The sequence below is a fragment of the Callospermophilus lateralis genome, chromosome 11 (genome assembly GCF_048772815.1).
Source record: "Callospermophilus lateralis isolate mCalLat2 chromosome 11, mCalLat2.hap1, whole genome shotgun sequence".
Classification (NCBI taxonomy): Eukaryota; Metazoa; Chordata; class Mammalia; order Rodentia; family Sciuridae; genus Callospermophilus; species Callospermophilus lateralis.
In genome coordinates, this window is record NC_135315.1 from 91,665,009 (window position 1) to 91,809,187 (window position 144,179).

Consider the following 144,179-nt stretch of genomic DNA (forward strand, 5'->3'; position numbering starts at 1 on the left):
TCTCCAAACTGTTTTCCAGGGTGGTTTTACTAGTATGTAGCCCCACCAACAGGAACCCGGGCCACATGCATGCCTGGCGAGCGTGCTACCGCTTGAGCAACATCCCCAGCCCCACATTCTTACCAGTATATATTACTGTTCGTGTTCTTGATAATTACCATTGTGGCTGGAGTAAGATAAAGTCTTAGTGTAGTTTTTATTTGCATTAACATAATTGCTAGAGATGTAGAAGACTTTTTCATATATAGTTTGGACATTTGTGTTTCTTTTGAGAAATTTCTGTTTAGTTCTTTTGCTCAGTTATTGACTGGGTGGTTTTTTTGTTTGTTTGGAGTTTTTAAAAATATTTATATTTTAATTATTATTGGACACAATACATTGATTTTATTTATTTTATGTGCTGCTGAGAATTAAACCCAGGGCCTCACATGTGCTATGTGAGTGCTCTACCACTGAGCCATAATCCCAGCTCTGTGTTAGTTTTTTTTTTTTTTTTTGATTTGGTTATTTCTCTTTGTTAATCCCATCTCAGTGGATTAGTTGGCAATAATTTTTCCAGTTGCATAAAAATAATATATTTTTGTATTGAACTTTCTGACATGTAAGATAAATATCTTTCATCTTATAATAAGAGAAGACACAGGAACAATTATGAAAAAGCAACATAGTTTACTCAGACTATCAATTTTAAGCAGAAATTCCTTACATTGGAATCTGGGATTCTGATTTCATAAATAAAAAAGAATCAAGTGGACTTGTATAACATGGAGAAAACTTCCATGTTGCTGGAAAGCTCTCAGAAATATATTCCTGTAACTTCAATTGTCCACATGTTTATATCTACAATGAAAAATCGATGTCAAGTAGGTGTTAAGCAATGGTAAGGCTATTTATGTACTACTGGACATACCATGCACAGTTGTGTAAATTTTCTCTAACAGTAAAACAAGGAATCTTTTCTATGCAGTTCAGTATTTCTGGAAAAGTAGACGTTCTTCAGAATATGATTGATAACACCCTACTAGTGAAATGAGAATTTGGCTTGTTAATGAAATATAATACTTATATCCTTTACTAATATGTATTAGAGAATGGGGATATTGGGATATAAAATACAGTTTATGTCCTCAAGATGCTCTTGGTTGAGGAGGGTGCATGTTACATAACTCCAAGATGCCGTGATGAATGCTTGACAGAGGCAAAGATCCATGGAAATAGTAAATGTATGAAGCAGTTTTAGAAATGCTGGAGTTCATGTGGCCACTCTAGGCAGAGGAGAGGCTTCTCAAAATGAAAGAGCAGCATGTATGGAAGCAGAATGGGAAGAGAAGAGAGTGGCTACTCGTAGTTTACATTATTATTATATGCTTATGTTCATACAGTATTTTGTAAGGTTAACTTCAGTTGAAAATTAGTAATTTTGTGAATAAACTATATTTGTTGTTTTTCAGAGTGGCAAAACACCACTTTTACTCGCCATAAAGAAAAACAGACAGATGATGGTAGAATTTTTTATTAAGAATAAAGCAAACGTTCATGCAGTTGATGATAACGGAAGGTATAGTACTTTATATTTTTTTTTGGAAAAATGTTAATATTGTAGTAAAATCACTCAAGTTAAAAATATTAAATTAATGGGAATGACATAATTATTGGAATAGAGTGAAATTTTTGAACATAAACTAAAATTAAGGAGAAAAGCAATTATTCAAACTGAGCAACATAAATAAGAGTATGTAGTATGATTCATATGCCCTTATAATTATTGGCTGATGATTACTATTTGATTTTGTTGATCACATTATGTTAGCTAGAGTTTTCCTGTTTTGTAAAATATAGACTTTAAGTTTGTGCTTTTATTCAGTATTGAACTTTTAAAATTTTCTGAAATATTTCATCTTCTCCTGGTATAGTTTTCTTTTGGAAATGCTGTGTTGAGTATAAATAAATATTGAAAATTATTTTTTTCTTTATATGACTATTTGATTTAAACTACTTAATTTGTAGAATATTTATTTCAGATTTTTCCTAAATGACGTCTAATTAGTCTTAACAAATTTTGAACATTTATAATGAAAAAGAGTGTAACATATGCTTGAAATCTGTTTGCAAGATTATACATGTAGCATTGATTTCAATTCCTGGCAAATGCTTCTCAGAGTGAAGGACTGAAGCAACAATTATTATTATTATCACCAGTGCTACTGTTATTATGTTATACCTGCAAATACCTTTTTTACTCCTTGACCTTTGGCTGACTGTGAGTTACAATATATTACATCACCCTAAGAAAGAAATGGAGCTTTATTCATTGAAATCTTTGCCAACTCCAGATGAATGACCTCATCATAATTAATATTCATTGAAGGATTTTAAGTTTGTAAATCTCCCCTTTTGGGACACGTGATTTATTTTTTATGTGTTTGTTTTCCTTTTAGACTTACAAATGATTTAGAAAGATAAAGATTTGATCTTCCAAGATGTATGTGTCTGTTAGTGTATGTAAAGATAGATGTCAAATTGGTAAAATGTATTACAATGGCTTTTTAACTAAACTTATTAAAATACCTAAATTTGAAGTTATCTCTCTTATTTTAGAACAGCCCTCATGTTGGCTGTGGAACATAAATCAACACAAATAGCTGAGCTGCTTCTTCATTGTGGTGTTAATGTGTCTGCTTCAGATAATTGCGGAGAGATTGCCTTGTCTTATGCCATTGCTAGTGGAAATACTGCGTAAGTATTTATATTACAATACTAATCAACATTAGATGTATATCCACAATAGTTACACCTGTTGCATCTTATATATGAGGTGAGATTTCATAGCATAACTATGTATGGAACCGTAGTGAGTTAGGACAGTTCATTAGTCAGAAACCCTTCGAAGTCTAGGCAAGAAACAGTGATGATACTTTGATTGGGCAAAGAGAAGGAAGGGGAGGGGTAATGGAGGCAAGAAAGATGGTGGAGTGAGATAGACATTATTACCTTGGTACAGGTATGACTGCATATATGGTGCAATGGTACATCTTGTGAAATCAGAAATGAAAGTTGTTGCAGTTGTGTCAAATGAATCAAATTGCACTCTACTGTCATATATACATAATTAAAATGGATTAGTTATTTAAAAAAAATTAGTAGTGATGTGTGCATGAGTCACCTTCAAGGTTTGTTCTCTCCTCTCTCTTCCCCTTCTCCTTTCTTTTTCTTCTCATGCATGCTGGGAAATTTTCCTACCACTGAGATACACCACTAGCTAATATCTTAGGACTTTGTAAACCTTTATTCTTAGGGTTTCCAGCATTATCCAATTCATTTCAAGCATAACCCCTTCTCATAGGTACAGATAGTATCACACCTATGATTTTATAATTTGCAATTTGGGTCTTGAAATTCCCTGTTTAGCTGAAGTTAGCTATTCTACCATCCCCCTTGAATTTATCAAGGACCTAATGATATCCTTGAAGTGTAAGGAAGATAATTCTGTAGTCAGATGGAGGAAAATAAATAGATTTTTAAATTGTTCCTTTGTCTCTGTCAGTTCTGTTGCTGTGGTGTTTCTGCCAGACCTGGCTCTGCAGTCTGGTAGTGAATAGCTTTTATTTCAAAATACCCTGACTGATCCAATCCCTGTCTTCATGGTAACCCTACACTTAGACTCAATAGTTACAACAATCTTTTTGGTTCTCATGCACTCATGCTTTTTTATTCAACAGTTGTTTCCAAGCAGAAGCACTCTGCTTTGACAGCTTGGCCTCTAGCTTTGGCCAACAAACACTAAGCACTCTGACCCTGTCCCCCCTTTAGGAACCTTATGTGGAATCCCCATATTAGCCTTACCCTTTGTGTGGTGCATTATCCTTTTAGGACTTTGTCTTTTCTGTCATAAAAATAAAATCATTCAAATCTATTAGAAAGCTTCAAGTAAAGCTTCAAGTAATCTCTGGAAGAGATCAGAGTTTTCTGTCATCTTGGCTAACAGATCTGTGCCCCAAATCCTTCCATCCCTTGAAATAGATTTCCTTTGACTGCAGAGGGTTCCACCTCACTGTTTTCCATGGTGAGTGCCAACTTTAGAATGGCACTTCTAGTAATTTTCCCAAGTAATGGATAATTTCCAATCTGTTGGAATCGCTGTCTAAAGTTTTCAGCATTTATTAAGGTCTGCCTCAAAAGGAATAGATTAAGCAGATTCATTGAATCTAGGAGAGCTAAGCCCCATCATGACTCCTCAGTATCCATTGTGTTGAAGAAAATTTTGTGTTCCAAGTCAGTTGGAGATCAATATGGAAATGTAGCTACACTTGTCTGCTGATTCTGTTCAACTAGGTAGAGAAGAAATAGTAGTAGTCCAAGTTTTTGGCATTTGTTAATTTCTTGCCTTTGTTATTATTGATTAGTCTCACAGAAGGGGATGATTATATTCTCTAATTTAAGAAGATATTTATAAATAGAGTTATAAATTAATTGTTAATTTTCTCTGAGTTATAAAGCACAAAGAAGAGCCCAATTGATCATGAAAATTAGGACTCAGGCATTTTTTAAAATAATTTTAACTTTTGAATATTAGAACCTATGAAAAATACACATTAGTTCTAGTTGAGATTGTAAGTAGTTAAGTATGCCATTATTTTACTATTTTGTTTAACATGTTTCAATATTATCTTAGTAAATCTCCATAACAACCTGGTGAACTAAAATGATACAACCCTTATTTTTTAGAAAGCCTTAAGCCTAAGAGAAAGAAGTTGTGCAAGAACAAAAAAACTATTTTTTACAGAGACAGGACATTTTCTGAGTTCAAGCTACACTAGTTAATATATTTACCTGTCTTGTTCTCAATTCATGATCGTTTCATCTTTTTTTTTCTTTAATTATGTGTGCAGTGACACATGCATTTACTCCAGCTACTTAAGAGCCTGAGGCAGGACAATTGCTTGAGCCTGGGTATTTAAGATCAGCCTGATCGTCATCATGAAATACCATCTCAAAAAACAGAAAAGAACAAACATTGTATAAATAATTTTCAAGTTAACAAAATGTTTATAGGGCATACAGATTAGGAGAGTATATGAAAAAGTTCTGATACTAGATCTAAAATATTATTAAGTATTGAATTATATTTGGTTAGTGTTTTCATATGAGTATTAAAATACCAATTTTATTACTTTTTTCAAATATAGAAACAGGAATTTAATTCTTCAATACATGAAAGTACAATCTAGAACATCAGTAAATTTCAATCCAGGTAAGACTTTAAAAAATGAGTTACTCTTGGTGTTCATGCCCTGTGTAAATAAGAGTAAGAAAGTTTGATCAACAAAAGAAGAGTGGAAAAAAATAATGATCAAATTCCATTCATATTTTTTATATCTTTCTTGCTCATACAGAATCCAGGATATCTTAATAATTAACTATAAGAAATTTATCATCTAAATGATATTGTCTGAAGAAATTTTACATTAATTTTGACCCTGAAATTTTATGTCTTTGCAGAAGTAAGAATATTTTTAAATTATACATTCTGTTTTGTATATGGTCACATGATAGCAGATTGGACTTGTTATAAAACCAGATGTTCTTGTCAACTGTTAATATCAGCTCCTATTGAGTTCCTACATTATGAATTTCACAGTGATATTTCTATACACACATATACAATACTTGAATCCTGACCACTCTCCGTACTTCCATTTTCCCCTCTACTCCCTTTTTCATCCCCAGTTACCTACCCTCTTCCTTAATGTTTCCCTCCATCATTTTCTAGTCATTCTTATTTTCTTCCCAGATTCTACATGTTAAGGAGAGAATGTGATAATTGGGGTTTGTTCCTGATTTTTTCACCTTAATATGTTGACAACCCTTTCCATCCATTTTACAATTATTGTCTTTGTTTCTCTTTTTAACATTTTTATTTGGGGTTTGAAATATACCATTTCCTGGGCCTTAAAATTTCTACTCAGAAATCTAATATTTTTCTCACGTGTTTATAATTGCTTTGGCCCTTATTATAGATTTCAGTGTACCTTTGGTAATTTTATAGACTATGATTTGGAGAAGTTCTTTTCAGGCCATGTCCATTTGGTATTCTAAAATCTTATACCTAGCTGTCCATAACTTTCACAAGATATAAGAAATAGTTTCTTTTATTCACTGAGAAAGCTTTCATTGCCTGTAGCCTGTACCTCTTCTCCATTATGTGTACCAGTGATTCATAAAATAGTCTATGAATTGTGTCTAGTGGTTTTGTAATTTGTTTAATATTATTTTGATTGTTGTTGATATTGTCTGAATGTGATATTTCATTATCAACTTCAAGCTCTGGTATTTTTTTTCTTTCACTTGATCTAGTCTATGGGTCTAACTTTATCTGAATATATTTCTTTGAAGTATTGAGCTCTTTATTTCCAAGATTTCTAATTTATTCTTTTTCAGAATCTGTATTGAATTGTTCTTTCATGCCCTGCATTGTTTTCCTTAATCTACTCACTTTTTCTTTGCTTCATCTTTGAATTAATTCACTATTTTAGCATTTTTTTTGAATTTTATTCTGGCATTTTTGTATATTGCATTATGTTTGGAAATAGTTTCTAGGGTTATTAACTATAAAACAGTCATGCTACCTTGCTTTTTATCTTTCTTATATTTCTATATTGAAATTTGTACGTCTTCAGGGATATATATCTTTTCCACATTTATTTGAGTGTCTGCTTAGGAAACTGTTTTCCCTGGATGATGTGTCTTATGTTATTGGTTAAATGTGTGATGTTGAATTATTTTCCAAATGGTGTCTCTATTGTAGTTTCCTTTGTCTTCTCTGTGACTCCTGAGTGGTGATAGCTTGCACTGTTAAGTAACAACTTTCTTTGTCAGTGTTGTGAGAGTGGAGTCATGTTAGTGAAATAGTGATATAGGCAGTAGAGTATCTGAAATGCATTTTCTGTGGTGGTTCCTCCATCCTTGTCAATAATATAGTGTCTGCAAATATATGGGAGATACCAAGGCTGAGAACCTGCATAAATGAAGATCTCAAACTCGCATAATTCTGTAAGAGTTTCTTCATTTATTTCTAGTCTTGCTTTAGTGTGTCCAGACCACTGAATTTTAGTCATCTCTTTCCATTACTAAATGTGTGTGTTAGGTTAAAGCTTTTTATCTCTGTTCTTATTTTTAATTTTATTTCAGCACCAGGTTTTATTTTATTTTTTCAGATATGTATGACAGTACAGTGTATTTTTTACATACATGGGCTACATCTGATTCTATTTAGGATCATAGAGAACTTTTGGCCTTTGGTTTTTTTGGTATTGGCTTATTTCACTAAGTATAATATTCTCGAGTTCCATCCATTTACCAGCAAATGCCATAAATTTCATTCTTCTTTATGGATAAGAAATACTCCATTGTGTATATGTAGCACATTTTCTTTAACCTTTCATCTGTTGAAGCTCACCTAGGTTGTTTCCTTAGCTTAACTATTGTGAATTGGGCTGCTGTAGACATTGATGTGGCTGAAGAATATTGATTTAAAGTCATTTGGATATATACAGGTATGTTTGTATATATATATATATATATATATATATATATATATATATATATATATATGCCCAACTCTCCATCATGTCAACTTAGGAACTGATTTCCTCGACAAGACTTCTGAATTGCAACAAATAAAATCAAGATTCAACTGGGGTGATAACTAGTTGAATGGTGTTTCCATTCCAAATTTTCAGAGGAATCTCCATACTGTTTTCCAGAGTACTTGCACCAATTTGCAGTCTCACTAGCAAAGTATGAGTGTAAGTTTTTTTCTCACATTCTCTCCAGCATTTATTGTTACTTGTTTTCTTGATAGTTGCTATTTTGACTGGACCAAGAATGGAATATCAATGAGGTTTTAATTTACATTTTCTAATTTCTAGGGAAATTGAGCATTTTTGTGTTTTTTTTTCTACTTTTTATTGATTTTATAATTTTATAATTTTTTAAGTGCATGACAGTAGTGGAATGTACTATAATCCTTATTACACATATAAAGCACAATTTTATCTCTGACTATAAAGTATGTTTATGTCAATTTATGCCATTTTACGTGTACTTTTTTTGCACTACAATTCCTTTTTAATTTTTATTTTTTTTAGTTACATATGACAGTACAATGACCTTGACATATCATACATTTGAACCAAATGAGATACAATATCTCATTTTTGTGAGTATACAGATTGTAGATTCACATTGATCATGCATTCACATATATACACCAATAATAATAATGTCTATTTCATTCTACTATCCTTCCTATCTTTCCAACGTCTCCTCTCCCCTCCCATCACTTCTCTCTTCTTAATCTATGGTAGCACTATTCTTTTTTTTTTTCTCACATCTTCATACATGTATTTTGTATAACAATGAGAGGCTCTCATTCCACCATCCCTGCAATTCCCTTTCTCTCTCCTTTTCCCTCCCACCCCTCTTCCCTCTGTATAGGTAATCTTCTTCCCATGCTCTTCCTCTCTTCCCCATTTTGAGTCACCCCCCTTATATCAGAGAAGACATTTGGCATTTGTTTTTTGGGGACTGGCTAAATTCACTTAGCATAATCTGCTCTAATGCCATTCTTTTCCCTGCAAATGCCATGATCTTATTATTTTTTAGTGCTGAGTAATATTCCATTATGTATATATGCTACATATTTTTATCCATTCATCCTTTGAAGAGCATCTAGGTTGGCTCTACAGTCTAGTTATTGTGAATTGTGCTACTATAAACATTGATGTGGCTGACTCCCTGGAGTATGCTATTTTTAGGTCTTTTAAGTATAGTCCTAGAAGAGGAATAGCTGGTTCAAATGGTAATTACATTCCCAGTTTTCCAAGGAATCTCTATAGTACTTTCCAAATTGGCTGCACCAATTTCTAATCCCACCACCAGTGCAATTCTGATCAAAATCCCAATGACATTACTCACAGAAATAGAAAAAGCAATTATGAAATTCATCTGGAAATATAAGAGACCCAGAATAGCAAAAGCAGTTCTAAGCAGGAAGAGTGAAACAGATGGTATCACTATACCAGATCTTAAACTATAATACTGAGCAATAGTAACAAAAACAGCATGGTACTGGCACCAAAACAGGCTGGTGGACCAATGGTACAGGATAGAGGACACAGAGACTAACCCACAAAACTACAACTACCTTATATTAGACAAAGGTGCTAAAAGCATGCACTGGAGAAAAGAGAGCATCCTCAACAAATGGTGTTGGTAAAACTGGAAATCCATATGCAACAAAATAAAATTGAATCCCTATCTCTCACCATGCACAAAAGTTAACTCAAAATGGATCAAGGGTCTAGGAATTAAACCAGGGATTCTGCATCTAATGGAAGAAAATGTAGGCTCTAATCTTCCTCATGTGGGGCTAGGCCCCAACTTCCTTAATAAGATGCCTATAGCACAAGAGTTAAAACCAAGAATTAACAAATGGGATGAATTCAAATATAAAAAGTTTTTTTCTCAGCAAGAGAAATAATATGTGAGGTGAATAGGGAGCCTACATCCTGGGAACAAATTTTTACCCCTCACACATCAGATAGAGCTCTAATCTCTAGGTTATACAAAGAACTCAAAAAGCTAAACACACACACACACACACACACACACACACACACACACACACACACAAATAAGCCAATCAACAAATGGGCCTAGGACCTGAACAGACACTTCTCAGAAGAGGATATACAATCAATCAACAAATATATGAAAAAATGCTCACCATCTCTAGCAATCAGAGAAATGCAAATTAAAACTACCCTAAGATACTATCACACTCCAGTAAGAATGGCAGCCATGATGAAGACAAACAACAAGTGCTGGTGAGGATGCGGGAAAAGGGTACCCTCATACACTGCTGGTTGGATATTGAGCATTTAAAAAATATATTTGCTCACCAATTGTATTTCTTGTTCTGTGAACTACCGGTTTCAGTTCCTTTGCACATTTATTGACATCTTATGACCACTAGAAGAGAATATTAAGTATATTGGTGTGTGTGTGTGTTAAGTTTTTTGATTTTTTTTTCATGGGGGCAAGTAGTGGGGATTCAACTCAGGGGCATTCAACCATTGAGCCACATCCCCAGCCCTGTGTTTTATTTTTATTTTTATTTTACTTTTATTATTTTTGTTGTAGATGGACACAGTTTACTTATTTACTTGTTTATTATTTATTTATTTATTTTTACATATTGCTGAAGGTTAAACCCATGGTCTTACACCTGCAAGGCTAGTTCTCTAACACTGAGCCTCATACCCAGCTCTGTTTTGCATTTTATTTAGACATAGAGTTGCTCAGTGCCTCACCATTGTTGAAGCTGGATTTGAACATTTGATCCTCAACCTCCTGTGCTGGTTTGTTTTGAATTCTTTATATATCCAGAAGACTAATGTTCTGAGGTGCAGGTGGTAAAGATTTTCTCTCATTTTGTAGGTTTGAGTTTTGTGTAGGGATAGGGATAGGGGTTCAATTTGATTCTGCCACATTCTGCCACATGCCATTTTTGTAGCACTATAGTATAATTTGAGATCGGATCTTGTGATGTCTGCTGTCTCCTTCACTTTTTTTTCACTAAGGATTGTTTTGAATATTCTGTGCCTCTTGTTTTTCCAAGTGAATTTTATGACTGGTTTTTCTATTTCTTTGTGAAATATCATTGACATTTTAATAGGAGTTGCATTAAAATTATAGCATTTTTGTAGTATGTCAATTTTGGTAACATTAATTCTGCCAATCCATGAACATTTGAAATATTCCATCTTCTACGGTCTTCCTCAATTTCTTTCTTTAGTGTTTGGTAATTTGCATAATAGAGGTCTTTCACTTGTTAGATTGTTTCCTGATTATTTTATTTTTTAATTTTTTTTGAATCCATTGTGATTCATCAGCTGATGCATAATTTGGTTACAGAATCATAATTGATTTATGAGTGTTAATTCTATATCCTGGTACTATGCTGAGTGTGGTTATGAGTTTTAAAAATTTTGTTTTGTAGTTTTGTGTCTTCTACATATAAAATATTGTTGTCAGCAAATAGGGATATTTTGAGCTCTTCTTTTCATATTCATATCCCTTTAATCTCTTTTTCCAAACTGCCCTGGTTAGAATTTCAATATTCATATGTTGACTAGAAGTGGGGAAAGAGGGCACCCTTGTCTTTTTCTAGTTTTTAGAAAGAACGTTTCATTTTTTCCATTTGGAATCATGTTAGTCTTGGGTTTTTTGGTATAGAGCTTTTAAAATGTTCAGTGACGGGCTGGGGATGTGGCTCAAGCGGTAGTGCGCTCGCCTGGCATGCGTGCGGCCCGGGTTCAATCCTCAGCACCACATACAGACAAAAATGTTGTGTCCGCCAAATACTGAAAAAGTAAAATATTAAAATTCTCTCTCTCTCTCCCTCTTTCTCGCTCTCTCTCACTCTTTCTTTAAAAATAAAATAAAATAAAATGATCAGTGACCTTTGTATTATCTCTAGTTTTTTTTGAACATGAATGAATGCTGTATTCTGTCAAATGCTCTTTCTTCAACTATTGAGATAATTATGTTTTTTAAGTCTATTAGTGAATTCTGTTTTGATTTCCATAGGTTGACCCAACCTTGTGTCCCTGAGATGAACCCCACTTGATCATGGTGCACCATGTTTTTAAAATGTTTTTATATGTATTTTTTTTCAGTATTTCATTAAGAGTTGATGCATGTATGTTCATCGGGCATATTTGTCCAATTTATTTCTTTGATGTATCTCTGTCTGGTTTTGGTATCAGGGTTATTCTTCCTTCATAGACTGAGTTTGGAAGTGTTTCATCCTTTTCTATTTCATGGAATAATTTGAGGAGTATTGGTGTTAGTTCTTCTTTAAGGGTTTGGTAGGAATTGCCAGAGAATTTATCTAGTTGTGGACTTTTCTTTATTGGTAGGTCAAAATATTGACCTATGAAAAATAAGTTGCTTCAATAATGCTAGAAATCTCTGGGTTCAGTGGTACAAACCTATAATCCCAGCAGCTTTGGAGGCTGAGACAGGAGAATTGTGAGTTCAAAGCCAGCCTCAGCAATGGCTAGGTGCTAAGCAACACAGTGAGACCCTTTCTCTCAATAAAATACAAAGCAGGGATGGGATGTGGCTCAGTTGTTGAATATCCCCTAGGTCAATCCCCAGTACCAAAAAAACTACAAATGAGAAAAAGAATTATGAATATGTATAAATGTCCATGAATCATTCAGGTAACAATTAAATAGGAAAGGGAAAATATATTTGAAAAAAAAAATAGATCTCAGTGCTTTTGTGGTGCCAGTGATTGAACCCATAACATCATGAAATTGAGGCACATTCTCTATGAGTGGGCTACATTTAAAGCTGTTGTCTTCCACTTTTAGTACTTTTTTATATCAGTATAGGACATGAGGGCATATAGATTGCATGCTGAAGAAGTGTGGAGTCTATAAACATCTTCCACTTATGAGTAGGATTGAGAAAATTGACATCATATTGTATAACACAGTACTAAATGGACCATCCTGGTCTCCTGGGATCAGATAAACTCTTCTTTATGGAATTTAAAAGTCTCAATAAATAATAGTTTGGGCTGGGGTTGTGGCTCAGTAGTATAGTGCTCACTTAGCACATGATAACACTGGATTTGATCCTTAGCACCACATAAAAATAAATAAAATAAAGAAATTGTGTCCAACTACAACTAAAAAATACTTTTTAACAAAGTCATAGTTTATAAAAATGCCAACAAAAGGTCTTTTACATCTACCTTGCCATGTGAAATAAGACTAGAATGTGAATAGAATGCATGAATTGAAATACTCCTCTTATTTTGAATGGTGAATATAAACTCAGTCTATATAATTTTAACAGTACAAGTCTTTTGTACTCCTCCTCCTCCACATCATCATCATCATCATCACCATCATTGTCAGCATCATCATCATTATTTATTTCACTGTTGGGATTGAAGCCAGAGCTCCTTCATTCTATGCAATACATTACCACTTAGCTCTTTCCTCTGCCCTACCAGGAGATTCTCTCAGAGTAAATGCCTTATTTGTTGTTGTTGTATTATTTTGTTTTGCTTTATAGTTCTAATGAAGTGGGAAAGAATTTCTTCTATATGGAGAGACAATGTTTGGCTCATTCTGAAAGCATGAGTGAGTTCATAGCCTATTTAAATATTTTATCATATCAGCTATTTCTACATAACAACTTGCTGCTACCTCCCTAGTGCTTCTTTCTATATTTCCGTAACACCATGTGGAATGGATAAGAGTGTATAAACTCTGAAGGTTGTCATCTTTCAACACTTTTGTCCCTAGGGGAAGTAAAGTTTTGGTTGTACCACACATAAGATAGAAAAAGTAGCTGGAAGTAAGAGATGAGCATATTTGCTGTCTCCTACACTGGAATGTCTTTGTAAGCTTTCTGTCTCTGATCTGTTTACTGCTTTTCTCTAATTTCTGTAGATGTGTTTTTTCATACATTTGTTGACCATCTGTATTTCTTCTGTGAAGTGTCTGTTGAATTTCTTTGCTCATTTATTAAATGGGTGGCGGTTGGTGATGGTGTTATTATTAGTTTTAAGCTGTTTTTATTGTTGTTGTTGTTATTATTATTATTATTATTATTTCTTTATCTATCCTGAAATTTAATGTGTTTTCTGAGGTGCAGGTGGCAAAGGTATTTTTTTCCTATTGTGTTGGCTCTCTTTTCATGTTCTGGGTTTTTCTCTTTGCCGTGAAGAAGCTTTTTAGTTTGATGGAGCACCATTCATTGAAAATTGATTTTACTTTTTGTTGAGGGGCCTGCCCTTTCAGCATCTACTCTTGGGAGCTTGAGGGCATACAGAAATCCCTCCAAAGACAGTTGCAGATAATTGTTTCTGCTATATTATGCAGCAAAACTAGCTTTCATAGTGTCTATGTTCCAATTTACATACAGCAGTCATGATAGACCACAGGGGATACAAAACATAATATTATGGGATTCCTGCCACCAAGAGTCTAGCAACTGCCTTGTACCAACTGGGGAGTAATTTCTTGTCAAAGGAGCAGGTAAATGGTGCTTGCCAGTGTTCTGACAACACTCTGTTCCAAAACATAGTGTTGTATGTTAGGACATCCCTGCTGCACAATGAGAAAGATGAGCATTCCTCCATGTAGATCCAAGGTCAGGCCCACCAACAACTTCTTGTGTTTTAGAGATTTTATTAATAAGTCAATTCCTGAGCTGATATGTTGGAGTTTTGGGCCTACGTATTCTTCTATATGGTACAGGGATTCTGGTCTAATACCTAAGTAATTGATCCACTTTGAGTTGAGTTTTTGTGCATGGTGGGAGGATTAGTGTTCAATTTAACTCTCCTACATATGGATTTCGAATTTTCTCAGCACCATTTGTAGAAGAGGCTATCTTTTCACCAGTATATGATATTTATGCCTTTGTCTAGTATGAGGTAATTATATTTATGTGGGTTTGTCTCTGTCTTCTGTTTCATTGGTGGTCTTACCTGTTTTGTTGCCAATGCCATACTGGTTTTGTCTTTATAGCTCTGTAGCGTAATTTGAAGTCTGATATTTTGATACCTCCTGCTTCATTTTTCTTGCTAGGTATTGTTTTGGGTATTCTGCCTCTATTGTTTATCTAAGTAAATTTCATTATTGCTTTTCCTGTTTCTGTGAAGAACATCTCTGGGCTCTGGAAGGGAGTTGCATTGAAATTTTATAGCACTTTTGGTATTATGGTAATTTTGACAATATTAATTCTGCCTATCCAAGAACATGGGAAGTCTTTCAATATCCTAGGACCTTCCTCAATTTATTTCTTGAGTGTTCTGTAATTTTCATTGTAGAGGTCTTTTACCTTTTTTGTTAGATTGTTTCCCAAGTGTTTTTTATGCTATTTTGAATAGGATAATTTTCCTAATTTCTTGTTTAGCTCATCTTTTATTGGAGTATAGAAACAGGTACTTTTGTATCTTGCAATTTGATGAATTCATTTGTGTTCTAGAAGCTTTCTAGTGAGTATTTTTTTGAGGGGATTTTCTTATTATAGAATCATGTTTTCTTCAAACAGTGCTCGCTTTAGCCCTTCCTTTCCTATTCATATCCTTTTAATTACATTCCTTTGCCAAATTCTCTGGCAAGAGATTAAAGGACCTGATTTGTTCAGCTCTCTATTTATCATTCAGTCATGAATTTGGTCTTCTGGAGTTTTATTCATTTATGATCCAATAGATTGCAGAGTATTATCTCTACATTTTGTATTTGCTATGACTTGCATTGTGTACTAATAGAAGTAGTGAAAGTGGGCATCCCTGTCACATTGCAGTTTTTAGAAGAAATTCTGTAGTTGTTCTCCATTTATAATTATGTTGTCTTTCAGTGTGCCATGTATAGCTTTTACAATGTTGAGGTATGATTCCTTCATTCCTGTTTTTTCTAGTGTTCAAAGCATGAATGGATAAGGTATTATGTAAAAAATAGATGCTGCATCTATTTTAATAATCAAGCGTTCTCATCTCTGTATCTATTTGTGTGATGAATTACATTTATTGATTTCCATTTGTTGAATCAGTGTTGCATTCCTGGGATGAAACTTACTTGGTCATGTGCACTATTTTTTAAAATCTATTTTTGTATAAGATTTAGCAGTATTTTATTGAGGATTTTTGCATCTATGTTCATAAAGGATATTAGTCTGAATTTTTCTTTTTTTTCATGAATCTTTGTCTGAACTTAGTATCAGTGTGAGACAGGCTTCATTTAATGAATTTGAAGAATTCCCTCTTTTTCAATTTCATGAAATAATTTGAGGAGGATTGGTATTGTTTCTTCTTTAAAGGTTTGGTAGAAATTGGCTGAGCATCCATCTGGTCCTAGGCTTTTCTTTGTTGATAGGGTCTTGATGACTTTTTTATTCTCATTATTTGAAATTGATATCTTTAAATTTTCTATATACTTCTGGTTAAATTTGGGTAGCTCATGTCTCCTGGAATTTACTGATGTCTTTTAGAATTTCTAGCTTATTGGGGTATAGATTTTGAAAAATAGCTTCTATTTATGTTCTGTTTGAGTGGTATCTGTGCTGATATTTCCATTTTCATCAGAGGTTTTGGTACTTTTCATTTTTCTCTGATAGCTTTGTTAATATTTATCAATTTTGTTCATTTAAAAAATTTTTGATTCATTTCTTTTTCAGTTTTTACATCTTGATTTTATCAATTTCATCCTTGATTTTTATTATTTCCTTTATTTTGCTGATTTTCATGTTTTTCTCTAGGTCCTTAAGATATAATATTAGGTTATTTTACTCAGTAACCTTCTATTCTTTTAATGTATGGGCACAATGCTATAAAAATTTCTGTTAGAACTGCCTTCATAGTGTCCCAAGGGTTTTTATATATTGTATCACTATTCTCATTTACATTTAATTTTTTTATTTAAACTCTGATTTGTTCATCTATCTGTTCATTATTCAATAGTGAGTTTAGTCTCCTAGTGTTAGTTTTTTTTAAAATTTTCATCTTGTTGATTTCTAGTTTTATTCCATTATGGTCTGACAGAGTTCAAGGTATTAGCGCTATTTTTGGTATTTGTGAAATGTTGCTTTATGTACTAAAATATGGTCTATTTTGGAAAATGTTCCCTGTGCAGCTAAGAAGAAAATGTATTCAGTCATTGATGAGTAAAATATTCTGTGCATTTCTGTTAAGTCTAAATTATTTATTGTAATTTTAGTTCTATATTTAATTTTTGTTGGTATGATCTTTCTAGTGATGAGAGACACATCTTAAAGTTCCCAATATTATTGTGTTGTGATCTGTTTGATTATTGATATTGAGAAGGAGCTCTTTGATTACTTAGATGCTTCACAGTTTGGAGCATATATGTTTACCACTATTATTTCTTTCTGTTGTATTACTCTACTAAGCAGTATGAAAATGGAATTTTTTATCTGTTCTGATAAACTTTTTCTCAAAGTCCATTATGTCAGATGTGAAAATAGATACACCTTGTTTATAACATCCATGTGAATGATATGTTTTCCCCATCCTTTCACAGTTAGTCTGTGTATATATTTTTCTAAGAGGTGAGTCTCTTGGAGACAGGCTATTGTTGGGTTCTTTTTTTTTTTTTCCAATTCAATCTGCCAGTGTATATCTGTTGATGAGTTGAGTCCATTAACATTCAGTGTTATTATTGAGAGTTGATTTATGTTTCCTGTTATTTTGTTTCATTTCTAGTTATCAAGTTGAAATAGATTCTACTTTGATTAACTATTCTGTTAGTTTTAGTTTCTGTATGTTTTTTATTTGTGTATTTTATTTTTCTTAATAAAATATTTATTGGGTTTTATAATGCCAGCTTTCTAGTTGTGACTTTTTTTAACTTTTGTTATAATAAACAAAATAGACAAATAAACAAAAACTTCCATAATAGGAAGTTTTTATCTCATATTAAAATCTGATATAATTTAGTATCCTATGCAGAATCTGTTTTCTTTCAGAGTTTAGTATATATTATTTCAAGACCTCCTAGCTTTAAGGGTCTTTGAAAAATCAGCTGAGATCTGGATCAGTTTGCCTCTGAATATGACCAATCATTTTTTAATATCAGGTTTTAAAATTCTATTATAAGTAAAATTCTATACTTATTCTGTGTGTTAGGCATTTTCATACTATTGTGGCTAGGAGTGTTGTAATTCTATATATTTGGAGTTGTATATACCTTCTGTGTTTGATTTTTCATTTCATTCTTAAGATTTTGGAAATGTTCAGTTATTTCATTGAAAAGATTGTTCATTTTTTGTTTTGAAATTCAATACCTTCATCTATCACAGTGAATCTTAAATTTGGCCTTTTCTTATTATCCCATATACATATATTTTTAAATTCTGTTCATGGTTTGGTAACATCTTTTCTCCATGATGAACTTTATTTTCAAGATTATGCACTACTTCTTTATTACCTGAATATTTGTCCTATAAGTCATCTAGTGTATTGGTGATGCTTTGCATTGCATTTATAATTTGGTTTATTGATTTCTGAATTTTGAAAATTTCTGAATGGTTTTTCTTTAGAACTTCTATTTTCTTCTTGATATTTTACTTCTTGTGTCTTCTCTGTGATTTTACTTTTTACATTATCTTTTATCTCATAGATCAGTTGTAATATAAACTTTCAAAATTCCTTCTCTGATATTTTCTTCACTGTAGTTTTTGTGGAATCTGATTTTGAGTAATTCTGGTTTGTTTGTGATGCTTTGTTCCCTTTCTTGTTCATATTGTTTGTGTGTCTATTCATGTATCAAAATGGATCTCTAGCAACAGAACTTCTATTCTGTGCATTTCTAGTGATCCTGTAGATATCTTGTGGCTCACAGGTTCGGGGGGGAGCCAAATAATTGCAACTAGCTGTGCATAAAAAATATAGAACTAAATTGCATACTTAATTTTTATATTCACACAAAGTGACTGTATCAATTTACATCAGTAACGACAGTAAGTAATCATGACTTATATCTTTCATAAAATAAAAGAGTAGGTGTTTTCTATAGCTTCAATTGTATTAATTGTTGCTTTAGCATTAGTGGTGGTGTGTGGAGTTTTATAAACCAAGAGTTCTGGGAGAAATTAAAAATAGAGTTCATTATGAAGAAAAAAGCAATGGTGAGAGAAAAGGATTAGCAGTTTCAGGATGTGAGTAGGGCAGAAGCAAAGTGATATACAATGTATTGTTTATGAGGAAGAAGGAAAAACAAGTAAAAGAAATAAAGAGTAAAGTGAGAATAATGGAATTTGACTGTTTGTAAGAGAAAAGAAATAGAAACAAAAAGAAATAAAAGGTTTGAAACAGAACACAAACTCAATCCGAAACAGGCTAATTGAAAACTTTAACCATTAACAACAGAGTAAGGAAAAATAACTATGTTTCAGGATAGTACAAATGAGAAAGCATGAACAAATATGTACAAGTGTATGAATGTCCTTCATGTATCCATCAGTACACATACTAAAACTAAAAAGTTAAAAAAAAAAACAGGATTGTTACTGAAAGTATGTGCTTGCTGTCTCTTCCAAAGTGTCTTTCCATCTCTCAGTTTCCATTCTCCATGGTATGGTATGGGGAGCTGTGAAAGGTGTTGTCAGCTCCATGCCCAGGGTATAGGTCATGCTAGGTTCTATAATATGTTCTCAGGGGAGGCAGTGAGTTCCTGTCTTTGCCCCATGTGTTTCATTTCATGGGTAGTTACTGGGCATAAATAAATCAATGCACACCTAGGACTTTACTCTACTTTTCTCCCCAGGGCTACATTCATGGGACAGGGAAGCCAGGCTTTACCAGTACTGTTTTTTCAGGGTACTGTTCTTTCTTACCTCCTTAGGTCTGCCCTCAAGCACCAAGGTCCATCACTTCTGCTCATTGAGATTTTGAAGCAACTGCCACTGGTCTTGGGCACAGCTATGTCAAGGGAAGAGAGGAGGACAGGCTCTCTTTGGCCTATCTGACTAGTATTACCCCCAGGAGAAATACTGTCCATGCCAGAAATTCTCCTGATTTGCTAGGCTCAGTTTATGTCTTGTGGATGGTGTCTGTCAGATTTATATATCGGACTGAGCCCCAACACATGGATCCAAATTCTCAGTCTGAGTTGGTGCAGATGTTTAAATATGACTCCAGCTTCAACTCTCTGTACATTCCAGGCAGACCGGTGATGACTTTCATGCCACAGTTTAATGAGTAGAATAGCTTGACCTTCTGGTCCCACATTCTGCATTCCAAGACTGTCTGCAGCACTTTTCATATATATTGAGTTTTAGGTAGACACAGTATCTTTATTTTATTTTACATGGATTGAAACCAGTGCCTCATGCATGCTAGGCAAATACTCTACCACTGAGCCACAACCCTAGCCCCTTGTCTACATCACTTTTCAGTCTTTTTTTGTCTTAATGTACTGATCTCCCCCACTCACATCAAGATTCTAAGCTCCAGCTCTGTTTCTCATCTTTTTCTGATATACCCCAAATTCCCCAGTTTTCAAGGTCTCTCTGTTCAATATTGAGTATTGAGTATCAGTGGCATGCTTTTATCTCCCACCTCACAGAGAAGCAGTTTTCTCACTCTCTGAGTCCCATATGGTGGATCTGTGAGGAAATCCACTTCCTGCTAATTCACCATCATGTCTCTCCTTGTTTGACACTTACATATTTATGCTACTTTATTTGACAACGATAATTTTTTTTTCATTTTTGCAACTTTTATTAAGGATTATGATTATGGGACCAATGATTTACTTTTAAGTATCAAACTTTTATAATTCCTGTTGTTTCTTCCTTGCATTTGATAAGTACAAAGTGGGAGACATAGGTGTTGTTAATGCATTCATTACTTACCTTTCAGAAATATAATTAATATTAATTCTAAAAATTTCTCCTAGTCTTTGTCTGGAGGAACATTTTATAATAAAATGTCAGAGTCGTAAAATTTTATATTTTATATTTCTGTTTTTGATTAATTTTATATTTTACTGTTTTATTTAATAGTGAAAGAAAGTCCTAAAGATGACTCATTAAGAAGGTATGAATTTATAGATTTTAAATAAAAAATGTCTATTAACTAAGTGGAGAGTGAAGGTAGAAGGATTTGTTGAGTATTCTAGTGTGGGACTGACACCACCACATTCAGTTAACACTTGTTTCCTGAAGTTGTCTTATAAGCACTTTGAAAGTATCTGTGCTATTATAATCTGTTAATTACTAATAAAGAGCTGTCATTCATAGAGGTTGACTATTTGTTTCATATTTGTGTAATTAATAAGTTTCAGGCCTGTGTTTAGGCTGTAGTATTACCTAGATGACAACTCCATTGTGTTGTTCCATTGTACAGGTTGATACCAAGTGGGACCTATACAGGAATAATCAATTTTATAATTTATTTCTATGTGTCTGACAAATGTATTCTAAATAACATATATATTCACATTTTAACTTTCAAATTGTGTATCATCAATTTAGAAAGTCAAAGGCAGTTGTGTGTTAATTCTGATTTATATTTTACCTGATAAGCCAGGTTATAGTCCAAAATTTTGTCCTGATATTGACAGTTAAAACTAGTAATCAGGTTTTTTTTATTAATATATCAAAAGCTTTTGTGGAAAATCTCACAGAGCTATGGCCTCATGTTTTCTAATAAACAAGTAGATCAGGCAAGTGCTGTAGAGAAATTATTTTACTGGAAGTTAAGAATAACACTTTGTAGACAATGTTGTATTACTTATATTAATCCTTAGAGGGGATTCTTATTTCTCTACTTCCTGATTTTCCAGTTAGTTTCTCTTCAATTACTACCCCTAAGAATTTTATGAAGACTTTTACTTTTTTACTTTTTTTTCTTTTTTATGACTATAACCTTTTATTTAATTTCTATTTGTATTTTCTGTTTTGTTCTCTTTGTGTTTCTGTTTTGTCAATTGAATATTTTTTTTTTCTTTTGACAGATCAAAAGTTTAGAAATTTCAGAATTTTAAGGAATTTTAGAAACCTTCTAGTCTTTCAGCATGTGTTCTACATGCCAGCCAAATGATAGTTTTGAGGATGTACCTTAAACTTAAATATATTAAAGGGAGTTTTCTGGGTACAAACAATGACAACAATGAGATTTAAACTCCAGTTTCTTAATTCTGAGCTCAGTACATTTTCTGCTTATCATTTTTAAGGTGATTTTTTTAAAATAATAGATTGAAGATTGACTATAAGAACCCAACTAAAGAGGACAAGACTAGAATTTTTAAGTGAACATAGTGGTAGAGGATCAAAATTTAACTAGTGAAGGAAAGGGCTATATAAGTATTCACCAAGAGTAAAAACACTGTGTTGGGTAGGAATAAGCATTTTTAAAAAGAGACCAAAATCTTAGGGTTTATGATTAGTTTGATGACCACAAAACAGGAATGAAGGACACAGTATATTTAAAGCTCACTATAATGGCATATTAACACAAAATTTAGAGGAAGTCTTAATAGCTTGTATTTTGCCTGTTTTCATCTCTGTGATACAAGAATGGATTAGAGACTAGTGAAACAGACTGTGGAAATTGTTAGAATACATGGATCTGTGGCACAAAACAGGTTTTCATTCACCTTTACTTTCTTTCCAAATTGCTGATGTCCTTAAAATGTACATGTAGTGCTGGGCAAAGGAGTGATTGACAGGGAAAGTTATTAAAAAGCTTCAGTTGAGTATTTGGAAAGGTATTCAGACAGGCCAATGATTGAGACTCCAGTTAGTTTAACCTGTGTCAGGAATCTGAATATTCAAGGGATGTAGATTTCATGTTTAGAGACTGCCACTGAGTTTTGCAGATGAGTGACTGGGAAATGGATTCCCAGAGGAAGGAGGATATTTACATAATAGCTAGGGAAACAGAGGTACAAATACCAAGATTCTGCTTTTCTGGAAGTCTTTCCCCCTGAGTGTCTGAGTTCCTGGAAAGGTCTTAAAGGGCTTGCTAGTTTATGAGGACCTGAATAAAGTGAGACCTATACAGGAAAAATCAATTTTATAATTTATTTCAATGTTTCTGACAAAGGTATTCTAAATAACATATATATTCACTTTTTAACTTTCAATAATTTTTAAAGTTCCAGAGAACTCTGTGCATTATTTGTGGGTAGAGGGAATAAATAGTGTATTATTATTGGTGATTTCCATCCTGTAAAACAACATTGCTTAGTATTTGACTCCTGGATATCCATGAGAGAGAACTGTGCCTCTTGTTATCTTGTCTTGTGTTACCAGAGGTTTGTTTCAGTTCAGGTGAAAAAAAAATATCAGCCATTACTTGGGTTTTAAATTCAGCCTTCAAGATAGGCAATTTGCAAGAACAAATTATTATCTGTTTCTGCTCATGTATTGACTACTGCTCTGAATTGGAACTAAGAGTGCCTTAATATCTATATTGAATATTTTATAGATTCACAGCAGTAGAGTCACAAAGAGGTGAATACAAGCTATTTTTTAATTGGAGGTTATATTTTAATTATATCAATCAAGAAATACCATTTAATAAGTTATACCATAAATTAAACAGAGTTTATTTTAAAAAGAAAACTATTCACCATTTTTGTTACACATTTTTGCTTTAAAGATCTATCAAAAAATCACACTCAGATGATTCCTTGTTTGCAATGGTTGGGGGCAGCTATGAAGCTCATATTAAGGTAAAGTGATCTTTTGTAAAAAACCTCATGTTCTTGCTCTGAATTTTGTGTTTTAAGATGTTACTGCTGAAAATTAAGCTATATTTTTTCTTATATTTTATATGAATATTTGCTAAGAATCCATTTCAAAGAATTATGTTGATTTTTTTAAAAAAATGCTTTTTGTATCACTATTCTCTCAAGTACTTGAGGATCGTGGGGGTTGGAAGTAACAATGAGCTGTGAAATACATAGTGAAAGACAAATTGCATTAGAAACAGCTTTCTAACTGTACAGGAAATATATTTATTGAAGGATTTTTTTGTATCAGTTTTCATTACTGTGGTTTTTAAATCATTCTTAAATGACTTACAATACTCATGCCTAAATTAATTTTTATAGAATTTGGAATTTCCCTGGTGCCTTTAGTTTGGAATAAGTATACATCATAATGCTTATTCTGTTGTATTGTATAGTAGTGGAGAATAATAATTATTTTGTCATCTTTGGTTCTTATTATCCCTTAATTTTTTTTTCTTCCTAGAACATCCCAGAAAATGGAGGAGAATTTATTGAAGCTTCCAGACAATCCATGAAGGATGGTAAGCAATGTGAAGACTGCCTGAAATTGTGCTGCTTATTGACTTTAAATTACAGAATTTTTATATTCTCTTCATTTTGTTTTTATTGTCAGAAGTAAAATATGACACTGGGAACCAAAAGAGTGGAAATTTACCTGACAAAAGTAAACCTTCGAGTCGAAAGAAGGAAATACTTGAAACCACACTTGTGCAGGCAATCAGAATAAAGAATGATTGTCCTTCAATTCCATCACCTGAATCAAAGGTAATGTGTTACAAAAAATCTTTCCATTTTTTTAACAAATCATCTTCCAGGAAGAAAAACATGCTAGAAAGAAATATGGCTACAAGGTTATAGTAGAAAACAAGGAGAGCAACAGGTGAGGTATATGTACAGAAATAACATTGCCAGAAAGTGTTGGGAATAAACAGTTCTTCAGTGTGCCCTTATAGAAGGAAAGAAATAGAAAAGAAGGAAAAAGAACGGCTTTATGAATATGAAGCTGAGAAAAGTGGATGCATACAAAGAATTCATTTATGAAGGGAAAGTCAAGTGTCCAGATTGAATAAGAGAGTCAAGATGGCTGATACTTAAAATAAGAAATATTGAAATTAAAAACAGCAGCAATTCAATATTAGGCCAAACATAGGAATGTTAATAGAATAATGTGTTATATTTGTCGATTATTTACTCTTGACATCCTTGAATGACTAGGAGGCAGGGTTGGGGATTACAATCACAATCATTTGTTATTATAATGAATAGAAAAATAAACAAATGTGGCATATTTTAGATGCTTAAGAAATCATTCTTTTCTTTGCTTCTGTTCCTATTAAAGCTTCAAGTAATTTACATTTAGTAACAATTAATATAGACTTAATATGTTGATGGTCAGTGCTTGTTGGATTATATCAAAATGTCACATTATAACTATTGTCACATATAACTAAAAAGAAATCAATAAAATAAATATATGCATATATAAATAGTACTGCTATTAAAAAATACAAATCCAAACAAATGAGTAATAGTGGTAGTGAACATGATAAATGAAAAATAAATGAACTTGTACTGCATCCATGTTCATAGCAGCACAATTCACAATAGCCAGACTGTGGAACCAACCTAGATGCCCTTCAATAGATGAATGGATAAAAAAAAATGTGGCATCTATACACAATGGAGTATTATGCAGCACTAAAAAATGACAAAATCATTGAATTTTCAGGGAAATGGATGGCATTAGAGCAGATTATGCTAAGTGAAGCTAGCCAATCCTTAAAAAACAAATGCCAAATGTCTTCTTTGATTTAAGGAGAGCAACTAAGAACTGAACAGAGGGAAAGAGCATGAGGAAAATATTAACATTAAACTGAGACGAGTGATAGGAGGGAAAGGGAGAGAGAAGGGAAAGTGCATGGAAACGGAAGGACACCCTCATTTTTATACGAAATCACATATACAAGGTTGTGAGGGGAAAGGGGGGGAAGGGAGAGAATGGAACAACAACAGATGAGGTAGAGAGGGAAGAAGAGAGGGGAGGGGAGGGGGGATAGTAGGGGATAGGAAAGTCAGCAGAATACAACAGTCACTAATATGGTATTATGTAAACATTGTGAATGTGTAACAGATGTGATTCTGCAATCTGTATTTGGGGTAAAAATGGAAATGCATAACTCATTTGAATCAAATGTATGGAAGATGAAAAAATAAATAAATAAATAAATAAATAAATAAATAATAAAAAAGAAAAATAAATGAACTTGTAAAAATTTAAAAAAGATGATCAGGTTTTAAAAATTGATACACATAATTATACAGAATTTTCACAGTGGCATATTTTTACATACATATAGATCAAATATACTCCCCTAATGCTATCTTTAACATTCCTTCCTCCATACTCCCAATTTTACGTATGCTAATGGATAAAATTTATTATTCATCTATTTTTATGTTGAACATTTCCACCTCTAGTTTTCCATGTGAGAGAAATATATGATACTTGTTTCCTGAGACTGGCTTATATTATTTAACATTATGCTTCCCTGTTTTATACATTTTCCTAAAATTAGTTTTGTTGTTCTCTATGCATAGAAATCTTCTTTGTGTATATATACCACATTTTCTTTATCCATTCTTTTATTAACTAGCATCTAGCCTGATTCTATAACTTGCCTATTATTAATAGTGTCATGGCAAAGATGGGCATATGTATATCTCTAAAATAAGCTGACTTTAATATTTTCTGGTAAGTACTGAGTAGTATATTTGAATAATAAAGTAGTTCTATGTTTAGTTTTTGAGTAGCCTTCATATGAATTTCCATAGGGATATAGTAATTTATGTTCCTGCCATTCACATATAGGAGATTTTTCTCCTCATCTTCCCAGTATTTTTTGCCTTCTTGATGATTGCTTTTTTGAATAGTGGAAATGGGAGCTTGATATTATTTTGATTTGCATATTCCCGATTGATAAAGGTATTATGGTTTTTTTTTTCCCTGAAGTGTTGGCCATTTGTATCTCTTATTTTGAGAACTAGTTGTGCATTTGCTCTTTAATGAAAAGGTTTTTGTTTTTCTGGTGTTAAGATATTTGCATTAATATTTTTAGGATATTAATCCTCTGTCAGAAGAGAGTTGGCAAAGCTTTTCTCCATTTCTGGAGGCTACCACTTCTTACTGTTTTGTGTTTCACTTACTATGCAGGAATTTTTCAGTTTGATGCACCCTCTCTTATCCATTGTTGCTCTTATTTTCTGAGCTGTAGGGGGCTCTATTCAGGAAGTTATTGCCTATATACTGAAGTGTTTTCCATATATTTTCCTCTAGCATTTGTAAACCTTCTAGTCTGGTACATATGTCTTTAGTTCTTTCTGAATAAACTCTTGTATAGTGTTAGAAAATAGGCATCTAGGTTTCTTCTTTTACATATGGTTATCTAGTTTTTCCAACACTATTTCTAAACTGTCATATTTTCTCCAAAATATGTTTTTGGTGTCTTTGCCTAGTATCACATGACTGTACCTGTGTGGGTTTGCTGTCTGACTTCTCTTCTATCCATTGGTCTATGGCTCTTTCTTTACACCAGGACGATGGTTTTTATTACTATGGCTCTGTTTTATATTTTGAAATTGGGCATTGTAGTTTATCCATTGTTTATCTTATGATCAGTATCACTTTGTCTAAGTATTTTTTTGTTTGTTTGTTTTTCTTCCATACAAATTTAGAAGTAGTTATTTTACCCCCATTTCTGCGAACAATACCATTTGAATTTGAATGGGAATACATGGAATCTATAACTAATTTATGGTACTATGCCCATTTTCACAATATTAATTCTTCTTATCTATGAACATAGCAGATCTTTTTACTTCCTATTGTTTTCTTATTTTCCTTTTCATCAATGTGTAATATTACTTGAAGGGGTCATTCACTTTCTTGTTTAGGGTTTTTCCTACCTATTTTTAAAATTATTTGAATGAGCTATTACTCTTGCTTTATTCACTCTAGGTTTCCTATGGTATATAGACAGTTTATTTTTATATGTTTATTTTGTATCCTGTTACTCTGATAAATTCATTCATCAAAGTAGAATTTTCATAATATATTATTTATGGTTTCTAAGAATAGGACTACATCATTTGCATATAGAAATAATTTAAAATTTTAACTTTCCTATTTGAATCCTTTTTCTTTCTTTTTTTCTAAATTTTAAGTACTGTAATTAGTGAGATTGGTGGCAATGAACATCCTTGTGTGTTTCTTGATTCTAGAGAAAATGTTCTTCTTCATTTTACTATTGGCTTTGGATTTGATATACTTGGTCTTTTTTATTTTTAATAAAATTCTCCTATTTCTAATCTCTCAGGGCTTTGTCATGAGGGCCATTGAATTTGTCAAAGGATTTTCCTGCAGCTTCTTAAAAGATCATGTAATTTTGCTCTTGATTCTATATGTGGCATATTAGTTTTATTGATTTGCATGTATTGAATCATCCTGGAGCAAAATCAGCTTTTATCGATTTTTTTTTTTTTTATGTGACTAGAGTCTCAAACCAGGAGCATGGTATGAAGGAGCCACATCCCCAGCACCTTTTATTGTTCACTTTGATAACAGATCTCACTAAGTTTCCCAGGCTGGCTTTGAAATTACAGTGTTCCTCAAACAACCTGATGCTTTTCTGAGAGTATACACCTATACCACGATGCCTGATATGTATGTTATTTTGTAATGTGTTGTTGAATGTGGTTTGCAAAGATTTTATGAGAATTTTTATACTATGTTTCTCAAGTCTATTGATATCTAGTTTTTTCCTTGTTCTGTCCAATATTCACTTTTCCAGTCAGGGTAATACTTTGCAGAATTGCTTTGGAAGCATCTTTCCTTTGCTCTTAAATGTAATGGGGGATTAATATCAGTTCTTCTTTAAATATCTGATAAAATTTAGCCATGTATTCACCTCTGAACTTCTGGTCCATAAGGCTTTTTATTATTGCTTCAACCTTCTTGCTTATTATTGAGCTATGTTTTTCTCTATCTATTTGATTCAACATTTTATGACATATTTCATTAATATCACTTAGATTTATTTATCTTTCAATTTTATTATTTAAAATAGTCTAAATTTTTCCCATTCATTGAAATATAAATTTTCTAATAGTCTCTAGAGAACTTCTGGATTTCAGTGATATCTGTTTTAATATTTCACTTTTTGTTTCTAGCTTTATTCATCTGTATCTTCCAAGGCCAAATTACCATTTTAACAACGAACTAGGGGCTGGGGATGTGGCTCAAGTGGTAGCGTGCTCGCCTGGCATGCGTGCGGCCCGGGTTCAATTCTCAGCACCACATACAAACAAAGATGTTGTGTCCGCCAAAAACTAAAAAATAAATATTAAAATTCTCTCTCTCTCTCTCTCTTAAAAAAAAAAACAACGAACTATTTGTTTCATTATTACTATGTGTTTTAAAAAAATTATCTATTTTATAATTTTGGCTCTGACTTTAATTAATTCTTTTCTTGTATTGGTTTTAGAACTCATTTACTGAAGTTTTTGTTAGAACTTGGGATGCATCATGAGGTTTTTAAATTGAAATATCTTAGATTTTTAAATGGAGGTAGCCCTTAGTATAAACTGCCCTCATACAACTGCTTTGGGTGGATTAGTGGAGGGATATCAGAAGGGATAGAAAATGTACTGGGCAGTAAGATTTGTCTAAATATGTTATACGAATTTCTGGATACGTTATAATGAACCCCACTATCTTATTCATAATATATATATATATATAATGTCTCAATAAAAGAAAAAAACAAACAACAAAAAAGATTTGCTTTTACTTTAACCCATAAATGTATAGATGTTGTGTTTTTATTCTCATGTGGTTCTCAGGTTTATTTAAAACTTCCCTCCCCTAATTTTATTAGTGACCCAACTGTATTATTCATTGTTCAAGTGTTTATGCAATTTCTATAGTTTTACTCACTGTTTGCTTCTTTTTATTAATTAGATCATCATTTTACATATAATATTGAGGTTCATTTTTAAATAATCATACAAGCATGGTATACAATTTTTCAATTCTACTCCACTGTTCTTTCTTGTATTTACTTGTAGTTGTTTTAATTAGTGCATCATTGATATAAAGGTCAAATTCAGTGTGATATATTCTTAAGTGTACAAAGGAAAATTTTTTCAGATTCATTTCACCACACTTCCTCTAGCAGTACCTCCATACCTCCTAATCTCCTCCTCGACTCCACTGACCTCTCTTCTGTTTTTAGGGAATCCCCCATTTTCCCTTTATTTTTATCTACCTTCTTAATAGAAGGGAAAATATTCAGCCTTTGACTTTTTGAGTCTGAGCAGGATATTTACTTTCGCTTAGTGGGACATTTTCCAGTTCCATTCATTTACTAACCAATGCCATTATTTCTTTCAATTGATGACTTACTGAGTAGAGCTTCATTTTATATATATATACACACACATATATATATGCCACATTTTTTTATACATTAGCCTGTTGATTAGCAACTAGGCTTCATTTGATAGCCTTTCTATTTTGAATTGTGCTGCCATAAACTCTGATGTGGCTACATCCCTAAAATATGCTGATTTTAAATCTTTTGTATCTATACCAAGCAATGGAAGAGTTGGGTGTACCTTTCTTCTGCATCCTCAGCAACATTTACTATTATTTGTGTTTTGATAATTGCCATTCTGAAGAGAATGAGATAAAATCTCAATGTAGTTTTTATTTGTATTTCCAAACTGCTGGAGATGTTGAACTTTTTAAAATATATTTATTGTTCAATTGTAATTCTTTTTAGAAAGATACCTTTAGTGTTTTTCAATTTATTCTGTGAGTTATTAATTGTGATAAGTTTTTTGAGTTCTTTATATATTTTGAATATTAACCCACATTTGTGGATCAGGTGGCAAAGATCTTCTTTTCTGCAGCCTCTGTCTTCATGCTCTTATTTGTTTCCTTTAGTATTCAGAAGTTTTTAATCTTATGCCATCCTACTTATTGATTCTTGGTTTTATGTCTTATGCTTTAGGAGTTTTATTAGGACAATTGATGATTGTGATTATATGTTGAAAAGTTCAGCTTACAATTTTATCTAGCAGCTGTAGAGTTTCTTGGGTAATTCCTAAATCTTTGATCCACTCTTGAGTTGATTTTCCTCTTCATGAGTTTGGGTGTTTTTTTCCCAGACCCACTTGTTAAAAAGGCTGCATGTGTTGTTTTCTAATAGCAATTCACTGTGATATGATAAGGGATAAATGGAATTATTTTGTTTTTGTATTTACTAAGACATGCATTGTATTCTAATATATGATCTATTATAAAGAAAGATTTTTTATTGCTAACAAATTATGAGTTCTGTTCTTTTCAGATGAAATAGTGTGTAGACAAATATTATGTTGTCATGATAAAAAAGTAAAAGTGATATATAGGAAAGTTATTGAAAGTTTCCTATATTGAATATATAGGAAAGTTTGTCCACCTAACCAGTCACTGGTGATTAGTATTAATGTCACCCACACTTCTGTTTTTATTGGGTCCTTCTGTCCCGTTAGGATGAATAGTGATTATTTTATAAAATTGGTTGCACTACAACTCACGTGTAAATATTTACAGCCATTTTTCTTGTTGTTGGATTTTTCCCTTTAGCTGTAGGTTGTGACCTTCTTTGCTAACTTTGAGTAATTGTTGTTGAAAGTCACCTTTATCAAATTAGCAAATAGCTACTACTTTTTTTTGGCTTCCATTTACATGGAATATCTCTCTATTCTTTCAGTTTTATTCTGTGAACATCGTTGCATGTCAGGCTGTGTTTCTTGTAGACAACATACATTTGGGTCTTGTTTGTTAATTGAGTATTTTAATCTATGTTTTTTGAGTTGATAATTAACTCGATATGAATCCAATGTTAATGAAGTGTGTTTCTTTATAATATAGGGTTCACTCTTTGTTCCTATTTGCTTATCCACTCTTCTAGTTACATTTATTCTTTTATATTCTCCCATGATTTATTTTAATCTTCTTCTTGTGTATATAGAATTCCATAGTGAATCTTCTACACTGGCAGGTTAGTTGTCATAGTTTATTTTAGTTTATTCTTGTCTTGAAAGGTGTTTATTTCTGAAGAATAACTTTGATGTAGATAACAATGTAGGCTGGCAGTACTGAAGTAAGAGAGATAAGACTGGACACCAGAAGAATTAGCAAAATGCAGGTTTATTGTCTGCAGCTTGTCCAGAGGGGGCTTTCACCTGAAACAAATTCTCTCTATGAATGCTGAGTCTAGACATTTGTTGAGCTTTATACCCGGTGGTGTGGAAATGGGAGCCTGGAAGTATCCATTTTGCAGGGGTCTACATGAAAGTTTTTTTTTTTTTTCTGTGAGTTCTCAGAAGTTACCTATTGTCTCGTTTCTTAGAACTGTCAGGGATTTTACAGATTATACCACAAAAGCAGAGTACATTCATTAAGTCCAGGGATAAATTCAGTTTTTTCAAGACAGAGCAGAACAACAGAAAATAGGGTATATAACAACATTTGAGTCATTTTGTAGAGATCTTAGCTAATACATTGTAAACAAGAACAATTGTGGTGAGGGTCTCTGGGGAAGCTTAATGAAGATGGGTTTGTGGAGGAGGGGGTGCCACTGTAATATTTCTATTTTAATGCTTGAAATACATTATTACATGTCCTGCTGGCCCTTGGAGTTATCCAGATGCATTGCCATTTACCAATAACTTGGTGCTTCTCTCTTGAATTTATAAAAATCTTTCTTTGTTCTGAATTTTGGCATTTTAACCAAAATATAATGTAGACAGTTTCTTTTTGGCCATGTCTATTTGGCCTTCTAAATGCTTTCTGATGTTCTTGTTTCCACAATTAAATATTTTTTTTCTGGTACAAGTTCATTGAATATGTTTCTATGCCATTAGTCTGTCTATACATTCCTTCCTTCAAGACCTTAATCTCAATTGGTCTTTTAAAGTTGCTCTAGAATACTTGGATATTCTTTTTTTCCTCAGACACAATACATGATATTTATTTATTTATTTTTATTATTACATTTTATTAGATACATATGACATTACAATGATCTTGGTAATTCAATTTTGAATCAATTGGGGTATAATTTCTCATTTTTCTGATGGTAGAGATTGCAGAATCACACTGGATATAGAGTCACTTATATACATACAGCAATCATAATGTCTATTCTATTCTGCTGCCTTTCGTATCCCCCCTTTCCCTCCCCTCCCCTCCCATCATTTCTCTCTATCCAATAGAATGTTACACACTTTTTTTCTATTTTTAAAGTCTCTCATTTTTATTACATTAGGAAAGTTCTACATCATCCACCTTGTCTTCAAGACTTAACATTCTTCCATCTACCTGATGTAGTATATTTTCAGTACTTCTCATTTTGACTTTTATTTGATTTAATAAACTTTTTATTTCCAAATTTTCTGACCTTTTTTCTCCACAAACTCTTATTTCATTGTGAGGATATTCTTTCAAAACTTGGATTTCCTTCATTAATTCTTGTTTTAGTCCTTTAATTTCTGAAATTGTTTTCATAATAAATTGTTTTAATTCTTTGCTGTCCTACACATCAATGTATGTGTAGTAAGTTATTAGGGATTTAAACACTTTGGGCAATGTGTTAGTGCCTTGCACTCTCATTTTCTTGTTTTAATATACAGAGGTTTGTGCAGATATTCAAATAGATTTCTATTCTCTTAGATGTGGGCCATTTTCTTCAGCAGATTTCCCTTCAGATATTCCCCAAACTGATTGTATGTTCTATTTTCAAAGCCCCAACTCATTGAAAAACGTGCTGGGACCACTAATCCAAAGTAATTTAAGAGGAAAGAATAGCCACCAGTAATATCTAAAAGTTAGAAGCTAAGCACATGTTGACTTAAGACCAAAGCAAAAACTTTTAAAAATGATCTCTACAACTCAGGTAACTGATGAAGAATTGGTAAGAATAAACAATATCCAACATTCAGTTGTGAGTGATTCTAAAATTAATACTAAAATACACAGAAAAAAGAAGAAGAAAAAATGAAAAAAGAAAATTAATGCAAATACAAATGAAAAATAAGAAAACAAGCACAAAGAAAATTAAACAAAAGATCATGTATGTTAGAAAGTGAAAAACAAATGATAAAAAAAAGTCATTTAAAGATTCAGTGACAAGAAAAGTATGATTTCCTCATCTGATGTAATTCAAATTTAGACAGTTTCTTCCCCAACTTCTACTTTTAAGATTAACCATTCTGGGGGCGTTTCTGGGGAGCAACTATAGTTCTACTTGTTTCTTCTCAATTCTAGCCTCAACAAGTCAGTACTGGTTGTGGAGTCTTGAATGTTGAAATGTTTTCTTTGTGCCTACCAGGAAGTTCTGTAGAATCATTTTTATATGAAGAGGTAAATCAATCACAGTATTGGTTTTTTATGTACCTGAGTATAGGGCTCTGGTTAGAGTAGGATCTATCAACAAAACTCTAAGACATGGAGCCTGTGGGTCAGTCTGTGCTGAAAATCCCAATTCCACACTTCTTTCAGTGAGCTTAAGGTCATGCAAGACTTCAAGTCTCCGTGGTTGGTTTCACTTCCTCTAAGCATGGTAGAGATGGACTATATAAAGGTCTGTGCTTGGTTTGGGGAGATGCAGGAAACAGGCTTTTCAAAGCATTCCAAAAATGTTATGCCCCACAAAATCACATGCAACTCATCTTCTTTTCTTTTACTAATCTCAAAACACCAGTTTTGAAAGGGAGATGTCCCCACTGCCCTCCATTATATAATGCAGCCAACCAGCACACCATACTTCCTGCTGATCAGAGTTTTCAATATATCTCTGTTAATCTGGACCAAAAGGGTGGGTATCCACAATTCCAGTAAATAGAGGCAGTCCCTGGGTCTTGGAGATAAAACATACAGGAGACCCTGATATCTTAAAGACAGAGTTCCAGCAATGGGACCTTTCTAAAGAGGGAACCCCCTTGGTGAATCACCAAGGAAATGACTATAATTGCTTCAGTTGAAGAAGTGGTGGTTCTTCCTTCACATGCCTCTAAGCACAGTGAGATAGCCAGACTCTGGAGATCGGCTCTGCTCTCGGTCGATGGTAGCAGCAAGTTTTTTTGTTTTGTTTTGTTTTGTTTTGTTTTTTACCAGAACCAATTCTGTCTTCTTTTACATAATTCCTACAGGCACATTTAATTGAAACTCACCTCAGTTTCTATCCCTTGGATGACCATGTAACCATGACTACAGCTTTCCAGAGCTCCTTAGAGATCTGTGTCTCAGTTTCTTTTGTTGATAGAGCCTGACTTGTGTTGTTGATGACTCTTGACCTGCCAGATTCATGTCCTTGTTGGGTCCTGGAAATATAAGAACATAAAGGCCAGGGTTTCTGATCAACCATCAAGAAAGTCTAGAAAAAGGACCCCCAGTAAAGAAGTTTCTTCAGTAAGCACTCTGATTCTGCTGAGAAGAATCTTCAGTGCATCTATCCTCCATTGACATCTCAGGCAGAATCCAACTTGATGAAACTCATTACTGAAAGTTAAAATGCAATTTTTTTAAGATTATAGAGGGTGTGAGCCTACCAGAGAAGAGCTTCCACCTAGCCAGTTTTTCCCTGAAAACTGCTGCAGTTAAATTATTTTATTAACTATTTTATTACTCTAAAAAACATATTTTTTGGTCTAATCTGTTCATTGGCTCTCTGTAATTGCACTCCACTTCATGCCCTTACTCAGGTTTGCCAAACATACACTAGTTGATTTGACTGAAATTCAGGGTGCAGTCAGTAACCACTGTACGCATCTACATATATGTTTTTTACCATAGAATAATATTTTGTAATTTTTTCTTGTGTGGAAACTGTATTGGAAAAGAAAGAAAACTTTTTTTTAAAACCAGTTTATCATTTTATTAAACTAGTTTTCCTATCAGTAAAAGTTTCACCAAAAGAACTTTAGATTTCTGTAAGCCCTTGCTTCCCAGAATAAAACAGTGGGAACAAGACTTCTTTTCTACTTGATGTGACATAATTTAGTCTCAACAGGAAAAGCTTATAATTAGAATGTTTTAAATGTTTAATGATGTGTAACAAATGTGTATATACATATATATGTGTGTGTATACAACTTAAACTTTATACATGTTATATAGTATATATGTTATATATGGTAGAAGGTCCTCTTATTTTTAGTAGTAATTTATGAGTAGTGGTCGTTGTAATGAAGTTACTTCCTGATAGAAATATGCACATCAGTTAGTGTACTATTGGTAGTTCTCTCTCTCTCTCTCTCTCTCTCTCTCTCTCTCTCTCTCTCTCTCCCCCTCCCCCCCTCTTCTTTTAGCTGTCAATGGACTTTTGTTTTATTCATTTATATGCAGTGCTGAGACTTGAACCCAGTTCCTCACACATGCATGGCAAGCACTCTGCCACTGATCCACAACCCTGGCCCTCGTGTTGATAGTTCTCTATTGTCCTTCTATCCTGGTTTTATAGAGTTAGTAGACAAATCAATATAATATTTGACTGATTTGCAGAGTATATATACCACTGTGATATAAAGTATTTCAATTTTTAATGTGTACTTCTCTAGTTTTTAAATCTAATTTATTTCAAATATGGAAAATTAGGTGTCTCCTTAGAATACTGATTAGGCAATCTTCATATAATTCATTGGTGATATAATTTTACCAGATGACTCTCTCTCAGATTCTTCCTCAGAATAGTGTTGGTCATTCATTTGGTGATGCACATCAAAGAGAAAAAGATGGTATAAATGGACATACAGAAGGTAAGAACCACTCATTATAAAATCATTGGATATAATGCATGTTTAAAACATGAGCACCAGTGTGATTTAATAGTGGAAGAAATGAAAATAATAAATAGTATGGGAGTTGAAATAGTGTATCTTATCAAGTTGCAACCACAGGGTAAGTTGGAGTTGTCCTAGAGGAGCTGAGTTATTAGGTCCATTTCCAGACCTGCTTAAATTAGAGGAAAGTTGGGACATAAGAAAAGGGGAGAGAAGAAATCAGAAATGAAGAATGAGAAAAGACTATAGACAACAACAACCAAAAAGAAAAAGAAAAAGAAAAAATAAGCAGATGCACATTGATGATGGCCTGATTTAAAACATTCCTTGAAAAGATTATGACTTCTAATACATCTACAAATTAGAGTACAAATTGGGAGAATTTTAAAAATGAGAAATGCAAATATTACTTGGTAAACCCAAAGAACTTAAACAGTTGGTGTGTTTTATTCTACATGTCATTTGAAACCTTGTGTAACAGTACAGAGCTCTTATTCCAGACATCCAGCTTTGTCCTTTATTACTTAATGAAACTTAATTCTACACTGGTCCCAGGAAATGATATATTCTCTATTTTTCATGGAACATTTTTTCCATTCTGGCCTGCTTCCTTCTATTTGGCACTCCTGCCATCTTCTTATTCATTTCTGCTCATGCATATGCTCTCCATACTCATCCTATCTTCAGCATTAGGAGCCATCTAGCTAAAATGCAAATGTGACTATGAACCTCTTTAGAAGATAAAAGGCCAGCTTTTAAAATTACCCAGAAATCTTTCATGAGTTAAGCCTAACACTTTATCCTTTCCCTTAATTTTACTGTCATCTGGATGGCTCTTCACCAATCCCTATATTTTTAGACAAATACTGACCCATTTAATGCTTCAGTCTGTGTGTAGCTACAGCTTTTTAAGCTTTCCCCATTTTCTGCCTCTGACTGGTAACCTCATTCCTTTAGTCTCTGCTGAATTCTAGCTCTAGGAAAGCCACTATTCCTGGCACCTTTTTAGTCTATTCTCATAGGGAACATATTAATTCTTGGTTCAAATAAACTGTTGATGCTAAGGTGATGTAAAAGAGGTCTTTTCAAGTTCAGGAGCCAAAGGACTAGACAGGGGAAGGAGTAATTTACAAGTCAACTGGTAGATATCCAGTTGAACAGTGGCTGAAATGCTGAGATACCTCAAGGGGGTAAAAACAGTTTATGACAAGGAGATTGGTGATCATGCAGGACTGAACAGACTAAGTCTTACAGAAGAACACATTTTTTATTTAGAGTATTATAGAAAAACATTGCATATGCAAGATATTCATTGATAACAGTAGAAAGAGTCTAAGTCACTGTGGAAATGACTACTTGTGAATAGTTGCTTTTAAAAGTTAATGTTATGGGGAAGAGAATAGCAAATTATGTGTATCCCCACATTTCTATAGTGTTTTTAAAATTTAATTCTGGCAAATTTTCATTCATCTTGAGTGGATATACCTTTGAGATATTCTTGTTTTCTTAAACCTGGTGATACATAGTGTCTCCTCAGGTAGACTGTTGAAGTTTTATTCCACTAAAAACATTCCCTGAAAAAATTCTTTGCTGGGTACAATGGATCACCTCTAAACACAGCTATTGGGAGATTGAGACAAGAGCATGGCAAGTCTCAGGCCAGAACAAACACTTTAGAGAGACCCAGTTTCCAAAAATAAACAAATATACAACTCTGGCAGAGCTCTTGCCAATGTTGCAATGTTTTAGGGTTAAATCACTGAGTACACACAAGTATACCCCACCAATAAACAGTTAAAGAGGTAATATCACCTAAAATTCAAGCTGATTATTACTTTTTATTTTTGGCAGACTATCATTCTCTCTAAATGTTCTAAGTAGTTTACGTAAATATACATACATTTTTCAGCTGAACCACTTTGGTTCTCATCATCTGAAGAAGAGGAGGAAGGTCTTGATGACACCAAAAGTAAGCAGCCACAGGTGTGTTCACTCATATATATTTTTTAAAACTTCTGATTTCTTTCTGTATTCCTTACTTTAAGAAAGTCAATATGGGCAAATTTGATTCCCTTTCCTAACAGTGGTTTGAAATCTAAAGGTGATAATTTAATATTCAAACCTAATAGAATTTAACTGGTTATGAATCTGAAAATAGCATTAAAATTCAGGATAACATATAGATAAATATTATCCTTGTGATTCGGGCAGAAGTTTTTCTGAATATTATTTGGGTTTCCATTTTTTTTAATCCCTGAAAATGATGAAGAAGTTAAAATTAGTGGTTTTGCAAATAACCATTTAATTAATGAACATATATAGTTGTGATGGTCATTGAGTACATTTATGGTAAAAGATGGTCCTTCCCAGTGGCTCAGTTTTAGTTACATATAAACATGGAAAATCACACCCATCTCAGGTGCTCTTTGGGTATCATAGGCAGAGTGAGTGAAAAGACACACATACATGCAGATCCTAATCAGACAGCATTTTCAGACCAGTTTTTCTCATACACTCAAATGTGCATAGCTCACACACCCAGCCCATGGACAGCTGGTGAAATCCTTGAATTCATTTACTATTCTAAAAGCCAAAGTTCTAGGTTTCATTTGGTCTGAGGCTCTCTACAGTGCCTCTCCAGGTTTTCTTTTTTTCCATAGCTGCTCTTTTTTCATCCAGAATGCACACAGGAGCCAATATGACTCAAGCTCTGAAAAATGGTCAGGAAGTGCTATACATTTTTGTGCTGTCATTTTTCTTCATTGGTGTACTTTTCAGTTCTCTCTCAGAGTAACTTGTTGTTTACTCTACCCAGATCCTGTGTGTTGCTTTCTAACAGTACAATAGAAATATTTCTTCACCCTACTTTGTCATTTTATTAAACTGGATTTTCTCTCAGTGAAACACTTACTATAAGCTCCTTAGATCCTGCGAGACTGTGATGACCAAAATGAGGCAAGTCCAACAAAGTCTTATTCCTGCTCAACATCACATAATTCCAAAACTCTTATCACACTGAGTCTCATAAGTCTGTAATTTAAAACATGTAATGCAACATAATATTAATTATATTTCTCAAGAATGTTTAATTAAGTATTTAATGCATTCTCATCTTGTGGGGTTGTGATATATGTTTGTTTACACTCTTAGAATACATGCATTCATGTTATTAAATTTTCAGGGAATACCTTTTCTATGATATCCATCCTGCTTTTACCAAATCAGGAGCCATTGGAAGACAAGAGTTAGCTTCATCTGAAGCACAAATTCTAGGTTGCTGTGTGGAAAATATGACTGTACTTATCTACATTTTAGTTAGCTGCTTTCAAGACCAAAATTTGGGTGATGTCTGAAACAGTGATAGTGAAGTTTTCATGCAGCTCATTGGGGTCCTTTATTTTGCAGGTATTTTCTGAGGGTGGTCCACAGATGTGCATTTCTCACTCATCTGGAGAGAAACATTATATAGCAAAAGAGAAAGCAGATGGACATGTCCATGGTAAGAACTACATACTCTACACAGTTCTTTGGACAGAATATTGATATCTAACATGAGTGCTGATTTATTCTAATACTTGGAAAAATGAACCTAGTAAACAGGTAATAATGAAAAAGTGAGAAAGATAATGAGTTGTCTCTCTTAAGACCAAGTCCAGCAGCAGGTTATAGTGGGAGTGTCCCTCTTAGTTTCTATACAAGACATGCATAGATCATAGGGGAGTTGGAAATTGTGAAGTAGAGAGGATAATGGTGAATACACATTGGGAAAGGCAGAGAGAGTGAGTGCAGCAAGTAAATGAAGGAATAAGAAACAGTGAAGGCAGGTAAATTTCAGTCATTTACCAGAATAAAAAGACCACCTGTTCAACATGTGGAAAGAAAATGGGAGTTTCCAGTTGTGCAGATGACTCAAGGTATTAATATTTTTTCTCACCACTCATTTCTGAGTTGTCATTAGAAAGGAATTGACATGTGAAGAACTGATCATGAAGAAAGGAAGTTTTTTTTTCTTTTTAAGTGAAATGTTCATAAATCCATGTGTCTGGTCATAAATTTATATAAAACAATACTGTAATTAAAACAAATAAAAAATAAAAATACCTATATCATAGACATTCTTGCCACTACCTGGGATGAAGCACAGATGGCAGACACAGCAGTATGGGAAGTAGAAAAATGTGCAAATTGTTATGGACTGATACCTAAATTCATAGGTTTTTAAAATATTCTTTGGACAATTTGGAAAGGAGAAGGGAGAATAGACATTGAGAAAAGCAGAGAGAATACAGTGAGCAAATGAAGGAGAAAGGACTTCTTCTCATCCTTCAGGTTTGGGAACATCATTGTGTGGAAACCTGGCTCTATTATTGTAAGGCATTTGAAGGCAGGGAAATGAGAAGCAGACTAAGTGCAGACCCAGACTGTCAGACTCTAATAGATCATCTGTGGGGAACCCAATTCAAAATGCATACTCTGACTTACCTGGCCTGCACATCTATGTTTTCTTCCATGTAAGGTAATTCCAATAATCACTATCTGCCGGCCACCATGTAAAGACATCAGCAAAGGATTTCCTTTTAGCCAAACTAAATGCAGAGCCACTGGAACATCAAATGTAATAAAGTTATTGCATACATCTTGTTTTTATTCTGATCTTGTCTCTTGGCAAGTGATAAGAACTCAAAGTATAGAATTTATATTTCTTAGGTCTAATCCTTAAATTGGGAATTAAGAAAGAGTGGTGGACTGGGGTTGTAGCTCAGTGGTAGAGTGCTTGCCTTGCATGCGTGAGGCACTGGGTTCTATCCTCAGCAACACATATAAATAAATAAATAAATAAATGAAAGAAAGAAAGAAAGAAAGAGTAGATGTGTCCCTCTACAACTAAAAAAAAGAAAAGAAAAGAAAAAGAAAGAGTGGAGATAATTCATAGACAAAATGGAAAATATAAAGAATCAAGACCAGAGATCACGATGTTGCTTTTGAAAAGTTCCTGGGAAGGAGAAATGTGGAAGAAACAAAATAAGCTAGCTGGGTAATCTTGGAGGGAATGATGGGGAAACTGAGAGCATGCAATTCAGGGGGGTATCAGTATATCTATCTTTTACAATATGTGATAGATTGTAACTTGTCCATCATTTGAATCATGAGGGTCTTGTAAGTTGGGGAAAGATTCCAGCCATGATCATCTTTTCTCCATACCTATCAGACATACTGCTTCCTGTGGTTTAAATTGAGTCATTCTGAGGAGCAAAATTACATTTCAGAATCATTCATGGTTTTTAATGATAGCTCTGCTCTTTCTCCTTTTTCCTCTCTTCCTTCCTTCCTTCCTTCCTACTCCCTTCCCTCCCTCCCTGTCTTTTTTCCTTACATAATTACTTTCTGTATTTCTTTCCTATTTGCCTGAAAATAAAATTTTGACCATGGACATTCTAGAAATTCACTTCATTACTGAGCTACATCCTCATCTATCAAAAGCTAATTATAATTTTTTGATAGGCCTGGCTATCAAACCAAACTCATTTGTAAACAGAAATTTTTATACAGTTTACTCTTTGTATACCCAAAATCTTTATCATATATGCATGTGTTTGTGTGTGTAATAATATATTATTGTTATCAGATAAAGCTATGCTCTTCCATTTCAACTTTCCCTTTAAATTTTTATGTCTCAAAAGTTTAAACCAATCAAACCTTATTTCTTAGATGTGGAAACTATCTGTTCTCACACAAGGGGATCATGAAAATCTAATCCATTTAAACCAGAGAATACAGGAATAGAGGATGCACAAGAGGAACCAGCATCCCACCTGAATATAAGAAACAAACAATAGGTGTCATAGCTTTCAGAGTCAAAGAATGTATTTCAACTGACTCCTTCAGATATCTTTATTGAGAAATGAACCTAACATTTCCCTGGGATCTGAACACAGCTTTGGCCTTACTAAACAAAAATGAAAGGACAAATGCAGTAAATATATACATACTTAAAATTATAAAAATTAAATCTTTTCAATAGTATTTCCATAAGATAGGTTCTATGGCTTGTTTTTGTTTTGACTTCACCTTTGCCATTGACTCTCTTAGGAACCTTCTTTGCTTCTCCACTAGAGGATTGTTGGATTCTCCATCAATCTTTGCATTGGTATATGTTCCCTTGTCTCTTTTATTTATGGTCATTGGACAAATACTCTCAGGTTTGTGAAATGAACAGCATGTTTCACAAAACTTATTCACAAAATTCCTTTGGCATATTTTAGTCACATGATTGTTGTCAGCCAAACCAGCCAGCACAGAAACCCAGGAGATAGCATAATTTTTAGCACTGCTGAACCATGGACCTCAGCTGTATGTGGAGGCATCTGTAATGTATGAGTTGTTTTGTCCTCTTCACCTTTGCTTGATTATATACCCCTTTTGTTTTTCAGCCTCTAGGGATTCATCTGATTTCAGAAAGGTAATTAAATTTCTATATTTATTCTAAATTATTAACTTTGTAGTCAATGAAAAATACACTCTTTATTTACTGTCTTCTTTCTAAGCGCACTGATCCCATCACAATAAAAGAGGCCCTTCCAAGGACAGGATTAGGCAAGGTGAAAGAAAATACAGTCAAATTGGGTAAGTTTTGCTTTACAACACTCCAGGGAACACAATGTTAAAACACTTGAAATGCTACCAGTGTTCTCACATGTAAGGTGGTTTTCCCAAAGAGGTGGGAGGATTTTCCTCACAATGTCATCAGTAGTCACAGAAAATGATCTCGCCTCTGTGTTTCTGGGAATATCCCCTCAATTCTGAATTGTTTTCCCTCCCTATCATAGTGTTAAATTCTCCCTATTTCCAGCCTTTGGAGTGAACTAGCTACCATGCAAATGTCACCATAAGCATCTCTTTAGAATGTGAAAGGTCAACCTTCTGAAATTTCTTAGAAATATTTCCTGACATAAGAAAGCCTCATTCCATATCTTTATACCTTTCCTCTGCCTCAACTGTCCTCTGGCATTAGGCCTTACCTATCCCTTTATTCTGAGACAAATCCTGACCTATTTGATACTTTTCTCTGCGTGGGCCTACAGCAATTCATGCTCTCACCATCTCCTGCTCTCTGGCTACTCACCTCTCACCTGTCTTTTTGTGGGGTGAGTAGCCAGAAAAAACACCATCCCTAGGGGCACATTTTCTCTGCTTTCTTAGTTCATTTTCTCTGACACTTCAGCTGGTCACATTAGCTTCCAGACACATAGGTTCCCCTTTGCCCTTCTCACCGGAGTCACACAGGTTTAGTCTAGCCTGCACCAGTTTTTTCTACCTTCCATCAGGCACAACCTAGGTCCCTTGATAGTCACTTCCAGGATCCTCATGTGTGTGTGTGTGTGTGTGTGTGTGTGTGTGTGTGTGTGTGTGTGTGTTGTTTAGAGGAACTGAATCAAAGAAACCACTGTTGCACTCTTTCCGAGGATGGCTACGGCTTCAGCACTCTCATCACCCATTGAGAGACGAGCATGGTTTTTAAGTACCAGTGCATAGTGCACCTTTTGGTCAGATCAGTTTAAGCAATATTTTTGATCTCAGGTTTCTCTTTAGCAGGGCACATCATGGTACAACTCAGAATGCAACTTCCTCTTCTCTCTCCCCATTTGTCTGAGGCAGATCTGCACTGATATTTGCATGCAGGTTGTAGGCTTTTTTTGTTTATGTTACACAGATTACTGAATCTCTGGACCTTTTCAGTGTTCAGATATTTTAGGGATTTGAATAAAATCCCTCTTTCACTCACTTCGCTGAGAAGCTCTTCACCAACTCTTTGGTCTCCATGCAATAGTGTAGCTTAGAATGCAGCTTACTCTATACCAACATTTTCCCAGAATCAGCCCTTCTTTTGATGTGGATTTTCAAACTTGTTTCTGATCAAATTTCATTGATCTTGAGTAGTCAAATCTTGGCAATATGGTTTGCACTGAACTTGTATCCTGTCATGTCTCTATAAGGTGTGTTTTGAGGATTTGGATCAAGAAAAAACTACTCCCTGAGAAATCAATGTTTGTTGGGTGCAAATGGGTACATCTTTAGTCACAACTACTCAGAAGTCCAAACCTTGAAGGATGGCTGTATTCAGTCCACTCAGAGGACTCCAGTTGTCAATTAAAGTGGCCATGGGATAGAACTAAGTGGTAGAGTATTTGACAAGAAAGCATAAGTTTATGGGTCCACTCCCAAGGTGTATACACAGAGAAAGAAAAAGAAAAAAGAAAAACTGTGGAAAGTTGAAACCAGTAATTATTCACCAAATATTAAACTTAATTGAAAATCATATTTGTGAATATTAAGTTGTTTTGGTGTTACAATTACGCTTTTCTATTTGGATTGATGTTCACTCTTTCTAATGCAGTTCTAAGAAATGTGAGTAAATGTATTCATTTATCAGCAGAGACCCATTTTGACATGACTTCAGAGGAAGAGCACAAAAGTTTTGATGACAGTCAGTGTACCCAGTCTCAGGTATGTCAACATATAAAGCATTTCTTCCTGTTTCCTCTTGTTTTTTTTTCTTGAAGAAAGTAAAAGGAGGCCAAATGAAAATACCATTTAAATAGTCTTTTGGAATCCAGGAATTATATATTACTAATTACATCTAAAACCACTCTGAACTGGTTAGAATCTGAAAATAGTATTAGTATTCCTGTCAACCTATTGCTAAATTTACTATGTAATAGAGGCAAAACAATTCTAAATGTTGCTTGTGCTTCCACTTGCATAAACATTTTGAAAAATAAAAAGTTGAGACTAAATTTGAGACTGACGAATAACCACCTGGGTTATGAATGGTAATGGTCACAGACTGCATTCATGTGAAAGGGTGATGTTGTCAAAGGCTCAAAATTCTAGTGAAAATTAGTAGTTATTTGCTACAAGTTGGAAAAAAAAAATATATATATATTTAACTTTACATCCTGGTCAATGTTTATTTGTTATTTTTTGTTTATTTTTTATTGATTTTTTTTAAAAATAAATGACAGCAGAATGCATTATAATTCTTATTACACATATATAGCACAATTTTTTATACCTCTGGTTGTGTATAAAGTATGTTCACCCAATTTTTGTCTTTTTATGTGTATTAAACAATTTTTTTCTGTGGTGACCTTTTCATTTTGTTTCTCATCCTTGCAGAAAATTCAGTCAATATGTTGAATAATTTTATCAAAATGTCTTAGTATATTAAAGAAATGTATTTGTGTGCATTAACGGGGCAATGATGGAATTTAGAGATGCTGTCTCATCTTTTTTCTCACATTGCCAACATTCCTGGTGTGAGATTTAGCACACATCTAGATTTATTTTATTTGGCTGACATATGTAGGTCCTTGGGTTTACAGCTTTCCCTTTGGGGTGTATCCTGGGCAGGGGCCATATCATTGTCAAATCCCCAACTGAACACCTAAGTCTCATATTTTCAAACAAAAACCTAGTTCATTGTTTAAAAAGTGTAATCCTATTTAATATGAAACATACTCCTCAAAATTCTTTAAAATAAGACTTGAAAGCCTTCTCACATTTGATGGTGAATGCAAAGTTGGATGAGTTACAATGAATATCATTCCTCCCGTCCTTTGGGGTGTATACACCTTTGTATGTTGTCAAGGAATGCCTTTTCTATGAAATCCACCATGCTTTTACCAAATCAGGAGCCATTGGAAGATAAGTGTTCAGCTTCATCTGGAGCACAATGCTAAGACACCCTGTGGAAGGTATGACTGCTCAGTCTGTAGTTATCTACGTGTTAGTTAGCTGCTTTCAAGACCAAAATTTGGGTGATGTCTAAAAGAGTGATAGTGAAGTCTTCGTGCAGCTTATTGGGGTCCTTTATTTTGCAGGTATTTTCTGAGGATCATCCACAGATGTTTGTTTCTCACTCATCTGGAGAGAAACATCATAAAGCAAAAGAGAAAGAAGATGGACATGTCCATGGTAAGAAAACATATTCTACACAGTTCTTTGGATAGAATATTGATTTATAACATGAGTGCTGATATATTCTAGTACTGGGAGAAATGAACCTAGTAAACAGGGAATAAAGAAAAAGAAAGAAAGATAAAGAGTTGTCTATCTCAAGACCGAAGTCCAGCAGCAGGTTATAGTGGGAGTGTCTCTCTTAGTTTCTGTACAAGACAAGTATAGACCACAGGGGAGTTGGAAAACTTGAATTTTTATGTTGGAAAGAATAATGTTCTTCACATTCTACCTGCTTTCTGTTTATTTCTTAGTGTATTTTCATTTTCCTCAGGGAATCTTTTCTATAGATCAGATTTATGTATTAGATCACAAACCTCTTTTCTAATATCATCTGTCTAAAATTATAATGAACTTTTTTGTGTGTCTGTCTTCTCCATTAGACTTTAAGCTAAAGAAAAATAGGGGTCTAATCTCATCTGCTATATCTTCAGAATTCAGCATATTGTGTCACGTGTTTTATGCACTCATTGCTTTAGTGTATAAATAATGCATGTGAAATATACAGCATTCATATATTTAAATTAGTCACATATTTTATTTCTATCTTCTTTTTTCTGACAGATTCTGTTAGCCTGTCGAAAACCCAGAAAGCAGTTCTATTACTTCAAAGAATAATAAAGAGCAAAAAAAGTCATTGCACACACTGTTCACTACATGTTAAAAAAAATGCACAACTGGAAAATGAGATTCATGAGCTAAAACAGAGGGTATCAGAGTTTAAGCAAGAAAATATAGAATTCAAACAACAACTCCACAATTTGAGGTATTATATCCTAGATTGAAAGAAGGCGTGGAATCCTTTCCTTTAATCCAGTAAAATAAGAAGGACAATTTTTTTTAACTACTGCCTCATCTGTTAGCACTTTGCAAGGGAGAAAACGTGAATAAATAATAAAATTCTTACAAATATGATAGCATATTATTAAATGTGATTACTTCTAAAAAATAAGTTTATATTTTTCCCCAATCACAATTTTAATGGCTCTATGGAACCCCATCTGCTAGTAACCTATTTATTTAACAAACATAATTTGGGATTGTTATTTGTTTATATTTTTAACTGTTTATTACAATTAATATTTCAAGAAATATCATTTATAAAAAAATCATTTCCTACTCAGATACCATGGATGTGCCTATAATTCCAACAGCTTGGGAGACTAAGATAGGAGGATCAAAAGTTCAAAATAATCCTCATCAACATAGCAGCAATGTCCTAAGCAAATTAACGAGACCCTGTCTCAAAAAAATAAAAAAGAAAAATAAAAAAGAAAAAAATGAAAAAAGACCTTGGGATGTAGCTAAGGGATTTAGCTTTTGTGGGTTCAATCCCTGGTACCAAAGTTGGGGATGAGAAGAAAAGAAAAAAAAACTTTCTATATTTCTGTTTACTTTTGAAAAAAATTTCAATATAGAGTTATTTGGTTAAAGTTGTGAAACTTTAAAAAGATTAAAGGATTTATAAATTTCTCTCAAGAAAGTTTGTATTCCACCAATGAGGTATTTTTCACTGCACTGAAACATGTTATTATACATTTATAGTTTTTAGGCTGATTTTCAGGATCAAACTCTGGGTTTTGTGTTACTAGTGTGATGTGCTAGTGATGAGCTAGACCCTTGGCTACACTTCTAACATTAACATTCATTAAAAAATGAAATGAAAACAGAGTATTTTTATTCAAATTCATTCTCATTCATAAATTTGTTCATATTTCTATATTGAAAGGACATATACTTTTTTATGTTTTTTAGGTATACATGACAGTAGACTATATGTTGACATAAATTTATTTTTGTTATGTCTTATATTCCATTGTGTGTGTGCACACACACACATCATATTTTTTTATCCATTCTTCTGTTGAAGAACATTATTCTTCATTATTGGATTAAATATTAGGTCCCTTCTTGTTGAAAAATGGATTTTGAGTTTTTTGTAAAATACATAATGATCAAAAACGTAAGTTGAGAGTGTTACCATAAAAGAAACATAAAAAGTATAATAACAGGTATTATATTATTTATCCCAATTCGGGGTTATAGTAATATGAAAGATACATATTTTTTATATCTTTATTTTATTTATATGTGGTGCTAAGGATTGAACCTAGCACCTTACCCTTGCTAGGCAAACACTCTACCACTCTGCTACAGCCCCAGCCCCAAAAGACACATATTGAAAAAAGAATGTCTGAATATGCTCTTACACTGTAAGCCAATTATAGGTATACCTGACATATTTTATGAAGATAAATGATATTACTACTGAATTCATAAGTTTGTATATAAACAATGTCTTTAAAATTTGTTTGACATGAAATTATCTTTTTAACTGGGGAGGATCTATGATTGTGCAAAAAAAATTGTCAATTTACCAAATCATTTCTAAATTCCTTTTCTGTGGTATCTAAAAAATTTGCTAGTAACAGAAACTTATCAAATAACAAAACAATCTTTTATTATTGACTTTCAATTATGTATGTTTTACATAAGATTAAAGGATAAATTTAAAATGTTAAACTAGAAAAGCTTCAGAGAACATAGCATTTTTATTAAGATACTAAATCAGCATACAAAGAGCCAGAACATAAAAATACATTTTTTGGTTTTTGGCAAAAATCAATTAAAAGACATCCATATTAACTTCAGATATACCTTAAAAGAAGATGAGGTGAAGAGAAAAAATGATGATATGTTTCATGAAAAAATAAGAACCCATTAAAAGAAAAAGAAACAGAATATAACAAAGAGGATCAAGTGAGAAAGCAAGCTGAAATCTCTGTTTGTACAATAGATAAAGAATTGGAGACTGCAAGAAATCATTTTAATCAGGTAAATGAACATTCAGTAAAGTTTCAAATTTTTACTGTATTTTATTTGAATTACTTATAAAATCCCTTTAACTTATTGTGTGTGGCCATGTTTCACTTAATGATGGCAATGTGGTCTGAGGAATGTGCTGTTTGGCAATTTCACCAACATGCAGTCATCATGTGTGTGTACTTCCACACACTTCAGACATCTCCCACAATGCCTGGAAACACAGACTTATATCACCTCCATTTAGATGCAGTATGCTGTTTCCCAAAGCATGGGTATATTATTTTGATTTAAAACACAATGTTCATTATTTGGCAATAAAAAAAATAAAAAAGATCTGACAAACCAGAAAAAAAAACCCACAATGTTATATGACTCTAAAATTAAATGATGATATTTATGACAAAACTAGTTACAGCAAAACTTAGCATCTGGTAGTTGTTAAGCATTGGTTTTCTGAATGAAGAAGTTTAGTTTAATCGCTGACATAAATACAAATTTAGGTGTTTTATGTTAAAATACAAACTAAATAGCTATGCAACTATTTAAAACATTTTTTTAAAAGTGTTTCACAATTACATTTCTGTCTGCATTTAAGAAATGTTTTAACTCACCCAAATTTATCTGTCGTTTGTGCAATTGAAATGTAAGACATTTACTCATAAAGAATAAATCTAACTTTTGGAATTATTTTTTAATCTTGAAGGTCCCACTCTTAAATTAAGCTTTTAGACTTCTGTCACCTTCTGATATACAACCAAAACCTTGCTGAAATAAATTTGTAGATTTTAGCAGAACAAAATGAAACCTACAGACAATTTCCATGAGACCATAATGCCAGAATTTACGATATAAAATTTCAGTAACACATCTTTGCAAACAAAAAGAGATATACATGTGCAGAAAGGAAATGTTTCCTGAATTATTTTCTTCTGTTTTCAAATGAGTGAGTGAGTGTGTGTGTGTGTGTGTGTGCGTGTGTGTGTGTAACATAGTTAAACAGTAAATCTATTAATCATGGGAAAGTATAGAGGGTTTTAAATCCATATATTTATAACCATAATGTACATATTTTGGAGGTGAGGGGTGCAATTTTTGTCCCATTGAATTAAGTAATGTTCTTAATTCAACTGTATTTCTCCGCAGCAGTCCCATGAAGACTTTCAGAGTAGCCTTATAAAGAGAAAAGACTTTTAATATTTTCCAGAGGAATAGATGATTTTTCTATGATCTCAAAACCCTTGCTTCTAATAGTAGATCTTCTAGTTTGGGGAAGTTACTTTTCTCTCTTGTTGTATTACTACTCCCACTGTTATGTAAGGAGGAAAAGTGGGGCCAGCAAATACTCTGGTTTTGTAAATCATTTTCTCACTTTTGAGAAGAGAAACAAACACTTTGCTTGAAGTAATCTCCTACTTCAGTACAAAACACCTTTGGAAAAAATGGCATACCATAATATGTTCTTAGAAATAAATCACTGGTAAGTATTTGTTCCTAATACATAAGATCTGTTTATTTCCTTTATTTTATATTGACTCATGTTTCAATCTTCACTGAAATGAAACAAATGCTACTGAGTAGAAATCTCAGGATTTTCTGAGTAGAGTCTTACACATTTTGCCTTATTTGTCATTTGTATTTTGAAACACAGGCCTTCTTTGGTGTTTATTCATTCGTAGGACAGAAGTAACTGGCTTTGTGGGTGTGCACTAGAAGCAGAGGCAAAAGACTTGGAGAAAAAATCATGCAATTTGCCTATGTTTTTTGCCTTGTGCTCCTTTTCAGAATTGTGATACATTGTTCATTGATATAGATCATGTGTTTAATGCTGTTCCTGCATTTATCATTTATCAATAGGTGCAATTCTCATTCCCAGCTACAAAATGTTAGAAAACAGAATATGCTAGGAATATTTTTAGGAAAAGACCTTGGAGAACTTTTGTATGTCTCAGTAGATGTAGAGCTAAGGCTCTTACTATGGTCTGGTTGAATACATGAGGTGTCAGATTGCAAACTTATTCTTCTTAAAGTTAAATGTTCTTTTATTTGCCACTGAAGCCATCCCAACAGATAGGTACATAATAAAATATTTGGAATTTTTAACTGTTTAAAGGGTAGATCGTATGATCCTAAAAGTGGATCAACATGAGAAATAGTGAATTCTAATTTTTATTTATTGTTTTTAGGTATACATTACAATAGAGTTCTTTTGGTGTATTACACATACATAGTATATAACTTCTTCTATTCTAGAGTTTTCTGGTCATGTACTCATATGTGAACATAGGAATATAATGTCAGATTCATTCTACTATATTCCCCTCCCCTCTCAGCCCTTTATTTACTTTTGTCTAACCAACAAACTTCTATTCTTTTATCCTCCACCCTTATGTGTGTTAGCAACTACATGTTAAGGAGAATATTCAGACTTTGGATTTGGAGAACTGGATTATTTCACTTGGCATGACAGTGTCCAGTTCCATTCATTTGCCAGCAAATGCCATAATTTCATTCTTCATGGCTGAATCCATTGTGTATATATGACACATTGTCTTTATCCTTCCATGTGTTTAAAGGCACCTAGGTTGGTTCCACAGCTTAACTTTTGTGAAGAGCTGCTATAAATATTTATGTGTCTGTGTCATTATAGTATCATTCTAGTATACACTGAGGAGCAGAGTAACTGGGTCAAATGGTCGTTCCACTCCAGGTTTTGTGAGAAATCTATATACTGATTTCCTGAAAAATTTCTTGGTGCAATGTATGAGTGAATCTTTTCCCCACATTCTCACCAACATTTATTGTTACTTGTATTCTCTATATCTCAGTGTAGTTTTTTTCCCTTTTATTCCCTTTTTTATTGTTGATTATCAATTATATACCTTTAGAAGTATTAATTATCTTTTAAAAGCCATCAGAGTATATCTCAGGAGTGATAGCCTCTCCTTGAATGAAGGTGATGTTTTTTTGTTGTTGTTGTTGTTTTTTAATTTTATTATTTTTTATTGGTTATTCAAAACATTACAAAGATTGCAGAATCACATCGGTTACACATCCACATTTTTACATAATACCATAATAGTAACTGTTGTATTCTGCTACCTTTCCTATCCTCTACTATCCCCCCTCCCTTCCCCTCCCATCTTCTCTCTCTACCCCATCTACTGTAATTCATTTCTCTCCTTATTTTTTTCCCATTCCCCTCACAAACTCTTATATGCAATTTTGTATAACAATGAGGGTCTCCTTCCATTTCCAAGCAATTTCCCTTTTCTCTCCCTTTCCCTCCCACTTCATGACTCTGCTTAATGTTAATCTTTTCCTCCTGCTCTTCCTCCCTGCTCTGTTCTTGGTTGCTCTCATTATATCAAAGAAGACATTTGGCATTTGTTTTTTAGGGATTGGCTAGCTTCACTTAGCATAATCTGCTCTAGTGCCATCCATTTCCCTGCAAATTCCATGATTTTGTCATTTCTTAGTGCTGCGTAGTACTCCATTATGTATAAATGCCACATTTTTTTTATCCATTCATCTATTGAGGGGCATCGGGGTTGGTTCCACAGTCTAGCTATTGTGAATTGTGCTGCTATGAACATTGATGTGGCAGTATCCCTGTAGTACGCTCTTTTGAGGTCTTCAGGGAATAGTCCGAGAAGGGCAATAGCTGGGTCAAATGGTGGTTCCATTCCAAGCTTTCCCAGGAATCTCCATACTGCTTTCCATATTGGCCTCACCATTTTGCAGTCCCACCAGCAATGTATAAGAGTACCCTTTTCCCCACATCCTCGCCAGCACTTGTTATTGTTCGACTTCATAATGGCTGCCAATCTTACTGGAGTGAGATGGTATCTTAGGGTGGTTTTGATTTGCATTTCTCTGACTGCTAGAGATGGTGAGCACTTTTTCATGTACTTGTTGATTGATTGTATGTCCTCCTCTGAGAAGTGTCTGTTCAGGTCTTTGGCCCATTTGTTGATTGGGTTATTTGTTTTCTTATTGTTTAATTTTTTGAGTTCTTTGTATACTCTGGATATTAGGGCTCTATCTGAAGTGTGAGGAGTAAAAATTTGTTCCCATGATGTAGGCTCCCTATTTACCTCTCTTATTGTTTCTCTTGCTGAGAAAAAACTTTTTAGTTTAAGTAAGTCCCATTTGTTGATTCTTGTTTTTAACTCTTGTGCTATGGGTGTCCTATTAAGGAATTTGGAGCCCGACCCCACAATATGTAGATCGGAGCCAACATTTTCATCTATCAGACGCATAGTCTCTGATTTGATATCAAGGTCCTTGATCCATTTTGAGTTAACTTTTGTGCATGGCGAGAGGAGGGGATTCAGTTTCATTTTATTGCATATGGATTTCCAGTTTTCCCAGCACCATTTGTTGAAGATGCTATCCTTCCTCCATTGCATGCTTTTAGCCCCTTTATCGAATATAAGATAGTTGTAATTTTGTGGATTGGTATCTGTGTCCTCTATTCTATACCATTGGTCCACCCGCCTGTTTTGGTACCAGTACCATGCTGTTTTTGTTACTATTGCTTTGTAGTACAGTTTGAAATCTGGTATTGCTACACCTCCTGATTCACACTTCCTGCTTAGAATTGCTTTTGCTATTCTGGGTCTTTTATTTTTCCATATGAATTTCATGATTGCTTTATCTATTTCTACAAGAAATGCCATTGGGATTTTGATTGGCATTGCATTGAACCTATAGAGAACTTTTGGTAATATTGCCATTTTGATGATGTTAGTTCTACCTATCCATGAACAGGGTATATTTTTCCATCTTCTGAGATCTTCTTCTATTTCTCTCTTTAGGGTTCTGTAGTTTTCATTGTATACATCTTTCACCTCTTTTGTTAGGTTGATTCCCAAGTATTTTATTTTTTTTGAGGATATTGTGAATGGGGTAGATGTCCTCATTTCCAGTTCAGAAGATTTGTCGCTGATATACAGGAATGCCTTTGATTTATGCGTGTTGATTTTATATCCAGCCACTTTGCTGAATTCATTTATTAGCTCTAGTAGTTTCTTTGTAGACCCTTTTGTGTCTTCTAGGTATAGGATCATATCATCCGCAAATAGTGATAATTTAAGTTCTTCTTTTCCTATTTTTATGTCTTTAATTTCTTTCGTCTGTCTAATTGCTCTGGCCAGTGTTTCGAGAACTATATTGAATAGAAGTGGTGAGAGAGGGCATCCCTGTCTTGTTCCAGATTTTAGAGGGAATGCCTTCAGTTTTTTTCCATTTAGAATGATGCTAGCCTGAGGCTTAGCATATTTAGCTTTTATAATTTTGAGGTAAGTTCCTGTTATCCCTAGTTTTTCTAATGTTTTGAACATAAAGGGATGCTGTACTTTGTCGAATGCTTTTTCTGCGTCCACCGAGATGATCATATGGTTCTTATCTTTAAGTCTATTGATGTGGTGAATAACGTTTATTGATTTCCATATATTGAACCAGCCTTGCATCCCAGGGATGAATCCTACTTGATCATGGTGCACAATCTTTTTGATATGTTTTTGTATACGATTTGCCAGAATTTTATTGAGGATTTTTGCATCTAAATTCATTAGGGATATTGGTCTGTAGTTTTCTTTCTTTGAGGTGTCCTTCTCTGGTTTGGGAATCAGGGTGATATTGGCCTCATAGAATGAATTTGGGAGTTCTCCCTCATTTTCTATCTCCTGAAATAGATTATGGAGTATTGGTATTAGTTCCTCTTTAAATGTTTTGTAAAACTCTGCTGTATATCCATCCGGTCCTGGGCTTTTCTTGGTTGGTAGTCTTTTGATGGCTTCTTCTATTTCCTCCCTTGATATTGATCTGTTTAGGTTGTTTGTATCTTCCTGATTCAATCTGGGTAGTTCATATGTCTCAAGGAATTTATCTATGCCTTCACTATCTTCTATTTTATTAGAGTATAGAGTTTCAAAATAATTTCTAATTATCGTCTGTATTTCTGAATTGTCTGTTGTGATGTTGCCTTTTTCATCCCGTAAGCTAGTAATTTGGGTTCTCTCTCTTCTTCTCTTTGTTAGTGTGTCTAGTGGTCTATCAATCTTATTTATTTTTTCAAAGAACCAACTTTTAGTTTTGTCAATTTTTTCGATTGTTTCTTTTGTTTCGATTTCATTGATTTCTGCTCTAATTTTAATTATTTCTTGTCTTCTACTGTATTTGCTGCTGATTTGTTCTTCTTTTTCTAAGGCTTTGAGGTGTAGTATGAGGTCATTTATTTGTTGGCTTTTCCTTCTTTTAAGGAATGAACTCCATGAAATGAATTTTCCTCTTAGTACTGCTTTCATAGTGTCCCAAAGATTTCGATATGTTGTTTCTGAGTTTTCGTTTACCTCTAAGAATTTTTTAATTTCCTCTTTGATGTCTTCTGTAACCCTTTGTTCATTCAGTAGCATATTGTTTAATCTCCATGTGATGTAGGGTTTTTCCTTTCTCATTTTATTATTGATTTCCAATTTCATTCCATTATGATCAGATAAAATGCATGGTAGTATCTCAACTCCTTTGTAATTGCTAAGCTTTGCCCTGTGACATAATATATGGTCTATTTTTGAGAAGGATCCATGTGCTGCTGAGAAGAAAGTGTATCCGCTTGATGTTGGGTGGTATATTCTGTATATATCAATTAAGTCTAAGTTATTTATTGTATTATTGAGCTCTATGGTTTCTTTATTCAATTTTTGTTTGGAAGATCTGTCCATTGGTGAGAGAGGTGTATTAAAATCTCCCATGATTATTGTGTTGTGGTCTATTAGACTCTTGAACTTGAGAAGAGTTTGTTTGATGAACGTAGCTGCACCATTGTTTGCGGCATATATATTAATGATCGTCAAGTCTTGTTGGTGTATGGTTCCCTTGAGCAGTATGTATTGTCCTTGCTTATCCCTTTTGATTAACTTTGGCTTCTCAGAACACTGTTTTCCTTGCTTCCAGTAGGTGGCGTTGTCTATTCCTAGTTTGAGCCACTGTATTCAGGGTGGTGGGTATAGCCAGTGTGAAGGGAAATGAGCTTCCACCTGTATCTTCCCTACTCTAGTCTCTGAGGTAGAAACCAGGTGCCTCTACAGTTGTTGTTTTGTGTTGATAGCTACAATCCCCAAAAGCTTGTGGGAAATATTTTGAGTTATCGCAGCTAAGGGTGGGGGAGTTGGAAACCGGGTACCTGGATCAGCCGCAACTGTGCTGGTAGCCACACCCACTTTGATGGGTTTTAAGGGTTGATGGGCTTCCTGGAGACTAGCGCTCGGGGGGACCGGACTTCCTCCTCCGGTCTGGCTGGGCGGCTGTCGCGGCTTCCTGCTCCGGTCTGGCTGGGCGGCTGTCGCGGCTTCCTGCTCCGGTCTCTCAGTGTAGTTTTAATTTTCATTTTTCTAAATGCTAAAGATGTTGAACATTTTTTTTCATATACTTGTTAACTGTTTGTACATATTTTTCTTTGAAGTGCTTGCTCAGTTTTTTGTTCATTTATTGATTGGGTTATTTTTTTGTGAGTTATTTTTTGAGTTGTTTATATATTCTGGAGATTAATGCTCTATCTGACATGCCAGTGACAAAGATTTTCTCCCATTCTATAGGGTGCCTACTCACATTCTTGATGGTTTCCTTTGCTGTAAAGATACCACCCCATTTATTGATTCTTTATTTTATTTCTTGTACTTTAAGTGTCTTTTTGAGAAATTCAGTACCTACAATGACAAGATGGAGCACTGGGCTTGTCTAGTCTTGTAATAGGTCTAGGGTCTTTTATCTATTATCTAGGTCCTTGATCCACTTTGTTTTTGAGAAATAGGGGTTAAATTTCTCCTATGACATATGGGTTTTCAGTTTGCCCAGCACAATTGGTTGATGAACCTATCCTTTCCCCAATGCATGTTTTATAGTGTGTTTGTCTAGTATTAGATAACTATATGTGTGGGGTTTTCTCTGTCGCTTCTCTTCTGTTCTGCAAAGTTATTTTTTTTTCATACATTGGCAAACTAACTAATCACTTAATCTATTCTTTCATTCTGGTATAATGCAGATTTTTTCAATCCTTAATTTTTTTCTTTTTTTATAACCAGGAATTGAACCAGGGTGCTCAACCACTGAGATGCATCCTCAGCCATTTATTTATTTATTTATTTATGAATGAGTCAGGGTCTCACTGAATTGCTGAAGACTGGCTTTGAACCTGTGATCCTCCTGCCTCAGTCTCCTGAGACACTCTTATTACAAGCATGAGCCCCTGAACCTGGCAGTTCTTACATTCTTTAAATTGCAATTTTCTTTTACTCTCATAGATCCATCTTCTTGAATTAACTTTTGAACTCTTGGGAATTTATATTTTTATAAGCTCAGAAGTTTACATCTACTTTTTCTTCAGTGGGTATCTATTTATTGAAACCCTTTCACCATATAAATATACAGGTTTTTCTTTAATTTCAGTGAAAATTATGAAACATCATTTTATTGAGTGCTAGCTAAATGTATCCTTGGTTTTATTTAGGTTTCTCCTAGTGATGGGACAGAGAACAAGCTATTGCATAAATATCACAAGAAGAAGGATGAGGTCTCTGTGAAGAGACTGGGAATGGACACAGTAAAATATCAGAACCAGGAAAAGAAGTGCTTTGAGAATACTGAAATTTTAAGAGAAAAGAATACCAGCCTTCCATGGACACAAAAATCGAATGAGGAAACACTTATGGAAATATTCCAGGACAATGAACAGTTGGATATTTGGAAAGTTGAGAGTACATTGCAAAATTTCACACCTGAGAGTGAAAAACAAAGCACAGAAAGACCAGAAACAGATGTCAAATCTCACCCTGCCAGATCTTGTCCTGCTCCACCCCATCAAAGTGAAAGTCCAACACCAAAAGGAAATCTAGAACTTGCTTTCCAGAGAGGCAGAGATAAAGACTTTAGTTCACAGGAAGAAAAGAATATTGATGTATCTAACCTAAACGTTAGTAGTGAGATTCCTTCCCAACAGGTTCCAAAGTCTGAAGTAAAAATAAGTAACCTAGAAAACGAGTTGCATCAGTCAAGAGTAATGACTTTGGCTACAGATCAGGTAAACAGACATCTAATACAAAGACAGTGCCAACTGAAGGAGATGGAACACAGGTATCAAAATGAACAAAGAAAAAGGAATGAACACCTCAGAAAGCAGGAAGTTTCTAAAGAGAAGGTATCTAAACTACAAAGAGAAACTATATTGCATGAAGAACAATTGCATGACGACCAATTGCATGACTATCAGAACAAAGGTAACAATAGAATAGATGGAGTTATTAATGTCCAAACTCAATTTTATGATGTTATAAAAAAACTTCAAGCTCGGTATGACAGGTATCGTCTCATGCTGGAAAACAAATATTTGGAGTTAATCAATGAAACTAATCATTTAAAAGAACAACTGGATCAATATGGAAAGGAGAAAGCAGAAGAAGTAAGAATCAAGCAAGATATCTGTATAAAGAGTCTTCAAAGGAATACTCAAAGTGATATCTGCTTATGGCTAAATGTTGATTCTTGATGAATATAAAAATGTAGATATTATGAATGTGTTTCTGTATCAACACAGAACTACAACCTGTTGTCTAGCAAAAATAACTTAGACATCATTTGCAGCACAACCAATCTGTGTTTGAAGTGCTAAGTATTCCAATTTCCCTGCTCTGATTCTTACACACTTTGTACATATTTTAAAATAACTATAGGTACTCATATGTCAACTAAACACAAAAGACTTAGTTAAAATGGATTTTAATATTTTAAAAGGAGGAAATTTTTGAAACTTGGGCCTGACCCTTCAATTTAAGAAATTGTTTCTTATAAAGATTTAAGAGGTTGAGTTAAGATTTTTTTTTAGGTTTATATGCTGCCATTAGTAATATGGTCTCAATAATGCTGAAACAATATCTATTTTTGGTGCCATTAATTCAACCCAAAGTTTGCACATGCTCAACACATGTTCTACCAATGAGCTACATCCCATTACTGAATAACAATTTTAATGTCTTCTTGTTGCTATACTTGAAGATCACAATGAAACAAATAATGGAAATGCTCATACCTAGTTTCAAATAAATTAGTTACTTTTACAGTTTGTTCCAGATTTTCCAGTTGAACTGAAATGTAGATGCTGTGTTTTGTAATAGACTTTCTTCAGTATATTTTTGTATATTTCTAGTTGGTAAATTAATAAGTCATTTAAGTTTAACATAAATCTGAAAATAACTGTCCTGATATTTTTTGTTTTTATTCATGTCTTGTCCACCTCTTTAAAAGCATCTATTTGTCATTATCATAAACTGGGACTAATGTGATGAATTGCAGCAAAGCCACAGTTGATTTCATCTGTAATTTGATGCATATATTCATGATAACTTGCTAATAGTTTTCTTCATTTCATGGCCTAATTCCTATTATATAGTGACTTTCAGTACAAAGATAATTGTAGCCATCTAAAATTCATTAATTTGGCACTGAACCCCCATGTCCACACTAATGAGGGTGGCAGGGTTTATGTAAAGCAGGAGTGGTCTGAGGATCAGTGAGGAATCTAGGAGATGTGGACAGGCAGTGAGGTGGAGACCAGGTTACCTAGCATCTCCTTTATTTTTTGTGAAAGTATATTGGAATTATTTTAGCAAAGCTTTAGAGATGTGAGGATGTGGGGTATTAATTTGAGTCTCTAATAAGAGAGGGATAATAACCTCTGTAGAATTCTCCACTACCAATGAGACCTGTGTAACCATTTTTGATTGAGATTTCAGTAGTTTGTTAAACATTGCAACTTTATCAAGGGCAGTATGTAGAGATACAGGGCTCTCCCTGTTGTGTAAGGAATGTGATAGTGACTCAGCAGGAGTAAACAGTCTTCTATTTTCTTAAGGGAATTCAGAAATAAACAGCAGCTTACTGTTGTATGTAGTGATATTTTTTTCAGAGTAAACATAATTATATAATAATAATAACAATAGTAATAATAATAACAATAACAATAATAATAATAAATTTTTAAAGTGAGCTGAGTAACAAAATCATTAACAGAAATATCAGGTAGTTGTGAGACATCTTGAAAAACAGCCAGCTGGTACCCTGAAACTACAACGTGTATCAGAGTCTTCTCTAGAAGATTTAGCATATTTTCACATAAATTTAAAATATAAAGACAGGATTTAATGAAGAAACTAAGACAAATGACAAGTCAAGTATGTAGAAAATTGAACATGTCATCTGTAAATCAACATCTGCTTAAGTAATAAAAGTTATTCTGAGATACTAATTTCAATGAACAGCTTTCTTTATATTTTCATTATAATTATGTAGCCAGAATTGGGATTTATAGATGTGTAATCCTTACCAACTGAAAAGCTAATATACCTTATTATAGGAACTTAATATACTCTTCAAAATGCTGGTATAGATTATGTTTTGTTGCAATTGAAATTATGTAAAATTTGTTGTTTGAGTTTGTGTCGAATATTTTCAGTATCTTATTTTCATATTGGGTTTTTCATACTTCTTTTATTCATGCAGATGGATGATCTTACTACAAAGATGAAAAATGCATCTTCAAAGCATTTACATTTGAGAACAAACTATGACTGTTTTATGCAGAACTTGTTTTTTATAAAAAGTATGCAAGATACATTTGAAAAAATAGAAAGGAATCAAAAGAAGTTGGAAGAAAATGTAGTAAACTTTCCAAGGCACACACGGAGCACTCGAGTAGAACGAGGCCAAGGAGTATGGTGGGAATGTGACATTGAACATCGAGCAAGATGGGATTTAGAGGAGAAGCAAAAACAAGTATTTCTGATTTTACAGGCTATCTTACTTATCTGCAATTTGCTTTAATTCTTTTCATTGTAAACTGTATTTTGGATATACATATTATAGGTGTATTCTATATCTCTTGAGGAAAGATGTTGTGTAGATTTCAAAGAGAAAGAAGACATTTGATGCCCCTTCAAATACCACAATTTACATCATCCTTTCAGCTAATTTGATCTGAGTAATAATTTTCATCAGATAACTTTTGGATATTTGATAATAGTAGGCATAGTAAGAGTATGAGGAGAAAAAATGTGATGCAGAAATATACTTTTGAATTGTTAAGTTAAAATTTTCAACTTTCATATTTTGAATTGATTCTATTATTCTTTAAATTGTCAGATGATCTGAGTACTAATATGAGAATGAGTCATTACTTTGAGCACAAATCAATGGTAGATAGCCTAGCCTGTGCAACATCCTGGGTTCCATTCGCAGTAGAAAGCAGGAGGAGGAGGGCAGGGAATGAGGAGGGAAAGGGGGAGAGGAAGAACCCAATTATTATTGTTTCAGATTTAATGTAATTGATACTGATGACAGAAGTTTACAGTCTAATATTTTTTTTTCTTCACATTTAAAATTGCTGTCTGAATTTTTTACACAGAACTAAATAAAATAACTACATAATAATTATTTGGGTTCTAATTATTTTTAAAATATATTCTTTTTTATGTTCTTTAGACACAAGAAGCAGCTCCGGAAATTACAGAGCAGTTCAGAAAGACTAATTTTACTTCAATAAGAAGTCAGATGGAACTCAGAGTTAGCCATCTGGAATCTGAACTGAAAATTCTAAGAAATGCAACTGAGAGAATATAGACACTTCCATATAGAACAATCCAGAGTTCACAAGTATGTCAAAACCTAGACTGAAAGAGAGCAACTTAGTCTCCTTAATTTGTGTCTACTGCATAACTTTAAGACAGGTTGATGAGATCGGTAGCATGCAAAAGCTAACTAGACCCTATAATTTGTGTAAGTAATGTTAGGAAATGAATGTACTCTTGAAATATTAGTCTAGGAAGTTTATCTTTCACTCACCTTTGCATTTTACATCTGAAGGTAAACTATTAAGCTTTCTTCCCTTAGTGTTCTCCTATATGTAATCTGGTCTATTAGACTTTTAGTTAAGTATTTTTGAAGTTTTGTGATTCACATATTAATATTGTGACTGCTTCTACATATAAACATGAACAAGTTTCACAATTTTTGAAAGATTATATCTGAAACCTTAAGTGTCCAGTGTTGCTATAACTACACTCTGAGCACATTCTGACACCTGACAGATTAACTGATTTTTATTTTAATTTTTTAATATTATCCTTACATAGTATCTAGAGACAAAATGTTCTATATATTTTTTTCTCTCTACATTGTCATACTTGTGATGATGGGAAGTATAACCTGCAAAAGTGGTTAAAAATATTCTGATGATCCGTGTTGGGGCCTGTGAATGACAGAATGAATGGGCAGTCTCCTGAAGCCCTGGTAACAAATTTATGGGCCAACTTTCTAGGCAGCAGCTTTAATCTGTCTTGATCACCCACTCACCTATCTTGTTCTGAACCAGTGGCTATTGCTCTGAATTGTCTCAGTGTCAAATGCTTAATTTATCTAGGTAATAGGTAGAATATACATATGATGGTAATAAATGCTTGACAATATCTTCAAGGAACATTCTTTAAGTGCTTGAACTGGTTCACTAAATATGAATCTTTCTAGCTTTACTAAAATTTTCTAGTTGCATATGTTTAAGGAAACCATAATGATTTAATATACTTCAACATAGTAAAATGACTTTGGTAGTCAAATAAACTAAGGTATACATCATCTGCTATATTTATCTTTAAAATACCAATATTTCTAATGGCATCCTCAAGAATCTTCCAAGGAGAGTCTTTCAAGAAGGCAGCATTGTTACTTGCAAAGTCATACATCGCTGATTTCTGTCTCTCTTCCACCAACATTGCTTTAATTGGAAGTTTGAAGCCCCCTAGAAATATGTACACTTCTTTAGAGAAATTACAAACCCATAATTGCATACACTGTCTCTGTTCTGATTCTTTTCAGTGTTGTGAAAACATATGGAGAGTTTCTACCTACTCTCTTTTTAAAATATTTTTTTTAGTTATAGATGAACAATACTTTTATTTTCTTTATTTTATGTGGTGCTGAGGATTGAACCCAGTGCCTCACATGTGTAGGCAAGTACTCTACCACTGAGCAACAATCCCTCCACTTACTTTTATGGAAAATTTAAATTATTCTTTTATTTGATGAAAATTTTGAAAGTGCATTTTGACATAAATAATATTGAGGTTAATTTTGACATAATTTAACAACATGAAATGTAATGTGCTCTAATTCAGGAACCAGTACTTCCACTTTATCCCCCCTTCTTCCTCCCTGTGTTCTCTTTCTTCTGCTCTACTTATCTTATACTTATTTGTAGTTTTTAAGTTTTTTTTTTAAATATGCATTATGAATATACATGAAGGTGAAATTCACTGTGATATTTTCATATGGATTCACAAAAAACTCGATCCGATTCATTTTACTATTCCACACTGAGTGCTTTCCCCAACTCCCTGCCTTGGGTTGGGTTAGGGATAGGGTTAGAGTTGCATTGTGTAACAGGAGCCCTTCAGTACAACCAGGTGATTTCCTTCATACTAAGACTTCATTTGAGTGAGTCAAATATTAGTCCAACAATGATGAGTTATATTTTTAAGAGCTGAAAAGAAAAACAATGTCCAGCTATTTTGAACCCATTTGAAGATATTTCTATAATATTTGACAATTTTTTATCAGGGGTATTATTACAATAATGAAATATCTGCTTGAAAATGAACAAATAAAAGATACTACCTTGCTTTCATTGCAGCTTGGTTTAGAGCTTCCATGTTGTTTTTTTCCTGTTTTTTTTGTTTCTTTGTACCAGGGATTGTACTCAGGGACACTTGACCACTGAGCCACATCCCCAAACTATTCATGTTTTATTTAGAGACAGGGTCTCAGTGAGTTGCTTAGGCCTCATGGTTGCTGAGGCTAGCTTTGAACTCAAGACTGTCCTGTCTCAGCCTCTTAAAACCACTGTGATTACAGGCATGTGCCATAACACCCTGCTTCAATGTGTTTTGATGAACTTCTTAACACATAGTAAAGCCCTGCATATCTATGTTAAATGTGACCTCAACTTTATTCTTTTATTTGGCATTTTGACCTAAAAAATAACAGGAGAACAAATCTAAGCTTTATAAAACAATGCTGAAGTTAAATAGTTATGACAGAAAGAAATAATTTTAATACATAAATTACAATTTAATTTAATAGCTGATATATGTTTTTTTCAGTTTCTTAGCTTACATGAATATCTTTCTGAAAAAATGAGAGAATCGGTTTTGAAGTGCTTCAGAGTCATGAAATTGGATGACTATATACAAAAAGAGAATGAAAGTTAGTTGTTATGCACGATGCAAGTATAAGTTGTTCTTATTAGTTCTTACCAGAAAAAATGAGATAATTTACCATTTACAAAACAATGATAAATTGTGTATGAATGTAGACACAATGCAAAGGGGATTTGGGAGGCAACTGTTTTTCCAATGTATTTCTGGGAGAAAGTGATGTTTCTTTTTTAACTTATGCATAAGCTAGTTTATTTAAAACTTAATGTAATGGTTCTACATTTCCTTGTGGAACATTAGTTTGCCATATCATGCTAGCCTGAATAGAAGAGTGTTTTTTAAACTCTCTCATCACGATACAAAGATATGTCTCCATAATCACTGTAGAATGCCTTCAAAGGTGAAGGGAGAAGGAGAGGAAAAAACTACTAGAGAGGAAGAGTGATCAAATTATTTTATGTGCATCTGTGAATATGTCATAACTACTTCCTCTATTATATATAGTCAAATGCACCAGTAAAAATTTTTGTTTAAAATAATTTTCTTTAAAAATAGAACATAAAGACAGGAATGGGAATTCTGTCAGTCAAAATCATTTGTTTTCACATCAAATGTGTAAAGGCATTAGACACAACCTTATTGTTATCACTACAACATACTTACTATATTCAGTAATATATTTTAGACCCTATTTGGGGAATTAGTAAGAGAAGAGTTTTATACAAAGAACACTCTACATGGTGATATTTATATAAGATTTGGAAGTATTTACCACATATCTCATCAAGTGCACATCTATATTGAGCCAAATGTTTAAAAACTGCTGGTCATAACTTCTGAAATCAATTACAATTAAAGAGATATGTATTTTTTTCAATTCTGAATATCAACAAATTAAAGACCTTAAGTGTGAAACTGCTTTTTTCCCAACTTCTGCCCCACTATGAAACTCTCACCCTATACACTGACATTCTTTGGTGGGAAAAAAATGGCATCACCCTTTTTCTGTGGTTTACAGCCAAAAGCCCAGACTGACTTAGTAACAGTCACACATTTAAAATACCCTGTCATGACTCTGTCATTAGTTTATATTTGCCTCAAGAAAAGTATGAAATTTCTTAGCCAAAAATTAAAATATCCAAATCAACTGGATTTTTGTCTGGTTACTCAGCCTATCTCATCTCACTTGCTTTACTGCCACTTTGCTCTAGATTATAGTGACACTGGACCACTGTGATTCCACAAGTGTTCTTTCTCATCTCGGTGTCTGCATGCACCTCTTCCCTTTCTCTCACAATTTCTCCTTTTACTTCAGGTGTTAACTCATGTATCACTTCCTTTGAAGGACCTCAAACACTGACACAAATTTGGGACAGAAGTCCCTTCTAAGTGTTCCAGTAGTATCCTGTTTTATCCTTGTCCTAATGCCAATGACTCTGTATGGAAATTTCCTGATTGTCTGCTTTTGAAGCTATGGTATATGACTATTAAGACGTGTCCATTATCATCTCCATGTTGTCATTCCAGTTCTTGCCAGAATACCCTAGCATATGGTTGTCAAATTTATGCATAAGGGGTGGAAAACACAAAGCTCTGATACTCAGTCATAATGACAACTGTGTATGAAAATATAGGCAGACTGCATTCCATAGTGATTTTGTATTGTGGACATATCTATTTTTCTTCTTATAAACAATGAAAAGTTCTAAACTTCTTCACTGATTTATACTTATAAATTGTTTGAGAAAAAATATAATTTTTTTTTCTCTTCACTTGCTGCAGAATTTGAATCCTGACCATGGGAGCTTCTGCCTTAAGAATTACTAATAAGACAAGACAAGATCTACTTTTGGAAACATCATAAGGATATACAGAGATTTTAAGAATATAAAATGAAAGCTAATATTGTGTTTTTCAGACTGTTAATATAATATTTAAATTATTTATGAAATGTGATGTAGATACTTTATTGAAATGGATGTGTGTAACATATATATGATGAAATTATCAAAATATGAAAATTGTTTATATCTGTAAGAAAATTTGAAGTGCAAGTGCAAACCAGTTTTTATGGAGATGTGTTTTCAGACTATCTAAATGTTAGCATTTAAGCTCAATTCAGCAACCAAGTCAACACTAATTTGGTAGATCTAAATATCACATTAATGATGGATTATTTATATTATATCACTGAATATGGGTCCAGAGAATTAGGCAACATTATTTTTACATGCTGGTTACTATATTCACTAATGGATTAATGTATTGCAATTATTATACTGCCATCTTTAAATTTATATTTGAGGCACTGACTTAATAATTTTTCTAATAAGAATATTTGCTCAGTGGTTTATCTATATATTTTTTTCCTTTTCTGTTTATACAATCTTGGGAAATAATAGTAAATTTACAGGTTCTAATATAAAGTACTTTTGTCTGCTGAAGCATTTTAAATTGAATTGCTTACATATGCTATCATTTATGATATTTTTAGTATTTTGTACAAGTCAGAACATGCTAGATAACTACAATTCAACATTCATTCATTATAAATATATTTTTCAAATATTAACAGGTAACAGCATAGTTGTTAATTATATCAGTTTCATTATGAAGGCTATATTGTTATCTAGCATGTTCTGACTTTTAGGAAATACTAAACCTATCATGAAAGATGGCATATGTTAACAATTCATTTTAAAGTGCTTTAGTGGGAAAAAGTATTTTGCATTAGAACCTGCAGCTTCACTAGTATTTTCCAAGATTGTATAGAGAAAAAAAGCAAAACAAACAAACAAACAAAAAAAACACATTAAGCAAATGCTGTTTCTCAAATCAACACTTATACATTCTATCATTATGCCTTCGACCACTTAATTCTCAGATTATTTTCATGTTTTTCTAGTAGCCTAATATTGTTCTTTATAAAAAAAAATATTTCATTCATAGGCATGAAATGAACTTAATTGTTTTATTTTATAGATGCCTTCTGATTTAAATATTCCTTAGTCTTTTTTTAACCTTCATGACCTTGAATTTTTCAGGGGGAAAGTTTGTAGAATGTGCTTAAAATGGATTCTCTTGTTTCTTTATGATTGGAGCTAGATTACATGTTTTTGGCAAGAGTACCACAGAAATCAATTCTATGATTTTCACTTTGAATCACATCATGTGACCTATAATATCCTCATTACTGCTGATGTTAATATTGGTCATTAATGTGGTATTTGCAGGATTTTACTTTGTAATTATTATTTGTGTGAAGATAGTTTGAGACTATAAATATAATTGTGTATCATTCACCACTAAATTTGTTCATTTATTATACCTATACAGATTCATGGTTTATTGTATTGTGTTTGCTGTTACTTGTTAATATTTAAAAAATTTATTTTTCTTTCAGAAATGTTCTATTTCGACAATCTCAGATTTATAGAAGATTTAAAACAGTAGTGAAAGGAATTCATAAGAAACATTCCCCAAATGTTATTCTTCATTTCAAGATAAGTCTAGGTACATAACAGTTTTTATCTCTGAACCATTTGCAAGATGCACACAATGTCTTTTTATTTGTAAATCAAAAAACTCACATTTTCTAAAAATGAGAAATTATCTCTGTAACTATGGTGCAATGATCAAAATAGGTAAACTATATTGTGAATATCTACTCTACAAATCTTATTCAAAATTTGACAGTTATTTTAACAATTGTCTTTGAACCAAAATAAATCCAATTTTGGGAAATTTTAATATCAATTATTCACTGTGTCCAGTGGTCTTGTTTCTTCTTCTTCTTTTTTTTTTTTGTTGTTGTTTGTTATGTTTTTTTTTTTAATCTGGGATGATTTCTGGGCATTTCTGGGCTATTCATGATATCTTTGATTTTGATTTTTGAATGGTGTATTTCAGTAGTAGTTCTATAGATGTTTTTTCAGTTTATAATTAAATTTTAATTTTCATAACCAGTGGATAAATGCTCAAAATATTTGACTCTCAAATTAACCTGAATGCTGCTGGTAGATTGCACACAGGGATTCCTGTTCCACCAATATGTCAATATATTTGGTGATATTAAAATTAATACCAATGGAATTTGCAAAATATTTCTTTAGAGGAGCACATGATGAAGACTTTAGGCTTTGTGGACCAGAAGTTCTCTGGTCATAGCCTAAAATCTGCAATATATAATAATTGAATGCCTGATGGCATTCCAATAAAACTATATTTTCAGGGTAAGTGGGTGAGGCTCAGTGGTAGAGTACGTGTATAGCACATATGAAGCCTGAGGACAAATCTCAGCATGGCAAAAGAAAACAACAACAGAATCACTTTATTTGCCAAAACAAGCTACATTCTGGATTTAGTCTTGATTTGGTGATCCAATGTTCCTCTAATGCTGTGAAACTTCAGTGGTGACCTGCGTGCATGTCTTTTCTTTTGTATGCAGAACACACTTCATATGCACCACATCATTCTTCTACAGACTATCTGTACAATTCAGTTTATGAAATAAGAATATTTTCTGAATTTGCTCTCAGGTTTTGTTATTGAATTCACCATTTCAATATTAATAAGTTCTTTGCATATCTGCCCTTGAAACTTATTCTGTTATCTTTTTAAAAATATTATTATTAATTGTTGATAAACTTTTATTTTATTTATTTATTTATATGTGGTGTTGAGTATCAAAAACAGTGACTCAACCATGCTAGAAAAATTCTCTAACACTGAAAAACAACCCCAGTCCTGTGTTATCATTAAAAATAAGAAAATTAATACTCAGTTTATCTAATAAATCAGGAAGAAATTTTCAAGGTGACTGTAGATTAAATTTTTATGAATTTATTATTTAATACATTTTTAGCATTTTTCGTGTTACATATGTAATTTTTAAAATGTTCAGAGTTTTACATATGATCATTATGTAAAGATTGAAAAATACAGTTAAAGAACAAAGATAATTCTCCATTATTCCACTTAGATACAATGTCTTTCAAAAGGAGGGTCTGCAAACACTAAAATCAGTTTTTAATTATTTTATTTTATTTTATTGATTGATTGATTGATTGAAGATATTCCAATCTAATCCAGAATATGCTCTACCCTGAGCCATATCCCAAGTCTTCCATTCATTTGTGAATCTCACTCTTGTGTTTTTCTCTTCCTGCATAACTAAGAATTACTTTTCCCAAAATTACCATTGAATTTTACTTTTAACACATCTATACTTAATTTCATGCACTTAATTTTACAATTACTCATTCATCAATGGAACATTTCCATTTCTAATAACAAGAACTCCCAAGTGGCTGAAGGGAGTTTAGACTCCACAAAAACAGCTATACAAGTGATTTCTCTTTCCCACAACCACACATAAATATATATAAACAGCCTCAATACCCAGCCAAATAGTTGTAGTAAAACTAATAAGAACTGGAGATAGAGGGCAAAACCAAGAACAGCCTCACTAAATGGTAAAGGAAAACTTTTGCCTTTCTCACAGATCAGCTTTTCCCCCAAGTTGACACACCAGTATGATCAGGAGAAACTGCCCAATTCTCAGTTTTCCCCTTTTGGCATCAGAGAAAGGAGAACGTAGCTCCAATATTCTGGATTTTTAGGGAACTGTTTTCTGTCTATTGTGACACAGAACTGGTGGCATATTTTGATAATTAGTCACACTGAGAAAGGGGAAAAACATTGAACATCAAAGAACCTACAGTGCAGACACCAGGTGGAAGAAAAGTTTATATACTTTTGATAGAATTTCACAGCTTTCTTCCTGGAAAGCTAAGTGTCTGAAGAGAGTGTGTCCACAGAAAGGGTGACAAAGCCCTTAAATACTTAACTGGGCTTGCTGGTGAAGATCTTCCCCTGTGTGCAGCCACCAGGAGAGAGAAGTTTGAAACTAAAATTCTCAACCAAAGGCAAACTAGTTCAAGGAGCACCCCAAGAAAAGCCACAACACAGAGCCATGCTATCCTGTTAAATCTGTGGGGCCTAGAAAATGAGGTTTCTTAGTGTTTCTGTTAAGAAACAAGAATGTCAAAAACTACAGTTATTAAAGTATTAAGAAATACTAAACAATGAAAAATAAATGACAATAAATTAAATATTAGGAATAAATCTCTCAAATATATAATTGAAAATACAAATGATCATTAAATTTGTGGTTCTCAATCTCCCTGACCCCCAGTACTGGTAATGGAACCCGGGGTACTCCACCACTGAGCTGTACACACCATCCTTTTTAAATGACCACTTTTAATTTTGAGACACTAAGTGCCCAGGCTGGCTTCCAACTTAGGGTTCTCTGCTTCCTTCCACCTCTACCATGCTGGGATTAAGGGCATGAGGCACTATGCCAAGCTTCTCAAACTTAAATAAAGGGAAAAAATAAGGCAAGTGAAACTTTAATACTACTGTTGAGAAAGAATAATAACCGCAGTCCAGTAAAGATAATTTAACAAACAGAAAGTTCAGGAGATTGACATGTACATTTTTCCAAATGATTTTACTTGGGAGGCTGAATCAGAGCACAAATTCAGGTCCAGTTGCAGCAATTTAGCAAGGACCTAAGCAACAATGAGACACACTGTCAGATTAGTATATGAAAAAGTTTGGGATGGATCTTGGTGAAAGACTACCACTGAGTTCAATCTCCTATACCAATGAATAAATTAGTCAATATCACAAAAGAATATGGCAGGTAATTAATAGAAATTCTCTTGAGAACCAAGAAGGAGGACTATTTTTAAAATCAATTTCAAACAAAAATAACTCAGTAAGTAACAAATATGAATGGATAAATTATATCAGAAAGGGGACTATAAGCTACCATTAAGTGGGCAAGCAGACAGTATAGGTTAATAATTGAGTTCTAGGTAAATTGAAGGATCAGATCATTATATTCTATGGTGTTTCAATATGTTCTGGACTGCAGAATTTTATCAGGGAAGTCTTGTTTTATTAATATAAAAACATTAATATAAACTTAATGGCATAAAAGTTGTACAAATGAATGGAAGTGGAAAAACTTAATTAGAACATCTGTAAAGAGAATCTATAAAACAAGAAAAATACATTCTAGATATAGAAATCCATAAGTTAAAGAGATTATTCTCATGTCTAATCAACAGTTTAATGAGGAGTACAGATAAAGGTGCATCTTTGTGAGTACTTCTAATTAAAACAGCACTGAAAGTGAAAAAGAAATGAGCACCACTTCTGCAAATCAGGAGACAGTACCATTTTTAGATGGCAAAACACTTAATTTTTTCAATTAAAATCTTGAACCTGAGGCATGCCAGCTAATTCTGTTTATATACTTAAATAGAAAATAGAAACATTTAAGGAAAGAAAGGAAATAAATGACATATACACAAGAAAGATTAAAAGTTCTTCATTATTAATCTTATAATGTTTCAATTAGAAAACCTGATATATTGTAAAAAAAATCCTCAATATCTTAAAATCACAATGAGATATAAATAAGAGATAAATTTGGAAAATAATAATTTTATTTATGTTAGGAATTGGGACACAATAAATTTCTGTTGCTATTGTCTGAAATCTGTAATAGACAATAAATGGATGGGAATGGACTCATTCCAAATCTGTTTATTACTGGAATAGTGGCAGGGTGATTGCCTACTATGAGTGTGCATGAAAGTCCCTGAGATTGATGCCTAGCAGCTATAAAATAACAGAAAATAGTCGAGAAGATGCCTTTATTTACACATATGACCATGCTGTGGATTGTTCTACAGGCATGAATTTGATGATCTTCATGCAATATCCAACTTTCTGCTAATGTAGCGAATCACTTTAAAGGTACTTTATGTAACTCTCTTGCTGCTTTTTAAGCATATCTCAACTTGTGTCCCACAATATTTTTTATGTGACTATGTAAAATTTTCAAAAATTCAGATTTCTAAATGACATTACTTAAAATTTTTCTCCTCTTTTATTTCTGTTTTTGAATTCAATTAATCCATATGACCAATTTGTATATTTGAATAGTACAAAATATCCTGGAATAAGCTAATTTGTGTCTACAAAGAAATGTTATCTTTGAAATATTTATTCTTCATGGAGCTTTTATGTGCACATATGAACAAAATGTTAAAATTAGCTTTTATAATATATTACTAAGAAATATTCAAGGGGTCTTTTAGTTAATTTATATCTTTTTGAATTTATTATTAACTACCTTGGTCTAATGTGGTTTCTGGGCCACATGCATGTAATGTTAAAAAAAAAAATAGTGACTGGGTATAACGGTGCAGGCCTGAAATCCCAGTAATGGGAGAATAAATCAGGAGGATCACAACATCAAAGCCAGCCTCAGCTACTCATTAAGAACATCAGAAACTTAGACCCTGTTTCAATATAAGAATAAATAAATAGGCTGGGGGGTACAGCTCAGAAGTAATGCAATCTTGGGTTCAGTCCCTAGTAGCACCCAGAAAAAATGCTATATATACACTACACTATCATCCTGTTATAATTGAAACATATAATCAAACAAGAACAAAATGAGATCTGTCCTCATTATGACATTTTGCTATGTATTTAAAAGAAAGCTTTGTTGTCAATCTTTAGCAGTGAAAACAAATATAATATGACTCATCAATAATATGCTGAAGAGACTATAAAATGGGTACATTATATTTAATGGATACTAAAATAATGTATATTTTATGAGCTAGTTAATATAGGGGTGTGCTTAAGCAAGCAGGAAATCACTCAATAAAAGAGAGAAAAAAACCAAAAAGGAATATTTCTGAGTATTGCCTGAGTATTAAAACATAAAAAATAAATGTGACATGGTATTATTTTATTTATATATTTATCTACTTATTTATTTCTTACATACATGACAATAGTGGAATTCAATACATTCATATTTATCCATTCACAGAACAATTTTTCATAACTCTGTATATAAAGTATGTTCATGCCAAATTATGCCATTATACATGAACTCTCTTTTTTTGCATTACAATTCTTAATACATCTTTATAACACAAATCATCATATCTCTGTTTATATATAAGATACGTTGACACCAAATTCACATCTTCATACATGTATTTTGTATAATGATGTCTGTCTCTTCCACCATCCATGTTATTCCCCTTCTTGGCAGCTGGAATAAGAACGTTAATACTAATATTTGAGAATACAGAGGTTTCTTAGACCTGGAAAGGAAAAGAAGGCAAGGTGAGACTTCCTTCTGACAGCCCAGGGAAGTGAAAGCAAAGCAGCATGGGTCAAGGGGAGCTCAGTTTCCCCTCTACAGACAAGTCTTTAAAAGACAAAGCAGCAAGGATGGCAAAGGCTTGGCTTCCTCTTCATAGCAAAGCTAAGGGCAAGGACAGGAACAGTGAGACAAATTTAGCTTCCCAATGACAGCCATCTCAAGGCAATGCATGACAAAATGCAGAAAGGCCAGGCTTGTTTCCCCCTCAGTAGCTAAGCCATAGCAATGCAAGAAAAGAAAGGTAAGGTGAGGAAGAAAAGCAAACAAGAGTTGGCTTTCCTGATACAGAAGGCAAGGTCAGGCCAGGCAAAGCCTGGCTTCCCTCATGACCAAGCCATGAAAGTTTGGGCCAGACCAGGGAAGATTTGGCTTTTCTTAGATAGCTCAATCACAGCAAGGGACATCAAAGAAAAAAGAAATAATAAGGCAAGGCAAGTCTGGTTTTCCCCTTCATTGCTAAACCATGGTCGGTCAATGAAGCAAGCCATCAATTCAAGTTAGGGCAAGCTTTGACTTCCCCTGATGAACAAGCCTTGACAAGGCTGGAAAGACAAGTCAAGGTCATGCTAGGCAAGGCCAAGCAAGTCTTAACTTCTCAGCAGTCATGCCATGAAGAAGCAAGGCAAGGCCAGATAAGGCAAGGCCAGGCAAAAGTTAGCTTTCCCCTAATAATCAAATCATGGCAAGAAAGTCAAGACCAGACAATACAAGTGTCAAATTTAAAAAAAAAAAAAAAACAGCAGACTGTGTCTCACAACTGATTCCTCAGCTGGGTCTATCAGTGAGATAACCTAATATAACTCATTAATATGGTCTCAGCTACCTTCAGCATGTGGTATTTGGGTAGCCAGACTTTTTTATGATGGCTTGGGGTATCTCAGGATAGAAGGCAGAGGTGTGTCTATTGTCTCATTTGATTTATTCTTGGAAGTCACAAAGCTTCTTTAACACTGATGCAATTGGTCATGGTCCTGCCCATATTCAATACAGAAAACACACTACCTAATTCTTAGTGAGCAGGTAAGAAGTGGTCAAACAGACTGCTCACTCTGCTCAAAGTTGTTTTACCAGGACAAAAAGCCCTGTGACTCCACTCTTCATTACACTTTGATGTCTTCAACTATCACTATAATGTTTAAGTTTCCTGTGTATTCAAAAAGAATGAAGTTATGCATGATCCACTAATGGTCTTAAAATATCTTGGAATAAGATGCAAAATTTGTACTTTATGTATCTGCCAGAATACTTAGTTGCAGGAATTAAACATTTATTGAAGGGCATTAGGTAGCTTAAAGATTTTCTAAAGGGGTCTGAGAATATGGGTTGGAAATTATATGGTTGGGAGAAACCATAAAGTTATACTGCATATTGCTTAGGGAAGTTTCTGATGCCACTGATACTGAGCAGACATTGCCTCTCACCCAGCACAATGTTCCAGAACCACTGGCCATTGCCATCTCTAAAATCTCATGTCCCATGCCTTTATTCTAGCCAAGGTGGATCTGTGCAGAACCGACTTCTGAATGTTATTTGCATCCCAAGAGGTGTCTTATGCATATGTACTCAACAAGCTGATGTTAGCCCTTTTTCTTTGTGTGAGATGCAGCCATGGGAAGAGAAACTGTGTCCCATCGTCCCAGATGTGGAACACGTATGAAAGCCTAAATACAGTATATGACATATAATTCTGTGATATGTAATGGTTATAAGACTATAAGTACATTAAAATAAATATACTATTGATTAATAGCAACGTGATAATATATAAGTTCTCAATGATAAGTTCAAACCTATTTTAATGCGCCTGTATTGATTTCATTGAAATAGTCATAGAATTGAGTTCTTGGGAATTTAATGGGTTAAGCCTGAAAATCTACTCCAGGTCTACAAGGGATGCATAAGGTTTTACTAGACAGAACAGAGCAGTAGGGCATTCATTTAAAAGTCATTACAGAGAAGTAGGAGGCCAAGAGAGGTCAAGAGCAAGTATTGCAGCATATAGTAAAGGCCTTTGCACTGAAATTATGCAGAATATGTGTATAGTGATGGTCAAGATAGGAGGTTAGTATAGTTTTTTCATTCACTAGAGTACTTTTCGCCCTTTACAAATTGTATTTTCCTTTTCACTATTTGAAGGTAGTGTATGCCATGGCAAATAAACATGCATTACTGATTTTGTTACAAGAAACAATTCCAGGTACTCAAGAGACACTAGCATAAAGGTTCAGATAAACAGGCCTTAGTTCTAAGGAAGTCTTTATAGATTTTTAGTTTCAGTTCTTGTTGCAGGGCCTGACCTTGGAACTACATGGAGGAATGCTTATCTTACTCATTGTTCAACAGGGAAGTCCTAACATAGAACACTATATTCGGGGACAAAGTTCTGTCAGAACACTGCCAAGTGCAATTTCCTTGCTCCTTTGACAAGAAGTTATTCCCCTGTTGGGGCAAGGTCAGCCTACATGTCAGTTTCTGGACTCTTGATGTCTGCACACCCATATGGTGTGAATCACCTCTGGCATATCATGACTGTTATATGTAAATTGGCACATACTCACTCTTAAAGCTATTTTTGCTGTAAAATAAAGCATATGCTGTTCTATGAAACAATCTCTGGAGAGGTTTCTCCATGCCCTCAAGCTCCCACAGTAGATGTTGGAAGGGCAGGCCCTTCAGCATTCTGGTGCTCAAACATTGGATTATCAGGTGATTTTGCTTGAGGGATCCCTGGCCATAAGGAAACTCAAAGCTCAAAACATAAGCAGTCAGGGCAATGGGTAATTTACCTGGTTCACATAAACATAATCATCTACTAATTCAAAACAGGTTTTAAACCTCCAGGGTATAAAAGTGAACTATGAGGAATTAGAGACTTTTGGGCAAAAATTTTTAGCTACAAATCTATGGTTTCCTTTTGAAAGAATATTCAATACCATGTCTGGCAACCAACTGGCTCTGAAAAATGCTCTTCAGCAGGAGTGGCAAATACGTAAACAAGCCTCAAACTTCTTTTATGCTATTTTTGCTAGCTGTTATTGGCTCACTCCTGGGTGGAGAAGAGATTGCCCACTGTTGTTTTGGAGAGACAGCTATCGCAAGAGAAGATCAGAAGGAAAATGAGGGAAGTTAACAAGAAGAAAAGATAGTGAGCAAGAGGAGGGTAACACAGATATAGAAGAAAATGGGTATATGATGTGAGTTGTTGAAATGTAAGTAGAAATGGAGAAAGAAGAGGAGAAAGAATGTAGAAAGAGCAAGGAGTCTCCTCTTTGGCTATAAGCTCCTATATCCTTCTTTTTCACAGATGTTGCAACAGTGCCATCTAGAGGAGTCAACTCCTTCTGCATACATTAAATCAAGCTGTACCATGTCAGAGATGGCAATGTTAGGCTTAACATTAGGCATAAAAACCAGTTCTATTATTTGTCAATATTATATATTCCAAGCCTTGGAGCCTTTCTTCAAGGTACCAGACCTCATGATTATACATTATATGGATGACATTATTTTAGCCCACCCCTCTGCCCAAGACCTTATTAACACTTAAAGAAATTGATTTAAATAGAGCTCCATGAAATGTTCAAAAATTAGCTCATTTTCACTTTTTGTGAATCATTTATTAACTCTTGCAGAGACCTTAATACAGGCTCCCAACATTTACATAAAATCTCCCATTACTTTAAATGAGTTACAAAAGATTTTAGGAAACAGAAATTGGCTTACATCATTTCAACAGGTTCTTTGAAGGGCTCTACCTCCCCTGTTCCAATGTTTGGAGAATGATCCATACCCTTTGTCTTTAAGAAGATTACCTCCTGAAGCTTACAAAGACTTATAAGAGGTTAATAATCAGCTTGCTGATTTGCATCGTAGCCAATGGGATCCTGACAAGGACATTATTACTATAGTTTAGATACCTCACCTATTTCCACTGGTCTTCTTTTCCAGGAATAAAGTAGAATTTAGAATCAGTGCATCTTTCTGCTGCTTTTTCTTCCAAAATTACTCCCAAATTAGTATGTTTTGTCCAATGGTATTACAACTACAAACTAGGACTCTTCAATTATTTGGGCTAAAACCTGATAAATTTGTATTGCCATTAATTAAACAGGAAGTAAACCTCAATTTGATAATAATATCCTGTTTCAGGATTCAATTATGACTTTTCCATTGGTTAATCATTTACCTCATTGTAAATCTATCCAAGATTTAATTGATAAAACAGTTTATTTTTAAAGATAATTTGTGATGAACAAATTCCTGGAGCTGACCTTATCTTTACTGATGCCAGGTATTCTGGTGGCCTATTAATTCTTGTTTATAATCTTACCAGGGATGAATGTAAAACTTGAACTTACAAGGAGCTACCTGCCTCACCCTAATTATTAGAGTTACAGGCCACCACTTGGGCCACTGAAGCTAAGTCACAATCTATATGTATCTTTACTGATAGTGTTTATTGTATCCAACTTATAGCCAGGTTTCTCTGTTCCTTTATTAAAGGAAAAGCAAAATCAGCTTTAGATATACTCCTTTATCCTTCTCAAAGATTGCTCCAAAAATGTACTAACTCACTGTTCATCACTCATATCAGAGCTCATATGTTGAACCCAGAATGCAAAGCAAAGACCACTGACTTCAATTTTAAACCAAATTAAAGCAAGCTTATATTGTGTTCACAAGAGAGCTGATCAGTGAACTGCCTCACCCAAGGGTAGGATCAGAGTACAGTGCCTGGTCTAAGATCAGAGAAGTTTTTAAAACATAAAAAGTTACAAAGGTAAATGTATTGGCAGCTTACAGCTGACAGCGTCCTGGGAAGCATAATACAAAGGCAGATAGGAGGTTAATGATCTACCTGTGTTAACATCTCAAGGTAAGGTGTAAACTCAGATTCCACCATCATAATTAATGAGAAGCAGCTGAGATTTTTAGAAAGGGTTGTTATCTGGTCAGGGAGAGCCAGGCATAAGTAAGTTCAAAGCTTTGGCAGGAGTTCCAAGCAAGTTTAAAACACCAAAGTGTGATCAGGCCAAATAGAAATATTAGTATTTTACATTAAAACATTAATAAAATTTTCATGACCTTGTGACAAATGGCTGCCAATCTTAAGATGGAATTAGGCTGGATTCATCACATACTGTTTTTCCTGGATTTCTCTCAAAGTTTAATAATTTAACAGATCAAGCTATGTGAAATGCATATGGCACTGATTGCTGCAAGAGTTACATGCTCAATTCCATCATTCAGTTCACTCCCTCAAACAGTTGTTTTCTACACTCAGTATCCTACAAACTAAACAGATAGTGAAAACTTGTAAAAGTTATGCTTCTTTTTTTTTTGGGGGGGGGGAACCCTTACAACTTCAAGGAGTCATTTTATGGGGTTTAAAGGCATACCCTTGTTTGGTAAATTAAACATAATTGACACATATTCTGGAATACTTACAGCTACTCCTATTGCTGGAGAAAAAACTAACAATGTCATTCAACATATGCTCAAATGCATTGTGAAAAAATATTTTCCACATAATGTCACAACACAGAATGGTTCAGCTTATACTTTCAAAATGTTTGTTCTATTCTTTGTACAATGGAACATCAAATATTTTCCTGGAATTCCTTATAACCCCCAAAGACAAGCCATTGTTGAGACAGCCCATCAAAATTTTATGGCTCAAATCACAAAAATTAGAGATGGAATCCCTTGCTAACTGATGCAATTCCTCATATGTTAACCAATATAGCTTTATTTACCTTATTTTTTTTTGAAATTTAATGATGTTATCCATAACCCAATACAGAAATATTAGCCATTAACAAGCCCCTCAAGTTCCCATAAGTGGTCTGGAAATATCCTCAGAAACAACAATGGCAACCATCAGCCCCTTTATTAACCCTAGTGAAAGCTTTTGCTTGTGTTTTTCCAGAATATGTAGACAAATCTGGATCCCAGCAAGACTTGTGCAACACTTGATGGCTGATTCCCTGGATGCAGCAACTGACTCTCAAGATGAGAAAGCATCATCAATGACAATGAACCACAACATCCAAAACCCTGTGGTCGTGTCAAAGTGTTGGTCAAACAATCTGAACAGATGGGAGAAATTCACATCAAATGTCTCCCACGCTTCTATATTCTTAATATGTTCTTTAACTACTTTAATCATTAATAGCACAAAGACTATTTCTTTGTGGACCTTCATGGCTCATGCTCCTTTCCTTATAGGTATAGAAAGGGATGGACAATTTCCTCAAATTTTTAGCAATAGTTCTCAACTGTTTGAAGATATTGCTCATCCAATAGGTTTCTCCAAAGTACCCTTGAACTTCTCCATTCCCTTGCCATACAGAGCTCCTTTTGTTGCTGTTGTTGTTTGTTTGTTTGTTTAAATTGATTTAAAATAAAAGATGACAGCAGAATGCATTACAATTCTTATTACACATACATACCACAATTTTTCATATCTCTGTTCTTACATATAATATGGTGAAAACAAATTTGTGTCTTCATACATGTATTTTGGATAATGATGTCTATCACATTCCATCATCCTTGATAATTCCCTGTCCTCTCCCCTTCCCTCTCACCCGTCTGCCCTATTTAGAGTTCATCTGTTCCTCCCATGCTCCCCATCCCTACCCCACTATGAGTCAGCCTCCTTATATCAGAGAAAACATTCACCATTTGTTTTTTGGGGATTGGCTAAATTCACTTAGCATTATCTTCTCCAATGCCATCCATTTACCTGCCAATGTCATGATTTTATTGACTTTTATTGCTGAGTAAAATTCCATTGTGTATATATGCCACGTTGTTTTTATCCATTAATCCACTGATGGACATCTAGGTTGGCCCCACAGTTTAGCTATTGTGAATTGTGCTGCTATAAACATCAATGTGGCTGTGTCCCTGTAGTATACTGATTTTAAGTCCTTTGGATATAGTCCAAGGAGAGGGAGAGGTGGGTAAATTGGTGGTTTTATTCCCACCTTCCCAAGGAATCTCCATACTATTTGCCATATTGGCTGCACCAATTTGCAGTCCTACCAGGAATGGATGAGTGTACCTTTTCCACTCACATTCTCATCAACACTTATTGTTGTTTCTCTTCATAAGAGTTGTCATCTGACTAAAGTGAGATGATATCTTAGAGTAGTTTTGATTTGCATTTCTTGAATTGCTAAAGATGATGAGCAGGGGCTGGGGATGTGGCTCAAGCGGTAGCGCGCTCGCCTGGCATGCATGCCACATACAAAGATGTTGTGTCCACCGAAAACTAAAAAAAAAAAAAATAAAATAAAATATTTTTTAAAAAAAGATGATGAGCATTTTTTCATATATTTGTTGACTGATTGTATATCCTCTTCTTATATGTACCTGTTCCAGGCCTTAGCCCATGTGTTGATTTGGTTATTTGATTTTTGGTGCTCAGCATTTTGATTTCTTTATAAACCCTAGAGATTAGTGCTCTATCTGATGTGTGAGGGGTAAAAAGGTGTAGGCTTTCTGTTCACTTCACAGATTATTTCTTTTGCTGAGAAGAAATTTTTTAGTTTGATTCCATCCCATTTATTAATTATTGGTTTAAATTCTTGAGCTATAAGAAAGTTGTGGACTAATCCCACATGAAGAAGATCAGAACCTACTTTTTATTTTATTAGACACAGAGTCTCTGGTTTAATTCCTGGGTCCTTGTTACATTTTGAGTTGTTTGGCCCATGGTGAGAGATAGCTCTTTATTTTTATTTACTTTTTGCTGATAACAACATAACACAACAAATAAGAACTGCTTTTGAGATTCAAAAAGAATCAATTAAAAAATACATGCTGCTATCTTGGTTCTCCTGCAACAAAAAAACCTTCAAGAAGAACAAATCAACACTGGCCTGGTGGTTCCAGGCTCACAGCAGTCCCATTCCACCCTACCCTGGTGGGGCATACACCCAGCAGAGCCTAACTTCTGGTGCAGGACCACCCCTTCTGCCCAGCAGAGTACTGTGGAAGCCAAATTTCAGCCCAGACTGCACAGCCACCTGACTGCACAGAGAGGTCAAGCCCAGTGACCCAGATTCACCTGTCATGTTTCTCATGATAAACACACTAAGGGTAACTCCAGAACAACCAGGCTGCATGAAATAAACACACAAGAGACAGAGATACCTTTTTTTTTTTTTTGGTGGGGGGTTCTGTGATGCCTTCTCTGACGTTAAGTGTCTTCAGAGAGAGACAGTGAGTGCATACTGAACCTTTTCGTTGAGAAGAAGACATTCAAATGAGGCAAGAGATCTGGTTTCAGGGATTGAGACTATCTTTCTGAACTCTGCTGTCAGCAGGTTGGCTGACATCTAAGAAGGCCATACCCAAAACCAGGGCAAGAGAAATGGACACACAAAGGGCATTTCCATGGAACTTCTATCCCAAATAGAGCAAAGGGGTAATATCACAAAAAAACAGGTGAGCATAGCTCAATCCATGGGGTAACATGCCTACCTCTGAAGATGCATCCTCAACCTCCAGGACTGGGACAGTGTCCAGGTCACATCATAATGTAGTGATGATGAGAACCTCTTTGCTCCAGGGAGGAGAATGTGAAACATTCAAACTGGCTGCCCACATTTACCCACACCAACTTATGCAGGACCCAGATTCAGTATGCAGAAGCATTCATTGAAGGACACCAGTGGAGTCTGGGAGCCCAACATTGAGTCAAGGTACAGGCAATATGCACAGGTACTACAAAATATAGGGAAAAAATGTAATATCTCAGATCCAGACTGCAATAAATGAAGACACAAACACAACTTTTGGCACATTATAATAAAAATTCCCAGCATACCAAATAAAAATATAATTTTTAATGTCACAAAAGAGAGAAATCAAATCACATATAGGGGGAGATCAATTCATATCTCAGCAGATTTTCCAACCCAAGCCCTCAAAACTAGGAAACTGTAGATCAACATATACCAAACTCTGAAAGAAAATGAATGCCAATGAAGAATCTTATATCCACCAAAACTAAGCTTTAGGTTTGATGATGAAATAAAAACCTTCCATGCAAACAAAAGGTAAAAGAATTTACAGTTAGAAAGCCTGTACTACACAACATCCTCAGAAAAATATTCCAAGAAGAGGAAATGAAAAACAATGATGAAAATTATCAGAGGGAGGGATTACACCAAAGAAAAATCTAATCAGAGGAGAAACCAAGTCACATTAAATATCAAAAGTAAACAAAAATGGCTGGAAACACAAATCATGTCTCAATAATAATCCTGAATGTTAATGGCCTAAACTCACCAATCAAAAGACATAGACTAGCAGATTGGATTAAGAAAAAAAGACTAACAATCTGCAGTCTCCAAAAGACTCATCTCATAGAAAAAGATATCCACAGACTGAAGGTGAAGAGTAGGGGGAAATCGTACCCTTCACATGGACTGTGGAAGCAAGCAGAAGTTTCCATCTTCATATCAAATAAACTAGACTTCAAACTAAAGTCAATCAAAAAGGATAAAGAAGGACACTACCTTCTACTCAAGGGAACCATAGACCAATAATTAAGACTAAACAATTGTACATATATATACCCAAAACAATGAAGCATCTACATTCATCAAACAAACTCTTCTCAAGTTCAAGAGTCAAATAGACCACAGCACAATAATTTTGGGTTTCTTTGACACACCTCTTTCTTCACTAGACAGACCTTCCAAACAGAAGCCGAGCAAAGAAACTATAGAACTCAATAATATAATAAATAACTTAGACTTAACTGACACATATAGAATAATTTATCCTTCAATGATAGAATATACTTTCTTCTCAACAGCACATGGATCCTTCTCTAAAATAGACCATATACTATGCCACAAAGCAATCCTTAGCAAATATAAAAAAGTAGAGATACTACCCTGCATTATATCATATCATAATGGAATGAAATTAGAAATCAATGATAAAATTACAAAAAAAAAATCCATTCCAACACCTGGAGACTAAATAACACTCTAATAAATGTACAAAGGGTTGCCAAAGACATCAAGGAGATAATTTTTTAAAAAATAGAGGTAAATGAGAATACGGACACAATATATCTAAATTTCTGGGGCACTATGAAAGCAATCCTAAGAGGAAAGTTCATTGCATGGATTTTAATCCTTAAAAGAAAAAAAGTCAAGAATTAAATGACTTAACATTACATCTCAAAGCCCTAGGAAAACAAGAGCAAATTAACACCAAGAGCTGCAGAAGGCAGAAAATATTTAAAATTAAAGCTGAAATCAATAAATTTGAAACAAAAGAAATAATTGAAAAAACAAAAATTTTGTTGTTTGAAAAAATAAATAAAATTGGCAGACCTTTAGTCATGCTCATGAAAAGAAGAAGAGAGAATACCCAAATCACTAACATATGTGATGAAAATAAAAATATCACAACAGACATTATGGAAATACAGAAGATAATTAAAAATATTTTAAAAACTTCTACTCCAAAAAATAGAAAATATTGAAGGCATCAAAAAATTTCTAGAATCATGTAATTTGCCCAAACTGAATCAGGATGATATAAACAATTTAAATAGATCAGTTTCAAGTGAAAAAATAGCAGATGCCATCAAAAGTCTACCAACCAAGAAAAGCCCAGGACCAAATGGATACACAGCCAACTTCTAAGAGACCTTTAAATAAGAACTAGTCTCAATACTCTTCGGTTTATTTCAGGAAATAGAAAAACAGGCAGAACTTTCAAACTCATTCTATGAGGCCAATATCATCCTTATTTCAAAACTAGGCCAAGACGCATTAAAAAAAGAAAAAAAAATTCAGACCAATATCTCTAATGAACATAGATGCAAAAATTCTCAATAAATTCTGGCAAATCAAATAAAAAACATATCAAAAAGATTGTGCAATATGATCAAGTGGGATTTATCCCAGATATGCAAAGATGGTTCAACATATACAAATCAATATATGTAATTCATTACATCAATAAGCTTAAAGATAAAAATCATATGAACATCTCAATAGATGCAGAAAGGGCATTGGACAAAATACAGTACTTCTTTATATTCAAAACACTAGAACAAATAGGGATAACAGAAATATATCTCAAAATCATAAAGACTATCTATGCTTTTAGCCCCAGGCCAATATCATTCTAAATGGAAAAAAAATTGAAGGCATTTCCTCTAAACACTGGAACATGTCAGAGATGCCCTTTTTCACCACTTCTATTTAACATAGTTCTTAAAACACTGGCCAGAGCAATCAGACAGATGAAAGAAATTGAAGGAATACACATAGTAAAGAAGAAATCCAATTGGCACTATTTGCTGATGATATGATTCTATACTTAGAAGACCCTCAAAGTTCTACCAGAAAATTTCTAGAACTAGCAAATAAATTCAGCAAAGTAGCATGATATAAAATTAACACCCATATATCAAAAATATTTTTGAGTAACAGTGATAAATACTCAGAAATCTGAAACGAGGAAAACTACCCCATTTACATTAGGCTCATAAAACATAAAACACTTGAGAATAAACTTAAAAGAAGGTGAGAAAACTATGTAATGAAAATTACAGAACCCCACAGAAGGAAGTCAAAGAAGACCTTATAAAATTGAAAGTTCTATCTTGCTCTTGGATGGGCAGAATTAATATTATCAAAATGACCATACTTCCAAAAGCAATATACATATTTAATGCAATTACAGTCAAAATTCCAATAGTATTCCTCATAGAAATATAAAAAGCAATCATTAAATTCATCTGGAAAAATAAGAGACCCAGAATAACTAAATAAATCCTTAGCAGAAAAAGTGAAGCAGGTGGCATCACTATACCAGACCTTCAACTATATTATAGAGCAATAGTAACAAAAACAGCATGGTATTGGCACCAAAGCAGACTGGTAGACCAATGGTACAGAATAGAGGACACAGAGTCTAGCCCACAAAATTACAATTATCTTATATTAGACAAAGGTGCCAAAAACATGCATTGGAGAAAAGATAGCCTTTTTAACAAATGATGCTGGGAAAACTGGAAATCCATATGCAACAAAATAAAATTAAACCCCTATCTCTCACTATGCACAGAACTCAACTCAAAATGGATCAAAAACTTAGGAATAAAACCAGAGGTCCTGAAACTAATAGAAGAAAAAGTAGGCCCTAATCTTCATATGTGGGATTAGGCCTCAACTTCCTTAATAAAACTCCTGTGGCACAAGAATTAAAATCACAAATCAATAAATGGGATAAACTCAAATTAAAAAAAAATCTTCTCCACAAAAGAAACAATCTGTGAGGTGAATAGAGAGTCCACATCTTGGGAGAAAGTCTTTACTCCTCTCATCAGATATAGCACTCTTCTCTAGAGTAAATAAAGAACTCAAAAAGCTAAACACCAAAAAAAAAAAAAAAAAAACAAAACAAAACAAGTAATACAATCCATAAATGGGTGAAGGACCTGGAGAGACACTTCTCAGAAGATTATGTACAATCAATCAATCCATAAAAAATGTTCATCATCACTAGCAATTAGAGAAATGCAAATGAAAACCATTCTAAGATTTCATCTCACTTCAGTCAGAATGGCAGCTATTATAAAGACAAAAACAATAAGTGTTGGCATGAATATGGGGGGAAAAGGTACATTCATATACTGCTGGTGGGACTTAAAATTGATGTAGCCAATCTGGAAATCAGTATGGAAAGCAGTATGGAGATTTCTTGAAAAATTGGGAAGGGATCCACCATTTAACCCAGCTATATTCTCCTCGATATATACCCATAGGACTTAAACACAGCATACTACAGGGACACAGCCACATCGATGTTTATAGCAACACAATTCACAATAGCTAAATTTTGGAACCAACCTAGATGCCCTTCAATAGATGAATGGATAAAAAAATGGCATATATACACAATGGAATTTTACTCAGCAATAAAAGAGAATAAAATCAGCATTTGCAGGTAAATGGATGGAGTGAAAGAAGATAATGCTAAATGACGTTAGTCAATCCAAAATAACCAAATACTGAAGGTTTTCTTTGATATAAGGAGGCTGATTCATAGTGGAGTAGGGACAGGAAGCATGAGAGGAATAGTTGGACTGTAGATAGGGCAGAGGGGTTGGAGGATAATGAAGGGAGCATGGGACTATAAATGATGGTGGAATGTGATGATCATTAATATACAAAGGACATGTATGAAGACAAAAATTGGTGTGAATATACTTTGTATACAACCAGAGATATGAAAAATTGTGCTATATATGTGTAGTAAGAATTATAATGCTTTCTGCTGTCATATATAAATAAAAAAATCAAAGCTCTACATCAAACTTAAAGACTGCTTTGTGATGTGTATTGTATTCACATTTATTGAACTCAATTTTCCTGAAATGATTCTCTATAAAATTATACTATTTTATCAAATTATATTCATGGACCTTGGGACAATCAATTCCAACAAAATCTCTTTAAACTAACTGCCCAAATTGTAAAAACTAATTCTATTCAAATTAACATGCCTATGGTTTTCACTTTCTTTTAAGGGTGGGCTAAACACTTACTTGACCAATGACAAAAGTTAATTTCATGGTTTAATCACTACAGTCTGTTAACATATGGCATATTAGATATACTTCTCTTGTTAACCTTGTTTGTTTTCAAAAGTCTTATTAACTGTATGCCTGAAGCTGAACAAAAAAAAAATTTCTTAATAACTAAGATTATTCAAGACTTAGAGTTGGGAACTGTTTCAGGCCCTGATCTTGGACCTACCTGGGGAGTATTGCTTATTGTGCAGCAGGGAAATCCTAAAATAGAATGCAATGTTTTGGGACAAAATGTTGTCACAATATTGGCAAGTCCAATTTTGTTGCCTCTTTGACAAGGAGTATTTCCTCTGTAGGTGTAACTTCATCCTACATGTCAATTTCTAGACTCTTGGTATCTGGATTCCCATAAGATGATATGTTATGTATCACCTCAGGTCTATTGTGACTGTTTTATGTAAATTGGCATATATCCACTATAAAAGCTATTTTTTACTGTACAATAAAGCAGATGTTATTCTCTGAAACCTTCTTTGAAGGAGTTTCTCGATGCCCTCAAGTTTCCACAGTCGATGATGGACAATGGCAGGTCCCTCAGCAATTTTTTTTTAATTTTTTGTTATTTTTTATGTTTGTTTTTACTCTGTCAGACTCTCTGTATAAGTCTCTGTTTTCAAAGCCTGCCTAATCTTTAGGGAGACTACCAAGAGTTTAGCAAGATAACTTCAAGTAGAAGTAGCACTTTCTATTTTTATGACAAACCAAGAAGCAAGTTTTATCCTAGCCATGTACTAGTATGTGATTTTGAAAATAATGTTTAATGTTTAACTCTCTTTGTTATGTATTGCCTCATCCAAAAAGGAGGTCCACAGGAAAGGGTCGAGGAGAATGTGGCTTCAGAGTCACTAATCAAGACCTCCAGAGACCAAACAGAAAACAGGTCTGATTTTATTGCAGAGTTACCATGTATTTATACTCAGGCAGTAGCTAAGCAGATTACAGGCAGCCACCAATGCAATGTCTGCTAACTTTTCTTGCAGCAACCAATCAATAAGTGGGCCATGGAACAAGCACAGGAACTGCAGTATATGGCCCGGCGCTGTGCCTCTCACAAGCCAAGCCTAGCATGAGGGGAGTGGCCTGCCACTCAGAGGCTGTTAACATATGCCATGTATGCAGTAATCCATGCACTTTTTCCCACAACTCCCCACTCTGACTCTGCTGCAAAGATTTCAGCCAGCATTGCTGTTTTTCATTGGGTGGTCTTCACATGGTTACAAAACCATCTCACAACAAAAGAAAATATTATCACTATTATGAACAGTAGGGCCAGGGTAATAGCTTTATAAGGATTATTTAATTCAGCTATCAGGTTTTTCCAATGTTCTGTGAATTCGTGGAAGCAAAAAAAGGTTTTCAAGATAGACACCTTTGTCTCATTGATTTTGACAATTGCCTTGGTAAGGTTATGCATAGTCATAAAATATTTAGCATCCCAAGCACCCTTAATATACTAAGAAAAATTGGAGAAGTGAAAGGTTACATTTGCATATTGGGTGACACAAATACTCTAAAATTTAGGGTCACAAGTGAGCCTTTGCAACATAAACAGAATATCTAGTTTTTCCATATAGAGGTCTAGTTCTTGCTGAATGACTAAGATAGCAGCTTGGGACAGTATATTTAGTCATTTAGAATGGCATAGTCTTTTGCAATGGTAGTAGACAAATTGTTTACAGTCTGAGCAGTCTAGATGCTCTGAGTGAGTAAAGCAGCAGCAGTGGTTGTGGCATCAATGGTGACTACCAGAGCAATAACCCCAGTGATGAAAAGGCTAATTGCCTACCTTGTCCAGTGTAGTATCTCATTCAGAAGATTCTTCATCTCCATGTCCCATGAACTCCTCCACTGGAAGGTTCACTGGAAGCCAGACTCCTGGGGACAGTTTATTCTGAGAATAAATATACATTTAGCTTTCATAGCATGGGTTAGACAATTTGTTAGCCAGCAGGATATATTGACTGCATAAGGGATCTTTGTCTTAGTGATATTTAGGCCATCAGTATCATTGGTTATTAGCATGGCAAAGGGTGGTGTAGCACAAGCTTTTGTATAGTGGGTATAAGCATAATTTGGGACAAAGACAAATCCATTTACATATAATATATATAGTATATTAAGGGTGCTTTGGATGCTAACTATTTTATGACTATACATAACTTTACCAAGGCAATTGTCAAAATCCATGGTCAGTGTATGGACTCAATAGAGCTGGCTGTTGCCCATTTTATGAGTCTAGCAGCTAGCAATATTGATATCCATCATGCCACACTGATTTCCTGCATACCCATTGGTAATGGCTTGTTCTGTATAGCAGTTACTGCAGTAGCTCATGTGGTTTTGGGGCACATTAGTTACATTACAGGGGGCTGCACCTGCCCAGGCACATAGATGTTGTTTTTCCCCAGAGAAGGTATGGCAGTAACACATTAATTCCATGGGATGTTATCATTATCAGAAGGGGACATTCCAAAAAGCATTGTTGGGTACATTGGTAGCAGGGGTTTTTGCATTTCCCATGGGGCAGTCTATGGTTATAGGTAGAATTAACTATAACTCTAATGTCCGTGAGAGATAACCCAGCATATGACTTATTATAGTTATCTACAAGAGTTTCATTTGCAAGAGCAAAACAGAGAAGACTGCCTGGAATGTTGAAGGAGCAGATAAAGCAAGGCCCTGAAGATATTAGGAAGCAGTTTTATTTGGCTGCAGCCAAGTTCAGAGAGCACAGCTTTTCTGTAATCAATCAATTCCGTGAACCCTGAGTTCAGGTAGTTTCAAAGTTTTATACCCAGCATGTAAGGGGAGAGGCTTACAAATTTACAGTCTACAGAAGTTCACATAAAAGCAGCATTTTCTCTCAGTGTTTTGGGCAAGTTATCCCTTCAAGTACAACACCTGAACAGTGGAGAGATTCTTTATCTCCCCTTTCTTTCCTCCCCCTGCAAGCTGAAACTATAGAGCCCAATTGGTAATTTCTCTTATCTTAAAAATGTAGAAATATCTGTGAAGCCCAGCTCAAGGACAGAGGCTTTGTTTACACATTTTTACAAACTATTATATTGGATATGTTTGTGAAAAACTAGTAAGGGGGTGTCCAGCACTTGAAGTGCTGGTATCTTCCTGGCCAGTGGCCAAGTAAACAGGGTGACACAAAAATAGAAAGTTTATCTACACTGAACTCTTTTGCTGGCAGTCCTAAAAATAGCCATGGTAAAGATTTCTGGGGAAGACCAGTTAAGGCTTTTCTGTGGAGAAAGGGGGTGCAACTTCATAATCAAGATCATAAACTTTTGGTTGTGGGGATGCACCACCTTGTTGGCAATGTGGCTTCTTTGTTTGGCCTTTATATTAAACAGAAATATGGAAATGTCCCTGGGGGCTTGTTAGGGACTATTGCCACCTCTGAATAAAGAATGACCAATATTCCCAGTGCCTTGCATCTTCTTTCAACTGATGGATTCCTAAATTTTTATTCTTGGGCCTGACTCCTGCCCTCAGTCTGACACTGCAGAAAGGCCCAGTGCTGACTATGCATGAGGCACCTTGGAACATTCAAAGATTAGACTTAGCTCTTGTACTCAGTTCTTAAAAGGAAAGTCTGAAAAAAGGCATCCTTCTGTTAAATGGTGCAGGTAACAGTGATATTGGAATTGGACAGCTTAAACCTAGTAGATACTAAGCCTTCTGCTTACCAACTGAACAACAAAGGATGGCAAGTGCAACCTGTGATGTTGGGAAGAAGGGTGTACCTGGGATTTGCTCATCCTTTACTCACATTCATTTCTTCTTAGTGTTCTTTGTGTGGAGCCACTTCACCTTTTTTTTGGTGTAGGCCCTCTTGTAAAGTCTGTCTTTGAGTTTCATAATTTCCTCTCTTTCTTTAGAGACAAGAGGTTGTTCTGGCCTTACCTGTAGCATCTGTGCTAATTGCAGGTGCCCTCACCTGGATCAGCTCATGTCTCCTCTTGCCTACAAATTACATCAAGGTGGAAATCATGGACCCATGAGATCCCAACCACAGCTCATTTCCTGTAGATTACCCATCTCCTCTAGTGCTCAAGCTTCCAGAAATGCTAAGTTGAAGTTCCCCAAAACTGAATAATGGAAGGAATGTAAGTATCCATTGATGAGGAATGGATAAACATGTTGTACATCCACACAATGGGACATAATTCATCCCACATTATGTTAAGTGTAGTCACACAATCACAAAAGGACACTTACTATGTAGTTCTGCTTAGATGATGTATATAGAGACATCAAACTCACAGAAACAGAAAGCAGGAGACTGGATGATGGGCAATGGGTTGGCAATGTTTCATGAGTGCAGAGTTTTTGTTATGAAGATGAAGTCTAGCAATAGATGGTGGTGATAGTGAATGAACTGAGCACTTCTGAATTCTATGTGCACTTAAAAATGATAAATATGGGCTGGGATCATGGATTAGTAATGCAGCCAATGTTTATAGCAGCTCAATTTACCATGGCTAAGCTGTGGAAGCATCGTATATGCCCTTCAATAGATGAATTGATAATGAAACTTTGGTATATATACACAATGGAATATTACTCAGCCTTAAAAGAGAATAAAATTATGGCATTTGTAGGTAAATGAATGGTCTGGAGAATATCATGCTAAGTGAAGTAAGCCAATTCAAACAACAACAACAACAAAGGCTGAGTGTTCTCTCTGATAACAGAATGCTGATCGATAATAGGGGAGTGGAAAAAATGGAGGAACTTTGATGGGGAAAAGGGAAGGAAGAGATGAAAGGAAGCATGCTGAGAGAAAAGATGGTGGAACGAGATGGACATCATTAACCTAGGTACATATATGAATTCACATATAGTGCATTGTTACATCAGGTACAACCAGAGAAATGAAAATTTGTGCTGAAATTGTATAGAAGAAACAAATATGCTTTCTCCTCTCTAGTCCAGGACTACAGACTTCTGGGTATGTCTCTAGCCATAACTAACTGCTGCTTTAAAGGAGACGTGACTGCATCCATCACAACCCCACTGTCAAGGTGTTCTAGAAGAAAACATGCAGGTGATTCCTATCACTACAGCCTCTCAGAACAAAGATGTCTCTTTACGGAATGCAGAGTGGCTTCACCCACTCCTACAGAACTAGCCTTTAAAGCCTCCTGGGTCTTCTGGGCCTTGGGCAATGGGCTGTGTGAGAGAATGCTGATTCTGATACCAGTGGGCAAAGGAGGTGAGAAAAGTGAGTGTCTGGCACCTAGATAGGCTTCATCCTCCATCAAATAGTAAGTACTATCTCAGGGAGGGAGATCCTGGGAACAAGGGAGAAATGCCTTTCTGGCAACAATTGCTAACACTCAACCCCATAAGTAATAGCCCAAATGTGGTCTACTGGGTAGCCCTAAGGGGACTGCCTTATGTAGGTTCAAGGTCAAGACAGCCTGCTAGGATAGCTGAATCTCCTGCCTGGAGAATCTCCTTCCCAATTTCAGGTAATGCAATCAAAGCCCTCAATGAACTGGAGGCAATAGAGGTGGAAGGAAGTGAAATCCTCCAAAACCCGGGCATTGAGGTGTTTGAGAAATCAACCAAGGAATGTGGAGTGAGGTGAGGGTCAGGATCAGGTCTCAAAGATTCAGATTTGGAGGCCATTCAACTTCTCTGCATCTTAGATACTGGAGATACTGACAGAAAGTTGATTAGAATAGCCAAAGAAGAAGGGAATCACCCAAGAATTCAAGTTTTCTCCCCCTTCAGACTTTTCTCCCCACTAGGAAATGGCCTACAAAGTGTTCAGCTGCCAGGCAGGAACTTAGGAACACTTGTGATTGCAGGCAGAGAGTTGCTCACGGCTAACTTCACTTGAAGTTGTTTCTTTGTTTCAGAAACTGCTCTTTAGAAAAGGCCTTAAACAGTCAAAGATACACAGCTGCTCTTCTAAGTGTCCTAGGGTAAACTTTGCTCACTATAACTCACTATAATGCTAAATTCTCTGCCCTAAATGAAGTGCATCTGCCATTTATTTGGTCTGCTTTGGTTTTGTACTGGGAATAGAAGCCAGGGATTCTTTACCACTGAGCTACATTTAATGGTAGAGATATCTCAGAAGAAAAAGAACACGATGCCATGTGTATCATTGTGAGACCTCCAGAAATCAATCTTGAACATTATGCTACTTTGTAGTATAGAAATAGAATGTCCATCAGGAATGTGTATTACCTCATATGAAGAAAAAGACTAGTATGTAAAAGGAAACTAGCTAGAATATATAAGAGATCACTTTCTACACTAAATGTTCAGCCTTCAGATAAGAATGCACTGAGGCTAGATGCACACAAATAAACACTGCTTCCTGTTAAATACCCTGGTGTCTCCTGTCTGTGTGAGAATCCCATGCAACATTTAATTTTGTTTTTTCCTTCTCTTATCTTATCCTTCTCTTTGCTATATATTTATAATGACCAGCTTGCTTAGAAGTGTTTATATCCTATGAGAGGTGAAAAGAACATCTGCAAAAAGATTTCAAAGAACTCTTGAATAAATAGTTGTCTACAAAAACTGACATGAAAACCAACTCAACTTCTTTTTAGAAACATTACATATCGTATGCTATTTAAAAATAACTTATCAAAACTGATTTATGCCTATATTTGCAACTCTTCTCAAATTATTTTTCAAATGTCTAACACAAGAGGTTTTCTATGGAAATAATTTAGATGACTTCTATAGAAAGTGTCAACTTGGCTGAAGATGTAGCTCAGTGGTAGAGAGCTTGCCCAGCATGTACAAGGCTCTGAAGTTTAACTCCCAACACTGAAAGAAAAGGAAAAGGAGAAAGAAGAAAGGAAGGAAGGAAAAAGAGAGGGGAGAGGAGGGGAGGGAAAGGAATGAGTCATTAAAACAAAAGGGCAAGAGGTACAAATATAAATATATGGTGTACTCGCTCTTTGAAAATTTACAGAGCTGTAGAATTTTAGTTACATCTAACTGGGTGATATTATGACTGTATAGAATGACACATAATAAGTTCTGCCTTAGCCTGGCCTAAACCAAATCAATTGGTGGATGACCTGGAGAGGACTTCTCTCTGGTTTGATTGAGACAGTCTTGAACCTTTCCTGGTTCAGAATTTATAGCATAGTGAAGGGACCAAGACTTCACTGGCAGGCAGTGTAGTGTGCTAGGCCCCTGAGATACCACAACCAGGGCTGCCCATGCCCATTCCCACAGCTCCTCTCCACCACTCACTGGTTCAAAATGGTCTGCTCCATTGCCTGGTGCAGGTTTTTTTCTGACCAAAGGCCTGAGTGTTCACACCCTGTTTTTCATGGCTGGGCATGGTATGGTTGTGGAGGGAATAGCCAAAGTAGCCTTAGCATGATGGAGGGGCAAGAGCTGTATCTCAGACATACTTGGGGGTGGTCCTGGAAGAAGTAAGTAGGGTTGTGGTCTACCTTGCCTGAAGACGTGGAAACACACCCTAGTCCTTATGGCTGTCCATGGGAATTGGTGTTATGTACAGCTATTAGATTTTTGTTGTTCTCTTATTTTTGTGGAGAAGTTATCAGTCTGTGAGAAGCAGGCATTACCTTAGAAGAGAGAGAAAAACTTGCTCTAAACTTTTTTGGACTAATTCAAGAAAAATATCAACTACTTGAAAATGCTAGTTTTGTTCAAAAAGAGTATTAAGGCTTAGAGTCACCTTTAAAGGATGTCATTTTGGTGAAGGAGTAAGGAAAAGCAGAAAACTTGGAGGCAATATATGAAATCCTGGAGAGGTTCATATCTAAACTTGAGGATGAAATACTCTTTCTATAAAAAAAAACTAAAAGAAGGGAAAACTAAATATTCTCAACAGGATGAATTGATGGTGAGTATATCAAAAAAGATTAAGTCCCTAGAAGATGAATCAAAATCCCTTAAATCACAAATACCTGAAGCTAAAACAACCTTGAGAATATTTCAAATGAATAAAGAAAGAATTACAGTAGCAATAAAAGAGGCTTTCAATGACTTCAGGAAAGTCATAAAAAGCTTTTACAAGAAGTTGAAGTATGGAAAGAAAAAGTGAATGGCCTTACTAAACAGAAAATTACATTTGAACACTCTAAAGTACATGCAGAACAAGTTCTAAGAGACAAAAAAATCTCATTATGTCTCTGACTGAACACTTATTGCCGATAAGATTGGGCTCCTGTGCTTGAAAAAGTCCTAAGAGATGATGGTTACTTGGAATTGGAATTGAAAAGTGAATCAGAAATTGGTGCTCACTTAGAATATCAGCCAAAAGGGTCTTGGAAGAAACTGGTTTATGATGCTAAGTTAAAGGCCTCTTTAAAAATCTTAGAAAGAGATAAAAATCAAATTTATACTTTATTATCTGAAGTAATTGAAACAAAGGAAGACCTGATAGAACATATTAAAATCTTAAGACAGAACAAGCATCTTTGCAAGCAGAAAATACACAGTTTGAAAGTGAGAATCAGAATCTTCAGCAGAAACTTAAATTCATGATGGAATTATATCAAGAAAATGTAATGAAACTCCAAAGAAAATTAATAGGAGAGGAAAATTACCAGGTAGAGCAATAAGAAAAACTTTGCAAAGAGGAAGAAAAGATCAGCCGTACAACTAAACTGCTGGAGACCAATAGAAAGTGAGACAAAGATCTTTTTTTTTAGAGAGAGTGAGAGGGGAGAGAGAGAGAGAGAGACAGAGAGACAGAGAGACAGAGAGAGAATTTTTAATATTTATTTTTTAGTTATCAGTGGATACAACATCCTTGCTTATATGTGGTGCTGAGGATCGAACCCGGGTCACACGCGTGCCAAGCGAGCACGCTACCGCTTGAGCCACATCCCCAGCCCCTGAGCCAAAGATCTTGAAGAAGAATTGGAGAGAACCATTTGTTTTTTATCAGGGGCACATTATTTACTATGAGAAAAAAGCTCATGGTAATGAATTGGCAGTTTGGAGTGCTGAAAGATACCTCAATAATTTAAGGAAAAAATGCTCACACTTGACAAAAATTAACTGAAATAGAGTCACAATTTAAGCTTGTAGAAAAAGATCCTTCTGTGCTTGATGCTTCAAATACAGCCTTTGGCAAAGAGAATTCCCCAAATGGTCCCTCACCATTGGGTCAACCTTCATGTGGAATAAGACCTTCTCATTTGGAAAAAGGGTACATTTATACTCTCACCTTTGGTGCAAGTAGGAGGAGAAAGAGGTTTAAAGGGCCCAGAGAATCCTCTGGACCATTCAACTAGCAATGAAAGAAGAGAATCAAACTGTGATAGGTCAACTTATCCACAGAGAGCACCTTCTGACATAGGGCACCTGGAACATCCATGGGAACAGGCCCATAGGATAATGATCCCTTCACCAGGCCAACCATATTCAGATCCACATCTTCCTCCACAAAGGCAAGATGGATGTAATTATAAATATGGTAGATTGTCTGGATCAGCAGAACTCAGAAATTTAACTATGCTGTCTTTAGATAAAATGGATGGGCCTACATATTCAGAAATGGAATCTAGTCGAAATGATACCAAAATTAATAAACGTGATTCCAATGTACCTGATTCATCTCTCCCTGCTGAAAACCAAACAACTGGCTCTGGCTTTTCTTACCCTTCAGTCAGAGGTCCATTGTTTTCTGTGGATCCACGGAGTCTGTTCATGAGAAGAGGACCTTTTCTTCCTCCACGTCCTCCAGGAAACACTTATGGAGCATCTCAAAAATATATACAATACATACTTATATGTACTTTACCTAAATAATTGGGCTGTTATTATAAAAATCAAAATTCCCACAACTAAGAAGAATCCTCTTCTTGATATTTGAGCTGTCATAATTAAGGAAATAGTCTTTTTAATATGACTTATGTGGAAAAATATAGTGCAAGGGAATGAAACTAATAGGTATATGATTAAGTGTTTTATTTATAAACTTTTTTTAGTTGTTTATAGACCTGTACTTTATTCACTTATGTATATGTAGTACAGAGAATCAAACCCTGTGCCTCACACATGCTAGGCAGGAGTTCTGCCACTGAGCCACAACCTCAGCTCATGATTATGTTTTAATAACCACTAACAATAATATAAAAGAAAATGAGAATATCTCCATCATTAAACAAATACAAACCAAAAATATATAACCAATAACAATTAGATCTGAATTATTTTCTAATTTTCTATTCGTTTTTTAAAGAGAGAGAGAGAGAGAGAGAGAGAGAGAGAGAGAGAGAGAGAGAGTTTTTAATATTTATTTTTTAGTTTTCGGCAGACACAACATCTTTGTTTGTATGTGGTGCTGAGGATCGAACCTGAGCTGCATGCATGCCAGGCAAGCGTACTACTGATTGAGCCACATCCCCAGCCCAAATATTCTATTCATTACAGGGATTCTTTGATTCTATAGTGGTTTTACCAAAGGCCTGAAATATTTCCTAGCACTTGGCCAGCATCTACTCTTCTACAATAGAGGAAATGAGTATGGTAGAATTGAAATGAATTAAATTTATACACTCAGGGATATAAATATTTCTCAAATATGTTATGGATTTGAGAGTATTCATATTGGGTAAAATGATTGTATTTTTAAAAAATGAGGGCTGGGTTTGTAACTCAGTGATAGAGCACTCACTAGAACATATGAGGTCTTGGGTTCAAGCCTCAGCACCACATATAAAAAAATAACGGTATTATGTCTATCTACAATTAAAAAAAAATCTTAAAACATGGTTAACATGGCAAATTTTATGTCATATATATATTAACCACAATCAAACATTTAAAATGGAAAATAAAAAACTCAGGGGTGCCAGTGAGGGAGCTGTGGGTCTAAAGGAAAACAGGTGGGTTCTCAGTGAGGATGGCAGGTGGCCTAATTTCAATAGGTGTTTTAGATGGTTACACATCCCTGGATATCCAGCCTGGTGAGGTGTCCATTTGAGGATTCATTTGGGAAGGCTTGGTTGGTGATGGCATGCTGTTCATAAATCCTTGCCTGAATTTTTGGTTGAATGGGTCATTATTGCACTGGTATATTAATATTGGGTCAAAGGACAACATACAACTTTTTTTTCAACATACAACTTTATGAAGGTCAAAAATATGACAAACGTGGCCTCTTATTGTTAGAGTTTTAAAGTGATGGATATCTGGAAATAAGAAATGACAATTTCCTTTGGAACATGTAAACCTCTGTTCAAAATATGAATATATTTTACATACCCATAGGAAAATTCTTTTATATAAATTACATGATGCACTTTTTCCTGAGTCCCCCTTCTTCCATGCCTATAGGGAGAGCATCTTCTGAGGCTGCAGGGCATGCTCCCTGAGAATAGTGCACTCTGCCCTGAGGAACCTTGAAAGTGGCTCTCTGGTGAGGTCAAGAGGAAGGCAGGAATGGAGAATTCTGGGCAGGGTAATGGCATAGCATGATAAGGAATATTCCAGGAGATGCTGCCTTCTGTCTGGAGGTCCTAGTAGATAAACAAGTGTTGAAAGGAATTGTGGCATCAAGGAACTTGGGACAGAATCCATGCAAAGCATGCTGTGAAACCTGGCTTCTCCTAGGAACATTTCAGTAAGCAAGTGTTTTAACTGTGCATGAAGAGGTGTGTGGCTGTCTGCATGGGAGACACAGTGCCAAGTGACCCTTCCTTCATCAAGGATAAAATCAGTGCCTTAAGCAACTTAGTGAGACCCTGTCTTTTGTGACTGGCTTCTTTGAGTTGGCATAATATTTTCAAGGTTCATTCATGTCATAGTATATCATCAGTACTCCATTCCTTTCTATTGCAGAACAACATTCCATTATATGAATATGTCTTATTTATTAAACTATTTTGTTAGTTGACTTGGTCACTTGTACTTTTTGGCTATTTGAATAATGCTGCTGTGAACACTCATATAACTTTGTTTCTCTTGGATGTACATGTAGGAGTGGTATTGCTAGGTCATTTAGTAAGTCTGTGTCGGTCATGGGATAAGTTGCCAGACTGTGCTAGAAAGCAGGCACATCATTTACATTTCTTCACCAGGTCACAGTGTATCCTTGTCCCTGAGAACATATGCTATTGTCCATGTCATTGATTGTAGCCATCCTTCTACTCATAAAGTGGTCTCTTGTTATGACTTAGATTTGCAATTCCTTAATGATAAATGATAAATGATGACTGCTTTTCAAACATAATGATCTTTACAGAAGTGCATATTCAAGATTTTGGATACTTTTTTATTGGATTTTCCTTGTTGTTTAGTTTTAACAGTTCTTTCTATATTTGGGATAACAATCACTTCTGAGTTATAATCTATGATTTGCAAATAATTTCCTCCATTCTGTGAGATGTCAATTCAATTTTTTAGTGCATTCTTTGTTGCTCAAAAGCTATAATTTTCAATAAATTTAATTTACTTATTACTTCTTTTGTTGCTTAGCTGGTGCCTTAAATAAGTAACCACTTCTAAATGTAAGGCCAAACTAAAGTATTCCTATTTTTTAGGAGTCTGTAATTTTAATTTTGTATTGAGTTCTGTGAAATATTTTGAAGGTGTGTGTGTGTGTGTGTGTGTGTGTGTGTGTATGTATATGTGTGTGTGTGTGTGTGTGTGTGTGTGTGTGTGTATGAAGTGATGTAGGGAGTCTGACTCCATTCTTTTCTGTTCTCACATGCCCATTCATTCTTGGTCATGCCTCAGCACATGATAATATTGACCATACACATAAGGGTTTTCTGCAAAATTTCATACATGATTTGCTCTTCAGGATAAGGATCCATGAAAGCCCCTCAGTGACAGGTTTGCTTTTTCCATCCATCCTGGCTCACTGTACAGTGCCCACCTGAAGCTATAGGTACAACCTGTGCTTCTAGAGGCTGGGCTGTCTCTGGGCCTCATTCCCTGAGGACTCCACTTTCAGTGAGCCCTCATGCCCATTCCTCTGTGTCCACGTGAATAAATGGTTCTGGGAAAACTGGATGTGCATATGTAGAAGAATGAAACTAGACCCCTGTCTCTCACCCTGGAGAAAAGTCAAGTCTAAATAAACCAAAACTTGGGAATTAGAATAGAAACCTTGCAACTTCTAGAAGAAACCAGAGGGTTAACACTCCATCATGAAGATGCAGGCACCAACTTCCTCTATTTCCATTGGTTGCATTGGTACCACTCCTTTGGGAGATGAGAGGCACATTCCATTTTCACCCAATGGAGGAGGAAGTCCAGCTTTCTCATTGCAAGCTCATCACTGATAGACTTGGGTGGAATTCAAGCTTCACACTGCATTTCCATTAGAAATACCCTCAACTGAGGGGCCAAAGTGCCTCATTTTACCTTCACATGTCCCCAGTGGTGCTGTGCTGTGGGATGGTATTGTCATTTCTGAGTGGGGATATATTGTTCCTGCCCCACTATCTGTGTCTGCAACTCACTGGAAAGGGAAAAGTGCCATGTTACCTCCAGACAGGGGGAAAGTCCAGACACCCAAGTGGTCTCTGTTGACACTGGGATTTCAGGGTCTTGTTACCACTAAATAGGATGAAAGCCCTAGTTTTCCTCCTGGTCTTCTCTGACTTAGCCATGGACAACACAATTGGGCTACTTCACCATGGAATCATGAGAGCAGAAGTCTAGGCTCCCTGCTCATATTTTTCTGGTAGGGCCACAGTTTACTGTATAGTGACCAGAGTTGAAAAGTTTTGTCTTGTTAAGCCTCCTCTTCCTGTTCTTTGGTGGGATGGAGTGGGCTATAGGGAGTTTTCTTTCTTTATGTCTGTTAGTATTTCCATGCTGCTAGTTTCTCCAGCATGCAATTAAACATACAGAAGGCAAAGAGAAAACCCAGAAACTCACCTCATGCTATTCCTTGGTCCCCCAATCCTTAGCTTATCTCCCTTATCTTCTGTTTTCTTCTCTTTGTGTTTTTCTACATTCACTTTTCTAACTTTCCAGGATGTTTAAGTAAGAGCAATAAGGAAGTACATCTATTCTATCACTCTCAAGTGGAAGTTATCTATCTCCTTTTAATGTACTCACTCTTTATAGTTATAAGTGACTAAAATAATTTTAATTATAACTCAAACCTCTAATTTATAAATTAGAGAAAGGGAGAAGTTGTAAATAATAGACTTCAGCAAAAACAAAGGAAGGAAAGAAGGAAGGAAAAGAAGGAAGAAAGTGATTGCAAATGGAATTACAAAGGGGTCTTCCCATCTGGGGATGGAGATTTGAGAGTCTTCATTCAATGGAACAATTGAGCTACTGGTTAAAATGCTATCTTCCGCCTTTGAGAACATGGTCCACAAGCCCTCGGTGGTTAAGCTTGAAGGGCATGATATTTAACCATCAGCATATTAGCATTCTCATTCCCTCTTGCAGCTTTAACAATGGGCCACACATTACAGACATGGGCATGGCTCAAGGTTCTTGTCTGGGCACAGGAGGTGTGTAAATGTCTATAAGTAACTCTGGAAGTCACATTGAGCTGCACCTGGAGTGTGGGCCATCTGGAGTCTTCTGTCACCATGCCCCAAGCCACTGTAGTGGCTTAATTCACCCCATTACATCAACTTCTAAAATCCATGGCTATCAAGGAAAGTAGACATCCTGAGCTGATGTAATAGAAGTAATTGGGATAAACAAAGTGATGTAGGGAGCTGGCCCCAACTCTCTGAGACTCTCCCTCACTTCTCACTTCATGCCTCTAGCCACATAAATGGGAAAATGCTTCTTCTCATTTTCCAGCCAGCATAGCCAGAACATGAGACAGTTTTCTGCAACAGATTAGAGCTCAAGTCCTCCTGTCTGTTATGTTTATTTCATGCTCAGTGCACTAGATTAGTTGGAGGTCTGGGTAGTTGGCAGAAATAATGGAATTACAGAGACCAATGGTGACTCATCCCAGCTGTAACATTTAGCAATCCAAAGAATTTATATAGCAGGGCTCCACAATTTTGTAGGCTCTGAGGACTTGCCAGAATGGGTCACAGCAACAACAGAAAGGATATATATTTGGCAATTGAAGGGGCTGGGTATTTTGGGTTCATAAGCTGCTATTTTTCCTCCCAGAGTTGCTAAGCATAGTGCACTTCTCAGGACCAGGAACACGTTGCTTTACTAGGATATATAAACAAGGGGGTCCAGCAATCTAAGGGCACCTACTATTTACCATTGTATCTGAACAAACAACAACAGTGTGCACCACAGCAGGAGAACCTAGATGCTCAAAGACACACCAATTAACAAAATGGATCCCATTCCTAAGGGACAGGAATCAACAGCTCAAAAGTCCACCACCAGCCGTGTATCCTGGACCATGTGCTGCAAGCCAGATTAACAACAGGAGATGGTGTACAATTTAGGTGGAAAGAGGAACACAGAGAAAGAGAGAAGGTCAAAGAGAGAGATGGAGAGCTAGGGAAAATGGGAACTAAACACATCACTACAATACTTTATGTGATTATTAATTGGTATAATGAGTTATTATGCAATCAGGACAGCTCTATGGCCATAATTTAATTATTTTCTCATGTGTCCTGATGGATAGAACATAACTTTCTCTGTCTATTGCTAGTAAAATTAGTGCTATCTTTGATTAGTCTGGATCTTGGTTTCTCATTCTATGAAGAATGAGATGTATAACATGTCCTCATGAATTGTGATTAAAGCCATTTTCATTGGGTTGTGGTTATCTTGGGTCAGATTACAGAAGGTGTCCTTTAGAGAATTCCAGGGTGACTTGACCTGCCCCAGATCTCTGGGGTATGTTTGAGAGCTTTGCTCTGTGAAAGAAAGGGAGCACTGTTGACCATTTTGCTCTGAACCAGGAACCAAAACCCAATTTCAAAGTGCCAGTTCCATGGACAGTGCTATCAACCCTGCTCTGCTGCCCCATGTCCACCCTCTCAGGGTCCTTGTAACCCCCAGCACCTGCCACCTCTACACTTCACCTGAGAGCTGCCCACTTACATTGCTCAGTCTGTCTGTCTGTCTGGCAGGGCATGTTGGGGACCAAATGCTAGGGGATTGATTAAAGGGAGTCACAGTCCATGGCTTCCAGACTTGTGGACTCTGGGCTCAGCTTCCTCATGTCTGATTTACAGTGGGTCTAAGCCCCAGGTCTGAGATGGTCAGTGGTTTGTCTGCCTCCCTTTCTCTTCTTGTTCCATGAGTCTGCTCTCTGATGGGTCTATCCTTCACCCAGATTAACATGTGCACCCCAGTCCATGCCCTTCTTCTAGGGAGCCCCACTAAGACAGCTACATTCTGAGAACACTGGAGTTCTAGATTCAGTGTGGCCAGGAGGTGATGATTGCTGAACACGACTCGAAGGAAGACAAGAGAAAAGGGACACTGGAGGAAGAGAGTCAGAGAAATCACAAATTTGTGCTCTTTAAAGAAAATTTAAATTATTGGGTTCATAAATGTTTGCAGCTTTGTCAAAGTCAGGACTTGGTGTTTATTTATCCTCAGCCCAACTCTCCCATATTCTCAGAGAACTCAGACTAAGCTCAGTCTCCTACTTCCCAGCAGTCTACTTGATACATATTCTTGGGTGTTGACCATGTAGTAGGCTTTTTTCAAATGCTGGGTGTATGTTGGAGGTCTGACAGTCTTTCCCTGTGGGTCTTGTGTCAGTGTGAGGAGTAGGACAATGACTTTTTAAAGCTATAAAAGAGAATCATTGGCTGGAATTCTGTAGAAATTCTGGAGCTTGGATCTAGGTCCTTAGATCAGGTCAGTAGGACATACCATCATCTCCCTGCGTTGGTGAGTCCATGAAACCTCCAAGAAAAGCTTCCCTACAATATTACACACATTTCAGAGTGAGACATCCTGGGCCACCCACCCACTGGTTCTGGCATCTTTGCTCATGCAGTGAATGACTTTGTGCAGATGATGTGTTTGTGTGTCCTCCCTTGTTTCCCCTCCTGACTTGTGTTCCCAAAGCCGTCATTTGTTCTCACTCCTGAGATGTTAGTGATGCACTTTTCATTCATTTTTATGTCCTGACCATCACTTTTGGGAAACCCACTAGATCCCACATAGAAGAAACATCCCTGGGTTGAAAAGGGATGTTCTGCAACTATCACCATACATTTGTGTGCCCAGCCACTCACCCACACCAACATGGGGCTCAGGGTCTGCATCCATTGTTTTCTATACTTTCCATGTCCATCTTGTGAATAGATTGTCCCTATTAGACAAAGAGCAAGAGCTTATGGATCTTAATAAATTACCAGTGGTAACAAATCAGAAAGAGGTAGCACTGAGAGGGGCATCAGCAGCCATCCAATACCCAAGCCTGTGCTTTTCTCTGCTTTCCTAGAATATGCTCTCTGCACACCCTTTTCTTTCGTACTATTGTGTTTCTTATGAAAGCTCACATTGAAAAGTCAGTTTCAACTGAAAAATGAATTTAAAATGGAGCTATCTACCCCACAGTAACATGCATAATAGCTTAAATACTAAGAATTCAGAACTTCAAACTGCCCCAGAAATAGCCAAGTGAACAAAGAAGTAGATAAACAAACAACATAACAGAGGATCCAGAGTCCTGGCTGTGGGTTCAGATGGATCTGCGCTTGAACCCAGCTCTGCCCCTTGCTGGTTGTGTAACCAACAGCTTCTTATAACATCTCCAAGCCTCACTTTCCCCAGAGGATCAGGGGAGCATGGAGGCCTTGATGTTGTGGGGCTAAGGAGGACTCTGATGTGATGTGAGTCACAGAGTGAGTGGTGGCTGACAAAGGATTAATAAGACAGAGCTACTCCCAGAATTGTTGTGCCAAAATCAAGAAATCCAGAGGGTTAAACCAAACTCCACCATGAGCCAAAGACCTCCCTTCAACAGATTCTGAAAGGTCTAAGAATAGATGCAGAGCAACCAGTGGCCCCAGGGTTCCCAGAGGTAAAGGACAAGTGGAAGCACTCAGGGAAGGTAATAATGAAGCACCACAGGACCACAGGTGGCAGCAGAGAAGTCAGGGGGGCTTGGGCCCTTGTCCTCAGAGGCCAGTGGGCCATCATTGAGCTGCAGTCACCAGTGTGCACTGCCCAGAGAGGTTCCTGATGGTGGCACTGGAGCACAAGGGGATGCTACTTTCTTCCTCCAGGGGTGAATCCAAACACTGAGCACATCCTGGACTCCCTTCCATTGTCACAGTGGCCCTGAAATGCGCTCCAGCAAGACTAAGTCTGGTTAGTCTCTGTGAGCTTCTGAGTCTGGGGGTGACCATGCTAGACCCTCCCTCCCATACTTGTGAGGTTTCTAGAAATAAAGACTGTACCACACTTAGCCCAGCTCTGGCCCAGGTGATTGCTCCATCAGGCTAGCCATCACAGCTAGTTCTGCTATAAATACTACAAAAAGCACATTCAGTGCTTTGCGAATTTGCAAAATAGGGCATTAATTAAATCAAAGCCACACATAAAAAGTAAATATTTTGCAGGCATTAGATGATGTTTAAGAAGAATTTGGACTAACGTGTTAAATATTTATGTTTATAGTTGGGTGAAAAAACAGAATACAAAATAGTACATAAAATATATTCAAGAGAAAATATAAGAATGTACAGAAAAAAAAGAGAAAAAAACTAGTCTCACATATTCATAAGCTTCACTTTTATTTGGATATTTTCCTTTATTTTGCTGTATGTTGTTTTCTTCACTTTGGGTAAAGTTCCTATGATTAGTATCATTTTATATTGATGAAGGTAATTTATATTTTGAAAAGGAAAAAAAATAGTGTAGTTTCTAGCCATATCTACTTGATGAAGAGTACAGATCACATGGGGGGGGGCATTGTGGCCTTTTAGAATTTTCCCAAGAGTGTGAGAAATTCATTAGTGCAAAGGGGCCATATGCACAACCCTAGCCTCAGGCTGAAGAATAAGCATTTCAGGTGCAAGCCCAATGTCACCCCAAGGTCACTCTGAAGAACCAAGGACAAGATATCTACATAAATATACCTTGATAACACCATTATAAAAATAACAGGGCTTTAGATAGAAGCCATTGCAAAAATCATTTGCAGGAAGCATTTTTAAACAGGAAAAGAAAATGAGTATTATGCATCTACTGACAAATATATATAAAGAATTACCCCTCATCCTCTTCGGCACTGAAGAGGCCTGACTGATATCTTGGCTCCAATCAGCAAGATTAATGGAGAAAGAGCAGAGGACAGAGCCCCAGCCCTCAGTTTAGAGAAGCAAACTAGGAGTGTCTCTTGCCCCTTAGCAGAAACAGAGGCCACGAGTCCACAGACCACAGTAGTAATTTCAAATTGAGTTACAAACAAGGAGAGCCCTGTAAACCTGTAGGAAACACCTTCCTTCAGGGAATGGAGAAGCAATGTTGATCACACATACATGAAAACCCAGACCAGTTGGATTTGTGACTACTTAATGCTGGAGTTTACACTTCTGAGCAAAGAATGAGATCATGTTCACCAAGAGTAGATGTATTGGCAGTGCTATCTCAGATAAACAAGGCCATTCCTGGGATAGAGGAAAGACACATGGGTGGTGGAAACATTAAAATGAGGAATTATTTAATCCACCTGGCCCACCCTGCTGACCTCCACATGCTTTCACTGTTGAAAAGCAATTTGCCTGCCTGCCAAAGTCCACAGACTGTGTCCCATTCTTCAGCAAACTACCTGTTATTTATCTGCAGAATAAATGTAGGCTCTGAAATGCTAATATGAAGAATACTAGTTACCCTGAAAGGCAGCAACTTTTGGGACCCTTATACCACTCAGATCCTGGAACTCAGGAAGATAAGGATAATTTCCTGTTATAGCAGTGGAGACTTAAAAATCGGATGTCATCCTGCTGTCAGTCAAAAGTCAAGAGCTAAACCTGAGTAAGACCCTCTGCAAATTTCCCTGTCTTCCAGTAAAGATAGAGGGCAGGAGAAGCATGATGTCCCTCTTCTCTTGGAGGGGACTCATTGTCCCCCTTAAGAGTGTCCCTTTTTCCTTTTCCTGTTCCATCTAATGAACTCTTGAGTTTTACTCTGAGAAACATATCTGCAATCTTTCTGACTTGATAATGAGAATCAATGTTTGGAGGCGGCCATCATGCTGCCTCTGTCTCCCAGAAGGCCCTGTAATCTCTGGAGCTGGAAGGCAAGCTCTGGCTGATGCTGTGGAACAGGAGAATCAGAGCTGTTGGTTTCAAGCTCCTGGGTGTGGCAGGTGAGTGCAGTGCTGGGGATTGGACTTGTACCAGGGATGCAGCCATATGAGTTGGAAATGACCACCTGGTTTCACAGACAGAAAATCTGAACCTTAATATAGTCATTTAATAATGGTACAGCATTCAAAATCAGGTTATAATCAAGGTCATCTAAATCTAAAGCTCTTACACGACATGTTTAGACCTTTGTGAAATATGGCTTTTATGTCAAAATCTAATAATAACCATTTCTGCATGGGCTGGCCCAATTAGAAGCTACATTCCAAAAATTAGTTCTCTGTATTTGAACTGATAGTGCTGAGCAGACTTATCAGGGAGATCTAGTCCCTTTTCTTACAGACTAAGTTCTGTGGGGTGAAGTTATAGCAGGCCCATGTTCCCCCTCTGCCCACAGGGCCAGCAGGAGGGGAAGCTCCCAGATACTTGCCAGCTGTGGGAGCTTCCCAGTCCCTGGACATTGTAGCAGGAGTCCTTCACGCTGCCATACGTAGAGCATGAGAGGCCAACCTGAAAAACCCCACAGGATTCTGGGAGCTATGTTATTAACCAACCTCCATCCAAGAATCAAGATGGGAAAACTGCACTACAGGTAATGGTGCCTTCTATCAATCACTACTAAACCCTCCATTGGCACCAGGAACTGGGTTTGAAGCTTTTTTTTTCCAACACAGGTCTTAGGATAATCCCACTGAGCAGTGAGGAATAACACTAGTATTATTTCCACATCCCAGGAAAGAAAAATCTATGTTTATTCACTATATTTCTGTTATCTATAAGCATTGTCTATATTGTCACTTAATACAGTATTTTATTTAGCACAAGCAATGAACTTGGCTATTGTTTTGTTCTTGTTTCCATTTAGTGCAGGCTAATTAGTTAGCACTGTGTAACAACCACCAAGATTCCAGGAAGCTTGTTACCTGGACTGGTTTGAGGACTGGCAAATCCAGCCATAAAGAAAACACCATCGGAAAGTAAGAACATGGCGGCCGGCGAGGAAGCTGCACTTTCAATATCTCCACATTAACAGGATCAGAAACACCAATTAAAACAGCTACATTCTACCTACTGAGGATCTTCTAGCAAAATTCCGTTGAAAGGAGACCTGCCGAGAATTAGTAAGTTTATTAGACGTGACAGTTTGCCCCAGACAAGTGAAACTTGACCGGCAGCGCGGGCTCAGAGTCCAATCCCGCGGCCACCCGCCGCTTCTGCAAGCGGCAGGCGGCCCAGAGCAGTGCGACAGAAGGGTCCCCGCCCAGCCAGCAGACAGCTCCCGCCATCCCGGCTACCCTGGCGGCCCTGCTTTCGCTCGGCGAACAGCCACCCCACCCGGCTGGTTCTTAGCCACGCGGCTGCAGTCACCCGGCTTTACAAGCGGCCCCCGGCGGCCCTGCTCGGCGAGAAGGGTCCCCGCCCGGCCGGCAGACAGCTCCCGCCATTCCACTCTTGTTCTGCAAACAGCCACCCCGCCCGCCTGGTTCTTAGCCACGAGGCTGCAGCCGCCCGGCTTTACAAGCGCCCCCGGCGACCCTGCTCGGCGAGAAGGGTCCCTGCCCGGCCGACAGACAGCTTCCGCCATCCCGGCTACCCTGGCGGTCCCGCTCTTGCCCTGCAAACAGCCACCCCGCCCGCCTGGGTCTTAGCAACGCGGCTGCAGCCACCCGGCTTTACAAGCGCCCCCGGCGGCCCTGCTCGGCGAGAAGGGTCCCCGCCAGGCCGGCAGACAGCTCCAGCCATCCCGCTCTTGCTCTGCAAACAGCCACCCCGCCCGCCTGGTTCTTAGCCACGAGGCTGCAGCCACCCGGCTTTACAAGCGCCCCCGGCAGCCCTGCTCATCGAGAAGGGTCCCTGCCTGGCTGACAGACAGTTTCCACCATCCCGGCTACCTTGGCGGCCCCGCTCTCGCCCTGCAAACAGCCACCCCGCTCGCCTGGGTCTTAGCCACGTGGCTGCAGCCACCCGGCTTTGCAAGCGCCCCCGGCGGCCCTGCTCGGCGAGAAGGGTCCCCGCCCTGCCGGCAGACAGCTCCCGCCATTCCACTCTTGCTCTGCAAACAGCCACCCCGCCTGCCTGGTTCTTAGCCACGAGGCTGCAGCCGCCCGGCTTTACAAGCACCCCCAGCGGCCCTGCTCCTCGAGAAGAGTCCCTGCCCGGCCGGCAGACAGCTCCCACCATCCCGGCACTCCTGGCGGCCCGCCCGCTCTGCGAAGGGTCACCCCGCCCGGCTCTTAGCCACGCGGGCGCCATCTGCCTGGCTCTGTGGGCGCCCCCGGCGGCCCAGCGCAGCCAGAAGGGTCCCCGCCTGGCCCGACAGAAGGCACGTGCCCTTCCGGCTCTGCTAACGGCCCTGCCCACCCGGGAAAGGGCTCCCCCCCTTGAGAGGATGAGAAGGAAATCTAACCAAGCCTCTATGAATTAGCGAACTGGGATCTAAAACCAGAGATTGTGTCAGACCAGAGAAAAGCCAGTTCCACCTCTCCCTTCGGTCACTCCTGCAAGGAGCCAGGGGCCCGCCATAGCAGAGAGGGGAAGTCACCAAAGATCGGCCAAAGAGATTCCTTCCCAGCGGATTCTAAATTAGCAGGAGCGGCGAGGGAGCCGGCCGGAGCTGGCGGGAACCGCGGCAGCGGCACGGGAACCGGCGGGAGATGAGGTGGTGCTGACGCAAGAGCCGGCGGGAGCCGCGCGGCGCGGGTCTCCCAGCTACAGCTCCCACCAGTGCTGACAACTGAGGTCTCTTGCACCAGATACGGGGGCGTGGCTACCAGAAGGTAAACAAATTTGCTGGGGGTTCTCAGCCCCAAGCTCTACAAACTTAGGGCCTGAGGGAGGCAAACAAGGAGAGTGTGCCCAGGCACTAATGAAACAGCTGCTCCACGCGTGTGCAAGGTAGGCGGAACCGTGACCACCGACAAAACAGGCCCAGTGGCCCGCCAGATACATCGCCCCGGTCGGGGGAGGGGCAGAGCCGCCACCAGCGCCTTTTAGGTAGACAGATCTGCAACCGACAGACAGAACAGGCCTAGTGGCCAGCGGAGGGGCAAAGCTGCTGCTCACGCCTGCAAGGTAGGCGGACCTGTGACCACCGAAAGAACAGGCCCATCGAAAGTACAGGTACAGCGGCCTCCTGGCATGGAAGGCACATTGCCTCAATTGGAGGAGGGGCAGAGCCACCGCCAAAGCCTGCGAGGGAGACTTTGCAGCTATACAAGAGCAATATAAATATATAGGGGGAAAAATCAATAACACAACAGTTTCACCAAGCAGAAAGAAACGCGATCAGTATGAAAAGACAAGGAAAGAAAGGACCACAAGCAATGCAGGTCAACTCAACTTTAGAAGAGGTAATATCTGCAGCAGATGGAATGTCAGATAAAGAATTCAGGATATACATGCTTCAGATGATCTGGAGTCTCAAGGAAGACATTAGACAGCAAAATCAGACAATGAAAGACCACTTCGACCACTTCGACAATAAATTACATAAACAAATCCAAGAAGCAAAAGATCAATTATACAGGGAGATAGAGGTTATAAAAAACAAACAAACAGAAATCCTGGAAATGCAGGAAACAATAAACCAACTTAAAAACTCAATTGAGAATACTACCAGCAGAGTAGAACACTTAGAAGATAGAACATCAGACAATGAAGACAAAGTATTTCAACTGGAGAAGAACATAGACAGCTCAGCAAAGCTGTTAAGAAACCATGAGCAGAACATTCAAGAAATATGGGATAACATAAAGAGACCCAACTTAAGGGTCATGGGGATACAGGAAGGTATTGAGGTCCAAACCAAAGGAATGAGCAATCTATTCAATGAAATAATACGAGAAAACTTCCCAGACTTGAAGAATGAGACAGAATCCCAAATCCTAGAAGCCTACAGGACGCCGAATGTGCAAAATCATAAGAGATCCACACCTAGACACATTATAATGAAGATGCCCAACATACAGAATAAGGAGAGAATTTTAAAAGCTACAAGAGAAAGGAAGCAGATTACATTTAGGGGTAAACCAATCAGGATAACAGCTGATCTTTCAACACAGACTCTGAAAGCTAGAAGATCCTGGAATAACATATTTCAAACACTGAAAGAAAAGGGGTTCCAACCAAGAATTGTGTATCCCGCGAAATTAAGCTTCAGGATGGAAGATGAAATTAAAACCTTCCATGACAAACAAAAGTTAAAAGAATTTGCAGTTAGAAAACCAGCTCTTCAAAACATCCTCGGCAAAATATTACAGGAAGAGGAAATGGAAAATATCAATGAAAACCAACAGCGGGAGGTAGTACAGTAAAGGTGGAGGGGAATAATCAAAGAGGAAAACAAACCATGTTTAGTAACATAAATAAACAAATATGGCTGGAAGAACAACCCATATCTCAATAATAACTCTAAATGTTAATGGCTTAAACTCACCAATTAAGAGACACAGGCTAGCAGAATGGATCACTAAACAAGACCCAACAATATGCTGCCTTCAGGAGATGCATTTGATAGGAAAAGACATACATAGACTGAAGGTGAAAGGTTGGGAAAAATCATATCACTCATATGGACTTCGGAAACAAGCAGGAGTGTCCATACTCATTTCAAATAAAATAGATTTCAAGCCAAAGTTAATCAAAAGGGATGAAGAGGGACACTACATACTTCTCAAGGGAACCATACACCAACAAGACATAACAATCATAAATATATATGCCCCAAACAATGGTGCAGCTATGTTCATCAAACAAACTCTTCTCAAGTTCAAGAGTCTAATAGACCACCATACAATAATCATGGGAGACTTCAACACACCTCTCTCACCACTGGACAGATCTTCCAAACAAAAGTTGAATAAGGAAACTATAGAGCTCAATAACACAATTAATAACCTAGACTTAATTGACATATATAGAATATACCACCCAACATCAAGCAGTTACACTTTTTTCTCAGCAGCACATGGATCCTTCTCAAAAATAGATCATATATTATGTCACAGGGCAACTCTTAGACAATATAAAGGAGTAGAGATAATACCATGCATCTTATCTGATCATAATGGAATGAAATTGAAAATTAACGATAAAAGAAGTAAGGAAAAATCATGCATCACTTGGAGAATGAACAATAGGTTACTGAATGATCAATGGGTTATAGAAGACATCAAGGAGGAAATTAAAAAATTCTTAGAGATTAATGAAAACACAGACACAACATATCGGAATCTATGGGACACATTGAAAGCAGTTCTAAGAGGAAAATTTATTGCTTGGAGTTCATTCCTTAAAAAAAGAAAAAACCAACAAATAAATGATCTAATACTTCAACTCAAAATCCTAGAAAAAGAAGAGCAAAACAACAGCAAAAGAAGTAGAAGACAAGAAATAATTAAAATCAGAGCTGAAATTAATGAAATCGAAACGAAAGAAACAATTGAAAAAATTGACAAAACTAAAAGTTGGTTCTTTGAAAAAATAAATAAAATCGACAGACCCTTAGCCACGCTAACAAAGAGAAGAAGAGAGAGAACTCAAATTACCAGCATACGGGATGAAAAAGGCAATATCACAACAGACACTTCAGAAATACAGAAGATTATCAGAAATTATTTTGAATCCTTATACTCCAATAAAATAGAAGATAGTGAAGGCATCGATAAATTTCTTAAGTCATATGATTTGCCCAGATTGAGTCAGGAGGATATTGACAACCTAAACAGACCAATATCAATTGAGGAAATAGAAGATACCATCAAAAGACTACCAACTAAGAAAAGCCCAGGACCGGATGGGTATACAGCAGAGTTTTTCAAAACCTTTAAAGAGGAATTAACACCAATACTTTTCAAGCTATTTCAGGAAATAGAAAAAGAGGGAGAACTTCCAAATTCATTCTATGAGGCCAACATCACCCTGATTCCTAAACCAGACAAAGACACTTCAAAGAAAGAAAACTACAGACCAATATCTCTAATGAACCTAGATGCAAAAATCCTCAATAAACTTCTGGCGAACCGGATACAAAAACATATCAAAAAAATTGTGCACCATGATCAGGTAGGATTTATCCCTGGGATGCAAGGTTGGTTCAATATACGGAAATCAATAAATGTTATTCACCACATCAACAGGCTTAAAAATAAGAACCATATGGTCATCTCGATAGATGCGGAAAAAGCATTCGACAAAGTACAGCATCCCTTTATGTTCAAAACTCTAGAAAAACTAGGGATAACAGGAACATACCTCAACATTGTAAAAGCAATCTATGCTAAGCCTCAGGCTAGCATCATTCTGAATGGAGAAAAACTGAAGGCATTCCCTCTAAAATCTGGAACAAGACAGGGATGCCCTCTCTCACCACTTCTGTTCAACATAGTTCTCGAATCACTGGCCAGAGCAATTAGACAGACGAAAGAAATTAAAGGCATAAAAATAGGAAAAGAAGAACTCAAATTATCACTATTTGCAGATGACATGATTCTATACCTAGCAGACCCAAAAGGGTCTACAAAGAAACTATTAGAGCTAATAAATGAATTCAGCAAAGTTGCAGGCTATAAAATCAACACGCATAAATCAAAGGCATTCCTGTATATCAGCAACAAATCCTCTGAAATGGAAATGAGGACAACCACCCCATTCACAATATCCTCAAAGAAAATAAAATACTTGGGAATCAACCTAACAAAAGAGGTGAAAGACTTATACAATGAAAACTACAGAACCCTAAAGAGAGAAATAGAAGAAGATCTTAGAAGATGGAAAAATATACCCTGTTCATGGATAGGTAGAAGTAACATCATCAAAATGGCGATATTACCAAAAGTTCTCTATAGGTTTAATGCAATGCCAATCAAAATCCCAACGGCATTTCTTGTAGAAATAGAGAAAGCAATCATGAAATTCATATGGAAAAATAAAAGACCCAGAATAGCAAAAACAATTCTAAGCAGGAAATGTGAATCAGGCGGTATAGCTATACCAGACTTCAAACTATACTACAGAGCAATAGTAACAAAAACAGCATGGTACTGGTACCAAAACAGGCAGGTGGACCAATGGTACAGAATAGAGGACACAGAAACCAATCCACAAAACTACAACTATCTTATATTTGATAAAGGGGCTAAAAGCATGAAATGGAAGAAGGATAGCATCTTCAACAAATGGTGTTGGGAAAACTGGAAATCCATATGCAACAAAATGAAACTGAATCCCTTTCTCTCGCCATGCATAAAAGTTAACTCAAAGTGGATCAAGGAACTTGATATCAAATCAGAGACATGGCGTCTGATAGAAGAAAAAGTTGGCTATGATCTACATACTGTGGGGTCGGGCTCCAAATTCCTCAATAGGACACCCATAGCACAACAGTTAATAACTAGAATCAACAAATGGGACTTACTCAAACTAAAAAGTTTTTTCTCAGCAAAAGAAACAATAAGAGAGGTAAATAGGGAGCCTACATCCTGGGAACAAATCTTTACTCCTCACACTTCAGACAGAGCCCTAATATCCAGAATATACAAAGAACTAAAAAAATTAGACAATGAGATAACGAATAACCCAATCAACAAATGGGCCAAGGACCTGAACAGAAATTTCTCAGAGGAGGACATACAATCAATCAACAAGTATATGAAAAAATGCTCACCATCTCTAGCAGTCAGAGAAATGCAAATCAAAACCACCCTAAGATACCATCTCACTCCAGTAAGATTGGCAGCCATTAGGAAGTCAAACAGCAACAAGTGCTGGCGAGGATGTGGGGAAAAGGGTACTCTTGTACATTGCTGGTGGGACTGCAAATTGGTGCGGCCAATTTGAAAAGCAGTATGGAGATTTCTTGGAAAGCTCGGAATGGAACCACCATTTGATCCAGCTATTCCACTACTCGGTCTATTCCCTAAAGAGCTAAAAAGAGCACACTATAGGGACACTGCTACATCCATGTTCATAGCAGCACAATTCACAATAGCAAGACTGTGGAACCAACCTAGATGCCCTTCAATAGACGAATGGATAAAAAAAAATGTGGCATTTATACACAATGGAGTATTACTCTGCATTAAGAAATGACAAAATCATAGAATTTGGAGGGAAATGGATGGCATTAGAGCAGATTATGCTAAGTGAAGCTAGCCAATCCCTTAAAAACAAATGCCAAATGTCTTCTTTGATATAAGGAGAGTAACTAAGAACAGAGTAGGGAAGAAGAGCATGAGAAGAAGATTAACATTAAACAGGGATGAGAGGTGGGAGGGAAAGGGAGAGAGAAGGGAAATTGCATGTAAATGGAAGGAGACCCTCAGGGGTATACAAAATTACATACAAGAGGAAGTGAGGGGAAAGGAGGGAAAATATAAGGGGGAGAAATGAATTACAGTAGAGGGGGTAGAGAGAGAAGAGGGGAGGGGAGGGGGGAGGGGGGATAGTAGAGGATAGGAAAGGCAGCAGAATACAACAGACTCCAGAATGGCAATATGTAAATCAATGGTTGTGCAACTGAAGTGATTCTGCAATCTGTATATGGGGTAAAAATGGGAGTTCATATCCCACTTGAATCAAAGTGTGAAATATGATATATCAAGAACTATGTAATGTTTTGAACAACCTACAATAAAAATTAATTAAAAAAAAAAAAAAAACCAAAGAAACTAACTCTGGCTAACTTAAGTAAAAACAGTATTTGCCAAAGGATTATTGAGAACTAAGGCAGCTCTGGATATCAATAAATAAGAAATATAATAAAGAAAAAAAAAGTGAAAGTAAGTAAGTAAAAAAAATATTACTTAAATCTATATAGTTTATAAAGTTACTACAAGATTACCTGAGAAAATGGTTCCTTTTTATCTTCAAGTAAAGACTGCGGTACTGATAGAAAATCCTTTTTCTCACAGCTCTCCTGACTGATGAGTGTGTCTACATAGTTGGGCTGAGGGAAGATCAGGTGACTCTTCCTGGAGTCCGTGGTGAGGGAGACCTCGTGGGAATAGGTCTGCAGGAAAGCACGAACTCCTTCTATGGCCACAAAGCGTGAGGCAGGCATGCCTTCTAACCCACTGCCTGCTGCCTGGAGCAAACGTGTTGAGTGCCAGCGCCGAAGTCTGAGTGCCAGCAGCACAGTGACAAAGGCAAGAAAGACACAGGAGACAGTAGCCACCGCCACCACCAGCTACAGCGTGAGGTCTGAGTCTTCAGTGTTGGCAATGGTACTGATGCTGCTCAGGTCTGCCAGGATGTCAGGGATGCTGTCTGCCACAGCTATGGTGAGTGTGACTGTGGCTGAAAGAAGGGGCTGGCCATGATCCTGGACAGCTACCACAAGACTCTGCTTGAGAGCATCTCTGTCTAGCAGGGCCCTTGCTGTACGCACCTCACCTGTGTGAAGCCCCACTGAGAAAAGCCCTGGCTCACTGGCCTTGAGCAGGCGATAGGACAGCCATGCATTCTGACCTGAATCTCTGTCTACTGCCACCACTTTGGTCACCAGGTATCCAGGCTCTGCAGAGCGGGGTGCCAGCTCTACATCAGTGGAACCATCGGTAGGAAGGACAGGGTACAGGATCTCTGGAGTATTGTCATTCTGGTCCAGGATGAATAGGCTAAGTGACACATTGCTGCCGAGTGGTGGGTTCCCACTATCTTGGGCTGTCACTGTCAGTTGCAAGTTTTGGAACTGTTCATAGTCAAAAGATCGCAATGTGTAAATGACCCCAGTGTCGGAGTTGATGGAGAGGTAGGAGGACAAAGGTGCTCCCTGAATGATATCCTCCACCAGGGAGTAAGTGATTTGAGCATTTTCATTGCTGTCGATATCCTGGGCTCTCACTGAGAAGATAGAGGCCCCTCTGGGGTTATTTTCAGGAATGTAGATAGAATAGGAGTCCTGATAGAAAAGCGGGGGATTGTCATTGATGTCTGTCACTAGGAGCAAAACGTGAGTTTGGGTAGACAGAGTTGGATTTCCCTGATCTGTTGCTGTTACTGTGATGTTGTACTCAGAAGTAAGTTCTCTGTCCAGTGTTCTTTCTGTTACTAAACGGTAATAATTATCAACTAACTTTTCCAATTTAAAAGGTAGATTTTCAGGAATGGAGCATGTGATATGACCATTTTCTCCTGAGTCCTGGTCATGCACATTGATAAGAGCAATTATGGTCCCAGGAGGAAAATTTTCTGGGACTGCAGTGGTGACAGAAGTGATACTCACTTCTGGGGCATTATCATTTACATCCAAAACTTTGATTAGCACCTTAGCTCTGGCCATGAGTCCAGCACCATCCTGAGCTTGAATTTCCATTGGATAAATTTTGTATTCTTCAAAATCCAGTGGTTCTTTATTTGATATTTCTCCTGTGTATGAATCCAACTGAAATACTTGGGCCACTTTGTGGTCTATATTATGAAAGGAGTATGTTACTTCTCCATTGGCTCCCTCATCTGGATCAGTGGCATTTACCATGAGTAACTGGGTGCCTAGTGGGACATTCTCAGGGACACTCTTTTGATATTCTGCCTGAGTAAAGGCTGGAGGGTTATCATTCACATCCACCACCTGAACACGAATGCGCACGGTCCCTGAATGAACTGGGCTGCCCCCATCAGAGGCAGTGAGCACAAGGTGGTGAACAGCTTCTTCTTCTCTGTCTAGCGGACTCTGCAGCACCATCTCTGGATGTTGGGGCCCATCAGGTCCATGTTGCACATCCAGGGAGAAATGAGGGTTGTAACTGAGCTGGTAGCTCTGGAGTGAGTTCATACCCACATCAAGGTCTTGCCCAAAAGGAAGAGAGATCCTGGTACCTGGAGTCGTTATTTCATTCATTTTAAATTTCAGTTCTTCAAACTGGAATTGTGGAGTGTTGTCATTGATATCAATTATTTCTACTTCAATAGGGAAAAGTTTCATTTCATCCTCAACAAGGATGTTAAAACTCACCAGACACCGTGCGCTCTGGGCGCAGAGCTCCTCCCGGTCTATCCTGCCTGCGGTGACCAAGCTGCCGCTTCGCGGGTTCAAAGAGAAAAGCTGCGTCCTACCTCTGGAGACGATGTGGACTCTGTGCTCCGCCAGCTCCAGGGGCTCCAGTCCCAGGTCCTTGGCAATGTTGCCCACGAAGGAACCTTTGTCTGTCTCTTCTGGCACTGAGTATAGGATATTCCTGGCACTAGCTGCCAACAGCAGCTCCAGAAAAAGGCACAGCATCACCATCCCGCTGCAGCGGGTCAGCTTCGCCGGAATCGCCATTGCTCTCTGATTCGTAATTTCTCAGTCTAGCATCAAAGGGTATCCTTTCTCTGCTTTTCAGAGGCTATATTACCTCAATTTTCAAGACAATTCCGAGCACAGAGTCATCCAGAATTAGGGTTTGGGCAGCCTCAGATAGACATTTTTTATTTCGTGGCAAGTGATGAAGGTCTAAAGAGAAACAATTTTTTTTTTTTTTTAAATTGGGCGTGCGTGTAGTGCTGGTATTGCCAGATTGGTGAACAGCGACGCCCAGAGTTCTAACCAGTTACTGCACTCCTAGAAAAGCTTTTTCGTTCACCTGATACATGTTTTCCTAAATCTTAGCTTACTGTAAAGGGAATAATTAATCATTTACCATATATATAAGAAAAGGAGAAGCGATGTTCACTTAAACGTATGTAAAGGTCACCCAATTGCAATATGTGGGAGTATCCCAGTATTGCCAAGTTATATGCTTTCTCTGTTTGCCATTCAGCGAATAAGGGTTAAGAACTTTCTCATACCACAAAGAGGAGAAAACTGTCCCTCCACTTTTTCTGTTGTATATCTTTTTTTCTGCTAGGAGGGATCAGGGATTAAATTTAGGGGCACTGGACCACTGAGGTACATCCCCAGCCCTATTTTGAATTTTATTTAGAGACAGGGTCTCACTGAGTTGCTTAGTGACTGGCATTTGCTGAGGCTGGCTTTGAACTCATGATCCTCCTGCCTCAGCCTCCCGGATAGCTGGGATTACTGGCCTGAGTCACCGCGACCGGCTCTGTGTATATCTTGACTACATGATAATTTCTCAGGTCACACAAAGCAATTTCTTTTTGAAGGATGAAAAACATTGGAGGGAGAAAAACTTTTAGAATGTAAGTTAAACTTTCAAAACTTGGATCACACTGTTTCCTTTCCATTGTGCTTTGAATATTCACCAAAATCCTTGGGATTTTGAAGATGATGTTTTAATTTGATCCATATTTTTCTTCTCTTTTGGAAGTGTCTATATATTGAGGGGTTTTTTTAAAAATTAAATTCATCCAAAGCTAATATATTTTGACTAAGATAAAAAAAAAAAAGGAAAGAAAACACCATCAAGCAAAATGCAGGACAGTGAAGGATGCAGCCTCTTGGATGAGAGAGACCCAATGCCACATGGTGAGGAACCGATGCTCATCGGCCCTGACTTCCACAGTGGACTTTCAGAAGACCCATCTTTAACCAGCATGTTTAATAGCAATGCAGGTAAGAGGGTTGTCCAGGGTCAGTGGCTCCAGTGTGATTGACAAGGAGGTAGGAACCTGGCAGCAGGAGGGTGGGAATATGCACAACATTCCTGAACAAGTAGCAAAAAAGTCATGCATTTTATCCCCCCCACCCACCCCACCTCAGTCTGCACTTGTGTGCTCTCTCTCTCTCTCTCTCTCTCTCTCTCTCTCTCTCTCTCTCTCTGTCCTAGTTTGCTCATACTCAACAGCCCCTGGCAAACATACCTTCTCCATGAAGGAAGATTTATCCACAGGTGAAGCACTCCATTCACTCCTCACCCTGTGCCCAGCACTGAGCATTACATTTACTGCTCATCTAACTCTCCCAACAAAACCACAGATCAAGGAATTCCATTACGCTGGGTGTCTTAGCTTCCTGAGGCCTCTAATATAAGAATTCCCTGCCTTCCAAGCAGACAAAATGCACATGTTCAAATCAAAGATTTGGGAGACTTTGAACAATTCACACCTGCTTCTCTGGCTGGTGTGTCAATATCCTGGGGTACCACTCGGCCTCATGCCCTGCTGCCTGCACCCCATCAAAAACACTTTTCATCACCAGTCACACTCCTGGTCATCTCCACAGGCAAATAGACACACGCACACAAAGGGGGCCTCTATCATAGAAGCAGATGAGCTTGCTAATAAAGGAGATGAAAACTAGAGCCACAATGAGCTACTTATCATAAATGAGTACAAATTACATTGCTGCCACTCAGCTGGTTTAGATAGTTGCTGCAAAGCCACATCATGGGGTCCTGCTGGCACATGACAAGCTGGTCAGCACTCTGTTGGGTGACCCTGGGTGCCTCTATTCTTGAATCCAGCCACACCCACTCCTGTCTCAGGGTCCCCTCTTGGCTTCTGCCTGGCTGGGCTCCCAGGCATCTTTACTCCTCAGAGGAAAGTGTGCCCATGCCGTCCCAGGGGGGCTGCCCTGCCCCTACTGTCTCAGGCATCCCTGTCACCCACCACATCTCTCCATCTCATTACTCCATCTATTACCTTCACCGTACTTCATCCCACTGTCACCAAGGGCCACTCACATCACTGCACGGGGCACAGGTGTCATTCTCCCCAGGTACACACAGACACATCCTCTGTACCATATGTGGAGACAGAATTTGTAACCTGCCCCTGCTCTAAGGAGGTGGTATGCCCAGCACTCAGCCCTGAATCCAGCTCCCTGTCCTGGCAGAGCTGACCCAGAGCTGGGACATGACCAGAAAGAGAGCTGGATTTCACTGGCTGCAGAGATGTGCCTGTGGCCACTAATTTACCTGGAGGTCCTGTGACACTGGTGTGACAGCACCTGGTACACCATCCTCTCCTCCTGGGCTCCTCTGCACCTGCAGGATCTAGGCTGGTGCTGCAGCAGAAGCAGCCACCTTCAGCCACCTTGGGTGGAAATGACTGACCACAGGACCCGAGATGCCGAGTCTCCTGGGAACCCAGGGCCTCTGTTGCCAGGGATCAATCCTGGTCTGATAAACAAGGTCACAGATGCTTTGAAGCAGTCTTACATGTGTAAGATGATCCCAGCTCCAAAGGCTTGGTTGTTCTGGCCTTGATTCACTGTTTGAGGCCAGGTTGAGATGAGCACTGCCCCACTCTACATGAGCCTCCACCCAGCACAGATGCTAATGCATGAATTAATAAACTTTGCATTGATCACACTGATTAATCCCCAGCATATGCTCATTACATGAAAATCAGGGGCTGAGTTTCCGCTTCAGGGAATACAAGAGTCTCTTAAACCCGAGTGCACATTGGCACTCTGTTTGTGCCCAATGATGAAACCACTTGGGATTTCCCTTGTGTGTTTTCTTCATGGAAGCAGCATCTCTGAGGTTGGTGGGCCTGACAGGAGCTTTATTTAATCAGGCACACCTGCAGCCACAGCAAGATTCAAACCTCATTCTGAGAATGTACCACCCAACTTAATAGGAGACATTAACCAAGGACAGACAGTGGAAATCACATTACCTGAAAAGCCAGAGACAAAAGGCTGTGTGTGTGTGTGTGTGTGTGTGTGTGTGTGTGTGTGTGTGCAGAAAAAACAGCCATTTAGTATCTATGAGTATCTGTAGCACACTTCATTCAGAAGTTTGCATTATTTTAAGGGCAAAATTTTAGGTTTTCTATAGAAAACTCACTACTCTAGGAGCTAACACCACCCTCTTTCACAGAGCAGAAAACTGAGGCACAGAGGACTGGGGGCTGCTGACACCCCATTCTAGTGAGGGCCAGCACTCGGGGCTCAGACCCGATCTCTGGCTGTGGAGCTGAGCTCATCCTGAGCTCTGCTTAGGGTCCTGATTGTTGTCTAGTTCCCAGGTGACTGGGGGAGTCAACTTTATTCTGGACATCGTGGTGCACCTACATTAAGTAAGACAACTTGTGGGCATCCAGATCAGTGTATAAGGGTGAAGCCATGCATTGCCAGAGGCCAGCCATTGGCTCACATCTCCCTGTCTCTGCCCATACCTGCCACTCCAGCTGTCTGTGCCTCTCTCTCTCCACAGAGATGTGCCTGTCAGAGCATCTGTAACACACTCCATCTGTAACTCACTACCAAGTCAGAGGTGCCTCCTCCACTGCCCCTCCACCATCACCCTGTGCAGGCAACTCCTCATCCTGCTGTCCTTCCACCTGCAGTGCCCTTTTCCATAGGGCCAGCAGATTCCACCATGCCTGTGCACCCACTAGCTCGAAGATACACTGGCACAGTGGATGACCTCACAGTGGATGGCATGCCTTGTGTCCTGTCTGCACCTTCTGCAAGTGAAGTCTTATCTTCTCAACCAACCTGCAGATTCTCCAGAGGGCCATTAGTGGATTTTACAAGATTGATTTCCTGATATCCAACACACCTGCCCCAGAGCTGTGTACATGGTGAAGCCACAGAGTGTGGGTCAGACATGCTCATTATGGCTGTCACTCCTGGGTGCCCCACCAACCTGGACACATTATTTGTCCTTGTGCTAGTATAGATCTGTTGTCCCCCATGCTGCTCCTAATTTCAGTTCTTTAGGTTGTCCCCAAGGCTGGTCTGTTAGACTTAACAATGAAACCGGGGGAGTAACTCACTTCTCAGCTGCAGGTTGAGAGTGTGGGGCAAGACAGAGTCACAGGTACCCACTGGGCTCTTCAAGCTTTGTATACAGGAAAGGGGCTCCCTGAACACCCCTAACCATGTGCCAACTTCAAGCTGCATGGCAGGGTGGGGAATGTTTAGCTCCAGAAGGCCGAAAGTTGGGAAAGGGAACAGAGTGTTATTTCAATGAAAATTAAGACATTTTAAAATCAATTCAATACTCAGAAAAACAGATGTGAGATTAAAGCTTTGAACTGTCCTGGGCCCTGAAACTGGAAGCATGCAGTCTCCATTCCCCAGCTGTGAAGGCAGCCAGGCACCTTCTCAAGCATTCTCTCTGCCCCCACACTTAGGATCCACTTCCCATCAGCAGATGAGATTGATGGGCCCAGCAGCCCTGTCACAGAGATCAAGGGATGGGAGCCATGGATATCAAACCCCTTTCTTCCTCTCTGAGCTCTCCACATCTGTGTGAGGAACAGGATCCTCATCTTTCACAGTACTGTGCTTGTGATGGAGTAAATAATAAGCAGTTCTCAGGGAAAAAAAATGGAAGTAGGTGTTAAATTCCAAATCCCCAATACCCAGTTATTTAACATATCTAACAAACTGTGTCTATGGAAAGATTTGAAGGAGACATGAGTTTTTAATGAAGATGATGTTCATCATAAAATTATTCATTTCCTGGAAATAGAAAAGACAAGCATCCATCATAGAAAGGAGTTTTGTTCAATTTGGAACTTTTTAAAGAAAAAATCACCCAAGAAAAACTCACCAATTATAAATTCATGGTCATAGCAACTTATTTGCCCCAAATGGAAACTTGTCTGAGTATCTTCCAACAGGTGAATGGTTAAACAGATGGTAATATTTTCATACCATGGAATGCACCTGGGGATTAAAAAGACCTGGAATGTTGATGCATACAGCTTGGAATCTCCAAGAAATTGGAGATTCTATAGAAATATAGATTATAGAAGTATAGAAGTATAGACTTGGAAAAACAAATACTGAATTTTTTGTTCAGGGACACATGACCAGTAAGATACACCCACACCACATTTTGAATTTTATTTAGACCCAGGGTCTCACTGAATTGCATAATGCCACACCCTTGCTGAAGCTGGCTTTGAACTCTTTGTCATCTTGTCTCAGCCTCCTGAGATACTGGTATTACAGGCATGTGCCACCAAGCTCAGCCAACTGCTGAATTTTTGTATAGAAATGTGAGATATTATTGCTTTTCTTTGTTATTGTTGTTTTGTTTTTCTGTACACTTAGTCCTACAAAGTTTGACTTAAATTCACAAGTCATTCTATAAGGATTTCTTTCTATAGCATTGCTATCAAATTACCAAGACATTAATATACTATTGTTGAATGAGGAATTATTTAACAGGATTTTAATTTTAACTTCACTTTGTTCTTAAGAGTATACAAGCAGGATTTTTACTAAAAATTGAGCATAATTTAATTTTTTAAAAATATTTCTTTTTTAAATGTAGATGTACACACACAATACCTTTATTTTTATGTGGTGCTGAGGGTAGAACCTGGACCCAGCCCCTGAATATAACTTTTTAAATTGGCATATTTTATGCCATTAAATGATTCATATTTGCAGCTACCTAACTTTTGTCTTTTATTCCTAAATTTCTAATTCTAAAAACAAATCATGGAATTGAAATATCTTCAGTTATTATGTCTTTGAAAAGATGATGACAGATCTTAAGTTTTATTCTGAAATGAAGAGTAGAAGTATCTAAAATTTCCTTAATTGTCTTTATTCTTTCAATTAATATAATGCTTTGCACTAAGCACCAAACAGACACAGTGAAGACGAGGAAGTACTTATGCTCTAAGGATTGCTATGTCTTAGAGAGAATTATTCTGTTCATTTATTATTATGTAATGTTTTCTGTATTCCAGATGATTTTTCTTGCTTTGAAGTTTGCTTTGTCTGAAATTATAGCCATGCCAGCTTTGTCTTCATTGTCTATTGTTTTAAAGTTCTATTAAATTGAGAAGTTATTTTTATTTATTAAAAAATTATGTATTTATGTAACATCAGATTATATGCCTGTATTAAGCATGTATATTTTGAGGTGTAAGGGATGTCTCCATCTGAACTCAAGTTGTATTTGATATAATTGTGCTAAATTTGTCAGCTTTTTAAATCTGAACTATGTCATCCAGCATTTGTGGTTAAATTTGCTACTTGAATATATGACATGGAGCCCTGGATGTAGCTAGTGGTAAAATATGTTCTTAGTAGGTGTGAGACCCTGAATTCAATCATCAGGACAAAAGAAGAAAACCCCATATGACACAGATTAGTAAAGTAATCTTTTACAAGCAATATTTTCATGTTATTAGATGTAATTTTGAAATAATAGATTCAAATTTTGAGTTCAATTTTAATATTTTCAGAAAGAATTAAATATGTTGGAGAAAACTAGGTTTTGTACTTACAATCCAAGTATGTTCATTGATTTTCCATTTAAAAAAATGTTGCCTATATAATAATATTACATTTCTAGTTATGTTTCAAAATCATAAAAATTACTCCCTTGCATCCTAGCATTACCTGAGATATTATTTAATAATGCTTATTAAATCACTATGTTGGTCAATTATTTACAGGTGAATTATGTAACCTCATTATGCAGGATGTAGCTCATAATCAACTTGAAAACCTTCCAAAGGAGATTGGAAACTGCACACACACATAACCAACCTTGACTTGCAGCACAATGAACTGCTAGACCTTCCAGATACTATGGGTATGAGAGGAGAAAGAAGATATTGATGATTATTTATAGCAACCTAGATATTTAAAGGGTTATTTTTGAACCATTTTGGTAACACAAATTAAAGAAATTATCAAAGTACTATATAAGTAATAAGAATTTTAAGACAGTGTTTGAAAACTTTTTCTATTTCAGGAAAATAAAATTAAATTTTAGGAAATTAACTCAGTTAGTTTAAAAGAATGTTAAGTTTCATGTATATACTCTATTATATATAGCTTATTATAAAATGATGGATTTTTTGTATTTTTATTTCAGCATATTACATGAAGGAGGTCCCTTCTTTGCTTAAGTAAGGAATATTAAAAAATAAAGCCTTTGCTGTTTAGTTTTGTGAACATGGCCAGTAAAGTTTAAAGGTTGCTTATTTGTAGTGCTGAGGGAGTAGTAAGAAAAGACATGTTTTGAAGACTTCATACACCACACTGCAAAAAGTTTGAGCTTACCAAGATAATGTTCTATATTTATGTAGATTTTTTTCCAAAAGCCCAAACATTTCTACAAACACAAAAGGTAATTTTAAAAACACAATGCTTTTTAGTGTAATGTAAGAATACTATAGTGCTTATTTGGCAAAATATTCATAAAATTTCATTAAAATGTTTCATAGATGCTATTGTATTTTTTGAGATGTAGGTTTCTCTTATCATTCTCTAGAAAGATTTTTGATTGCCTGTGGCAGGTACCTAATGGAACCACTATAATCAATCTGTGTTCATAGCTGGATATTTTTGTGGTTTATTAGGTAATACAAAGTTTGTAACAGATTATTTAGAGGACTGTTTTATCTCTAATTCACCTATATTATTGGTCGTTGTCATGATTGGTCCCATGCTGCTCTGGCTCTAGATTTGACTCTTGCCAGAATGACAACCTTGGAGCTGCAGGTTAGGAAAGTGCTCTCAAACTCTTCAGCTTTTTGATTATTTATGGTCCATTATTTAGTTCTTGTTAGTTCTTTATTTTTATTTTGCAAGATGGTTTTTAGAGTTTTTTAAGCATATGGTTTGAATTAACTCCCAAGGAAATTGTTAAAGAAATTTAAAATCCAGTTATTTGGTATAACTCTATACAGAAAAGCTTGCTGAGACTTAATTATAGAATCTGTCCATTGAACATATGCTTTCCTGAATTCTTGTCATGGGTCTTTATGTCATATTCTTATTTGAAGTGGTAATGGGTTAAAAATATTTTCTAAATGTTGTTCTGAAAGGCAAGATCATCTGTAACTTATAATGGATTGTTCTTATAGCCCTAGTGAATATTTTATATAAGTTTTCTATATGAGATTTATATTCATGGTTCAGTATAGTAGGAAACAAGAACAACTATTTCCTAATTTTCTTTCTTTAAAATCTATTGAAGGGTCTGGAGTTTTGACTTAGTACTAGAATGCTCATCTAGCATGTGAGAGGCACTGGGTTTGATCCTCACCACCACATAAAACTAAATAAATATAATAAAGGTATTGTGTCCAACTACAACTTAAAAAAATAAAGAAATAAAATCTACTGAAATGGCAATGATGAACAAAGAGAAATGATCCTGGAAGAAAAAAGCATAGAAAATATGAATTGTATATAAAACATGATGAGACTAATTAAAAAAAAAACATGAATAAAATACAAGTCTTAGAAATTTGCTTCCCAAATCAAACTCAACAGAAAATGCTATATCCTACAGTGAACACAAACACCAATAATATTGATCTATAGGATAATGTAGAATTTTCCTCAATATCTAGAACAGAAAGAAAGAAATGTATGTAAATCTGTGAAAAATTATATTATGAGAAATAAAACTAGAAGTACTAGAAAGAGAATATTGGTGTAATCCAATGAAGAAAAATATAAAATATAATTTTAAAATATGCTGATTTCTTAAACCTGATTAAAACCCAGATAATAAGGATAAGACTAAAATTGCTTTCCAAAAAAAAAATAATCAAAAAGGGTACTTCTAGTTTTAAAAATTATATTCATTGACTTATTTGGAATAAATAATACATTCACATATAAAATTTTACAACCCACCTTTGTTAGCATATCTGATTGCCCGTCTTAGGGGTGAGGGATACTGATACTCAGGTACCAATCAAGCTCTTCAATATCGGAGTTTAATAAGCCAATCAGAAGTGTGTAGTTTAATCCTTTGTTTATGTAATTAAGAGAATGGGTCCAACTTTGTGGTTTGGCAAGTGTCAGGTAAAGTAGGTTTGATGGTCAGCCATTGCTATTGCTATTGCTAGCCATTGTTATACATGACAGGAGAATGCATTTATGCACTTTGATATATCATACATAGAAGGGATACAATTTCTCATTTTTCTGAGTGTGCACATTGCAGAATCATATTGGTCATGCAGTCACATATATACATACAGTAATAATGTCTGTTTCATCCTACTATGTTTCCTATTACTCCCCTCTACCTAATCTAACGCTATGGTGGGGTAGTTAAGGAAAAGCTCCTGTGGTTGAAGCTGTCAGTAACAGTAACAATATATTCTAACAAGGAGGAGGTGCTATGGTTGAAGTTGTCAAGGGCAATGACAGGATATTACCTAGGTCTGATGTCTCCTTCTAGGGTGGCATCATCTCATTCCCTCTTTCCCTTCTCTGAGGTCTTTATCCCGACTGTCTATGGGTGATCTACTTTCCCACCTCATTAGGGGCAGGATGGGAATGGGGAGATACTGATCAAACTGTACAAAGTTTCATTTAGAAAGGATGAATAAGATCTGCCTTATTGTGAATTAGCATCTGTATATTAGAGAAAGCATTTGGTCTTTGGTTTGGGGGGATTGCCTTATTTCGCTTAGCATGATATTCTCCAACTCCAACCATTTACTGGCAAATATCATAATTTTACTCTTCTTTAAAGCTGAGTAATATTCCATTAAGTGTATATGCCACATTTATTTTATCCATTCATCTATTGAGGAACACCTAGGTTGGTTCCACAGTCTAGCTATAGTGAATTGAGCTGCTGTAAACATTGATGTGGCTAGGTCACTATAGTACACTGATTTTAAGTCCTTTGGGTACCCCATGCAACTTCAGGCTGGCCCCAGGGAATCAGAGGCAGCAATGACCTGGTATGCATTTTTGAAGACCCTCAAATCAATTATGTTGAATAAATGAAAAAACAGGAGCAGAAGCCAGGTGTGGTGGTGTATGTCTGTAGTCTTAGTCATGCAGGAGGAGTTCAAAACCAGCCTGGGCAACTTAGTGAGACCCTCAAAATAAAAGTAAAAAGGCTGGGGATGTGGCTCAGTGGTAGAGCTCCCCTGGGTCCAATCCCTGCTCACTGCTCGGTAGAGGCCCCACTACTCCTCTCGCTCTCAGACCCAGGCGCAGAGTAGCCACAGTTGCTACCACCAGCACGGAACAAGGATTGATTTCTTTGGCTGAATCTTCAGGGCCAGTAAATGGTGGAGGCAAAATATGAATCCAGACAGTCCTTCTATACAGACCATGCATTTAATCAGTTAGCTATTAATATGTCACACAAGAAAAATGTGATTTCTGGAATAGGAAAGAGATAGGTTGAAGCATAAACTATGTACAGATGAAGAGAATTAGAAAACTACAAGATAGAGATTAAGAAATTGCCCGGGATGCTACAAGGAAAATAAAGAAATGAAAAACTCAGGAGACTAATTAAGAGTTAAGAGCATATAATGAGAAATATTAATTTCTGAAGGAGAGAATTAAAACAGTATTGGGACAGCAGAAAAATAAAGAGATAAAAATCAAATATTTTCTAAACATGAAGAAATGTATCCCGAGACTTAATAGTTACTAACTTCAAGCAAAAAAAAACATTCAGGTTTAGACACATGAAACTGCATAATACCAATGACAGAAAATCTTAAAAAGCAACCAGAGAGAAAAGACCAAGTAATTACAAAGAAATAATTAACGTAAGAGATTTCTCAAAGGCAACTTAGAAGCCAGAAACTCATGACATAGAATATTAAAACTGCTGAGAACAAAACTAAGCTATACATCTTAAATTCTACTTTTGGACTTCTTAGACAAAGAAAGTAATATGCCCTATGGAATACTTCTAGAATGTTCCAAGTTCATGAAGAAGGAATTCACCTACAGACCAAAATGTACAAAGTTATGCTTAGGGTTAATGCTAAGTACTGAGGTAAAGGGATGCTCATACAAAGATGTTCAAAGTTCTACTCACTCCATGGTCCAAGTTCATTCTTTGATTTTTCCCCCCTCCACCCTAATTCCAAACATAAGCAATGGCAGACAAAATGTCCTAAAATAGAACAATAAAAAATTTCCATAGGCCAGAAACAGAAACTCAATACAGAAAATGCAACTGAAATGAAAATAAAAAAGATCAAGAACATCAAGAGGAAGATTTAAAGCATGGGAGAAAGTACAGAGTTGGGACCACACTGATGTGTTTAGGAAACTGGGGCAAATATGGTTGAAGGGCTTTATGTAAGAGGGTGTGTTGTAGACTTGTGTTTAATTTGAATGAGATGAATAAGCATAAAAATAAAAGGGGGAAAACCCACACTATTTAATAAATAATAGTGGACAATTTATATGTTTGAAAAAAATATGGTTCAATTCCTAACTCAGATTTTTATTATTCTTTTTTATTAGAGCATTACATTTATGCTTTAATTTTATTAGAGCATTATATTTAGTGTGGCTGAGTAAAGCTCCATTGTGTATATATACCACATTTTCTTGGTCCATTCAGCTATTGACAGGCAGCTGAGTTGATTCCATAATTTGGCTATTGTGAATTGTGGCTGTATCACTGCAGTATTCCAATTTCAGTTCTTTTGGATAAACCCCAAGGAGTGGGATAGCTGGGCCACATGGTAGTTCCATTCCTAGTTTTTTGAGGAGTCTCCACACGGCTTTGCAAAGTGGTCGTACTAATTTGCTGTCCCACCAATCATTTCTGAGTGTACCTTCCTCCCCACATCCTCACCAAGCATTTATTATTATTCATCTTCCTGATAATTGCCTTTCTGACTAGAGAGAGACAAAATCTTAATGCAGTTTTGATTTGTGATTCCTAGAGATATTGAACATTTTTTTATTTGTTTGTTGGCCATTTATGTTTCTTTATTTGAGAAACTTTTGTTTAGTTCCTTTGTCCGTTTATTTATTAGATTCTTTTTGTTTTGTTTTGCAATGAGTTTTTTGAGTTCTTTGTGTATTCTTGATACTAACCTCCTGGCAGAGGAGTGGCTGGTGAAGATTTTCTCCCATTCTGTAGCTCTTCCTTCACTCTCTTAATCATTTTCTTTCCTGTGCAAAAGTTTTTTTTTATTTGATGACACCCCACTTATTGATTCTTGGTTTTATTTCCTAAGCTTTAGGGATCCTGTTGAAAAAGTCAATGCCCATACTTGTATGATGGAGTGTTGACCTTATGTTTTCTTCTAGCAGTTGAAAAATTTATGGTCTAATTCCTAAGTCTTTGATCCATTTTGATTTGCCCTTTGTGCAGGGTGAGAAACAGGGACAGAGTTCCATTCTTCAACATATAGTTACCCAGTTTCCCCAGCACCACTTGTTAAAAAGGCTGTTTAAAATGTGATATATATACACACAACAGAATATTACTCAGTCATAGGGAAGAATGAAATTATGGCCTTTGCTGGTAAATTAATGGAATTGGAAACTATCATGCTAAGTGAAATAAGCCAATCCCAAAAAAACCCAAGGCCAAATGTTCTCTCTGATATGAAGATTCTAACACACAATAAGGGGTGGGAGAGGGGAGAATAGAAGTTCATTGGATTAGACATAGGAGAATGAAGGGAAGGGAGAGGATTGGGAATAGGAAAGACAATAAAATGAATCAGACATAACTTTTCTGTGTTCATATGTGAATACATGACCAGTGTGACTCCACATCATGTACCATCATAAGAATGGGAAGCTATACTCCATGTATGTATAATAAGTCAAAATACATTCTACTGTCATGTATAACTAAAAAGAACAAATGAAAAAAAAAGGCTATCTTTTCTCCAACATATATATTTGGCACTTTTGTGAAGTATCAGATGACTGGAATTATGTGGCTTTGTCTTTGAGTCTTCTATTCTATTCCATTGACTTCCATGTCTACTTGGATGCCAATACCATGTTGTTTTGTTACTATAGCTGAGTAGTATAATTTGAGATCAAGTATTATAATGTCTCCTGCATCACTTTTCTTATTCAGGGTTGTTTTGGCTATTTTGGGTCTCTTATTCTTCCAAATGAACGCAAGGACTGATTTTTCTAGTTCTGTGAAGAATAGCTGTAGGAAAACTAGCCTTGTATATTTTTTATATTTCTAATAAAATAAATATTGAGACATAAACATTTGCATCACACACAATGGGGAAATGGACCAAAGACACATAATTCAGTCATTGTTTTTGAGAGGAGAAGAAATTGACTGGCTGTGAGAATGAGGAAACTCTCTATACGAAAAATTCCATATCATGATAGAGGTTTGGAAGTCTCAGATGTGTGCGTCTATTAAATTATACACATACAATATGTGCATTTCACTGCACATAAATTATGCCTTGATATATAGTTCCTATAACAGCTATAAGAAGAAACAATGCATAAAAAATGGGCAAAGACTAAACACAAGAAAGCCTTTGAAGAACTACAAATTAACAGTGAAGTTATGGTATGGTCTCCAACCACATAAATAATTTTGAAAAATAAATTGAATTAACAATGATACCTTTCCCCACAAATTGATTCTCACATACATTGTTGGTTGGTATGTAAATTGGTGCAGCCTCACTGGAAGAAACTTAAGAAGACAAAAATATTTATTTAATGCATATAATCTAAGATGCAGTAATCCCAAATTTACAAATTTAGATAATCTAGCAGGAGTATATCAGTATGCTTATATAAAGACACTTGAGCTTTGTGTTTATAATATAAAATTTTGGAAACCACTGTAATATTCATCAAGCAAAAGAATTAAATGATGTTATAATACTTAATGCCACTGAATTATACACTTAAAAATTGTTGAAATGATCAATTTTGTGTTATGTATATTTTCTGCAACAAAAAACAAACTACATTATGACTTAGCTATACAACAGAATACTATAAAGACTTTTAAAATGGCATAAGGATCTCTATATACAGATTTTGAAGTATTTCATAGCTTATTAAATAGACATGCTTTTAGGTATCTATATGTATGTAACTGGAGAAATACATAAGCTTTTTTCTTTTTCTTTTTCTTTTTTTTAATAGAGAGGGAGAGAAAGAGAGAATTTTTTAGTATTTATTTTTTAGTTTTCGGCGGACACAACATCTTTGTTTGTATGTGGTGCTGAGGATCGAACCCCAGACCGCACGTATGCCAGGCGAGGGTGCTACCGCTTGAGCCACATTTCCAGCCCATACATAAGCTTTAAAAAAAAATCTTGCCATTTGTGGGCATGAAGATGTGGCTTGGACTTGAGCACTTGGCTAGCATGCACAAAGCCCTGGATTCAATCCCCAGAACCACAGACAAAAATAAAAAGAAACAAAACCAAAACTTGCCATTTGTGGTATTGGCTTATAGAGCAAGTTTCATTGTATTCTATTGTTTTACTTTGTATATCTCTATATTGGTTAAATTTATGGATGAGCACATGCTTGATTCAAAAATTGAAACAGGTTCCAAGGTATATTACCATGTTTTCAAAGAGTGTGAAGATGGAAGAAGTAGCACTGTGTTCATAAAGCATCTAGAGACTTCAACAAAGACAGAACTCAGGACTATGACACAAAGACTATTATGAGTATGGAGGTGTTGAGATTGGCCTGTTATACAAACTATGGCATTAAAATCTAGTGCAAATGCAATAAATTCTTATGTAAATGTTTTAATTCTAATTGGATAATGGTGCTTCAAAATGCACTGAATTATTTTAGGTGGAAAGAGGACGGTTGGGGCAAACAGCACTATGGAGGCTTGGTACTGTGTGCTCCTGTACAGAATAAAACAGACCAGCTCTCTCTACAGAGCAGTCATGCGAAATCGCTCACCTTGGTGTCCAATTTCAGTGTCCTTGTCCTCCTCTACAATAGCTCACTTCTTTTATTTTACCCTGTTTCCTCTTGCAAAAAAGAGACAAATACACAATTTGACCCCTCCCCCCAAAAAAAACAGGAGTCAGTTTCTGGTATCAGAATCCTTCCCTGTCCTTGGTCTATGCTGGTTCTCCTGACTTGCGCCAACTTCACTTCACAGTCGATGAAGGGATTTTCTCACAGAAAAAAAAAAGCATAATATGGATGAGGTAGATTGGAAATCTGACTCCTGAGAATCTGTGAAGATCCTATTGATCTGAGGCTCGGGGCATGGGTGGGTTTTGAAGAGCAGAGTCTTCCATCACCTTACATAGTGTCGTCATAGTCCACATCTGCAATGTCTGCCTTCCTCAGCCTAGAACAGATGTCTGCAGAGACCTGAAAGCAAAGTCACATGGAAAGGATCAGAGGACAACAGACAAGGAGAACATACAAACAGCAATTTTGTGTTATGTATATTTTTCTGCAATAAAAAACAGAAGCCTACCAACCCTCCTCCCCAGTCATCTGAATACCTCCCACCATGGTGCACACACAGCATGTAAATAAGAGCCTCTTAGAAGATGGTGACTACCCATGAGCATTTTCAGATGGCCTGCTGCCCACTGGAAGTTTACAGAGGGGCTGCAAAGTGATCCAAACCGATAAGGCCTTCCCTCCTCCTAACGGGCCACTGTCATGGGCTATCATTTTTAAAGATTTCAGAATTGGAAACTAAATTTAGCATAGCACCAGAGTTTCCCAAGGACTTGAATTCTGTCCTGAGATATCTGGCTGCCAGCGTGCACTGCACAAAAATGCTAAGCACCTACTCTTTGTGCAGTTGGGATACCCTACAATGTTCTGAAAGTGACTTTGTGTCATCAGTGATAACTTGAATTGTTTGAGATTTGCAAATCATTGATATCTCATAACACAAATCACTATGAGCTTAGTTTTGTTCAATATTAATTTAGTTTGCCGCACACTGTTTTGTTGACCTTAACAGCACTAAGTGATATGTGTGTGTGTGTGTGTGTGTGTGTGTGTGTGTGTGTGAATTTCAACAGTAATTTAGGAAAAACATTTTCAAATAAATAGAATTTTTAAAAATTCGGTATGGTTTAGATAGGAGGTGTTCCTCCAAAGCTCATGTGTGATATAACGCAATTTCATTTTAAAGATGCAATGATTGGGTCATGAGAGCATTAACCCAATCACTGCATTAATCCACTTCAATGGATTAATTTTAACTGTAGGCAGGAGGGTGTGGCTGGAGCAGGTAGGTCATAGGGGAGGGGGGTACCTTCAGAGCATATATTTTGTTAACAGAGCTCTCTCTCTGCTTCCTGATGGCCATATCGTGAGCTGCTTTCCTCTGCCATGAAGTTCTGCCTCACTTGGGTCCGGGCAATAGAGCCCATTTATGGACTGAGACCTCTGAAACCATAAGCCCCAAATAAACTTTACCTCCTCTAAAATTGTTCTTGTCAGGTCTTTTGTTTACAGGGCTGAAATAGCAGCAATTGAACTACAAATCACCCATATGCCTATTTCTAAAGCAAGTGAACATGTAAGACTCCAAAACTTCCTTCCTTGTACAGAAATTCCTCCAATGTGATGGTAGATAAGAGATCATGACATTTTTTTTTTCCTCTAAGTGTCTATCATTTAAGAAGTTTGCGAACTGTCCTCAGGGGAAACAGAGAATTTGCATGGAGAAATGAACAATAGGAACCCGTCTCACCTTATTCTCCACCTGTGTCCTCATGTGTTCAGCTGTGAAAGAAAAAGTGCATGCTGTGAGATTCCACTTACATTTAGAGTCTTTCAATAAATGCCCACTAATAAAGGCTTCTTCATCTTCTGGGTATTTCCCTTAGATTGATTTTCATCACTATTATTATTATTATTATTTTGCTTTTCGATCTAGTATGACTACCTTAGTATCCAAAGAAAGAAATGATTATCTTCTTGGTTCCAAGAGAATGAGAGACAAAGGTCAGAGGCAAATTCATCCCCAGCCTCAAGTCTCACCTGGTCCTGATTCCTGCTCCTGTTGGACATGATAGACCAGGGAGTACACATCATCCCCTTGCATGACATTCACTGCAAGAGAAGAAAGGACTCTTTGAAGTAGGACAGAAGAGTGGACACCCAAGGAATTTTCAGGAAGCAGGTTTATTGACTTCAGGGTTCAGAGGTGGCTCTCGCCTAAGAATTCTTTCTCTGAGCAAAGATTGCTGGAAATTCTTTGAGCTTTATACCCAGTGGTGGCGGGAGGAGGTCCTTGGAAATTCACAGTACAAGTTCTCTCTGTTCCATCCCCGAGACCAGACACAGGTTTCACAAATTTTTTTTTCTTACCAAGAAAACAGAGATAATATCGTTTTTTTACAACAAGTTTGCTGACTTGACTATCACAGCTTTTGTGTGCAAACCTGACATATACAAGAAAGAGGAAATACCCACCACAGTAACCTCTGCAGGCATCCTGCTGATCTGACAAGAGGAGAAGCTTTATTATGGCAAGGGTCTTCTGGATGTGGGGGAGGTCTCTGGATTGCTTCATTCTCCCCTTTGATTATTTTTATTTCAATCAAAGATCATCATCTTCTTCTTGGCTTTAAAGCTTTATATAATGTCATGATCTCAGTTGTTTTCTTTCTTTTAACAGCTATTTTTATAGTAGACCCAATAGTTTTAATGCACAGGGAAGTCAAATGTGGGAGTAATAAATAGGTTAACAGCAGAAGACCTGCTATGCCAATTAAGCTTTTAAATCCACCAAGGGCTGAAAACCATCCTGCAAATAGTGAGATTGGATTCCAATCTTTAATGCCTTTCCAGGTTTGGACGGGCACCTGTGCTAGTTTTCTGATATTGCTGGCTATGTCTTTAAGTGTCTGTCCGTGGTCATCTATTTGGATGCGACAGTCTGAACTGTTAAACTTTTCACGTACTTCCCCTTCCTCAGCTAGTAGGTATTATAATGCCAAGTGGTTTTGATAGATAGGCACTCACATTTGGGTCTGTTGTGTGGCCAAAGGCTGTAGCAGTTTGATTAGTAATAATTTCCAGTACAGTCTGCAGGCGAATTATCCAGTTTAGCACATAAAGAGTTCTATAGCACCAACTGCTATGCTGTGCCCAGGAAGCAGGACCATAAATGGCTTCGACATCATGACAAAGTCCCTTCTTCCTATCATTCAGTTTACTCTGTGTGTCTACTGCCTGTCCCAGCCCTGGAGGCTGTTGAATGTTTATTTGTAGAGGAGGTGGGGATACAGCAGGATCTGGTTTGGCCAGCAGAGGTTAGCTCATGGCTCAGCTCCTTAGCTTATTATGGCTTAAGTATGAGGGGTCCCCCAAAAGCTCATGTGTGAGACAATGCAAGAAAGTTTAGAGGTGGAATGACTGGGTCATGAGTCTTCACCTAACCAGTGCATTAGTCCTCTGCTGGGTATTAACTGGTGGTAACGGTAGGCAGAAAGGTGTGGCTGGAGGAGGTGGGTCATTGAAGCTGTGCCATTGGGGTATATATTTTGTCCCTGGTGAGGGGACTTTGGCTTTGCTTCCTGATGTGATGTCCTGAGCTGCTGTCTTCTACCACGCCCTTCTTCATGATGTTCTTTCTGCCTACCTTGAGCCCAAGGCATGGAGCCAGCCGTCTATGGACTGAGACCTCTGAAACTGCAATCACCAAATGAATTATTCTCTTCTAAAATTGTTCTTGTCAGGTCTTTTGGTCACAGTGACGAAAAACTGACTCAAATGCTATGCCTACTTTGGCCCAGGTCATTTGAGAAACTTTACCATTTTCGTATACAGGCAGTAGCTGCACTGCGTCAGGTGAGTTGAGATAGTTGGGTTCTTGGGGTTCAGGACTGGAAGGGCTCCTACAAACACAGAAACACATGTGAGCTGTCTGGAATAGCATTCAAGATCTCCCAGACCTATCTATCCGAGATCGTAAAACAGCAAAGGAGAAAAGCTCTTTAAGGAAGAGTCCTGGACAGAATATCAGTCCAGGGAACTGGAAGGCACGCCCATACTCTATAAGTTGTGTCCCTAAGTGTAGACACTGCAGTCGCCCTAGTGCACATATTCCACAGGTCTTAGCTGACCAATTCACTGTGGGACAGCCCACACCTGAAATGATGTCACTTACGTTATAAAGGCTCACTAAATCCTGGATAGAGAAATAATGATTCACCCCAGAGGAAAACAGGTGGCTGACCAGAATAAGGAACTTGAAGAAAAGGCAGAATTAAACAGGCATCTATGGAATGTACACCTGAAAGAGGGTCACTCTGATTTGGAAAAAAAAATCTGTCTATTGTTGGCATAAACAATAACACTATAAAATACATCGAAGAAACACTAGTAGCCCTAGAAAGAAGTATTTGAAAATGTTTTCTTCCTCTAAACTTCTAAAGAATGTCATCAATAATTTTTCAGTATGTTTATTCCTGTCTAACATTACAGAAATGTGTGTATATCTCACCTACCCTGAAATACTTTAAGACTCTAGATCTTTCCATATGTTCATGTGTCTCTGCAGCCTACAGACCCTTAGACATTGCCTGAGACATTGACTGCTTGAACAAATAGACAGTCCTGGTCAAAGCACTGTAACTTTCTTATTGTAAAGATGTATTGAAAGGGATAGACATAGGAAAAATGATTTATTAGTTATTATATGAAACTTAAAAGACCAGAAGTAGAAAATTAAAGTACATTGAACTCAGGTGTGATTTTTTAGGTATGAGAAGATAGGAAAACAGCTCCCCCCCCCAAAAAGGTCAATTCAGAGTTAAAAATTTTCTTGTTTTCCTGCATTAGTAGCACCTACAGAGAAAGCAGAGGTCTTACCTGTGTGGGTTCCTGGTTGAGCATCTTTCTGAAAGTCAAACAAATGAGTGAACTTGTCAATGGAGGAAACTCCTTCTCAACTCCCTTATAGCCTTGGTACACAGGGATGCACCTCCTGCCAGAATGCCCACTGTGGATGCCACCCTGTGCCCAGAGGACATCCAGGCAATTATTTGCAGAACCTTCTGTTTACAAATGAGGCGGCTCAGGTCCAGAATATAAATGAGCTGCCCCCAAGCAAAAAATACTGGAGCTAGGAGTGGAGCCCAGGTCTCTGAACTCTCATGTCTATGATGTGAGGATGAGAATCTTATCCTGCCCCAAATCCTCACAGGCAGGTGTTGCCACAGCCATGTTTTAGTTGAGGTGCCCAAAGATGCTGGAAAAGCCTAGAATTTAAATGAAAATCTCACATTGTCCTCTCCTGCTCCATCTTCCACTCACTCAGGGGAGAACAAGAGCCTGGAGCTCAATACACCAAGGAATTCGCAACTGTCATTGATGATAAAGTGGGAGGCTGGATCACCCGGAATTCATAACAGAAGAGAACCGTGGGAGGCCGTGTGACCCGCTGAAGCGTCTTGGAGAAAATGGCATTTCCACTGAGGAGTGAAAAAGTTCCAGCAATGATTAGAACATGTGGATATGTGAATGTGGTTTTGGGGGAGTAGGAAAAGTATCTGGCAAACCCGAAAGATAAATAAGACTCTCTGCACTGACTTTAGAGCTAGGAGAGGAGCTGGCTAGCTGGAGTTGTTAAGCGCTTTTCTCTTCCAAGGGCTGATTAATTAAAGTACTATGTTTCTCGATAAAAAATTAAATCACAGAAGAATATGATATCAGCTGAACCTCAATTGATGACATATGGAAAGATAAAGAATTTTACTAAAAATATTACACTTTTTAAAATCCGTAGTACGGTGGCTAAAAGCATATATTTATCCTTTGCAGTATACATGTTACCATCCCAGCCTATTTCAGTGAAATCTGAGGTCACAAAATACCCACCTCTATAAATACTAACTTATTTTTCTCTTGAGCCAGTAGCAAAATAACAGGACTACAGTGATGAGACCAACGCTGCTGAGCAGCCCCTCAACGACACCTGAAGTAAGATGTTCGCTTCTGGGTTCAGCAGGCACTGAGGGGGAGACCTGGGGGTGAGCTGCTGTAGGGAGGAATTGAGTTTGGGGACAGACCTCTTGGTACAGGCTCTGCTCAACGGCTGCTCTCCCAGGACCGATTTACTTATTTATTTAGGGATCTGCAGCTCTTCACATTCATGCAAGAAGAGAGGCACCCAACCTCCAGCTCCTCCCACAGGACCCTCGTCCTGAGTAGAGCAACAGAGGCACTGGGGTGTCAATGGGCCTCTCCTGGGGTGCTGGGGAAGAGGCTGATGGAGACAACCCCACCACCAAAGCTATACCTGTGAAATTGAGAGTCACCGCCTCACTGCGCAGGGAACCCTGGCCATTGTCGCCCTCACAGGAGTAGTTTCCAGAATGTTCTGCAGTCAGGGAGAGGTTTAAGGATGCTCCTCCCCCAGAGGGCGCCGAGCTGTTCCCCAGGGTGACGTCCTGGGGAGAACCCCCCAGGACCTCGCAGTGAAGCTCCACCACGTCCCCCACCTCAGCCTGGGCCCTGGGAGCCCTGAGGGTGAGCACAGGGCAGGACACTGGAACTGACAGAGACAGTGGACTGTCAGAGACGTGTCCCCACTGGTGCACTAGACCCATAATCCCTGCCTGTCCCCAGAGACTCCACCCCATGGAACTTCCCCAAGGCACCCCAGGGGAACACAGAGCCAAGCTGGCAAAGCTGCAGGCACCCCAGCACCCCAGGAGAGGCCCATTAACACCACTCTGGAACTCACTTCTGACAGTGATGTCCACCAGTCCGCTGAGGCTGGGGCCGTAGCCGTTGTCAGCTGCACAGTAGTACTGGTCGGAATCACTCTCCGTCACTGGTGCGACCTCGAAGTTTGCTGTCCGTAAATGCTGGGTCTTGTTTTCCAGGTTTAAACCCAAATGCCCTTTGTACCAGACGAAGGCAATGTTTCCTGTGCCCTTAGACACCGAGCAGATGAGGACCAGTTTGTCTCCCTTCATCACCCGTCCCCCTGGAGGCTGAGTCTCCAAGCTCACGTCAGAGACAGGGATTCCTGCACAAACACCAGATAATGTGGGAGAAGCCCAAGTAGGGAGTGTTTGGAGCCCAGGGATCAGGTATGGGGTCTTGAAGGCAAAGCTGAAGACAAAGTCGTGATGTATTGAATGGAGGAGAAAGTTCTACTGATTTGGAATCACTTCTAGTTTGGTGGTGATGATAGGGTTAGGAAGATATTATAATATCACCATGGAAAATGTGGCATCTCCTCTTTGCCTAGGACAATGTGACTTCCATTCCCCTGAGTCTCAAGCTTTCTTTTTTGAAGGCACAGTAGTATAGTGATTACAAATCCAAATTGTGAGTCAGTCTGCCTAGGTGTGAATACTGGTTCCAACTCTTGCTTGTGGTGCATGCTTTATCAAATTATTTTATAAGACTCAATTTCTCATCTGTAAGTGGAGATGCAATGATAGTTATCTCCTGCAGGTGTGGGGCTTCAATTAAACATATATGTGAAGCACTAAAATGACACCTGCTGTGTACGAGCTGTTAAATGATTTTTGCCATGGTGGAGATAGCAGGTTTTGTTTCACTAGTGTTGAGTTTTTAGAAGTCTGGGACTACCTAATATTCTGGAGGTAGTAGACTTGAATGTCATACTCCGGCCACACCTCCAACTCTGTACTGGGGATTGAACCCAGGGGTGCTCTACCACTGAGCTATACCTCCAACCCTTTTTAATTCTTATTTTGAGCCAGGATCTTGCTAACCTCAAACTTGCAATCCTTCTGACTTAGCCTCCCAAGTAATTGGGATTACAGGCGTGCACCCTGGCACCTAAATAAATGTTGGGTTTTTGCAGGAGATCATGTCAAAAGTGTCAGTTTGATATGGTATGACATGGTTCATAATAATAAAATTTTCTTTTTGTACTCTTTCAAAATCAAGCCCCACCACCAAAACCACCACAAGTCTTCTCCAATAGTCTATTCCACACACTTCTGCCAAGCCTTGTCTTGCCACCTGGTCAAGCTGACCCTGGAGAGGGAAGGATACCAGGATAGCTGAAGCCTCCCTCCACCTCTACCATCCCAGGGACAGGAGAGGTCATCTGCCATCCTCTCCCCAGCGGACTCTGGAAGCACAGTCCTTAGATACTCACTCTGCACCTATATGTAGGAACTCTGGCTCTGTTTGGGGGGGTTATTCCCCGCTGCCGTCATGGTACACCAGTAGGTCCCCGAGTCCTCCTTCCACACAGTGGGGATCTGGAGCCTTGGGGAGATGCTCCATTCTGATGGCTCCCCAGATCCTGCTCCCAGCTGTCCGACTCACCACAGATAAACAGCAAGAGCCCTGGCCGCATGAGGACCAGATTGAAGAAGGTTAGATGAAGATGTTTCTTACACAAAAATAACGCACCTCAGGTCAAGAGGTGACAGCTTTCAGGTTTGAGGAAGTCAGGACCAGAAGTTCACCCTTCAGCACACGTTTATAGAAATAGAAGAAGGAAGAAGAAACCCCCCCACCCCCAATGGCCAGGCTCAATTTCTTCTCCTATGAAGGCTGAGAAAAATCAAAGATATTCCTTTCTGTAATTTGGTGCCATTCCACAACTCAGAGACACTGTGCAAATATTCGAGGGCCTCCTTTAAGAACTCTGGTCTCTCAAAGACAGTTTCTGACTTCAATGGGTCTCACCATGATACAGACCTCCTGAAATTCAAGTGGCACACTTTCATCTTTGTCCCTTCCACGGTCTCATCAACACACCCCTGTTTTCCAGCAGTCTCTAGAAAAGTCATGCCAAGCAAACATTATTGAGCTATGGGTCGATGGGGAGGTCACCAGGTCACGTCTGACAGCTGTCTCATAGGCTGATCTGCACAGGGTTCAACTATTCATACCTTTACAAACTTTCATACTGGAACTTTTGGTGTGCAAACAAATGAGCATAAAACAGCTGAGAAACAAAATCATGAGAAATTACAATTCGTAACAAAATGTTACAGTACATGGAAATAAAATAGAGAGAATAGGCATATGCAAATCAGCCCCTGAACACTAGGGAGGAGTTTGCCATTTACCCCGACTGACATTTGTGATATTTCTCTTTCTTTATCCCAAGTCTGGATATCTAGAACCCCTCTCATGGGTTTCCTTATCACTTTGAACTACCAGTTCTTGGTACCTGAAGACTGTGTGTAATTCAGATTATGAATTAGAGAATAAAGTACCTTAATTTCCAATTTTTTCAATCTTGGAGTATTTAGGATTGCAAATAGACAGACCAAAAAAATGGAAGCTGAGCCATTAAGAAATGTGGAAAGGTGCCATCCAATACTGACATCTGCATCCAGGTATCAAGTCCAAAGAGGAAGACAGAGGAAAAAAAAAAAAAAAAGAGTGGTCAGTGACGCACACAAATAAAAGAAAATGAGAGCATGTGGGGAAGCAGACTAATGGTTCCCAGGAATGGCTGAAACCAGACAGTGGACCCACACCTTTGCTCCCAGGCGTGAGAAAGCCTATGTGGAGACAAGGATGGCCAAGGTTAAAGTGTCGGGGACAACACAGAAGTCTCCTCTTTGAGATGGTGGAGTCCTTAGTGCAAGCCCCGGGGTGTAAAGCTGCTTTTGCATACATGGTGCTGCTTTGTGTCTCTTCCCCTGAGGTCACGCATGTCCTGCTCCAGTGACTTCATGACTTCTTCAGCTAAAAATGTTTTCCTCCTTCTCCACAGACTGAAAGGCTTTTTAAAAATCAGTTTATTGAGATACGTTGAACGTACATTGAAGTGAACCCATTATAAATATATGATGCCGTGGTTTTTGACAAAGGTATACCTTGATGAAAATACAATCACAATCGTAAGTAGAACATGTCATATCAACATGCTGTGTGCATATGTGTGTGTGTGTTTGTGTTTGTGTGTATGTGCTCCGTCCTAGTCACCCCGAACATCCCAAAACTATATAATTCTTGATCAACTCAGATCAGATCTAATATAGATTAGATCTGTCTTAATCAGAAATACAGTGTTTATTATTTTGTTTCTGTTTTCTCTTCCCCCCCACCCCCGACTAGGAATGGAACTCAAAGAACCCTTCCACTGAGCTACATTGCTAGCCTTTCTAATTTAATTAAATTAATTATTTTTGTAGTCTTGTACATGCTGGGCAAAGATTCTACCACTGAACTACATCTCCAGCCCTTTTTATTTTTTATTTTGAGAGAGGGTCTCA

The 144,179-nt window shown here is 36.7% G+C and overlaps 1 long non-coding RNA gene and 3 pseudogenes across 1 annotated transcript; 2 read left to right on the top strand and 2 right to left on the bottom strand.

Moving 5' to 3' along the window:
- The first annotated feature begins 5,204 nt into the window (after window positions 1–5,204).
- On the top strand, window positions 5,205–23,284 carry LOC143642240 (uncharacterized). The gene is made up of 3 exons (XR_013155625.1): window positions 5,205–5,251; window positions 20,617–20,650; window positions 23,219–23,284. It is a non-coding gene; the product is annotated as an uncharacterized LOC143642240 (long non-coding RNA).
- Window positions 23,285–23,839: 555 nt separating this feature from the next.
- Window positions 23,840–97,017, top strand: LOC143410684 (uncharacterized; annotated as a pseudogene).
- A 19,257-nt stretch (window positions 97,018–116,274) lies between these two features.
- On the bottom strand, window positions 116,275–118,707 carry LOC143410685 (protocadherin gamma-A1 pseudogene; annotated as a pseudogene).
- A 15,567-nt stretch (window positions 118,708–134,274) lies between these two features.
- LOC143410686 (Fc receptor-like protein 1) lies at window positions 134,275–142,857 on the bottom strand (annotated as a pseudogene).
- Between the last annotated feature and the right edge of the window lie 1,322 nt (window positions 142,858–144,179).